This window comes from Pelophylax lessonae, assembly GCF_965119305.1.
Source record: "Pelophylax lessonae genome assembly, chromosome: 10".
Classification (NCBI taxonomy): Eukaryota; Metazoa; Chordata; class Amphibia; order Anura; family Ranidae; genus Pelophylax; species Pelophylax lessonae.
The window spans coordinates 49226860-49371038 of NC_138777.1; the positions used below are offsets into that span (position 1 = coordinate 49226860).

Here is a 144179-nt window from a genome sequence, read left to right on the forward strand (position 1 = left end):
GCACTGATATGCGGCAATAATGGGCACTGATAGGTGGGAAAGGCGGGAGATTGAGGGAGAGAAACGAGGGTTCAGGCGGCCGCATCCCTGAAGTCAGTGTTTATTAAAAGACTTTTAATAAAACATAAAAATGACTGGAACTCCGCTTTAATGATCCCAATGTTAAAGCCATCAGATATGGTCAACAGAACAGTTTATTTGGTACAGTTTATTTACCTGGGGTAGGTTACAGGTTTAGCACTGTTCTTCCAATGCCTTTTCCATCTCAGCAAAACATTACTTATCTCTCCTACTAGGTCTCCTAGGGTCTTTGGCGTACGCAGCCTATCGCATTAGGGTGTGCACCCCAGAGCACAAACACATGTGTGTGTATATCAGCAGAGCAATGGACGGTGTCACTAGAGCAGAGATTGGTGTCAGTAGGGTAGTGGAAGGTGTCAGTATTTTTTATTTTTATTATTTTTTTTACAATTTTATTTTTTATTATTTTTTACACTATTATTATTATTATTTTTATTTTTTTTATAATTTTTTAGGAGCCCCACTGGAGGGTCTAAACCAGGGATCCTCAAACTACGGCCCTCCAGCTGTTGTGGAACTACACATCCCATGAGGCATTGTAGAACTCTAACATTGACAGACATGACCAGGCATGATGGGAATTGTAGTTCTTGAACAACTGGAGGGCCATAGTTTGAAGACCCCTGGTCTAAACAGAGAGAAAGAGACTGAGAACAGAGCTTCCCCAATCCCTTTCTCTGCAGCCTCAACTGCACTGGAAAGTGAACGAATGGGAAGTGCTCTTTGCTGAGGGGTTTCCTGTTCATTCACAAGCTGAAGCATAGTAAACATATGCTTCATTTAAGGATGAACACAGAAGCAATCGGTACAGATCACTCACTGTGTTTATTCCTTCATCCATCCTGAAACATCCCCGCAGCAGCCAGTGGGAGAGGAGAGGAGGGAAGCTGGCAGCACTGCAGGGGAGAGACAGGGAATGCCAGGAAGCAGGGGGAATCAGCACCGCCCAGGCACACCCAGCACACCCTTTGCACACGCCTATGCCTAGGGTGGACATCAATGATTCCCAATGCAAAAGGAAAGTCATCAGATATGGTCAACTCTACCCCAGGATCTAATGACTTTCACGTTCACATCATTATTTTCATCCCTCAACCCAAAAGGTCTAGTAGGAGAGAGAAGTAATATTTTGGAACAGTGTTGGTTTGAACAAGCCAAACAGTATACAATACTTTCATATGGTAATTATTTGGGACTGCCCATAGCGGTGGGTGGTGTGGAATGTTGTGGCAGGCATAATGTTAATTCACAGGTAGATAACATTTGAACCAGTTTAGCATACTCTAAATAAGCAATCTAAGCTCAATCACATGCTAGTTTATTATTGATTTTCATATCAAATCAATTATCAAAATATTCAACAACATTTTAGCAAGGGTCCTTTTGCTTTTTAAGGGATCAGTAATCTTGTGTATTTAGCCTCTGGTATTCTGCAGAACTGGATCTCTTCATGTAGATATTTATTATTAATGAGATCACCGCTACAGTGGCCATTACTGATAGCGCAATCACCAGCGTGGTCCCATTTACCGCTGACATCTTCACCACACCTGCTGAAAGACAAAAAGTGAATTACAAATTATAGCGAGAAAGAAACATATTCATAAACATAAGTCATATTTAAAGCGGAGTTCCACCCAAAAGTGGAACTTCCGCTTTAAATAGTCCTAACCCCCTGACAAGCCACATTCGGCATGTCATTTTTTTTGGGGGGGAGCGGGTACCTAGTTTTGACAGGTACCCGCTTCCACTTCCGCTCGGAGCACCGCGGCGCCCTGAGCGGAAGTTCTCCTCTCTCCCTCCCTCCCTGCAATCTTCTGGGACATGTCAGAGGTCCCAGAAGATTGCCGGCCAATCACGACACATAGTGCAACTGGCGCATGCGCAGTTCGTACCCGGCTGTGAAGCCGCAAACTGTCACAGCCAGATGCCCACATCAGTGATGCTGGCGCCGCAGAGCAGAGAGGGAGAAGACGGCGCATCGCTGGGCCGTGGGACAGGTGAGTGTGCGGTTAGGCTGGAACTCCGCTTTAAGGCTCATATACACTATCAGAAAAACTGAATTTTTGTTCAAGGAACTTTTGCACGATTTTCTGATAGTGTGTACACAACTTTCTACAGCTGACTCCGACCTGAATGAAAATTTCCGAAGGGACAAGCTCCAAAATGTTTCTTGTACGGGAACAGAACAAGCGATTTTTGCTTAATGTGTACCATTTTTGTACGAGAAAAAACAGAAACAAAAGACTGTGCATGATCAGAAACAATAAAGAACAAAAAAAAAAGCCTCTGTTGTATGAGAATTTTCGTACGAATTTTCTTTCGTCACTTTTGATTGGCTGTAAAACAACAAGGAAAATCAAACGATCGTTTGCCGATTTTCTTATAGTGTTTACCCCACTTTAGTCATGAAATAAGTGAATTGCAGTTTTCCACATGGGACAGCTAAAGATCACCCTTCTTTGTAAAATGAACTCCGATTTTAAACCATAAAAAAAATACCAAATGTAAATGTAATAAACCATAGTGTATTGCATTTTGCACACTTCTCAAATGCCTTGATTATCAAACCGGTCATTGAAAGACCATCATTGCCCACTTGTTGGTTCTGGAGAGGTATTGTATTATATATCAATCACATGTGTGCTTTGAAATGTTCCAGTAAATTAGAACATGAGAACCTAAAGCTGATTGGGCCATGAATTGCAGCACTTTGTGCAGAATTTAACAGCAACTGTGTAAAGTGTTTGCATAGTGAAAAACATTTTTTATAGTGTTGGATTGAGTAGGAAAGGGTCAAAGGAGATCTATCATTATAATTTGTATTTTACAGTTCTGTCAGCTATGGGACTTTTCTAAGTACTGTCTAACCCTAGCTATGATGTATGACCTGCCCCGGCCAATCTGATAACAGCTATGAAGGAGACAGTTGACTCATACGAGTTACATCTTGCTCCTGCTATAAGCACTTTCCTGAGTTAAGCAACAGCAAGAGGAATGCAGAGGGAAGTGGGAAATGTCAGCTTCTGCACTGCTCTTGCTGTTGCTGGTCTCGGCAAATTGTTCAAAGCCAGAACACGCTGTAGCTATGAATTAGCCATCTCCTTCGTAGCTGATGACGGATCAGATGTGACAGGAGGGGAGGTTGGCAGGTCAGATCTAATAGTTAGGGTTAGAAAGCACTAAGAAACATGGGACAGAGTACTACATGCACAATATCCCAAAGGGCAGGGGTTCTCAACCCCTGGGTCGGGGACTGGTGCTGGTCCGTGCTTTACTTGCAGCTAGGCCATGAAGGCTGCACTGATCGAGGTGCAGCAGGTGAGCAGAGAGATGACATCTTCTCTCACTGCCCGCCCCAGATCACTGCTGTTCTGCCCTCTCACTCTAGGATAGGACGGAACACAGTAGCAACTGTGCATGTGCTGGCTTCCCCGCTCTGTTGGATGACGTAATGCTGGGGAGAGGCTGCGAGGCTGCAAGAAGAGGGTGTGAGTGAGTAAGACAAATTCTTCCACTACAGAAAAAAAACCCTTAAAAATTGGCCTTAAATTCGTATTTTTGGTTGCAGGCTACAGGGACATTCTACATCTGGTGGCAGGATAGTGGGAAGCTGCATCTGGTGATAGGCAACGGTTGGCAAGTGACACGCTGCAACTGGTGGCAAGCGACAATGGCAAGTGACAGGCTGCATCTGGTGGCAGGCGAAAGTGGCAAGTAACACGCTGCATCTGGTGGCATGTGACTTGTGGCAACTGACACACTGCATCTGCTGGCAGGCGACCGTGGCAAGTGGCAAGCTGAATCTGGTGGCAGGCAACAGTGGCAAGTGGCAAGCTGCATCTGGGGGCAGGCGACATGGCAAGTGACAAGCTGAATCTGGTGGCAGGTGACAGTGGCAAGTGACAAGCTGCATCTGGTGGCAGGCAATGTGGCGAGTGACATGCTGCGTCTGGTGACAGGTGGCAAGTGACACGCTGCATCTGGTGGCAGACGAAAGTGGCAAGTGAAAAGCTGAATCTGGTGGCAGGCGACAGTGGCAACTGACAAGCTACATTGGTGGAAGGCAACGGTGGCAAGTGAAAAGCTGCATCTGGTGACAGGTGACAGTGGCAAGAGACAAGCTGCTTCTTGTGGCAGGTGATGGTGGCAAGTGACAAGCTGCATCTGGTGGCAGGCAACGTGGTGAGTGACACGTGGCATCTGGTGGCAGGTGGCAAGTGACATGCTTCCCCCAGTTACAGTTGATGGTGGCAAGTGACACGCTGCATCTGGTGGCAGGCGACAGGTGGCAAGTGACACACTGTATCTTGTGGCAGGCGACAGTGGCAAGTGACATGCTGCATCTGGTGGCAAGTGACGGTGGCAAGTCGCAAGCTGCATCTGGTGGCAGGCAACAGTGGCAAGTGACAAGCTGCATCTGATGGCAGGCGACATTAGCAAGTGACACGCTGTATCTGGTGTCAGGTGACAGTAGCAAGTGACAAGCTGCATCTGGTGGCAGGCGATGGTAGCAAGTGACAAGCTGCATCTGGTGGAAGGTAACATTAGCAAGTGACACGCTGCATCTGGTGGCAAGCGACGGTAGCAAGTGAGAAGCTGCATCTGGTGGCAAGCGAGCAAGTGACAAGCTGCATCTGGTGGCAGGCAACAGTAGCAAGTGACAAGCTGCATCTGGTGGCAGATGAGGGTGGCAAGTGACAAGCTGCATCTGGTGGCAGGCAATGTGGCGAGTAACACGCTGCATCTGGTGACAGATGATGGTAGCAAGTAACACGCTGCATCTGGTGGCAGGCGACAGGTGGCAAGTGACATGCTGCATCTGGTGGCAGGTGGTGGTGGCAAGTGACATGCTGCATCTGGTGGCAGATGATAGTGGCGAGTCACATGCTGCATCTGGTGGCACGCGACAGTAGCAAGTGACAAGCTGAATCTGGTGGCAGGCGACAGTGGCAATTGACAAGCTGCATCTGTTGGCAGGTGACGATGGCAAGTGACAAGCTGCATCTGGCGGCAGGCAACGTGGCGAGTGACACACTGCATCTGGTGGCAGGTGAAACACTGCATCTGGTGACAGGCGACAATGGCAAGTGACACGCTGCATCTGGTTGCAGGAGACAGGTGGCAAGTGACACACTGCATCTGGTGGCAGACGACAGTGGCAGTGTTGTCACATGAAAATATACAATAAAATATTTATTTTCTTTATTTATCGCATAATTTTTTACACCTGCTTAAGACCCCGTTCAGACAGGGGCGGTGTGACTTGCTGGACTTCATATCATTGAAGTCAATGCAAGTCGCCTCCAGGTCGCCCCAAAGTAGTACAGGACCCTTTTTCTAAGTCGGAGCGACTTGTGTCGATCCTATTAGAACGGGTCCTGTACTATTCAATGGCGAGCGACCCACCGCGACTTGTCAGGCGACCAAGTCGCCTGACAAGTCGCGCTAGTGTGAATGGGGTCTAAGACTTTTGCATAGTACTGTATCTTAATACTTGAGCTTGTCCCCACCTTTGTTGGCAGAAGTCCCTCTTTTCATGCTCACAGGGCCCTGAGAGATAAAGTGCTGCTGAGACTCTGATACTAAAGATCTTCTGTCTCTGTGTTTGCTGGAGGCTTCCATTGATTTTCTGATACAGCCTTTGGTGCATCGTGTACTTGGAGCTCCCGTCTTACAGATGATAACTATGCAGCTTATGTAAACCTGGAAGATACACAGGACAGTATAAGTAACAGTAGCTGTAGATATAATTTAAGCTTTGTTCAGTCTTGCCAGTTTTGTCAGAATTAGGTGTGTAACATCAGCATATGCCCCCAGACAACAGCTGACCACACACTCCAATCTAATTGTTCCAAATCAGTATGAAATTTAAAGTGGTTGTAAACCTCAGACATGAAATATAAACAAAGCATATCCCTCTATAGTGTGTACTTGTCTCAATTAAGTGCACTGGGTGTCATTTCTGTCTGCTGCTTTGTTCCTCTGCTATTAGAATTAATCACTTCTGAAAAGTTTTCCTGACACCAAGAGAAAAAAGGTGACAGGAGGGGAGCTCCAGATGATTGACAGCCTCAGCTCTGTTCTTGTGTGCTGTGTCCCTTTCCTCCAATCAGCTTTCAGAGCTCTCCTCCCTGAGCTCTGCAGATTGTAACTTCAGATCTCCACCCCCTTTTTTCTCACAGCTCAGACAAACTGTATAAATTCTGGACTTTGAATGGCGGTAGAGAAGATAATATTGCAAATAAAAAGGTACAACTTATGTTGGAAGATATGATTCATCTCCATGTATCACCTGAGGCTAGTCACATCACTGATTATATATAAGGGTTTACAACCACTTTAACAACAGTCACCCAGTCTTAAGCTGACCATAGACTGTTCCATTTTTTTCATTCAGTCAGGGGGCTGAACGAAAAAAATTGTTCCAGTTCTCCCTTCCACACATTGGAGGTGGATGGGGGAATCCTCCCCTCTGCGCTATTGTTTTTCTGACAGCGAGGAGACTCCTTTATTGTCAGAATACACAGATCAACACGCAGCCATTGGTTGCAGCCACAGATTGAATGGCTTTTTTTTTTTTTTTAACAGAGGTCAATCAGTAGATCAACTTTCGTTCAACTGCAGTGGATACACATGGAACGAAATTTGACTAATTCCTGCTGAATCGGTCAAATTCCGATCCATGTATGGCCAGCTGTAGCAAAGCAGCAAGGAGAACCGGAGTAGATAAGTACGTAAGTATGACTGCCTATCTATGTACATAAGGATGTGTCATAATTGGAAACTATACATTGAGACAAGAATTTTGAAAAGATTAACAAAAACGAATAAGATTATTTACATCAGTCTGATTACTTTTAGGGCCTGTGTCACCAAGCTTAAGTTAGAACTCTAAATGGTCCCAGAAGCATCTGAAACTGTTTGCAAATATAGGCACACACAAAAGGTCATCAGACCAAAAGGTGAAAGGGTCTAAAGTAATTTTAATAAATTATACAGTAATTCCACCATAGAAAATCATCCAACATGTATCGGGGGCAACAAAACGTATCCTTCATCAGGACTACAAAACAGGCATAAAATGCAAAACCTATCTTGTGTCCATATGTTTTTTTCACCTTATAGTCTGGTGTCCTTTTTTGTGTGTTTATCTTTGGAGTCTTTCTCTTACACCCATTGAGGGTGGAGATTGGGGGGGGGGGGTATTTGTTTCGGTTGCTGCCTCACCAAGCTTTTTTGGATACCTACTACATTTGATCTTTTGAATTAACATAGGAATCCCAGTGCCTGTCAAACATTTCTTCCTGGCATCTCAAACTAAAATCATATTGACGCCATTGACACATGAGCTCCATGACAAAGATCCTTATATGTATGCCATTGCCAACAAAAACAGACAAATGTCTATGTTTTCCCTTTTTTCCATAATAAAAACTGTACTGCTATACTAAAATTCAGAATACAGCCATACATGTAAAAGAAGCCTGCCAAGGTGGCTCCAATCCTCAGAAATCTTCCTGTGATGTCCATATGAAAATCAACACTTCTGGGAGTGTCGATCTTCTGGGTCCCCTGTAACTCTCACCGGCTCCTCCGTCTTTACCTCTTATCACTGTTGTACTCTGTAATTGATGGAGGTTGGCAGGAGAAATTAGTAAGCGGTCTCGAAAGCAACACTCCCATAAGTATTGGTTTTCCTGCAGACTTCACATAAAGATTTCTCAGTATCGGAGCGCAGTTCAGTGGTGCAGGAAAGGTAAATATCTACAGAACTATTTTGCAAACTTTTACAGTTATCGCTACTTTTTAAACTTATGTGATATTTATATTGATATTTATGGGGTATGTGATAGGGTCACCTAAATTAAGTGTTTCGTAATCCTAATAAATCATGTACCACATTACAAGCTGATGTGACCCCATGAATCCTCCTAAGTGGGTCAGAAAATCTCTCAAAAGTGAGATAGCTGTCCCTGGAACTGTGTTCCCATTGGAGGATTTCCCCCCTATTCCTCTTCCATTGACAACTATACATTTTATATTTCCCATAACTTTACGCCCTGTTACCAGGAAGAGTAGGGAGGGCGAATCTTCCCCGAAAGAGATCCAAACTCTTCCCCACTCTGCCCAAAACCAAATATTGTGGATAAAGATACGGTATACTGCATTTTACAAAATGGCCCTTATATCATTAGATTATGGAAAGTGAAATGAAAGTACAATGCTCTAAATTGCCTAAATTGCCTAGGCATTGCCTACAATGTCTAAATTTTGATTCGTTGTCATGAACTATTGCACTTTGCACATAGTTGTTGCATTACTTTGTTAAATAAACCAACTTTTCTTCTTTTTTGATGACGAAAGATAAAATAATTATATCAATTTTATAGAATAATAATATAAATATAGTGTGTCTGTGTATGTATGTGTATGTATGTGTATGTATATATATATATATATATATATATATATATATACATACATATACATATAAAAGTATATATATGCGGACACATACATACACCTGCCGTTAAACCCACATGACCTTTAATGGCATTGCAGTCTTAGTCCGTATGGTTCATAACTGAGTTGGCCCAGCTTTTGCAGCTATAACAACTTCAACTCCTGTCGGAAGGCTGTCAACAAGGTTTAGGAGTGTGTCTATGGGAATGTTTGACCATTGTTCTTAAAGCGCAATTGTGAGATCAGGCACTTATGTTGGATGAGAAGGCCTGGCTCGCAGTTTCTGCTCTAATTCATCACAAACGTGTTCTGTCGGGTTGAGGTCAAGACTCTGTGCAAGCCAGTCATGTTCCTCCACCCCAAACTCGCTCATCCGTGTCTTTATGGACCTGGCTTTGTGCACTGGTCCAAATCACTTGGTGGAGAGGGGATTATGGTGTGGGGTCTTTTTCTAGGGGTTGGGCTTAGCCCCTTAGTTCCAGTGAAGGGAACACTTAAGGTATCAGCATACCAAGACATTTTGGACTATTTCATTCTCCCAACTTTGTGGGAACAGTTTGGGGATGGCCCCTTCCTGTTCCAACATGACTGGGCACCAGTGCCCAAAGCAAGGTCCATAAAGAAATTAATGAGCGAGTTTGGGGTGGAGGAACTTGACTCACCTCAACCGATCGAACACCTTAGGGATGAATTAGAGTGGAGACTGCAAGCCAGGGCTTCTTGTCCAAAATCAGTGCCTGGCCTCACAAATGCTCTTCTGGGAGAATGATCAAACATTCCCATAGACACACTCCTAAACCTTGTGTACAGCCTTGCCAGAGGAGTTGAAACTGTTATAGCTGCAAAGGGTGGACCCACTCCATATTGAACCCTACGGAGTAAGACTGGTATGCCATTAAAGTTCATGTACGTGTAAAGGTAGGCGTCCTAATAATTTTGGTAATATAGTGTATATACACTGTGTTCAGTATATGTATGTGTATTATGATACAGCATCATTTTACTTCAATTTTAGCGCTGCTTAGAATTGGGTATTTAACGGTCTTTAATGCTTACCTCTTGGTAATTTCCAATGAATGCAAAGGCCTCCATTGCAAACCTGTAATTTGTATTTGAGCTGGGATAAACCACCACTGTGTCATCCTTTATACACCTGTAACAGCATTAGAAATGGAAGTGAATTGTTGTTGTTGCTAATAATATAGATTAGATATCTACAGAGTTTGGTTTCTTATGTCATCCTTCTGTAAGGTTCTATGGCAATATGTTCATATGATCATTACCTGCATGCCTTCAAGCTAAAGAATGGGATTGTTGTGGCACCTCACTAATCACACGACAACACACGAGAACAATAAATCATTGCTGGTAGTTTGTAGCTGGCTTTTATAGAAAACACATTTTACAAAAGAGGGGTTTATTTTACATGGGGGTTTATTTTTAGGCTGCAGGTAGCAAAAACTAAGGCTGCATTCACACCAGAGCAGAGCAAATTTCAGGTGTTTTGTTATTTGAGTGTTTTTGCGCAATTTACGAAGTGTAGTACAAGCTTTTTTCAGCTTCAGGCATTTTTGTTTAGCCAATAGAAAGCTCTAAGGGGAAGAGAGGTGGCGGAGATTAGGGGTGGAGAGCTACTGTTTGAGTATAAAATGTTCGACAAAACGCTCGTAAAATACTCATGTTGCACATTTTCAGCGTTCCCTTTGAAGTCTATGGGGCTAAATCTGCCTCCAATGTGCCAAAAAGAAGCTCATGTACTTTTATGAGCATTTTTTGCGTTTTGCTTCAGGCGACAGAGCGTTTAGATGTGAACAAGGGCCAAATTGAAATGAATGAGGTTTGGCTTGTTGAGTGTTTTAGAGCTACAAGCTTCAAGCAGGAACTCACTCAGGTGTGAATGGGGCCTAATAGATTGCTGTTTGTCATTTAAAATGTTTTTCTCTTTTTTCTTAGGCACTACATTCTAAAAAGCATGTTTATACTGAGCTCAATAGCTAAAGTTAATAGCTAAGATTGCCAAAGTTAAAATGATTGTAAAGTCTCATTTAAAAAGAAAAAAAAAACAAAAAAAAAAAACAAACATGTTATACTTATCTCCCCTTTGCAGTTGGTTTTGCACAGAGCAGCCCAGATCTTCCTCTTCTCGGGTCCCTCTTCGGTGCTCCTAGCCCTTCCCTCCTGTCAAGTGCCCCAACAGCAAGCAGCTTGCTATTGGGGCACCCAAGCCAGGTCACAGCTCCCTGTGTCCATTCAGACACAGAGCTGCCTTGGGCCCCGCTCCCTCTCTCTCCTCATTGGCTAACTGACTTTGCCATCAAAATTTGTTGGGTCCCTGCTGAACCTAATTTTGATTCCTCTATGACCATTCCTGTTTGTAAGAAGTTGATCTAGTGGTCGACATCTCTTGAACAGGCTTTTTTTTAAATTTTTGTTCAATCATCCCTGCAGTCAATCGGCTTCAGCACCGATCAGTGTATTCTGACAGTGAAGAATGCAATACAACAGCGGGAGAATTCTTCCATTCTTCCATATACCATATCCACTTTATCTGGGAGCACCTGTGCGTGCTCGCTCATGAGCCGCCAAGTCTACGTCTATTGACACAGAACACCGGGCGACTTGGATCCACCCCCCACTCCCTCATCACAGCATTTGATTGATGGCAGAGGGAGCGCATGGCTGCTGCTATCAATCTGCCCAATGAGGAGGGAGACAGTGGCATGAGTCGCTGCTCTTGTGCACATCACTGTATTGGATGGGGCTCAGGTAAGTAAAAGGGGGGGGGGCTGATGGGCTCCTCCAGCACAGAAGGTTTTTTGCCTTAATGCATAAAGGTTAAAATCTTGAGGCTTTAGAAACACTTTAAAAACTTATTTCATTCATTTTTAATATTCAAAGCAAACTCATCCTCCATCCATGTCTCCATGGTTTATTTTGCTGAAATATCACATTGAAAAACAACCCCTAGCATTTGTGGCTATCTTGAGTAAGGGCAGATGATTAATGTAGCATTTACTTCCTGGAATCAATCTGTCCTTAGCTCAGGCATACAGACAGCAGCATGTGCTTAGCTAAGAAAACCCCTCCTCCCCTCCTGAGAACTCCTGGGGTGTATGACATAATTTACCTAGGCCAAAAATCAGGAAGTAACTGAAGAAATGTAAAAAAAAAAAGTTTGGACCAAGTAACTATGATATACTTTCCTATCTATTTAGCAATGCTAGTAGCAAAAAGATAGAAATACTCAATGTTGATTGAGAAAGTGAAGCTCCGCTTTAAAAAGCAGACTGCGACTACTTGCAATTCATGCGGTTGTGGGTGACTGTGGTACAGCCCCGTTTAGTTAAATGGGTTGCGTATGGCAGATGGTACTGTTCTCCAATGGGGAAAGGATAGTTTTGGCATCATTACAGCTGTGGAATATTTACCTTTGCAGCTTAATGGGGAGCGAGTGGGGGGCAATAAAAATGCAGCTCAACCTAAAGTGTAAACAAAGACAATAAAAACACATTCATGACAAAAGTAATAAAACATACCCGTTTTGAATGATGTCATAGAAGACAGGATCAGATGGATTGTCATGTGGCATGGCCTTACAGGACTCCACAAATAACTCGATATTGGGCACTGATGAAGAAACTTGAATTTCCATATACAGTAGTTCCTTTATTTCGACCTCCAGAGGAGACTGTGTGTTCACGTCCACAAACTGACTATCTGTGTAGAACTGGAACTTGTAGGTGAAATTACCAAAGCTGCCTTCAGTAAAGATGTAATCTGATTTATGGGCACGGAATGAAGATGATATTCTATTCTTTTTAGGGAAGGAGCAGTTAAAGGGGATAGTAATTCCATTTTGCCTTGTGATGAGGACAGATATGTCATTGGAAGTGACCAAGTTTTTGAATACGATATCGTCTTCTGTTTCCTGGAAAATATAAAGGTGAAATAGATCTTGCGGAGGGAATGTCACATACAGTATACTTATGGTGGTCACACATGCTTTAATCTCTTTATTCGATTGATGCACAATGTAATCAATATGATTGCTTTCCACAAACAGTGAAATAACCATAACTTTCCTTCCTATTGATTTAGACTCAGTTTCAATTGTATTTGATAAATCTGAGTCAATGGGCCAGTTGGAATATTTTCAATACTTTTGCATCAATCGGCAGCACTGAAACACATATGTTGACTTTGTAACTTACATAAGGATGACCTAACTTTTTAAGTCAGCTAATTTTTACTTAATTTTAGTCATTATCAGTGATTTTCTAGTGAAGAAAAATGAAGGCCACCAAACCTAGTGTGATTGAGCCATTATACGTTTTAGCCCTATTCATATGTTTAGCTGGATATATCTAGCTTAGGCAGGAGCTAGAGCACAATGAGATGGGTGGAAATGAAAGTTTGTAACACAACCTATAATTCAGTGCATATCCTTTGCCCTGGCTACGACAAATATGATTTTGTCCAGTATAGCTACCATTTTAAGGATGTTTGACCAAACAAAATTAATGCAAAGAGTAACTTTTTCTGGTGGCAATAAAAAGTTCTTTCATCTTTTGCACCTGCAAGAGCCAAGAACTAAAATGTTAAATTTGCCTTTAGCTCCAGGTGAACCCTAAAAAGTACTATCCTGTCCTATTAAACATGAAACCTAAGAAGTATTCATCTCCTACTAAACATGAAACCTAAGAAGTATTATTCTACTAAACATCAGACCTAAGAAGTACTGTTCTACTAAACATCAATCCTAAGAAGTACTGTCCTACTAAACATGAAACCTAAGAAGTACTGTCCTACTAAACATAAAACCTAAGAAGTACTGTCCTACTAAACATAAAACCTAAAAAGTACTGTCCTACTAAATATCAAACCTAAGAAGTACTGTCCTACTAAACATCAAACCTAAGACGTACTGTCCTACTAAACATAAAACCTAAGAAGTACTGTCCTACTAAATATCAAACCTAAGAAGTACTGTCCTACTAAACATAAAACCTAAGAAGTACTGTCCTACTAAACATAAAACCTATGAAGTACTGTCCTACTAAACATCAAACCTAAGAAGTAATGTCCTACTAAACATCAAACCTAAGAAGTAATGTCCTACTAAACATAAAACCTAAGAAGTAATGTCCTTCTAAACATCAAACCTAAGAAGTAATGTCCTACTAAACATAAAACCTAAGAAGTAATGTCCTACTAAACATCAAACCTAAGAAGTAATGTCCTACTAAACATAAAACCTAAGAAGTACTGTCCTACTAAACATCAAACCTAAGAAGTAATGTCCTACTAAACATCAAACCTAAGAAGTACTGTCCTACTAAACATAAAACCTAAGAAGTAATGTCCTACTAAACATAAAACCTAAGAAGTACTGTCCTACTAAACATAAAACCTAAGAAGTACTGTCCTACTAAACATCAAACCTAAGAAGTACTGTCCTACTAAACATCAAACCTAAGAAGTAATGTCCTACTAAACATCAAACCTAAGAAGTAATGTCCTACTAAACATCAAACCTAAGAAGTACTGTCCTACTAAACATAAAACCTAAGAAGTACTGTCCTACTAAACATCAAACCTAAGAAGTAATGTCCTACTAAACAGACAGCAATGCTTCTTTACATTACCTCAGTCACTGTCCCGCAGGAGTTGTACCCAACACTTGCTATGTAGTGGGTGCTGTTGGAGGTAACCAGACAATTAGGATCCTTCAGGTGGAACTCAACATCTTCTGACTTAGCAATGATTAAAGCCATGGTGTTGTCGTGGCATAGTAAGGTGGTGTCAACTGGTTGGGAAATGATAAAAGCTCATTAGGACAAATATTTTTACACCTTTGAAGGTGTTTTGAAAAATAAGAACCGGAATTGTGTGAAAAAGCTTTTTCTGAGTATTAATAGCTGTTGCAATAGCAGATTTCCCTTAACATATAATAGAGTTTGATTATTTGCTGTTCTTCAAAGAACCCTTTCAGCTTACAACCGAAATCTAGCAAAAGTGTCCCTTCAGATGAAGAGCCCTTATACTCACCTCTATAACGGTTTGACATATCTTGTTATACCTTCGAGTATAGAATGTTATAGCTCCAAAAACAGAGGTTAGTTTCTAGCAATAAATAATATGCTACCCTTTCTTTTAACACATCACCCTGACAAGTCTATACATTGTGCACCCCATGGATTCCTAATTCTCTGGACGTTTATTAGTCCATATGATAGCTTTGCCATCTTTTTTTGTTGATCATTTTCTGTGTTTTCATGTGTTTTTTTAGTGACCATCTCTTTTGTGGCTCTGAAGATATGAGTAATAAGTTTGAAAATATGTCCTTACAGTGTTGTTATAGGTTGCTGTAGTCATGTCACATGTGTTCTTCTGTTATAATAAATTCTATTGTAGGCTTTGGTCTGGTTTCCTGTGTAGTTTCCACATATCTGGTCACACTATCACTGCAGGACACCAGTAGGAGGTTTTCTAACAGTTCCTTTAAGACAGTTCTCCAAACTGCAGCCCTTTCCTTGCCTTTATTCAGCCCTTGGGGCATTATTAATCCCACTCATACCAAGTGAAGCTGCAGCATGATTCCTGCCATTGACACCAAAAAGGTTCGTAATTCCTCACACTGATGCCAACAATGGGTCACAATTCCTCCCACTAACACCAATGATGGGTCACTATTCCTCCCACTAACACCAATGATGGGTCACTATTCCTCCCACTAACACCAAAGATGGGACACTATTCCTCCCACTAAAACCAAATATGGGACACTATTCGGCTACTGAAATCAATGATGGGACACTATTCCTCCCATTGACACTAATGAGGGGGGACTATTCCTTCCACTAATACCAAGAAATACCAATGATGGGGCACTATTCCTTCCACCAATACCAACGACGGGGTACTATTCCTTCTACTAATACCAATGATAGGGTACTATTCTTCCTCCTACTGACATGGGCACTATTTTTTTAACTCTCACAACTGCCAAGCCTGAGGCTCTGTTTATTCCCTCTCACGCTGGGACATTAACTACTCCCCCTGGCCACAGTCTGCCCCCCTGGAGTCTAAAGGACAGTAAACCAGGCCCTGGATTTAGAAGATTAGAGACCCCTCTTCTAGGATAAACAGAATCTATGACAGGGGTATATGAAACCTGGTAAGCATGATGCACATGACAGGACCAAAAGTGGATGCTTTAGGTCAAATTCACCGAAAAAAAATAAAGCGTCATATCTAACAGAGTTCTCTATGAAATTATGATTGCTATAAAGCCCATCTTTTTGGGAAAGTAAAAATGCTTCCTTGCAGTGGGGCTACTCTTGAACTGCAAGGGTCAAATATTTATTTTACTTACCTGATCCTCTGCTCTCCTGACAACACACACTCTCTTCTACTCCCCTAGGTACTGACTATGGGCTCTACATTGGATCTGATGATGTCAGAGGACCTACAACTGCTGGAGAACAGGAGAGAAGAAGAAGGACTGGTCTTACAGACTGGAGGGAGCCTGTGGGAGTGGAGGAGCAGATAAGTAAACGTGCGTTTTGTACCCCCTAGACCCTAATGAGCATTTAACCTTTGCAGTGCAAGGGCAGCCCCACTGCAAGGGAGTATTTAATGGGGTTGTAAAGTCAGAAGGTTTTTTATCCTAATGCAGTCTATGCATTAAGATAAAAAAACCTTCTGTGTGCAGCAGCCCCCTCAGCCCCCCTTAATGCTTACCTGGGCCCTCTCTTGATCCAGCAATGTCCACGACTGTCTCAGCCATCTGGGACTGCCCTCCTCATTTCCTAAGACACAGCAGTGGCACCATTGGCTCCTGCTGCTGTCAAACAAAGTCAGTTAGCCAATGAGGAAAGAGAGAGGCGGGGAACAACTGCAGGGAGGAAGGGGCCAGGAGAGCCGAAGAGGGACCCGAGAAGAGGAGGCTTTGGGCTGCTCTATGCAAAACCAACTGCACAGAGCAGGTAAGTATAACATGTTTGTTATTTTTTTTATTGAAAAAAAAAAGATAATTTACAATCACTTTAACTTGTTTCTAACTACAATGGATTTTGATGTGCCTTTTTCCTCCAACAACCAATTAAGCCCTGATAAAGGTGTATGTGGGAGATTCCAAAGTGTGTTGGCTTTTATAAAAAAAAAGGAAAATAAATATTATTTTTTATGTATAAAAAGGAGGCATGAGTGGCACTGCCAAGTATTAGTGCCTACTTATGCTATTATATAGTGAATAAACAATAAAAAACTGAAAAATATGTAGACTTCCCCTTTAAATTAAGTGCTTGATAAAAGTGCGTGTTCCTGCGGGGAACTATATTGTTCCAATTTAGTTATGACATACTATCATAAATATAAAATCATACCAATATGTGAGTTACAATGGTACATCTTAAAATGCTATTGTGCCAGATAAATAAAATACGTGCAAAATAACAATTTACAAGTCCATAAATATGTTTAAAAGTGAAAACTCATAAGTCCATATGAACATGGGAGGTCACTCGTGCTCCCCCCTCCAGGTCCACACTCACCAGATGGCTGAGCCCCTACAGGGGCCAAAAGGCACCATGTATAGATATTCCAAGTCCCTTTAAGTGGCATCTGGTATCTTCTCCACCTCTTCACCCTGTATGGTCAATGGGGATGGATGGACAAAGGCAATCTCATAGTGTAAGTCAGTCAAACTATTTTTTTTTTTTATAAAAGCCAATAACTCACTCAGAGGTGGTGGAGGAGATACCAGATGCCACTTAAAGGGACTTGGAATATCTATACATGGTGTCTTTTGGCCCCTGTAGGGGCTCAGCCATCTGGTGAGTGCAGACCTGGAGGGGGGAGCATGAGTGACCCCACTTGTTCACCTGCTAGTTATACTTTGCACAAGTATTTAAACACAAAAATTGGGAGTTTAAATGGACTTATAAATTTTCACTTTTAAACATATTTATGGACTTGTAAATTGTTATTTTGCATGTATTTTATTTATCTGGCACAATAACACTTTAAGATTACCTCCTGCAAGAGATGTACCATTGTAATTAACATAATAATATGATTGCTATTTATGGTAGTATGTCATAACTAAGTTGGCACAATTTAGTTCCCCGCAGGAACACGCACTTTTATAAAGCACCTACTTTCTTTTTTCTGTTTATTCACTTTATAATAGCATAATCAAACACTAACGTTTGGCAGCATCACCCATACCTCCTTTTTATATTTACTTTTGCACATTCTACCTATGAGTGGGAGAACTCAGGTAAGGCAGCAGCCAGACCGCAGATGCATAGCGTGGAAATAATACTCCGGTTTAAATATTATTTTTTGACTTGCAATAAATGGTGTAGCAGTCCATTCTTTTCTTCTGTGAATGTGAGAGGCATTAGCATGTTAAAGATGATGCCTTGAAAAGGAGACTGCTACTGAAACATACTACAGTACTATGATTGAGACAACAAAAATCGCATCTCCTTCACAACCTATGATAAGCAGAAGACACTCTCAGAGATGAAAAAAAAAAACATTTTTTTGAATGTATTAAATATTATTCTATTAAAAATTTAGAACAAACATTATTAGCGCCTAGTAAGGCAGTGTAGTGGGTGTTATCTACAATGCATAGGTGACCCTAGCAATCCATCTAGTTTTACTTTTCTATGGGTGGATTAGTGAAAGATCTGCTTGTTTGATAGTTATGGGTACTGATTTGATTTAAAAAAAAAAGTGCCAGGCTTAATATACGTGATCAATGTGCAAAACTTTATAAATGTGCAAATAATGCAGAAAAAGTTCAATAATGTATCCACGTGAATAAAAAAGTGCCTGGCACTTTTTTTTTTAAATCAAATCAGTAGAGTAGAATATCAAATAAATAAACAGTGTCGCGCAAATAAATTTAATAATATAGAACTAGCAAAAATTATGTAAATATATAAATATACCATAAAATAAATCTAAATAAATATCAGATCAAAAACGCATAATGATGCTCAACATATAAAGTGCAAATGCAGTAATAGTGCAAACATTTAATATACGTGATCAATGTGCAAAACTTTATAAATGTGCAAATAATGCAGAAAAAGTTCAATAATGTATCCACGTGAATAAAAAAGTGCTGAAAAACTTATAGTTCAAAGCAGTGAATCAGCCAACTTATACTTTAAAGCCTGTGTATATATGGGATCCTAATGCTAAAGATTGTGAGGGGGGAGAAAATGGCGGCCAGGGGGGAGCAGAGCTGAGCAGCTGAGTGACACAATAGATCTACCTGAGCTGTCCTGGATGAGAGGAGCCATAAGGATCCGGATGGATGGGCATTAGGATCCCATATATTCACAGGCTTTAAAGTATATATCTTAAGGTGAGCACCCACTCACAAGGGGGTGCACGGTTGATGTTCACTGTGACACTCTAGTCACTCATCACTGGGAGCACTAGCTACCTTCAGTTGGCTGATTCACTGCTTTGAACTATACGTTTTTTAACACTTTTTTATTCACGTGGATACATTATTGAACTTTTTCTGCATTATTTGCACATTTGTCACATATATTAAATGTTTGCACTATTACTGCATTTGCACTTTATATGTTGAGCATCATTGTGCGTTTTTGATCTGATATTTATTTAGATTTATTTTATGGTATATTTATATATTTACATCATTTTTGCTAGTTCTATATTATTTAATTTATTTGCGCGACACTATTTATTTATTTATTTGATTTGTTTACACTAATATGAGAAGTGGAGTGTCTGCAGCATATCGTTCACACATCTAATATTTAGAGGTTGCTCGCAGGATTTTTTCTTTCATTTTAGTAAAGTAGAATATATGTTTTAGGAACTGAAATGGGCAAGTTTCAATTTTTTTTCCAAATATATATTAAAAAAATTGAATACCTAATTTAGGAGGAGATTCTTCCAGTAACATGATACACCGCATTTCTGACTGATACCTGTAAGGAAAAAAGACAGTAATGGTACATAAAGGTTGGTACTTTGCTAGCATTTCCCCCTGAGCCGAGAAACATTTAGGAGTTTACCTGCCAAAGAATTTGTATTTCTGCCCATCTGAATTTTACAACCCTCTGCCACCCAGCACAGTCCTGTCTATCAGGGAAGAACACCTGAGTTTTTTCTGCTTCACTTTAACCACCTCAGCTCCGGAAGGTTTTAATCCCTCATGGCCAGGTTATGTTTTGATATTTAGCACTGCGCTACTCCCCAAGTAGTTAATAACACTTTCAGGTCTTGTCCCTCCTCCAGACTGCGATTGGACAGCGAAAAGAGAAGCAGCAGACTGATGAGCTCATCTTTGTCCCTCTGCTCTCTTGCTTCTTGCACTGCAACGCAACTGATTGGTCCCTTGTGCTGATTCACCCTCCGCCACTCTGAGCTCTGCTGTTCACAGGCTGCAAGCTGTAGATATAATATCAAATTCAGGTACTACTGCTGCTTGAAAATTACAAAAATAAAAACACTTTTAAAGAGTATCTAAACCCCAAAATAAAATTGACTTTGTTGTAGTTTACCAATCCCTAAATGTGTGGCTGCATTAGTTTAATTTTTTCAGATTTTCTTTTTCTCTTTACATTCACCTGCTGATTCTGCCAGTAACACATGTAGCCAGGTGCTGTACTACAGCAATATAGAGAAGGAGACATTGGGGTTGCAAAAGCTGGCGCACCTGTGCATTATTTCCAATTAGCTTCTAACATCAGCTTATTCAGTTAGGATTTGACAAAAACTGGAAGCTGATTGGTCTCTATGCACAGCTGTACCAGTTTTTTCACTCTCCAGTTTTAGTAAATTAACCTCACTGCCTTTTTTCTTCTCTCCCTCTACTGTACTGAGATACTTATTTTTTGCTGAACCATTTTCTCCAGTCAAAAGGGTAAGAGCTAAGGCCAAGCATGCCCATTCCTGTCACCCAGAGCTTCCCATCACTGATCATCAGTGACATCCTGTGGATAGACAAAGGGGCCCCCCTTCTACAGCAGAAGGTTACTGCAGTATCCTGGGGACTTGTGAGAGGGCTATTTGCCTATTGTTGCCTGCTAGCAGGGACTAAGTAACTGAGAGCAGGACACCAAGTGTACCCAATCCATTCCACACCCATACTGCACTCTGTACTGCACTTATTCCAAATCTAGACTACACCTAAAGCAACTCTATACTGCATTATACCAAACATTTACTGCATCTGAACCACATCTACCCGAGACTATACCATACCTAATATGTACCTATACTGCATGCAGATAACTGGGACTGTTGTTAAGTGTACCGACATTCTTAAAGGGCCCCAACAATAGCTGGCAGAAGAACATCTTAAAGGACTGCCTCTCTCATAATAATTATTCTGCAAGCCCCATTTGTTCCCCTGCCCACCCTTGTCAGGGCTGGGCTCCTGCTATTTACTAGCAGCTCTTTCTTTCAGTGCAGAAGCTGCTCAGTTAATTACTAGCCACTCATTGTTTCCACGTTGACTCACCTGGTTATCCTGACCTGCCTCATTAGTCCAGCCTACAGCCAGCCCCATGTGGCTATTTAAACAGCTCTGCTCATCCCCTCTGTGCCCTCGCGTGGTCAAAATCTCTAGTGTGTCTCTGCTGTGAAGCTGTGTATGACTTGGCCTCACTGACTTCTCTTCTGATTTCTGCTCCTGATTTTTTACTTCTGACAACACTGACTTCTGGTTCCTGATTCCAGCTCATCTTATTACCCGCTCTGGCTTCTAAACCCTGGCTTCTGTTTTTCCACTATATTTCTGATCTGTGTTATTTTTGCTATTACATTAAAGGTGTGATTTTAACTGCATTTTTGGTCTCTGCCTGGTTTATGCTTCTTGACATTTCTGCTACCATCCTTCCTTTCTTTAGGACAGTGCATACCCAGTTAGTCTAGGAGTAGCATCATTGGCAGTATAGTTCCAGCACTCAGTAAATTAAAGTAGTTGTTAACCCACACTGCTAAGTTGCTATACTCCTCTGTTTTTCCTAATGCTAGGTGCTCCTGTCATTGTGTTTTATAAAAAAAATGCTGGCTATACCCCATTCCAGAGCACCAATCGGCCGTCATGTGACCCGCTGCCTCTCTCCTCTCTCTGCCTAACAGCTGCAGTGGGCGGGGCTGAGATTCTCCAGCTGACGTCAATCAGGAGGGGAGGAGGAGAGAGCCGGCCAATCACGTGATGGCCATGCGGCGCTCTGAAATCGGGTATAGCCAGCATCTTTTTATAAAACACAGTGACAAGCGCACCTAGCATTGGGAAAAAAAAAAGAGGATTATATAAGATATTAAAAGGTTTTTCAGCAGCAGCAGGGGAGGGGCGGGCACCTGACACAGGAGTGATAAGCAGGGAGGAGGACAGAGGGAGACACGTACACTGACCATGGTGTCAGGGGCTCAGCTGCCATGATACATCGTGGTCATTTTATAGGTGGGAGGGCAGAACCAGGCAGGATCAGCCAGGTATTTTAGGTGAAACAGGGGGCCAAATTACACAACACAAGAACTGTACTGTATAACATGCTTTAAAGGAACAGGATCTTTGTTTTTTGGGGGGTAACAAACGCTTTAAACTTTACTACTGCCTACTGCTGCACTTGAGATGGCCTTGTTACTGTTTATGAACAACAATTGGAAAATAATTGAACCTTCAAAGGTCAGGTGCATGTCCAGTTGGTGTGCTCTGTATGAAACAGAAAAATTCGGAACTTCCCCTGGGACGCCATGTCATACTAGTGCACGGTGGCTGCCTTCCATGTTCTTCCTTTGTGGTTTTGGACCAGATCCATCCCAGTCAATGTGGCAGAGACACCAACCAGGTCTTGCTACAGCGTGAACTCCGATGGATTTCAAATCTGGAGGCGACATCACCACCAAGTCTTAACCCTCCTCTTATGTTAGAATTCTGTTACTATCCATGATGTTTAGGGTCGGTTTTGACCCGTGTTTTAAATCAGCCATAAAATACCCTCTGAATAATTATTTATAATCAAATTTGTTTCTTACCTCTTGGTTACCTTGTTAGGCTTCTTTATCCTTCAAAAGATTGGTTTTAATATTTTTGGTGTGACCCCTTAGACCTTTCTTTTGATAGCATACCTCTCATTTTCAAATTTAAAAAATGGTAAAATAAAGTCAGCAACTCTGAAATGTATTAGTCCTATGTTTCTTCACTTTATTTAGAGAAGCAGACAAGCAGGAAAAGAGATAGGCCCCTCCCTAACTACAGCTCACAGGGTTGAGAGGTGATTGGCTGTCAGTGTTACTAAACAGAGAGAGTGTTTATGATTTCAGTTTTGGCACTTATTAGTGTCCTAAAATCCTATATTATAACTGGGTCAGAATTGACCCTAACACCATGAACGTCTTAATTTTCACCACAGTATTTTATAATTTAGTGAAAAGGATTATTTTTCTATTACATTGTTTAAATAGAGGTTCCTGACAAAGTAAAAAAATCTTGATGCAATAAACAAATTTATGTGATACTTAGACATTCAAAACCTGAAAACGGGTCGGTTCTGACCCTAACATAAGAGGAGGGTTAATGAGGCTTGTAATTTCAAACCCTTCCTCCAGGGTTTTTCGTCAGGAGCATTTGATAGGGACCTCTAAAATAAATAAAAACTATATGTATACGTACTTGTATACAAAAATCATATTTTTAACAACATGGTTCCATCATGCCTGTAGAATATAATCATTCTGCCCTTTGGACTCTTTTTATGCCAATATGCATTAATATGAATGAATTGTTCATAAATGACCTTCTTGTAATGTTTATGCATGTGTATGCTAAGTTGGTGCTATATAGTTCCACATTTAATGTATAATCTTTGTTTTTCTACAATTCAATAGGCAGAGTAATTCTTTCAAGCGGTTTATTACATATTTTGGGGGCATTGCAGAGGGATGATTTTTTCCTCTCTGGTCCTCTTCGTCCCCCCGGCACACAAAGACCGTCCGGGCCCTTTTGGCCCGGCACGGCCTCTGTATTGTGGTCCCAGCTCTGTCTTCCTTCCGGGATGACGGGTGACCTCGTCACTCCTGGCTTGCGTTCCATATAATCCGGAAGCAGGACGGGACTGCTCCTTGTGTGTCGGCGGCCCGCCTGTGCCTGACGTCACCGTGCATACACATGCGTGGTGACGCCAGACACCACCGGCCCCGGGATCATTGGGGGCCATCAGAACATCCCCCGGTGATTTGTTTTAACGAAACATCTCCCAATTACCTCAAAGGAGGAGGGCACGCATTACTCCACACCTGGAGCCTACCACCCTGAGAAATAATGAGGGCCAATGGAGGATCTGCAACCAGTGGCCACTTCCCTTCAAACAGGTAAGCTGATATATTAGAATTATAAATAGGCTGTGTTCTTTCTCTTTCCCTCTGGCTACCATTTGATCCCGAGGGATCAAGAGGATTACATGCTGTTGCTCATGGGTGATCCTTGTGGGACGTTATTGTTGTTCCTGGAGAGGCTTGACCCTCTGCGGATCCCTCCTTCTTTCCTGCTGCTGTGATACCATATGGTTTGCCTCCAGGATTGATTTTCCCCTTCCCTTCTTTGCATAATATCACATTATATACTGTATGGAATCGGAGGTCTTCTCTTGGACCTCTCACATATCACCACATATATACCACTACGATTCCTATACGGAGACACTGAAGATCTAAAGTGAGGATTTTTTTCTCCCCCTTCAAATAAATGCTGGAAGTGACGCTATTCCCACCGGGATTTATACAGACACACCCAGGGTAAGTCTGTATATGAACTTTATATATATATATAAAGTTATATTTCCTAAAATTGGACCACTATGAGACTTATCTTCGTACTTAATATTTGTATGTATGATTGATTTTTTATATTTACCATTTTCAATAGACAGACATCTCCTGTGTTATCTCCCCTGAAGAAGGAAATTCCCTTTCTGAAACATGTTGGGATTTTCGGGTTCCGAATCGCTATCCATTGGCTCTACTGTATGCCCACTAGCGGATTTGGTAACTGTGCTAGGGCACAGATAAACTGACCTTTGTTGTGTCCTATATATGTCTGTATTTTAATAGGCCTGGACCTGTATCCATTCCTTTTTACTGATTTTTTAATATGTATACAAGAGTGCTGACTGTAATTAAACCCCACTTTTCTGGGACCCATATCCTGTTTGCTACTTGTACAATTAGGGGGACAGCTTGACACTCTGATAAATCACCTCACACACAACAACCTCCCCTGTTCTTTTGTTAGTCCGTGGGCTGAGCAACATTCAAACACAACAGAAGTTTTGACCGCTGCAAGGTAAACCAGATTTCTACCACCAAAAGGCCAGTGCAGACTTATGATCATGCTTGTGCACATTGCACACGTGCTAATATTTATAAGCGAAAGACCAATGTCACTTCTGCATTACCAGTTCAGCACACGCAATACCAATTAGCACTTGGCGCCCAGTGGCCTATTTAAACTGCCCTATTACTGTGAGCAGTTGCTGAATGGTCTTCAGCTTGTTTTAGTGTTCCTGACACCTGATCTGTTGTTTCTGCTTACCCTTGTATGACCCGGCTTGCCTTTGGACTTTGCCTCAGCTCTGATTACCTACTATTCTGACCTTGGCTTGCTTACCGGATCTAATCTGCCTGCTGACCTTGTACCGCATTGCCCAGCTGTTAACGACCTTGGCCTTTTCTCTGGACTTGCTTGCCTGCTGATTTGGTACCTCTCTGCCCGGTTTCCGTTGACTGCTGCTCATCTCCCGGCTCTACTGCCGTCCACGCTCTAGTGCCAAGCTGCTTCTGCATCCAATTCCGAGGACTGCGACTACCAGCTTTACCCACCTACAGAGTGGACATCACCAGCTAGCTGCTACTGCGCTCGTGCCACTCCTTGCCTTTACACTCTCTCTTCCCACCTTCAGGAGTGTTAGGTGGGAGATGCAAGAGAGGCCTCCACAACATTGCAGTCTTCACCAGGTATGTGATAACCACACTCCGACATAGAAGGTAAACAATGGACTTTATTGAATAAAAATGTGTCCAAATATTGCAAACAATCATGGACAAGACAGACAACAGGAAGAAGCAGTTGATGCGTTTCACAAATTAGATTTGCTTACTCATAACTCAAATAAGTAAGCAAATCAAATTCGTGACACACGTCAACTTCTTTTCCTGTTGTCTGTCCTGTCCAGGATGTTTGCAATATTTGGATATATTTTTATTCAATAAAGTCCATTGTTTACCTTCTATGTCGGAGTGAGGTCGAAACTTCTCTTGTGCTATCAATGCAAAAGTTTTTTTTAAAACAATCGTTTTTAAAGGAGCAGTGATTTTAATGATGCTTAAAGTGAAACAATAAAAATGAAAAATTCCTTTAAATATCCTTCCTTTGCCTAGGGGGGCCCCTAATGTGCCTGTAAAGTGGCACATCTGTACAATGTATGGAGCCTGCTACAGCAATACTGACATTTCTAAAGGAAAAAATGTAATTTAAACTTGCTCACGGCTGAAGGAGTCTATACTGGGGGGAGAGGTTTCCATACTGAGGAGTCTGAACTGGGGGGGAGAGGTGTCTGTACAGAGGAGTCTGTACTGTGGGGGAGAGGTGTCCGTACCGAGGAGTCTGTACCGGGGGAGAGGTGCTAGTACTGAGGAGTCTGTACTGGGGGGAGAGGTGTATGTACTGAGGAGTCTGTACTGGGGGGAGAGGTGTCTGTACCGAAGAGTCTGTACTGGGTGGGAGAGATGTCTGTACCGAGGAGTCTGTACCGGGGGGGGGGGGGAGATGATGTCCATACTGAGAAGTCTGTACTGGGGGGAGAGGTGTCCGTACTGAGGAGTCTGTACTGGGGGGGGGAGAGCTGTCCATACTGAGGAGTCTGTACTGGGGGGGAGAGGTGCCCCTACTGAGGAGTCTGTACTGGGGGAGAGGTGTCTGTACTGAGGAGTCTGTTCTCGGGGGGAGAGGTGTCGATAATGAGGAGTCTGTACAGGGGGGAGAGGTGTCCATACTGAGGAGTCTGTACTGGGGGGGAGAGGTGTTCGTACTGAGGAGTCTGTACTGGGGGGAGAGGTGTCTGTACTGAGGAGTCTGTACTGGGGAGAAATATGTCAGTACTGAGGAGTCTGTACTGGGAGGAGAGGTGTCTGTATTGAGGAATCTGTACTGGGGGAGAGGTGTCCATACTAGGGAGTCTGTACTGGGGGGGGAGGTGTCCGTACTGAGGAGTCTGTACTGGGGGGGGGAGATGTGTCCATACTGAGGAGTCTGTACTGAGGGAGAGGTGTCCGTACAGAGGAGTCTGTACTTGGGGTAGAGCTGTCTGTACTGAGAAGACTGTACTAGGGGGGAGAGGTGTCCCTACTAAGGAGTCTGTATTGGGGGGAGAGGTGTCCGTACTGAGTAGTCTGTACTGGGGGAAGAGCTGTCCGTATTGAGGAGTCTGTACTGGGGGGAGAGTTGTCCCAACTGAGGAGTCTGTACTGGGGGGGGGGGGAGGTGTCCATACTGAGAAGTCTGTACTGGTGGTGGAGAAGTGTCCATGCTGAGAAGTCCGTACGGGGGGGGAGAGGTGTCCGTACTAAGGAGTCTGTACTGGGGGGAGAGGTGTCCGCACTGAGGCATCTGTACTGGGAGGGGGGGGGGAGAGGTGTCCATACTGAGGAGTCTGTACGGGGGCAGTGGTGTCTGTACTGAGGAGTCTGTACTGGGAGAGGGGGGGGAGACACGTCTGTACTGAGGAGTCTGTTCTGGGGTAGGGAGAGGTGTCCATACTGAGGAATCTGTACTGGGCAGAGAGGTGTCCCTACTGAGGAGTCTGTACTGAGGGGAGAGGTGTCCGTACTGAGGAGTCTGTACTGGGGGGGGGGTGGTGTCCATTATGCGGAGTCTGTACCGGGGGGGAGAGGTGTCTGCACTGAGGCGTCTTTACTGGGGGGGAGAGGTGTCCATACTGAAGAGTTTGTACCGGGGGAAGAGGTGTCCCTACTGAGGAGTCTTTACGGGGGGGGGGAGAGGTGTCCATACTGAGGAGTCTGTACTGGGGGCTGTCTATACTGTGGTGTCTGTTCTAAGGGGGAGGGGTGTCTGTACTGAGGGTAGGGTTGCCACCTTTTCAGCAAAACCTGAACACTTTATTGGCACACAACAACTTTTTTTGTAGTATGCAAAAATAAATTAAAAATACAGGTGGCAACCCTAGGTGTCTACATTACATCTGATCCTTCTTACATCTGGTGTCCCCATCAGAGTCCCTCCTTACAACAGAGCTCTTTTACATCAGGCGCCCCATCAGAGTCCCTCTTACATCAGGTGCCACATCAGAGTTCCTCCTTACACCAGGTGCCATATCAGAGTCCTCCCTTACATCAGATGCCCCATCAGAGTCCCCTCTTACATCAGATGCCCCATCAGAGTCCCCCCCTTACATCAGGTACCCCATCAGAGTTCCCCTTACATCAGATGCCCCCTTACAGCAGATGCCCCATCAGAGTCCCCCCTTACATGAGGTGCCCTATTAGATTCCCTCTTACATCAGGTGCCCCATCAGAGTCCCCCTTACATCAGGTGCTCCATCAGAGTCCCCCTTACATCAGGTGCCCCTTCAGCGTCCATCTTACATCAAGTGCTACATCAGAGTCCCCTGTTACATCAGGTACCCCCAGGTGATCCTCCACACATCAAAGTTGCCCCCCCCCTTCCCCCTGTACTCACAGATCAAAAACTGAAAACAACGCAGCTCCTCCTTCCTCTCTGCAGTCTTTATTCTCCTGCAAAATTCAAACTTGCCGAATCCTCCAACGACGTTATTTCAGGTGAGTGTACACCAGGAATAATTGGAGATTTCGACCGGCAGCCTATACACTCCAGTAGATGCTATAATTAGTGCAGATTGTTAGTCCACCCGCTAGTTGTCTCCTTCTTGGAGGCTTTTGGTTACTAGCGGGCAGACTAACAATCTGCACTTATTATAGCATCTACCAGAGTGTTTAGGCTGCCGGTGTTGTGTGAAAACAGTGGCCCAATTATTCCTGGTGTACACTCACCGGAAATAACATCGTTGGAGATCTCGGCAAGTTGGAGTTTTCGGCAGAACACTGACTCTCTATCGCCTCCTGCAGGATGGAGGGAGGAGAACACCCATTTCTCTCTCCAGCTATCTGAGGGAGCCACAGTCCAGTCTGAATAATGTGTCCGGTTTTTAGGCGGACTGAAAACCAGACACATGATTCAAAAACCAGACTGTCCAGGTGAATCCCAAACAGGTAAAAACCCTAACTGAGGGGTTTGTGCTATGTGATGTTGATCAGTACTAAGGGGTCTGTATAGGGATGGAAATTTGTTTGTACTGAGGGGTTTGTACTGGGTAGGCCTGTACTGGGGTGTCTGTACTGAGGGGTCTGTGCTGGGAAGGGAGGGACGTTTGTACTAAGGGGTCTGTACTAGGGGGGAGGGGTGTCTGTACTGAGGACTCTGTGCTGGGCGATCGCGGTCAGTACTAAGGTATCTGTGCTTTAAGCCCTTCCCACAGTGCAATTTGGTCACAAGCACAATTTGATGCAGCCACTTTATTGCTTTAATTATTTTTATTTTTTCGAAGGGGGGGGGTTAAAAATATTTGCCCCCAAGTGCCAGATCTACTAAGTGTGCCACTGCATAGGCCCTCAAATTAGCTTGCTACAAAGAGAAATTGAAACATTTTAAAATTAGACTTAGCTGGTCCATACAAACCCTTTGTGAGTTTCTGCCACAAAGCAAACAGGAATGGGTTCTCCTCTATCAGCTTCCACTGGTGTCCATTCCACAATCATACTCCATATATTAGACCGATATTTCGATGTAAGGGACTTGGTCATTCCAGGTGGTCCACTGATTTTGAAGTCTGTAATTCTGTAAAGCAGAAAAATATAATATATCACCATGCTCCACAGAAACAGAGGTATTCTGGAACATATTAATGTATTCCATAATTTGTTAATTTTATAAATGTTAATAATATACAGCATGGCTTTTTTTCATTGGGAAGGTAGGGGAACGCAGTTCTGACACCACCAGCACATAATGTATTTAATGGAAAGAGGTGCTGGGGTTTTCTGGAGGGTTTATTGATGCTGGCTGCTGGAGGATCTATTGTTGCTTGGGAGAAGCTATTGTTGAGGGAGGGGTCTATGTTGCTGGGGGGTCCTATGTTACTAGGGGGTCAATTGTTTCTGGGAGGGATCTTCTGTTGAGGGAGAGTCTATGCAGGCTGGCTGTTGGGAGATCTATTGTTGCTGGTGGGGGGTTAATTGTTCCTGGGGTAGAACAGTTGTTATTAGGGGGTATTTTGTTGCAGGGGGTGTATTGTTGTTGAGGGGTCTATTTTTTGTTGGAGGATCTATTGATTCTTGGGGGCAGCTATTGTTGAGGGAGGGGTCTATTGTTGCTGGGGAGCCTCATGTTGCTGGGAGGGATCTACTGCTGATGGAGGGGTCTATTGTTGCTGTCTGCTGGAGGGTCTATGAAGGCCGGCTATTGGGAGATCTATTGTTGCTGGTTGGGATCAATTGTTCCTGGGGTAGATCTGTTGTTGCTAGAGGGTATTTTTAGCAGGGAGTCTAATGTTGCTGGAGAGTCTATTGTTGCTGGAGGGATCTCTTGTTGCTTTTGTTGCTATTGTTGCTGGCTGCAGGGGATCTATTTTACTGCTTTTTATATGATCATGAACAAATTCCATACAAATTACATAGCACCACAAAATTATACTTGGTTGTGTTTTCTCTAAAAGGGGTGGTAATGGAAGGTGGGTAGGGGGTGGAACCAAGGGATGGTGCTCAAGGGTAGGTAGGAGGTGGAGACCAGGGGTGACTTGGATGGGGGGGGGAGTACCTGTACCTATTCTCTAAGAAAAAAAGCCCTGATATTGAAAGTATCTTAAAATATATCCAAGCAAATAAAGTAAAACAGGTTTATTAATATATTCTTTCCTTTTCTTTTGCTCTTTTGAGAGCTGACATCAAGAGCCCTGCTTCCATTTAAATGCTGATCTACTGGTAAATATGAAACAACAGAAGAAAACAAAGAAAATTTGTACTGTACATGATAAAAAAACAGCCCAAAAAAGTACCAACATCCCTGCTAGAACAATAAATACACCCAAGAAAACTTGTTTAACAAGTTAGGATTTTTAAATAATACACAAATAACATGAAAATAATCAAATAAAAAGTCAAAGGAATTTTATTGTACACAAATTACATATACAGTATCTCACAAAAGTGAGTACACCCCTCACATTTTTTAAAATATTTTATTATATCTTTTCATGTGACAACACTGAAGAAATAGACACCTTGACACCTTGCTACAATGTAAAGAAGTGAGTGTACAGCTTGTATAACAGTGTAAATTTGCTGTCCCCTCAAAATAACTCAACATGTCTAATCCGCTGGCAACAAAAGTGAGTACTCCCCTATGTGCAAATGTTCAAATTGGGCCCAAAGTGTCAATATTTCGTTTGGCCACCATTATTTTTCAGCTCTGCCTTAACCCTCTTGGGCATGGAGTTCACCAGACTGCCACTGGAGTCCTCTTTCACTCCTCCATGACGACATCAAGGAGCTGGTGGATGTTAGAGACCTTGCGCTCCTCCACCTTCCGTTTGAGGATGCCCCACAGTTGCTCGATAGGGTTTAGGTCTGGAGACATGCTTGGTCAGTCCATCACATTTACCCTCATCTTCTTTAGCAAGGCAGTGGTCGTCTTTGAGGTGTGTTTAGGGTCGTTATCATGTTGGAATACTGCCTTGTGGCCCAGTTTCCGAAGAGAGGGAATCATGCTCTCCTTCAGTATGTCACAGTACATGTTGGCATTTATGGTTCCCTCAATGAACTGTAGCTCCCTAGTGCTGGAAGCACTCATGCAGCACCAGACCATGACACTCACACCACCATACTTGACTGTAGGGGAGACACACTTGTCTTTGTACTCCTCACCTGGTTGCTGCCGCACACGCTTGACACCATCTGAAACAATTACGTTTATCTTGGTTTTATCAGACCACAGGACACGGTTCAAGTAATACATGTTCTTAGTTTGCTTGTCTTCAGCAAACTGTTTGCGGGCTTTCTTGTGCATCATCTTTAGAAGAGGCTTCCTTCTGGGACAAACGACCATGCAGACCAATTTGATGTAGTGTGCGATGTATGGTTTAAGCACTGACAGACTGACCCCCCCACCCCTTCAACCTCTGCAGTAATGCTGGCAGCACTCATACGTCTATTTCCCAAAGTCAACCTCTGGATATAATGCTAAGCACGTGCGCTCAATTTGTTTGGTTGACCATGACGAGGCTTGTTCTGAGTGGAACCTGTCCTGTTAAACTGCTGTATGGTCTTGGCCACCGTGCTGCAGCTCATTTTCAGGGTCTTGGCAATATTCTTATAGCCTAAGCCATCTTTATGTGGAGCAACAATTCTATTTTTTAGATCCTCTGAGAGTTCTTTGCCATGAGGTGCCATGTTGAACTTCCAGTGACCAGTTTGAGAGAGTGAGAGCGATAACACCAAATTTAAAGCACCTGCTCCCCATTCACACCTAAGACCTTGTAATACTAACGAGGCACATGACACAGGGGAGGGAAAATGGCTAATTGGGCCCTTATTTTGACATTTACACTTAGGGGTGTACTCACTTTTGTTGCCAGCAGTTTAGACATTAATGGCTGTGTGTTGAGTTATTTTGAGGGGACAGCAGATTTACATTGTTATACAAGCTGTACACTCACTACTTTACAATGTAGTAAAGTGTCATTTCTTCAGTGTTGTCACACGAAAAGATATAATATAAATATTTACAAAAATGTGAGGGGTGTACTCACTTTTATGAGATACTTTATATACTACATTATGGAATAAAAATTATATAAAAGCCTAAGCCCATTTCTTGGTTTATAGAACTCCCTCTATGAGAGAATTGACCAAATCACCACAATATTAGTAAAGAAGCGTCAAAATGACATGATGGGTAAGTCTCAGTTCTCTATGATTTTTGTTGAACTTTAATCAAACTTCTTCAGAAGTAGGAAGAAGGCAATTATTAAAAATGATTATATTACCACAGGATATGGTGTCAAATGGGCCCTGGAGTTTAGAGGGATGCAGCAATAGCCCCCTAAAGAAAAGTGGGAAATGTCATTGGGGGTGACGAGGAAGGCCTCTTGCAGACAAGGTGGATTTAGACAAGCAGATCCATCTGCTTAGCAGGTGTTCTGTCTGCTGATCCCTGCTGAGCAGGTGGAAGACAGGTCCGTGTTTGCTCCGCTATGCGGAGTGGACACGGACACAGCCCACATTTCTCTATTGGGCGGTCAGGTGGAAACAAACTGCCTCTCTGTTTCGATCCGACTGTCATCCATTCCGCTGGGAACAGATCCCCATCCGTCTGTTTTATCAGACAGGATCGGATGCTGGCATGTGTCAGCAGTCCGCTCCATAGAGAGCTATAGATGGTCTGATCAGGTCCGCCTGAAAAACTGACAGATGGACCTGATCAGTCTGTCATTGTGAAAGGGGCTGAACAGAAGGATGACTTCCTCCTCTGCACTACAGGAGCTGGAAGAAAGTTACAGTATTATATACCTCCACCCAACCCCACAGGTCGTTTGTTCAACTATTACTGCATTTTAAATGGGGAAGGGATTTGAAAAGGAGACCTGCTGCTTTAGGCTCGGTTTACACTACTGCAACTTGCAAGTCATGTGACTTCAAGTGCAACTTTGCATTGCGACATGATGCGACTTTCATGCAACTACTGTCACATAGATTAAGATGATCCTTGCGACTTTTGTGCTTTTAACATTGCAGTCTATGGCACTGAATGAAGTCGCACCAAACACACAGATAAGTAGCCACTGTAACTTGAGTCATATTGATTAGGACGGCACCCATTAAAATGAATATGTTTTGACTTGTCATGCGACTTGATGTGTTGCAAGATGTTTAATTGCATGACAAGTCGCAACAGTGTGAACCGGGACTTGAGTATACCTTAACCTATAACCTGAATGGATACTTGAGTATGTCAGTCTCATAGCATCCTCCTGTGCTGCCAAACCCAGAATGGAGGGGTAGCAGTAGCAATATCGCCTTGTATTGTAGAAAAAGGTGAGGTCACTGGCCTGACTATACAATATTTATAATAGCAGAGTGTACATCTGTTAGAGTCCTGATAGGTGTAACTTACTTGTCATATACTACATGAGCAGCCAGCTGAAGCTGAAATTTTTTTCCAACAACGATTTGAAATTTTGTTCCATGATTGGGAGTAGGATGGAGAAATCTTGGTCTGTAGTCACCAAATGCACAGGATGGAGCAGGATCAGTGACTGCGTAGATTTAAAAAAAAAAATACATTTTTATTAATTTTTAAGGACAGAGTTGTCAAGTTCATTCAAACAGGATTAAAATGTTTTAAAATTCCAGAGTCAAAATAAGAACAACAATGTGAATAAACCAATATATTAACATCATTAAATTAAGCATTTGCACAGATATAGAGATGAATAACTGAAATTTAAAGGGTAAATCCACTTTTGCTGGGGAAAAAAAAACAGCAAGTAAAAAAAATATTATATAAAATATAACATTTTGACATAAGTCATATTTTGGTTGAATGTTATCTAAAAACCTACCAATCTGCAGTGCTGTACTTTTCTGTAAAATGCAAAGCAATATAGCCACCTGGAGGAGTTCTGTACACAGGTGGTATACAGAATTCCCCCCTTAAATGTAATTTCCTGCTTGCGTAATTTGCTTACTTACTTTGCCAGAAGTCTGTACTAAGACACAATTTTGATTTTGGGCATCCCCTGAAACAAAAATTTCATTTTTGGTGAGATATTCCCGAAGGGAAATTGCATCTAGAGGAATGCATACCCTGCCACTTTCCTCATTGGAACCCTGCAAGTACAGCAGCAGCAAGAGGCAATTGGATATTCCCTGGATGAACTTTACCTATAAATGTTAGTATCCAGTTATATTATGTATATTTTGGAAAGAATCCAGGCCTTTTTTAAAACAATCTACTGAGCTACACAGAACCAGCTCTTGAAGGAGTCTATTCCACATTTTCCCAGCTCTTACGGTAAAGAAGCCTTTTCATATTTGGGAATTAAATGTCTTTTCCTCCAGACATAAAGAGTGCCCCCTTGTCTTCTGTGAAGTGAATAACTTTATACCAAGTTCACTATATGGACCACTAATGTATTTATACATGTTGATCATATCCCCCTTAATCTCCTCTTCTCAAGAGAGAATACATTCAGTTCCTTGAATCTTTCCTCATAGCTGAGCTCCTCCATGCCTATTCAGTTTGGTTGCCCTTCTCTGAACTTTCTCCAGTTCCCCAATATCCTTTTTAAGAACTGGGGCCCAAAACTGAACTGCATATTCCAGATGAGGCATTACTAATGATTTATACAGAGATTAAATTATACTGCATCTCTTTCTGCAATCCATACCTCTTTTAATGCAAGAAAGGATTTTGCTTGCTTTGGAAACCGCATTTTGGCAATGCATGCTCCTATTAGGCTATTGATCTACCAGAACACCCAGATCCTTCTCCACCATTGATTCACCATGGTATCTATGGTGTGTGCATATTTTTAACCCCAAGTGCATAACTTTACATTTATCAACTTTAAACCTCATTTGCTACATAGTTGCCCAATTAAACAGTGTTTTGAGGTTGGCTCTTAAGTCGGAGATATCCTGTAAGGACGTTTCAACCTCATTGCTTTGTGTTATCCACAAAGACTGAAATGGTACTGGTAATCCCAGACCCTATATAATTTATAAAGATATTAAAATGTAAGTTAAACTAACAGGTCTATAGTTACTTGACCTCTAGGCACCACATTGGCCTTAAGCCAATCCAGTGGTACTATTCCACTCTTTAAAGAGTCCATTACAATTAAAAACAATGGCTTTGAAATGACAGAGCTCAATTATTTTAGGATCCTTGTGTATATTTCATCTCGTCCTGGTGCTTTATTCACTTTTATTTGGTCTAAATATTTTAGGACCATATCAATTTTTAGCCATTGTGGATGATTTGGGGCTGTGTCAATACCATCCCAATTATGGACATGAGCTCCCCCATGCTTCTTTGTATACACAGAGCTGAAGAAGGTATTTAATACATTCGCCTTCTCTTTGTCCCCAGCCACCAACTCCAGATTATATTGTAAAGGGCCTACATGCTCAGACCTTACCCTTTTACTATTATTATATTTAAATAATTTATTTGGGTTTGTCTTACTCTCTTTTGTAATCTGTAGTTCGTTTTGAACTTTTGCGGCCTTGCTTTCCTATTTACATATTCTGTTATATTCCTTGTAACAATTAAACAATGATAGTGTTCCTTGATTTTTTTAAAGCTCTTTTACCTTTGGCCGTATGGGTTTTATTATTTAGCCTTTCAAACTTGTTGCCCATGGGAATATATTTTGCAGTTTGTTCACATACAGTTGTTTTGAAGAATGCCCATACCTGTTCTGTGTTCATCAACGCCAATACTCCCTCCCAGTCTAAGACTTGGAGAGCAGCCCTCATACCTGGAAAATTTGCTCTCCTAAAGTTGTGTTTTATCTTTCTAGTATGTGCTTGCTGTTTACAGCTAACAATAAATGAAATCATGGTATGGTCACTGCTACCAAGATGTTCTATTACATAACAATAGTCATAAGGTTAAAGATTACCAGGACCAGCAGAGCATAATTTCTAGTTGGGGCCTCTATGTACTGTACCATAACATTGTCTTGTAATAGGTTAATACTTTTAATGTTATGGATACACACCTTGGGGTACATCATTACAATAATCTGGGCTCACAATACAATGCTGCAGAGAATGGTGTTGAAGTCAACATTTAGGACCATTCTCTGGAGGAGAACAGGAAAGACCTCTGGATATCACCAGCCAAAAGGCTAGTGAAAAAATATTGTATATGAATGCTGGCAGGCATGGCCTAGAAATCTGAGGCCCACAGAGGGATTTTAAGTCTGGGGTCCCAACCTCATCAATCCATTAAATCTTTCAACACAACTACAGTCTTCATCCAACAACATTGCCTATATTTATTATCCCATGAAATAGCACCAAAAAATGAATTTGCTTTGTGTTTGTAACACAACCATAAAAATATAATCAGAGAAAGTATACATCTGGTTTCTATTTTTTTTTGTGCTTAGTGAACAAGACCCAATATATATATAGCGCTACCCCCTCAGGAGCCGCTGAAGTAAAACGGGTCCCTTGTTCCGCCTTTCAACCCCCAAGATCAAGCTCCACCCCTCTGGCACACCTGGTGATTTTCTGGGTGTATGTGCTTTTAAGAATACACTTAGACACAATGAAGAACCAGTTTAACCGTTTACTGGACAATTAAAGTGTAGCAGTTACAAATCAACACGGCAGGAATTAAAGATAAAGATAACCAAATGGAAATCCTGAGCCTTAAAACCCAAGAGTCAAAAACGAATTCAAGACTCAGGATTCCAGAATTTCTAGAAATAAACAAATGTAGATATATTAATAGTTTAAATGAGAAATAGTATATAAATTGCTACTTCAATAGAATACTTCTCCTTTAATAATGTGAGAGTGACAATGCTAGTACAACAAATATCTGAAAGTTATTAAAGGATAATGTATTTAGCTTAAACTAGCTCAGCTGCTCTATTACCACACACACACACACACACATATAAAATCCAAAATTTGAAACTGCGCTTGGAAAACATCATTAAAACCACAACTAATTGGTGATATAAGCAGAGACTCTGCTCTGCTGTGAGATAATTAACACAGAATACATTCAAATATGTAAGTGATAATAAAAATAATGTGATAATAATAATAATATTGTATGCGATGCATACTAGCACATTATGCCATTACCTTTCACATTATGCCATTAACTTTCAGGGAGAAGATTTTTTGTGGTTTATTACCACTTCAAGCTAAGACCAGTAGGCCTAGCATCGCATAGAAAGGGTCAACAACTTCCTCAGCAGGACTATAATGTAGCAGGCTAGCAGCATACATTTAAATAGGGATTAATAACCTTCAGGGCAGCATTCAAATGTAGTAGCACAGCTAAGGGTAAATCTCAGAATGTTCCCACTGGTACATAAATGTGCAGATAGCACACACATGAGGAGAGGGAACCTGTTCATTTGTAGGTCTCCTTCCTTTTTTTTCAGAGCCAATCTTTGTCATAAAATAGATAACACAAGAGCAAAAAAAAAACATCCTGCCCACTGTGCTTATATTCAAAATGGCTTTTGTAAGAGATCATCAACCTTACACCTATTTTACACTCTAATGTTGAGACTGAGGTGTGCATTGCAAGCATTATATAAGAGGAGGATAAAAAGAGATATTATGAAAGAGTTTATAAAAACAGAAGAAAAAAAACTGAACTCCAACTGTTCTAGCAGCCCTGAACTTGTTCCATGGTTGAAGTTCAGAGCTAGAACACAGCACACAGAGAGAGACACACCTGGTGGTTGATGGTGACCTGTCCTCCTGGAGTTAAGGTTAAGGTCCAGACTCCAGTACAGCACAGCAGCACTTCAGCGAAAATTGAGATGATCCTTCCACGTGGAACTGGCAAGCAGGCAGGCAGGCTCAGCTGATCTAACAGCACTCAGACTCAGGCTCAGGCAGCTCCTTCCCCAAGAGACAGCCAAAGGCAGTAAGTGGCAGCTCGAAGAGAGGAGGAGCCGATCATATTTGTCAGTGGGCGGGATAGGTGCTGCCCGCTCCCTCCCGCTCTGCTCTCAGTGCTGCTGTCCTCTTGGAAGCTTCTGTAACTGGCTGGACAAATCAAGACATGTCTCTGGAGTCTCAGTCTGGACTAGAGAGGAGGTGTGGAGGCGAAGCAGACAGACAGCACTGTCAGCCAGAGCCTCCCTCATCCCAAGCCAAGCCTACAGCCCAGGCGGCGCTCCAGGTGGTCAGGTGGAATAATAGCAGGCAGCAGCATTAAAATAACAACAGAGCCTAGTGCTGCGCAAAAAAAAAATATATATATATATTTTAACCACTTAAGCCCCGGAGGATTTTCCTGCTAAAAGACCAGGGGGTATTTTGCGATTCGGCACTGCGTGATTTTAACGGACAATTGCGCGGTCGTGCGACGCTGTACCTAAACGAATTTGACGTCCTTTTTTTCCCACAAACAGAGCTTTCTTTTGGTGGTATTTGATCACCTGTGCGATTTTTTGATCACGCGCTATAAACAAAAAAAGAGCGACAATTTTGCAAAAATAGCAATATTTTTCACATTTTTTTATATGAAATTCCCCCAAAAAAATGTAAAAATCAAAATTTTTTAAAATTTTTGGCCAATTTGTTTTATCCTACCTATGTTTGGTAAAAAAAATCGCAAAAAGCGTATTTTGATTGGTTTGCGCAAAAGTTATCGCGTTTACTAACAAAGGGAAAGATTTTTGTCATTTTTGTTGTTTTTTTTTTTAACGCGTAATGTCGGCGATCTGCGATTTTTTTTGCGGTACTGCGACATTGCGGCGGACAGATCGGACCCTTGACTTACATTTTTTACACTTTTGGGGTTACCAGTGACATTTCTACAGTAATCAGTGCTATACATATGCACTGTTACTGTAAAAATACACTGGCAGTGAAGGGGTTAACTTTATTTGGGAGGGAGGGGCTGTGTGTGTCCCTAGGGGCGTGGTTTCTACTGTGATTGGCTGTGGCTTGAGCTGTAAGGACACTGATCAACGGATCTACATACTAGATCCGAGTGATCAGTGTCTTTACAGCGAGGAGAATGACAGGCAGCTTGTTTACACAAGCTGCCTGACATTCTCCCTCTCCCCCGACGATCGCCGAGTGGCCGGCGGACATCGGGTCCGCTGGTCACACGCGCGGGGGGGTCCGTGACCGCGCGGGAGAGGGAGCGCGCCTCCGCGGGCGCGCGCTCGCTCCCCAGACCCTCCCAGGCTAGTGACGTTAATTAACGTCACTCTGCCTGGCAGGGGCTGACCGCCGCAGTAAATCTACTTGCGGCGGTCGGCAAGCGGTTAATGTATATTGTACACTTATATACGTCCCTGGATTTTGTTCCTGGTGCATGTTCCTGGCACACAGAGATGTGAACCTAGCCTAATGACCAACTTTTTGCTGTGTTTCTGTACCTAATATAAAAGAATTCTTGTATGTAGAAAAAACTAAATTGTACAGCAGATTAATGATATGTCTCTTGAAGCACCATGCCTATTTTAAATAAATGGTGTGCCTCTAAATAACATGTGTCAAACACAAGGCCTGCGGGCTGAATCTGGCCCTCCAGGCCTTGTCATGTGGCCTTCACACCTAGTTTTGCAGCTGGAAAGCAGAACTTCATTCCACCACCTCCAGCTCTCACCCTCCGCTCCTTCTCCCTTCAAGGTGAGTCAGAGCTGCCTACACAGGGAGGTACTAAAACCAGGCAAGGTAGAAGAGAGAGATGTGAGGAGGCTTCAGAGAGGCGGGTTGGGGTTGCACAATGTGCATACCACACCCCTAAACCCTTCACTCTGTACACAACACACCTCTGAACTCCGTACATATTGCACTCCTGACCCTGCACTTTGTACACAGGGCACTACTGAACCCTGTACTCTGTACATAGCATAATCCTGAGCTCTGCACTCTGTACATAATGCATTCCAGATCCCTGCACTCAGTATGTAGCATAATCCTGAGCTCTGCGTGCTGTACTTAGCATAATCCTGAGCTCTGCACTCTGTACATAATGTACTTCTGAACCATGCGCTCTGTACATAGCATAATCCTGAATCCTGCACTGTTTAGGTAGCGCAGAGTTTGGCACCCCTGCTCTAAATAAAGTACATTCTCTGTCTAAAATGGCTTATTCTGGAATGTTTTTTGACTTTTGAAACCATGCACAGAGGTGTGATGAAAAAAAGGAAAGTTGCAGTTTAGAAAATAGAAAAGTCTTTCCCTGGATCATATTGACTCCATTCATGGTTGCTTTAAATAATTCCTGGAAATTTCAGAGTATTCCACAACATACCTTTAGTTCCATATTAACAATTGTTTTTTAACTCACCTTCTATTATAAACTGCAGAGGGATTTTACTCAAGGGGTTTGTATAGTCTGGTGGATGTGAAGTCGGGTGGAGCTCTGATCCAGTAGTTTCATATGGGGAGGTCACAGCCTCAGTGGAAATTTGTTGAGTTGTTTCTGTGATGGCCCCCGTTGTATAAAAATGTGTAGTAGTGTCAACCGAAATGTCTGTAAGATGATCTGTAACTGTCTCTAGTGTAAAAAAATCTGAAGTCTCAAATTTAGGAACAGTTGTGGGTTCACTCGAAAGATTAATAGTTTCCTCTGTAGTAGCCTCCTTCGTAGTATAAGAATCATCTGTAGTTCCAGGAAGGGTCTCAGTAGCATCTTCTGTGGCCACTATAAACGTAGTTAACAGTTCAGAATCATCACTTACATCTGTGACACAGTCTGTGAATTCGATTGTTTCATAAGAATCTGTCCCTTGTACTTCAGTTGTATAATCCCAGTACCAATACTTTTCTGATTTGTTGGGTGCCTCTCGGGTCTTGCGACGGAAAGGACTGTTTTTGTAGACAACTGTCCAGTCATAATAGGTAAGGTGAATGTCTTTTTTAGGGAAATCTTCCACAACAATTTCCATGTCATAGTAGGTGTCAAGGTGTATCCCTGATTGAAAAGATATAATACAGCTGCTCTAGAAGTTAAAAAAAAAATATCATCAGTTGGTAATTATCACTTATTAACTCTTTTTTCTTCTAAATTTGTATTCATTATTTTATGTATGCATAAAAAATTCATTTGAAATTACATACTGTGTTTTTTTAGGTTAAGTTATCTGATTTTCTGAGAGGGTGATTTACCTGTATTTTATCTAATCATACTCAGTACTATTGTGTATTTATTTATATTATTATTATTATTATTTTTTTTTAACAATCAGAGTTGCTTTTTTAAATAAATACAAAAATAAAACATACAGTAGATACAATCAAACACATGCATTGCAAATGCACATGAAAAAGAAGAAAGACCAAAATAGATAGATATACATGACTAGCAATTTTATGGGGGAATAACCCGCTGTATCACAATCCCATTGTACCAACTGTAGAAATCATATTGTGCCAGGTAGCGGGCAGCAAGAAGGGGGAAGTGGGGGGGGGGGGCACGGGGTGGAGGGAATGGAGGGAGGGGAGAGGGAAATAGGCATCATTCAAGTTGGGGGGGGGGCGCAACATAACACAACAGCATAGATAGTACAAAGAAAAAAGGGATAATTAGAAGCTCCCCACTAAGGAGAGTTCCACGGCTGCCACACCTTTTCAAGCGTCCAAGGACAACTACGACTGATGTACGTTAGTTTATAAAGAGGCAACGCAGCGTTAATCATAGCCTCCCAGGATGACAGAGTAGGTGGAGCAAGGGAGGACAATTTGCAAATAATCACCTTATTAGCATAGAATAATGAATATGAGATCAATAATTTACTATGATGGGACCTCTGAGCATCATCAGGGATCCCAAGCAGAGCCAGTTCTGGAGACATAGGAATTGATAAGTCAAGCCTAAGGTTGACAAGCTCAAAGACAGTAGACCAAAAAGGCTTGTATCTTAGGGCACTCCCAAAACATGTAAAAATAGGTGCCCAACTAAGTCTGACAACGAGGACAATACATTTGTATTATTAAAAATATTTTTTTGCAATTTCCTTTTTGCCAGATGAATGTAAAATACTGTATAGGAATATTACCAACTTGCAGGCAACATTTGATGAGCTAAAAGGTGCTGACTGACTCCATGTATTTTACAGTGATGTACTACTATGCTGTGAACAATATAGATTTAATATTATTCTTTGTAAAAAAAGTTTAAAAAAACAAAACAAGTTTATAAACTTGTTAATGTTCAAAGACCAAAATAATATAACATTGATCAAAACCATTATGGTTTCCCTCAGGTGGACATACAGAATGCATAACAACTATTCTTTTGTATTGAGTAAAAACGTACCTGATCAAGAGGAAAGACATGGTTACATACTCCGCATTCTGCATATTTATGATATCCATATCGGCAGGTTACATGGTCTCCATCAGGGTCATGGGCCAATAACCTAATAGTGCTTTCACAGTTCCGTGGAATCCTTAAAAGGAAAGCAGGATAAACTGTGTTATTTTCAACATGGTTGGTAATAATCTTCTTCTGAGTGTAATCTGAACCCCGAGTGGAGGGAATAGACAAAAACTCTCTCTACACAATCTCATAAGGATACATACACAGCTATAGGCTGTCAATCACCTACTAGGTGCTAAAGAAGTGAACCATCTTCATGGATTGCCTGGTGTCCAGTAAAACTGTCAGAAGTGACTCATGCAGATAGAAGAGGAAGGAGAGAGCAGAGACAATCAACACTAAATCCTATGGATTGAGGTAAGTATATAGAGGGATATGCTTTGTTCCTAATTCCTTTTAGAGGTTTACAGCCACTTTAGAAAAACTAGTAGCCCTGTAGTAAGCATGTAAATAATAGATATAAATCTTTACAGCTGATGCATTGTGTTCTTTTATTATTCTTATGCATGTATAATAACATATTTGATATTTGCTGTACTTATACAATTGTATTCTGTTATGCTTATTATATGTGGCTGTCTGGTGATGTGATACAGATTTTGATCTAGTCCTTATGGGGGAGGCATTGTTGCCTATGGGACTGCACGGATATGTGGGGGCGCCCACAAACTGTGATGGTCACCCCAACAGATTGCAGGCTGTATGGGGAGGAGAGGGATTAGTTTGATCACTGAGAGCATTGTTTGTTTAGCCTAGGGTGGGTATATAGTGGGGAGATTCCAGCTACCTTCTCCTAGCCAGTGAGGCAGAGTGGAGGGGGGGCTGCCTCCCTGTTTGGTGGCCCCTTCAATAATGGTAGTCAGGTCTATCATGCCTGGCTTGGCATGCATGCATTAATGTATGTCCATGCTGATGAGTTAAAGAAGGCATGCCCTGCATGTTGTTGGTGCAGGTGAGGGGCAGGAATGATGCACCCCAGAACGTTTTGTTAGGTAGTTGTGGCTCACTTTGCTGATTATTTACATTATCTACAGTACAGGTTTATGATTCTGACATATACGTCTTATCGATTCTCTTTCTAGATAGGGGCCAAAGGTGTCAACTTTCTGGCCCTTTTCTACTCTGCCCTTTCCTACCCTGTGGGGGCTCTCTTTGTTTCCTTCCCTTCTCCCTGCATCACCTTTTCCTTAACGTGGGACAGAGTTTTTTTTTGTTCAATACATTTTTTTTGAGAGAAAATAAGTCGAACAACAAATAAACAATTACAGTCAAAGTCGCATAAGGTTAGACAAATTTGGTAAAAAACACAAATTGAAAAAAGAGGTGTGCATGGTAATATAGAATTGTAGCAACGTAGGCAAACACATGCAGTATAAGTAAACACAAGACAATCCGTCCTGTATAGCACAAGCTCTAAGACCAAATATGATCCTTCATATTAGCAGTCAACCAGAAAATTGAAAGAAAGGTGGAAGGGGGGGTAGAACAAGAGTGGAGGCTGAGGCGGGGGGGAGGGGGAATGACTCCCACTAGAGCACACAATATCAAAAGAAGACAGAGAATGTTACCATCAAGAAATTAAGGAGGAACGGCCAGACTTTTTCAAAACCTAGGTATCAGGGATTTGGCGGCATTGAAGAGGTGTGGAGTAATGGAGCGGCTGTAGGAGCCTGTTGGAGTGCCTGTGCGATGAAATAGCACTACCCATGGGTAATTAGCTATAGGAAAACCTTGGATAGATTCCGATATTGTCAAGACTTCGGACCAATAGGTTTTAATTAACGGGCAGGTCCACCATATGTGGGCATGAGAGGCCAGACCACCACAACCTCTCCAGCAGAGGGGAGGACAGTTTGGGAAAAACCTATGTAATTTGACAGGGGTGTGAAGCCATCTGGAAAGCAATTTGTAATTCATCTCAGAAATTTTGGAGGAAGTGGAGGAGGTATGGACCAGCTGTAGAATTGTAGAGAGTTGAGATTCCGTGAGACTAGAGTTTGGGTCTCTTTCCCAATGGCGGATGAAGGTCGGAGTTGTTTGGATATCCATGGAGAGGAGCGATTTGTAAAAAAGAGAAATTAGATGTTTGGGTGAGCAGTCAGGTTTCAAAATGCTCTCAATAGGAGTAAGAGAGGACAAAGTACATAGTGGATGTGGTAGAGATCGAATAGTTGAGTATATCGCCAATGATCTATGAATGTGGGCGGGCGGCCATTAATAAGGGTGGACAGTGGTAAAATGCCATTGGAGGAAATCAATTGATGTAGTATCGGAGAGGGGAAAGAGAGCCAATGTTGAAAGAAAGCATCCTGTTGCCCTGGTGGAAAGTGGGCATGACCTAGTAAAGGCATAAGAGGGGAGTTGCGAGTCCAACCGTATTTCTTGTGCAGATAGTCCCAAATATGCAAGGTGGATTTCGTCAGAGGGGAGGTGCTATTCAGAAGTGGACAGAAATTGGGTCGTAGGTGGCAAGATCCAGACCACACAATGTGTATTCCAGCTGTGTACAAAGTTTGTCAGAGAAATTACATTTCCAAGAAGCAACCCTCTCCAGTGCAACGGCCTGAAAATATTTTTTATAATCCGGGAGGGCGAGACCTCCCTCCCTTTTTAGCTCTGGTGAGGATCAACATAGCTATGCGGGGATGCTTGTGGGACCATACATACAGTGGGTACGGAAAGTATTCAGACCCCCTTAAATTTTTCACTCTTTGTTATATTGCAGCCATTTGCTAAAATCATTTAAGTTCATTCTTCTTCCTCATGAATGTACACATAGCACCCCATACTGACAGAAAAACACAGAATTGTTGACATTGTTGCAGATTTATTAAAAAAAGAAAAACTGAAATATCACATGGTCCTAAGTATTCAGACCCTTTGCCGTGACACTCATATATTTAACTCAGGTGCTTTCCATTTCTTCTGATCATCCTTGAGATGGTTCTACACCTTCATTTGAGTCCAGCTGTGTTTGATTATACTGATTGGACTTGATTAGGAAAGCCACACACCTGTCTATATAAGACCTTCTAGATCACAATGCATGTCAGAGCAAATGAGAATCATGAGGTCAAAGGAACTGCCTGAAGAGCTCAGAGACAGAATTGTGGCAAGGCACAGATCTGGCCAAGGTTACAAAAAGATTTCTGCTGCACTTAAGGTTCCTAAGAACACAGTGGCCTCCATAATCCTCAAATGGAAGATGTTTGGGACGACCAGAACCCTTCCTAGAGCTGGCCGTCCGGCCAAACTGAGCTATCGGGGGAGAAGAGCCTTGGTGAGAGAGGTAAAGAAGAACCCAAAGATCACTGTGGCTGAGCTCCAGAGATGCAGTCAGGAGATGGAAGAAAGTTGTAGAAAGTCAACCATCACTGCAGCCCTCCACCAGTTGGGGCTTTATGGCAGAGTGGCCCGACGGAAGCCTCTCCTCAGTGTAAGACACATGAAAGCCCGCATGGAGTTTGCTAAAAAACACCTGAAAGACTCCAAGATGGTGAGAATTAAGATTCTCTGGTCTGATGAGACCAAAATATAACTTTTTGGCCTTAATTCTAAGCGGTATGTGTGGAGAAAACCAGGCACTGCTCATCACCTGTCCAATACAGTCCTAACAGTGAAGCATGGTGGTGGCAGCATCATGCTGTGGGGGTGTTTTTCAGCTGCAGGGACAGGACGATTGGTTGCAGTCGAGGGAAAGATGAATGCGGCCAAGTACAGGGATATCCTGGACAAAAACCTTCTCCAGAGTGCTCTGGACCTCAGACTGGGCCGAAGGTTTACCTTCCAACAAGACAATGACCCTAAGCACACAGCTAAAATAACGAAGGAGTGGCTTCACAACAACTCCGTGACTGTTCTTGAATGGCCCAGCCAGAGCCCTGACTTAAACCCGATTGAGCATCTCTGGAGAGACCTAAAAATGGCTGTCCACCAACGTTTACCATCCAACCTGACAGAACTAGAGAGGATCCGCAAGGAGGAATGGCAGAGGATCCCCAAATCCAGGTGTGAAAGACTTGTTGCATCTTTCCCAAAAAGACTCCTGGCTGTATTAGATCAAAAGGGGGCTTCTACTAAATACTGAGCAAAGGGTCTGAATACTTAGGACCATGTGATATTTCAGTTTTTATTTTTTAATAAATCTGCAACAATGTCAACAATTCTGTGTTTTTCTGTCAGTATGGGGTGCTATGTGTACATTCATGAGGAAGAAGAATGAACTTAAATGATTTTAGCAAATGGCTGCAATATAACAAAGAGTGAAAAATTTAAGGGGGTCTGAATACTTTCCGTACCCACTGTATTTAAGAGTCAAGGAGTTGAGGATACTAATGAAACCCAGGGAGACATTGAATGGAAGCATTTGAAACATAAAGAGCACCCTGGGCAAAATGGACATTTTAACAACATTTATTCTACTGAGCCAGGACGTAGCCAAGTGTTTCCTATTAGTCAGGTTTTTGATGATGGAATTGAGCAAAGCGATATAGTTATATTGAAATAATTTAGAAGGATTTGCTGTCAGCTGAACACCCAGGTATTTCAGGGAATGTGGTTGCCATGAGAAGGGAAATAAAGGGCGTAGATTCCTGACCGTATTAAAGGGGACAGAGATATTAAGAATTTCAGATTTAGAATAGTTCATTTTGAAATTTTAAAGTGCGCCATATTTTTCGAAAGCGGACATCAGGTTGGGAAGGGTGATTAAGGGTTGTTGAACATAGAAAAGGATGTCATCTGCGTAAGCAGCATATTTGTGTTCAGAGTTTCCCAGGCGGACCCCGTGTATGTTTGGGTTGGAGTGAACTTGGGCTAGAAAGGGTTCCAAGGAGATAGCAAAAAGGAGTGGGGACAGAGGACATCCTTGTCTGGTTCCGTTATGTAAATGAAAGGGATCGCTCAGTGTACCATTAATGCGTAGTTGCGCAGTTGGAGTGTCATAGAGGGCAGTAATCATGCTCATCATCTTTGGTCCAACACCCAGATGGAAAAGGGTCGCCATCAGGAACTCCCAGTCCACTCTATCAAAAGCTTTTTCAGCATCTGTAGATAAGAGGAGAGTGGACTGGGAGGACCATCTGGCATGCGATATAAAAGAGATCGTGCGGCTTGTATTTTCTTTCGCTTCCCTGCCAGGAATGAGGCCTGTCTGGTCAGCAGATACCCACTGTGGGAGCAGAGGCATCAATCTAGTAGCCAGAGCCTTGGCGTATAGCTTTTCGTCTATATTTAACAAAGATAGAGGCCTGTAGCTACTGCAGAGGCTGGAGTCTTTACCCGGTTTGGGGAGGACCGGTGGGGCAGAGTTTTTAAGCATGCCATATGCATAATACATGTATTCATCTGTATTTAATTTATAATGGCACAAAAAAGTTTACTGTTGTATTTTCTATGGTTGAGTCTCTCCCACCATATAATCTTCATAGAAGTTGGCAATATTATATTAACATGTGGGATTTGGCATACAGGGGCAATGTGATACATATCTTGATGTATAATTGAAATATTATGTAACTGGCTGGTATTTTCTATCCATTTGATCTTAAACATTTTTGTATTAAACCTGTACTAGTATTGAGGTACCTGCACCCTAAACATCAAAGTATATTATCTTCTTTTCATTCTATTAAAAAAAATAGTAATGTTGTGTAGCACTGTTCCCATAGGGGTTGCTGTGTGTTGATTTCTTAGGCCTCCCTCTGATTACCTGCAGATGGTTCCAGGGGGGTCTTCACATATATCCCCCCCTTACTCCCGTTTGCTCTTTACTTAATAAACAGTCCAGGGTATTTGGTTTTGTATTTATTGTGGAACTTGGATGGGAGAAGGGAATAGTGGTATACGCCAACTGAACTATTCACAGTTGATAAGGAGAACTCTCACTTGGCCTTACTGGGTTATTTGTGGAAGCAGACACACTGCTTTAACCATACTGCCACATGTATGGAGGAAATATGTCTTCTTGCTCTCTTTATAGCAGCAGACTTGATGCAACTACTTTATCTTCAGGACACTCTCTAGCATCCCCTGGACTGACACCCGTCCACTGACTCTTCCACTGAAGGGATGGCCCTCACATGACAGGCCCCATGACACAGATCTGTACTCACTGTAGGCAGAATCAGATCCTTTCCAGTGTCTCTCTTCCAGTCAGCTCTGCGGGACATCTGGGTTTTAGCTCCTATCTGACATTCAGGCCCTCAGGTCGACTATCTGAGGCCGCATTGAAACTTCTACAGAGAAGGGGTAGCGGCCTCCTCCCTCCAGGACCCTGCTCTCTAGTCAAAGACCCTGAGCACATGTACCCTTGGAATTTATACAGTAGAGTCACCCAGTATGCACCAAGGCACTTTCCTCTGCAAATAACCAGGGCTGTAACAATGCCTGTGCCCTCACTTGTCAGGTTTCCTCCCATTGTCCAATATGCCTCCTTATTGGACCAGTGTGAAACATTCAGACAAGCTGAGCTGCACCTGAGCACCATGAGCATACCCTACCAATGGATTCTGCTCCCTGGTAGGCAGAGAACACTATACATTTACCTGACAATCTTCCTGGTAAAAAAGAATGGCCCAAAAACTATACTCTCCTCTAGCCCCTACCTAGGAGGGTGCTATATTTAGGACAAATTTTGACACAATATTGGCATATATAATCCACATCAAGATTTCTCGTAGCTTCTGTAACCATGGTACTATACCTTAAATTTGGAATGAAAGTAGTAACCGGAGAGTTGTTGGGTTTCTTAGTGTCAGATCTTGTTCCTAAATCCACTGCTGTTAAGACTGACCACTCTGCAGTCCACCGGCAACATTCAGTGCTCCTGTGTAGAGAGACAAAAAGTAGCTTTGGTGAATATAAAAAAATGTATATGATTATATACAGCTGTTTTAGTTCTTGGCACTAATAACTATATCACAGAGGTGCTTTAAATGTAATAATCGCTTAAGTGTAATTTCAGGCCATAACAATTTTTTCTTAAATCTGCTCCCACTCCTCTTCTAACTCCTTTTTTAACTACCCTAAAGAAGGAAGATGCCTGTACTTATCTATTCTCAGGGCACTTTACACCGATCACATGATCTCCCAGTGGCCATCTCCAAGGGAGAGGAGAGATCACTCACAACAGTTGAAATGCCTGGGTGGTGATGTTACACATAGCCTTACTATGGAGCATCTGTTGTTGGCTGCCTCTCCTCTCCCCTTAAGCCACTGCTAGCTCAGAGAAGTGCCCTGGGACAAGGTAAGTATATGCATCTTCCTTCTACAGCAGGAGTCCGCAGCCTACGGCCCGCAGGCCGCACCCGGCCCTCTGCTGCTAAATGAATTCATGTGCAACTGGCCCGCGGACATTTTAAAGTGGTTGTTAAGTGACTTTATGTTTACACAAACGTCTCTGTTTGCTAATGACAAATATCCCAGTGCCTGTGCTTTATTAAAAAAATGCTGTTATATACCTGATTTCCTAGTGCCGCTCGGCGCTCACGTGACTGGCTGGCTCAGGTGGGACAGGTGGGAATACACACTGTGGGCAGGGCCGTCTTTATTGCGGGGCAGCTGCCCTGGGCCCAGTCATTGTTCTGGGGCCCAAAGCAGCTGCCCCTTGAGCCCCCAAATTGTTTTCCCAGTGTAGCCGGGCAGCCAATCTCAGGGGCAGTCTGACTATTCGGATACTGCCTGAGGCCAGTAGGGGGCTCCAAGAAAGGCTCCTTGTTTCTTTATTGGGGGAGCTGGCCATCAGCACTGCAGTACTGTGTCTGTATCACCTCCCTCACCACCACTACTAACCCATCATATAATTTTCCATATAGACAAGGTGCTGTTGCATGTAAATCTGACTTCCTGATCAATTTAATTTTAGGTTTACTTTTCATGATATAAAATAATGGATGTGGGGGATGGGGGTGGGGCAGCATTTCATTCTTGGACCCAGGCAGCACAATGTCTTGAGCCAGCCCTGCTTGAGGCATACAGTGGCTAAAACTGATTGTCTTAGATCAATGGACTTATTTCCTCAGTGAGACATAGACAGTTATACCCAGGGGACTTCCCCGGTAAAAGTAGGCCTCCTTTGTTATACCAAAAGCCTTGCTATCCAAAAACAGGTTAGGGTTTGCCCTTAGATGGGCATCCTTTTTCACTTTCTCTAAATCTTGCTTTTCAAATACTTTAGTTATTTGCACTGAAGGCCATAGATTTATCTATATAAAATTGCTGTCATCAAATGTTCCTAAAGATGCCCACCCACAGAACTATGTTAAAGTAGGAATCTGCAGGGTTCAGCCCAGCATAATTAGCCAACTGAGTATCACTGATGTTCTCTACATTTACTATTAAACATTTATTTGTGAGCTTAAAAGTTTATACACATCACAAAGTAGATTTACTTTGTCTTTATGATCACCCATTAGACCAGTAGTTACTCACCCCTTGCCAGCGAAATTGAATTAACTATATAATAAATAAGATATTGTAATATCCCTTCTGCAATTCTGCATGATAAAATGGAAATATTTGAGTGGACGTACATAGATTTTGGAGAAGACATATTGTCCTTTATGATGTCTTTCGCTCATCAAGGGAGAGGATGGGGCTGTTGTTTGTCTTCTATGTATTCTTTGCTTTTCCACTTTCTTTTAGGACCAGTTCACACCACATGCAGTCCAGTGTACTTTTTTCTGCATCAAAAACCCCTGTATAGTAGGTTATATGGTTTCCAACGGCATAGTTTATACCGGTGCAGTTAGTTCCAGGACGTTCAAGTTCCAGGAAAAAAAAGTAGAACATGCTGCATTTTTCCTGTACTGGACTGTTACTGGAATGCATTCAAACGCTTAAAAAAATGAACCCGAACGCATAAAAAAAGCATCAATAATGCACTGGACCCCAGTATATTAAAAAAACACACGACAAAATAAGAAAAAAGCATCTGCAATGCAACCCGGAAATGCATACAAAATGCAACAAAAAACGCACTGGAACGCATCAAAAACACGTTAAAAACACACATGCAGAAATACGTCCAGAATGGATCTGCAGTGCGTTTATGTGGTGTAAATTGACACTTAATCTTTTCTATTCTTCTCTTTTTGAGAGAGCAACTTTCAGCTCCTGCGTCCCTACCCAATGTAGCAAAGTGATAGGTCTCCTGAGAGAAGCACAGGAATAAGAAACCTTCTCCCGGAGGGGGTTGGTTTGACTGGACCAGTTTACACTCTATTTTAAACCACTATAGACAAAAGTTATCTTGAAAGAGTCTGTGCCTAAACTAAGGTATACCTGGATGGAATAGCCTCCCCTGGCCTGGAATGATTTTCTATTTACCAGGAGGGTGTGTGGGCAATAGGAGACCAACAAGTCCTAATCTCTATAATTCTTTGTGTTCAGTATATTATTTTGTGTAGTTTGTAATATTCTTTTTGATAGTGTATGCGTTTCCATGCTGAACTTGCGCAATCTGAAACATCCGATTGTTACCCAGTCCCGTGTATTGTTCAACAGTATTCGTATTGGCTCTCTTGTTTTGTACCTTAACTTTGAAATTTAATAAAAACGTTGGAAGCGAATAAGATAATGTAATATCCCACCACATTGTCTTCAAAACAAAGTTTGTTAAAAATAGGAATAAAACTTAAGCCGCACAAATCTTACCTTAGTTGGAAAGGTTTGTCGATTGATACCCGTCTTTTCATATACCCTTCATGCAGGTACCAAATACTGGGTAAGGAGGGCCTGCTTTCCACAGGTCTTATGGTGTTCTGAGTCATACTACCGCAATTCCCAGAATAGCATAGCCAGTTAAATCTGAATGATGGGTCGATATAGGCTGATTTGTATTTCAGGTCAACCTAAAGGACAGCATAAAATAAATATTCAGCTTTACTCTGTTTACTCTTTTCTTTCTCCTGTCAGAGTGTTCCCTTGGAAAGTGTGAGGTCACCATCCTTTTAGGCTAGATTTCTAGGGAAAAATGAATACCCCCAAATTGCAGGAGAAAACACTCCAGTTCAGTGTAAGAGCATCATCCTAGAAGACTTTGGCTAGTTTCTAACTTGTCCAAGATCGTGTAGGAGGCATGACGTTCTTTTTGCCTAGGCAGCGCAAATGAAAAATGCTGAAGACGTCATGCCTAGTGACACAGAAGACAGGGGTAAGGTAGGTAATAATTGTATAAAACTTTATTATTTACTGATACCTTTGAAACAGTATGAACTAGTGATTTTTACAGGGAAAGGGAGCAGGACATTATAAGGGGACCTTGTACTATATAGAAGGAGCTGCTTCAAGCGCTGAGGGGGCTTTTATGTTGGACATACTTATTTTTCATTTTACTTAATGGCCCATTCACACTTGAGAGTTTTTCTGTTCATTTCTCTACGCCTAACTACACATGACCATGCAGAATCGTATTCTTTCTAATTGTCCCTGTTCACACGTCTATGCTCAGTCTCCCTACACTCTATTCCTAATGCTCATAAAAGTACAGGCTAAGGATGCTCTTGGAACCAAAAAGAACCACTTTGCAAACAAATGCGTTCACTTTAACCACTTTACCACTGCTCACTGAGCCTCTACTGCGGCAAAGTGGTTCGTTATCGTCTGGCGACGTAGACCTACGTCGCCCAGACACTCCCCTCCCGGAGGCTCGCTCCCGCTGTATTCAGTCACAGCAGGAGTTGGGCCAGGGGAGGAGCGGCGGTGATCACCGCCACTCTTCCCCGATCGTCGGGGAATCGAGTGTGGAGATCCGCCCGCTTGTGTAAACAAAGCAGGCGGATCTCCTAAGTGACAGGCAGGGTCAGATTGCAGAGTTCAGCATAGCTAAACCTGCGATCTGTCCCTGTGTCACTCAGTCACCTCCCCCCACACAAGTCAGTAAGCACCAGGCATACATTAACCCCTCCCTCTCCAATAAAATTAACCCCTTCCCTGCCAGTGTCATTTTTACAACAACAGTGCATATTTATAGCACTGATTACTGTAGTAATGTCACTGGTACCCCCAAAAGTGTCAAAAATGTCAGTCAAGGGTCCGATCTGTCCACTGCAATGTCGCAGTCCCGGAAAAAAAAAAAATCGCAGATCGCCGCCATTACTCGTTAAAAAAAAAAAACACCAAAAATGACAGAAATCTTTCCCTTAGTTAGTAAACACAATAACTTTTGCGCAAACCAATCAAAATATGCTTATTGTGATTTTTTTTTACCAAAAATATGTAGCACAAAACAAATTGGCCTAAAATTATAAAAAAAATTTGATTTTTACATTTTTTTGGGGGGAATTTCATATAAAAAAAAATGTGAAAATATTGTTATTTTTTCAAAATTGTCTCTTTTTTTTTTGTTTATAGCGCAAAAAGTAAAAATCGCACAGGTGATCAAATACCACCAAAAGAAAGCTCTGTTTGTGGGGAAAAAAGGACGTAAATTTAGTTTGGGTACGGCATTGCATGACCACGCAATTGTCAGTTAAATTCATACAGTGCCGAATCACAAAAAGTGGCCCAGACGTAAGACAGCAAAATCCTCCGGTGGTAAAGTGGTTAAAGCAGTCTTTCTTAACCTTTTAACATGAAGAAACTCTTAAATTAGCTTTCAGGACTTGAGGAACCCTTGCTAAAAGTTAAATTTACACCTCAAGGTATTTCACCATGAACAGTATGTTGAAGATATAACAATGAAATAAAAGAATAATAAATGTGTTATACTTTGTGTATTTGATACTAGAACTTCTCCGTACAACACAGTTATTTTCAGTAATCATATTCAAATTAAATTAATAATAATAATAATAATAATAATAATACCAGTGGTCAGAAAGTAAAGCTGTGAAAGTTGTAGCGTTCCCTTATATTAGTGGTCAGTGGATTATTGCCAATTTACAGTTTATTATTGGTCAGTGCAAAAGTGCCACCTACACTGGTAATAAGTGGAGAAGGGCCCATTAGATTGGCAGTCAGTAAGAGACAGATCTCCTTACAGTGATGTTGAAGAAGGGACCATTACATTGATGATCAGTGGAGATTGGCCCATTTGATTGATGCTCAGTGCTAGAAGAACCTATTTTCATTGGTGGTCAGTTTAAGAAGGACCCCATTACACTGGTGATGGGTGGGGAAGGACACACTATATTGGCAGTCAGTAAGAGAAGGACCTCCTAACATGGGTGTGGAGGAAGGGCCCCATTAGATTAATGGTCAGTAGAGAAGGGTCCATTAGATTGGTGGTCAGAGGGAGAAGGACCTATTTAGATTGGTGGTCAGTTTAAGAAGGGCCTCCTTAATTTGGTGTGGAAGATGAACCTCCTTACATTGGTGATCAGTTTAAGAAGGGCCCTTATTACACTGGTAATGATCGGAGAAGGGCCCATTAGATTGTCAGTCAGTAAGAGAAGGACTTCCTTAATTTGGTGTGTAAGATGGACCTCCTTATATTGGTTGTCAGTTTAAGAAGGTTGCATTCTTCACAGATAGCTAACAAAAACATTAGTGTCAATGGTCACTTACTGTATCTGAGAAGCAGAGATTGCTCATTTGTCAGGGAACCTCTGGCAACCTTTGAAAGAACCCTAGCATTTCATAGAACCCTGGTCATAAAAGGCTGCTTTAAACTATGCAGGATGAAGCAACAGCATTGCTTCAGTGTCCACCCTCGCTGCAGTAGCACCCAACTTTTCTTCCCTCCCTTAACACTCCATTTACCTGCCAGGAGCAAAGAAAATAGCTGATACTTGCCAGTATGAAGGTGACCAGCACCATGTGACAGCACTGGGCCAATCGATAATGCTGTCACATGGAAAGAGTGCATAGTCTTGTGACAGCTGCAACTCAAAGAAAGCATCAGGTGATCAAACGAAATGTAATATTGTACTGTTGGAGAAAGGAAACTCTATCTTGGACAGCAGTCACCATATTTTCTCTCTGGCGACAATTGAAAAATGTTTAATTTCCCATCACTTACTATCCTGGTAACAGTGGACAGTGGCAGAGACAGAGAAAGAAATATAAACCTACCAGAAGTTCATGCTCATCCACATTCCACCAAAACAAAAAAAAACATTTATTTGAATACATTTTATAATAGCTGAAAAACTATTTTATGTGAAGAAAAAAAAGGATTGCACAACTATGCAGTATTTAAAACTTTTTTTATAAAAATATGTTTTAGATTAAATAGAAAATATAGTTAAATTATTACATACATGTTAAGTGTCATGACACTTATGTATACTTGTAATTATATGCGTAGACATGGTAAACCACACATACTTATACATAAATAAAGTTGGGTGGGGGAAACCTGTTTAATGAAACTTGGCACAATCCCACTAATCAATTGAAGAGACACAAAGTGTATCCCAGGTCTCCCCACAAAGGGAAGGGAAAAGGGGAAAGAGGAGAGCACTGGGAAATTGGGATTTTAATGTGCCCACAAGTCAGTCACTATGTACCAGAATTAAAATCAATAAATTTTTTATCATGCAATACGAAGGTATTAAAAGATTACAAAAATACAGAAAAAATGAATATATAATGTTATTGTGTTGTACATATCATCTGTATTTGGAAGGATCACATAAAGTATGGAGTGACGCGTTTCGCACAAAGTGCGGGCTTCTTCAGGATCCAATTTTAAACAGTATAGACAATGTATCAATTCTCATAAGCAGAAACCCAAAAAAGAAAAAGCATGCATCATAAGATTTATTGTGTATATACATCCACAGGAATCTAAAGGATCTACTGATCCAAGGCAAGGCAATCACCCAGAAACGTCAGATTAAAAATAATGAATGAAATTGCCATCAGGGGGACCAACATCAAATCAATCCAGTGAAACAAGGAGGAAGGGGGGAAGAAAACGCCAGTAAAGTCAATCAGTCCTCCAACAGAAGGGAAAAAATGCCAAAAGGACAAGCCCACAATATCAATCCATATTAGTGAGAGTCGTTTATAGTTACTAGCATATATAAACCATCCCTTTCTCAAATCAGAAAGATGGCCCTAGGTCAGGCAGGTTTGCTGGACAATCAAGCAACCTAAACCCTATAGAGAATCTGTGGGGTATTGTCAAGAGGAAGATGAGAGACACCAGACCCAACAATGCAGAGGAGCTAAAGGCCACTATCAAAGCAACCTGGGCTTCCATAACACCTCAGCAGTGCCACAGGCTGATCGTCTCCATGCCATGCCGCATTGATGCAGTAATTCATGCAAAAGGAGCCCTGACCAATTATTGAGTGCATACTATACTGTACATGGACATACTTTCAATAAGCCAACATTTCAGTATTAAAATCCTTTTTTTTATTGGTCTTCTGTAATACAGTAAACCCCCCTCCATTGCGGGGGTTACGTTCCGGACCCAGCCGCGAAAAGTGAAAATCCGCGAAATAGAAAAACCCTATGAAAATGCATTGTAGGCATGTTTTTTTTACTGTCACTGTACGTGTAGAAGCATTTTAAGGTCTTTAAACACACTTTTAAAACAATAGAAACTCATTTAAACACATAAAAGATACTGAGAGACATAGCAAGAGCTATGGAAAACACAAAAAATATTTCATTTTTAATAATTTATATAGTAAAATAACATTACAAAAAAAAAACGCAATATACCGGGACCGCAAAAACTGAACCGCGATGGAGCGGGGGTTTACTGTATTCTAATTTTCTGGAGATACTGAATTTTGGGTTTCCACTAGCTGTAAGCTGTAAGCTGTAGCTGTAAGTTTCACTTTTTGAATTGTATAACTGAAATAAATAAACTTTTTGATGATATTCTAATTTTAAAAGATGCACCTGTATGTATGTATGTATGTATATATATATATATATATATATATATATATATATATATATATACTGTATGTATAATGGAAATACAATTTATATTGAAATATTTCTTTAGTATTCTTCCTATCTTTTTCTGGCAGCACATTTAAAGTCCATATTTTGGATAAAGTTTTGATTTGAAAATAGAAGAAACTAAAGCCAGTAGGAAAGTCAGCAATGGAATATGTCTCGGGACAACAGTTGATCTGATCCAAATTCTGACAGTTTTGCTTTTAGCAAATCATAATCTAAAATTTGAAAACATTATATATACATATATCAAAATCAGGAGCTCTTACCATCCATCCATTTGAATACTTTCCAAGTGCTTTAAATGACATAGTCCCACCGTACATGTGGGCCCCAAGTACAGCATTGATGACCGACACACAGAGAATCAACACTTCCCGTCCCCCCATCTCTGTTCATCTGAGTCTGATGATGGAGCGCCGACTTTATATGCAGTGTGTGTATATATATATATTACTGTATAACACATCATTGACAGATTAATGTTTTTAATCTGTGTGATGAGAAGGAAATTCCCACAAAAAAAGACATGATAATGTATCCATTATCTTGTTAATTATTGTATTTCAAATCAAAAGAGGAAGCCATTACAACTGCAATTCAGGACATGAGATAAACCATTTCATGTGATTTGCATGTAAATATATCAATAGGTCAGACACATAAAATGTACAGTACATATATACTGTATTTATATATATATATATATATATATAAAGAAAAAAAATTTTACATCGTTTTTTTTTTTAAATCAGTTGGGACACTATTCTAGCCAGCACACTGACACAAAATGTGACATGTTTAACCACTTGCCGACCGCCCCACGCAGATTTACTGACGTAGATCTACATGATTATGTGCACGCGGTTTTGGCGATGCGCGCGCCCCACCGGAGTCGAACCGCGAGAGGAGCGGGCTTGATCGCCGCTGGCCTCCTACGATCTTCTGCAAAACTGACAGGAGAGCCGTCTGACAGGAGAGCCGTCTTACATTGTTTAGATACCAGAGAGGCAGGGAAAGATCGTGTGATTCAGCAAAGCTGAATCACCGATCTCTCTCTGCCTCTGTTCAATCCACCCCCATCCCCCCACAAAGAAAAAGGGGGTTCCCCTGGTGGTGGGACTTTAGAGGCACTTCAAAAATTGGAAAAACATGAATATAATAACAATGGATCTTTATTGAATGAATATAAATATGACAATAATAAAATCAGCAAGCAGTACATAATGCATGTCACAAGGTGCAGAAGATGACCACAGAGGACAGCAGGTAAATACCCAACGCGTTTCGAAGTGTATAGTATAACTTCTTCTTCAGGGGTAACCTTGGGTGGTATTCTGTTAACAATTAAATACAATCATAGATAATGAATAATATATTAAATTGGAATTACAGTATAAATATATGTCCAAAATATAAATATAAGAGAACATAACTCATATATTATAGAAACGCTTACATCAACTGCTTTTGTGTGGGATTATCAAGTTTGCGAAGGTTAAAAACAACCAGGTTCTGGAAAGCCTGACTGGCAAAACATGACAAAGAGCAAAGGGATAGATGTTTGATGAAGATCCCAAAAATGGCTATTCAAGGTGTATGTATCCAGCATGAGCTGGTGGGGGCAGCTGGAGTCCACAAAGGCTAGAGACCCTGCTGAGCAAGAAAATCAAAAAAGTATAATCTAATCAGAAGATAAAAAGATATCTGAATAAAAAAAATAGATTATATATATATATATATATATATATATATATATATATAGATAGATAAAGATGCATGAGCGGGTATATAAACCAATTTTTTGCTTGTTTATTATGTATTCAGTCTGACCAGACTTCTGTGGTTGAGCATCCCACCCCCCACACACACCTGTACTCTATCAGAGTCCACCATCAAGTAGATACAGGAGGAGTCCTTTGTAGTACATTAGCACATCCATCCCAGCAAGGAGTGTTGTCTCCAAGGGTTGGAGAGGCTGGATTCACCCCTTTTCTATGGATAGTGTAGGACCCACTGATAATGGGGTACTTTGACGCAGTGGTGGGCTTGAGCACGATATGGCCATATGGTGGGACTAAACCCCCATTTTTATTTATGGATTGTCTCCATATTTAATAGTCATTTCTTTTGCATGGTTGCGCTATTCTTTTTTTAATGAATAATATATTAAATTGGAATTTCAGTATAAATATATGTCCAAAATATAAATATAAGAGAACATAACTCATATATTATAGAAACGCTTACATCAACTGCGTTTGTGTGGGATTATCAAGTTTGCGAAGGTTAAAAACAACCAGGTTCTGGAAAGCCTGACTGGCAAAACATGACAAAGAGCAAAGGGATAGATGTTTGATGAAGATCCCAAAAATGGCTATTCAAGGTGTATGTATCCAGCATGAGCTGGTGGGGGCAGCTGGAGTCCACAAAGGCTAGAGACCCTGCTGAGCAAGAAAATCAAAAAAGTATAATCTAATCAGAAGATAAAAAGATATCTGAATCAAAAAAATAGATAATATATATATATATATATATATATATATATATATATATATATATATATATATATATATATATATATATATATATATATATATAATAGATAAAGATGCATGAGCGGGTATATAAACCACATGTATCTATGCATCAAAATATGCATTTCAAATTACAGTATGAAGTATGAAGTAATATGAAGTCCTAGGTAAGAGGCTTACCTTTGTATACACAGACCGAACAAAGAATAACCAGGCTCCTGCCCTCTGGCCCAATTCGCCCCATAAACCTGGCACTATAATAAAAGTGCAACACTAGCCAGTGGGGACCCTTTTCATGCATGAGCCAGGAGGAGTCTTTTTTTTTTTTTCATGTGGGGAGCAGCTTTTTTTTTTTTTGCTTCCCCCCCTGCAAAGTGCCGCCCTAGGCCTGGGCCTTGTTGGCCTAGGCCAGGATACAGCAATGGCACAAATGTACTATTTTTTTTCTCTATTTGCTTTGACATACCCTTTAATAAATATATCCCTATAATGAATCTTAATTAAAAAAAAAACTCCTTGAGAAAACATTTATTTTAGGTGAACTAGAAGAGGCACCCTTTATTCTTATAGGCCTGGTGTGGCCCATACTGTATTATTATGTTGTTATGTTGAACAATTTCACCAAAGCTATGATTTTAATATACCCAAATGCATTTTCCTGAAATATCAGTGAAACAAAAACTCAGTTTTGTCCTGCCCTAGAAGAGCTGTGCTGGGCTCATTGTTTCCATCAAGTAAAGAAATGATGTCAAATTTTGGTTGTCCATTTTATAGTTTCTATGCACAGTCCAGTGTACATTTAATCATAACCAAGTCTGTTTATGAAAGTATTAACGTAAAAGAGAGGTAATCCATCTAAATTGATTGAAGCCTAATTAAATAATCTTATACTGTGTTTGCGCATAAACCAAAAGATAATATTTTGACTGACAAGACAAAGTAATGCCGCATGTGTTGAGCAGTCATAAAAGGAATATTCAGGGCGATTGCTGCAGTAAATCTCTCTCAAGGGACAAGTGCGGAAAAGTATTTTGTCTTAATTACGCTGATGTACACTGATCAGTATTGATTCCTTCGTATTCAAAGTGCTGGTCATCCATCATGTCTTAGGTAAGAACTTTTGTACACTGGGAAAGCACCTTAGAGCTTTGACATGATCAAGAGACATTTCCATCTTCATTAATCCTCAGTTTTCACTAAACACACTGAATCTTCCTTCTGTCTAACATATTTCTTGTTCCATAATCATAAGGCTGTGTCTTTATTCAATGTGTCCCAGGAGCCTCATGTTTTAAAGTAAAAAAAAGTGTTTGTGTTGTTTATAGCAACTACCTAGTTACATTTTAGCCATCAACTTTTAATGGTTAGTAGAATTAGGACACACGTTACAATGCGATGCTTCATCTAAAAACGTGAAAACCCCTAATTTTTTATATTTTTCTTATTCACAAAGCAATGACACTGTTCCCACCATGCTTTACAGAGCACATTGAACTATTAAACTAACTCACTACCAGTGACTTTTACTTTTTAAAGTGGAAGTCTGGGATAAACCTTTCTTTGTATACAAACGTTTTTATTAAAGGAAAATAGGTGGTACAAGAGATAAATACAGTAATACAAAATAGGAAAGGTATATCAAATTGTACATAGAAATATTTTAAAGACATATTTTTAATTGAACAAGAGTGAGAGGTGAAAACAGAAATAAGCAATCGATATTAGTTGTACATAAAGTGTATAATAAATAAAGTTTAATCAACTTAATCCAAGGGATAAAGAATAGCCTTCTTAAAGCGGTTGTATACTCAGAAAAAAAAAAAAAACCCTGCAGGACAAAGGCATAATGAGCTAGTATGCATGGCATACTAGCTCATTATAAAAATACTTACCTTAGAACGAAGCCCCGGCACGGTTGTCTGGACAACGCTCAGGGAGCTGACATGCTCCCTCTGCGTCTCTTTCTGGTTCAGTGGCTCTGGTGCTGTGAGTGGCCGGAGCCGCAATGACGGCACTCCCACGCATGCGAGCAGGAGTTTCACTTTCCGGCAAGATCCGGCAAGGAGCTCTGAAGGTTCGCCGGAGTCAGCGGCTGCATGCAGGTTGAATATTTCCTAAACCGTGCCGGTTTAGGAGATATTAATTGTACCTACAGGTAAGCCTTATTATAAGCTTACCTGTAGGTAAAAGTCATATAGCGGAGTATACTACTGCTTTAACCACTTTAAGACCGGAAGTATTTGCCCCCTTAATGACCAGGCCATATTTGCGATACGGCATTGCGTTACTTTAACGGACAATTGTGCGCTTGTGCGATGCTGTACCTAAATAAAATGAATGTCCTTTTTTTCCCACAAATAGAGCTTACTTTTGGTGGTATTTGATCACCTGTGCAATTTTTATTGTTTGCGCTATAAACAAAAAAAGAGCGACAATTTTGCAAAAAAAAAAAAATATTTTTCACATTCTGATATATAACATCCCCCCCAAAAAAAAAGTAAAAAAAAAAAGTAAAAATCTAAATGTTTTAACATTTTAGGCAAATTTGTTTTCTGCTACATATTTTTGGTAAAACAAAATCGCAATAAGTGTATTTTGACTGGTTTGTGCAAAAGTTATCACGTCTACTAACTACGGGAAAGATTTATGTAATTTTTATTGTTTTTTTTTTTACTAGTAATGGCGGCGATCTGCAATTTTTTTGTGGGACATTGCGGCGGACAGATCAGACCCCTAACTGACATTTTTGACACTTTTGGGGGTACCAGTGACATTACTACAGTAATTAGTGCTAAAAATTTGCACTGTTACTGTAATAATGACACTGGCAGGGAAGGAGTTAACCCTCTGGGTGATCCACTGGTTAAATGTGAGCCTAGGGGAGTGATTCTAACTGTGGGGGGGCGTGGGGCGTGGCTTATGAAATGAACATAGAGACATGTGATCCTATATAGAAGGATCACATGGGCTCTATGATCATTCCAGGGAGAAAAATGGTCAGCTGTGTTTATGAGTCCTTGTAGGATAATAAAGTGATAAGTGCAAAATAGTGCAATAACAGTCTCCGGTGGTGAAATACAAAGGTGAATCCACTCATGCTCCCCCCTCTCAGGTACGCACTCACCAGAGGATTAAACCCCTACAGGGGTCACAGACACCAACAGGTAACTAAAAAATGGTTTATCTCCTTCTCCACCTCAGTATGTCAGGTCCCTGGGGGCTCCCATCACAGGATATATGGATAAAAAGAGGCATCTCATAGTGTAACTCCCTATATTACAAATGTATTAAAGAAAGTAAATGCACTTACAATAAAGCAATAAAAGCCGTATGTGAAAAGCAGTCTGTCCGTATGCTGTATCCAGAATGCGATGGATTCCACGGACAGGAAACATGAGGCCGGAAGTGACGCAATGACGCTTTACGGGTTTTGTCAGAATGACATCATCAGGAGCTATTTTTGAACCCTCCTATCCTTTTCAGCCAAGGAAGCTGCCATCTTAGGCCAGCCATACCCGGTTTGAATTGTTATCAATCAACTTGGGTACAACCAGCCTGCCTGATTTTCTTGCAATTATTGCTAGTGGTTGCTATAGCCGCTCGCCATAATCACTGTTTTCTCTTCACGGGGATGGCTTTCCCTGGCCGGGAGCAGACAGTTGCTTGCCAGGAGTGATTGGCAGGAGGGATTTCCCTGTCAGAACTGTCTGTGTTGATGGGGGAATTGTGCAAATTTCTTTCCTGCAATCCATTGTGGTAGGAAAGAAATTTGCACCATGTATGGCCTGCCTTAGCCTTGGTTTGATCTGCAACTGCAGAGATGCTGCACATGTGACCTGTGACTCAGCTATTTGATGATTTGACAGTTTTGTTGAAACGTGACAGTTAGCGATTCCGGCACGCCAGGAATGTAACTTTTTTTATACCATTAAATTGATGAGTTTAGTTCCACTTAAAGAAATTGTTAAATATGTTCCCAAATACAATTTAGTCATTAAAGAGGAAGTAAACGCTTCCTTCCCCCACCCCCCTGCAAAGTAAATGCATAATGTGCTAGTATGCATCGCATACCTGCAAACAAATCCCGCGTTGTCCCTGCTGGCGGCTGCATCCATCTTCACCCGTCTTCCTTCCGGGTCTGGGAACTCCAGCTGTATTACTGGCCTGATGTCACTCCCACGCATGTGCATGGGAGCCCTTGGTCACGGCTTAGGGCTCTGAAGAAATGGCAGGGGTGGCCGTTTTTTCAGAGCGCATGCGCCGATGACATCATCGGCTGCATGCACTGTAAATATCTCCTAAACGGTGCAAGTTTAGGAGATATTTACAGTACCTATAGGTAAGCCTTATTAAAGGCTTACCTATAGGTAAAAGTTATAAAAGTGGGTTTACAACCACTTTAACCACTTGCCGTCTGCTCACGTTGAGCCTACTGCGGCAAAGTGGTTAGTTATCGTCTGGCGACGTAGACCTACGTCGCCAGACACTCCCCTTTCTCGGCGGCGTGCACGCGCCGCCGGAGGCTCGCTCCCGCTGTATTCAGTCACAGCGGGAGTCGGGCCAGGGGAGGAGCAGCGGTGATCGCCGCTGCTCTTCCCCGATCGTCGGGGAATCGAGTGTGGAGATCCGCCTGCTTGTGTAAACACAAGCGGGCGGATCTCCTAAGTGACAGGCAGGGTCAGATTGCAGGGTTCAGCATAGTTGAACCCTCGATCTGTCCTTGTGTCACACAGTCACCTTCCCCCACACACGTTAGTAAGCACCAGGCATACATTAACCCCTCCCTCTCCAATAAAATTAACCCCTTCCCTGCCAGTGTAATTTTTACAGTAACAGTGCATATTTATAGCACTGATTACTGCAGTAATGTCACTGGTACCCCAAAAAGTTTCAAAAATGTCAGTCAAGGGTCCGATCTGTCCGCCGCAATGTCGCAGTCTCGCAAAAAAAAATCGCAGATCGCCGCCATTACGCGTTAAAAAAAAAACACCAAAAATGACAGAAATCTTTCCCTTTGTTAGTAAACGCAATAACTTTTGCGCAAACCAATCAAAATACGCTTATTGTGATTTTTTTTTTTACCAAACATAGGTAGCATAAAACAAATTGGCCAAAAATTTTTAAAAAATTTGATTTTTACATTTTTTTGGGGGAATTTCATATAAAAAATGTTAAAAATATTGTTATTTTTTCAAAATAAACGCTATTTTTTTGTTTATAGCGCAAAAAGTAAAAATCGCACAGGTGACCAAATACCACCAAAAGAAAGCTTTGTTTGTGGGAAAAAAAGGACGTAAATTTCGTTTGGGTACGGCGTCGCATGACCGCGCAATTGTCAGTTAAAGTCGCACAGTGCCGAATCGCAAAAAGTGGCCCAGACGTAAGACAGCAAAATCCTCCGGTGGTAAAGTGGTTAAGCTTTCATACATGTATTCCTTTTGGATTCTGCACCTGTATTCAATGAAAACTATCAATTGAAAATCCAGTAACAATAGGTACCAATGGAATCTGATGTAAAATTATCAATAACGGTAAATTTAAAAGGTTTGTAGTGGTGAACTGAATCAAACAGCAAATCTTCATCAAACACAATAATTACAATAAATACATTATGAATGGCAACAAATAATTACCAACACACTGATTGCAATAAATAAATTGACCACTAGATGGCAACAAATGAATATTAACACACTGATTATTATAAATACAGTATATTCACCACTTGATGGCAACAAATGAATATTATATAAAGAGCTGGGCTACCATTCTTGCATCATTGAAGCTATACCAAGACAGATGGAGCTTACATCTCTGCATGTACACTGGCTGAGCAATACACAGTAACAGCACTCTGTGCAGCGCATTGCAGTGCCATGGCATCGCAGTAATATACTTTCCCTTCTGTGCACCACAACCTATATGCTATGTGTTTTTTTCAAATGCATGTCGGGTTTCCATCTTTTGCTGTGCATTGTCAATCCATTCTAAATTAAGAATTAGCACAACACAGGTTTACTCACAAAATACCACAAGTTAATGTGCACACGGTAATGCAATGCAAAGTATAAGTGTAAAGGGGCACTATGAATAATCATAGAAAAATAGCTAAAAAAAGAAGAGAACTATGTGTTAATAAGGGGAAAAATTGTTTGTAAAATAAAAATGCTTTTATGCTATACACACAGAGCCATGCTGCCAAACAGGCCAATTAAGGCAGCCTCCACTCCGTGCCATCTTAAGAGCATTAAAGGGCCCCGGGCAATGCACTGCACTGGGGCCCTGCCTACACAACCACCCCAAAAAAAAAAAAAAAAATGCAAATTATCGTTAAGGCGATATTTATTGGTACAGCAGTGCCAGGCTAATGACAGCTTCCAAGTCAAGTTCGGCGGCTGGGTCTGGTCAACACACACACACGGACGGGAGTCAGACTTGACTGTCCTGTTTGGAGGCGGACAGGCATTCCTGCAGTTGTGGGCTCCCCCTCCACGGCCCAAGTGGCCTGACAGGAGCGCAGGGCTGACAGGCACTTGCCACCTGCTAAGTTCAGCGGCGGGATGCACACGGGAATCGGGACTAATGCTTGGCTGGGGCTGGGTCGCTGGGCAGGGGGCCCCCCCCCCCCCCGGGCAACTGCCCAGCGTGTACATTCGGTAAGATGGCCCTGCCTCCACTAAGGCAAGAGTATCCAGACATTCCATTCTCAGTGCAATTTTTCAGTTGAGCCTGATAAAATCGCAGACTTGGCATTCCTGAGCTTCCTTGCCAACCTCTTGAGTGATGCAGAGCCTGTTAAAAGTGCAAGCTCTGTGTCATTATAAGATTTCTCTCATTCAACACTGTGGGCTGAATGAGAGAAATCTGTTGATTCTCTCATTTCCACAGCATAGATGGAGGTCTTTCCCCTGCTGGCTATTGTATTGTGATATCTGGCACCGACAGCTATCAGAATATCCAAATATTCAAACAATGGCTGCATCTGTTTGGATCCAGACGCTGTTCGTCTGACAATTTTCCACCTGGCTCCATCAATTTTCAGATCGAAGAATGTTGGGGGAGAGGGTGCTAATAGGACGACCTTTGGCTCAAATTTAGGGCTGGTTCAATAGCTACCTACCTAAACTACTACCTCCCTATCATCATTCTCATTGGAATTTGATGCTTTCGGAAGTGTCAGATGCCTGCATACCATGCACGTGTGTTAACGCACATTGAGAAGAAGTTTCAATTATAATCTTTTTGAATGGGCTGCCAAAACCCTGCAATGTATGAAAAACTGGACCTGTATTTTTTTGTAACGGAGTGCACATACATTATCACCTACTGTGTTTTTAAGTTATTTCCCTATTTCCTTTATTTCGGAGAGAAGTCCTCTAATTTCTTGTTGTTTGTACAAAGCAGAAAGTGAACCCCCCTTCCCATTTTTGTAGATACGTGGCTTATATTATTTTATGGTATCTTGTCTGTTAGCCCTGGCGAAGGGGCAGTTTTAAGCCCCTGAAACATGTTGGCTTATTCCACGTTCTGAACAAGTAAATTCTTTCTTGACTTATTCAAGTTTTGCGGTGCTCTCATCCCTTTATTATTCTACAGATCCCCTGCCCCCCCCCCCCCCCCCCCAAATAAGAAAATTGAGAAAATAACAGGAATTGTAGCCATTCCCAGATTCATTGAAAATTAAAATAAGTTTTGGTTTTAGATTTTAATTGTTTCCCAATGCCTCCCACAATCCAGGGCTGACAGCCTAATCCCTAGGTGTGAGTGCTGTCATGTGGGGGTAGGGGGAGTGTCCTTAGCCCTTTTGGATCTCATGTCATATATGGTGAGAATTTTTCTAGATATTTGGGGGTGCTCTAATGAGCAAAAGGGGTGAAAACTTTTGCATCATTGTGGTAAGTCTCCTAAATATTCTTCTGAATGAAGGCGGAGGGCTAAATTAAACCTGCATGGGCAAAGTAATAGGTCTTCTGAATGTCTGGTATGAATTCTTTTCTTACCTTCCATGCTGCTCTGTTCACCACTCAGAATCTCTTCTGCCCTGTAATCTCTGTGCAAGTTTTGACCCTGCAAGGGGTTTGAGCTTACACAGCTTTATTACACCAATTATACTATTTTGCTATACCTGTTTAATAAGTTCAAAAAGGTACCTGTTGATCTTGCCAAAAATGTTGTGAGCTAATAACTGCTTTTTAATCGTCATATTCCCTCTCCCCATAAAATTGTTGACCTTCTGTTCCCATTTCCCTTAATGGGGAATATCTATTGTACGTATCGACAAGTGGTCGATAGGAATAATAGAAATTAGAATTATATGATCCTTGGTGATCACCCTAACTTGTCGGAGATCTTTGTACTTCATTATAGCCTCTATTATAAGGATTAGAGACATTGCCATTATCTCTATATTGTCCTCTCCCTCCATCTCTATGAGAGATATAGCCTCTACCCCCCTGATTACCTTTTGTGGTTTGGACATAACTTGGATGGGAGAAGGGAGAAGTGGAATACTCCAACAACTGAACTAAGCACAATTAGGCAGGGACACTGAAAAATGCTACTTGGCATTTTTTTAGCGCTCCTCTGACGCTGATTAATGCTGACTGATCCTTGTTAACGCTGACTGATGCTGGTTAATGCTGACTGATGCTGGCCTCTGCAAAGCCAGATACTGGAACTTCACCTCTGACTGTAGGAAAAGTCCCTTAAAGCTCCCCCAGGCACTCCTTCCTGAGGTAGCTGACTTTAGGTTAAATTGTATTGCTGAACACTTCAGGGCCCTTCCTGGCGCCCCCTTTTACTCCCCAACTTCAGGGTTTAATTAGCATACCTCTTTCACTGTGCACTACTGGTTAGCTGGCTTCTGGATCCACTTTGACCCTTCAGGAGTGATCACCTCTCTTAGGCAGACCCCTGGGCAGTTCTTGAGTACTCATGATACTGTTTTTCCTGAGGAATTCTGATCCATTAACTCTGGATCCCTTCTGGCTCAGCTCAACCTCCGGTCCCTAGGCCGATTGCCTGGACCACCTTCACACTTTACAGAAGGGGAGACAGCCGTTACCTCCTCCTGGGACTGATGCTCCCGCCAAAAAAGACACTCTGTCACATGCTCGCTACAGATTTATTCCCAATCCCAGGGTGCATTGCGCCAAACCCCGCCCACTGGGACGGTCATAAACCCTGGTGTGCTATTGCCTAGGTTTCCTCCACTGCCTAACAAAATCCCTAATTGGGTACAGTGGGGAGACTCCCCAGACTCAACAGATCACACCTGGGGGCATGTGACAGATGCTAACAGATCAGGCCCTCCTGATGAGCAGACAGGGCCACAACTATACTTTTCCTAGCACCTATCTAGGAGGGTGCTACATAAAGAACACATTTTAGATAAAAAAGAGAAAGCACATTTAGTACCATTGGCACCCAGAATTCCCACTATATATTATCTACCTAAGGTACATAAGGATCCAATGCACCCTTCCGGGCACCCTATTATTAGTGGGATTGAATCCATAACTTCACGCTTAGAAAGAACCCTTCCTTTTTAAAGGACACTAAGGATACGATTAGATTACTGGAAGGTGTTAATGTTCAGAGGGACTACATACTGGCAAGGGCAGACATGGCCTCTTTATATACTTGCATACCTTACCATCTTGGCCTCAAAGCAGTTCAGTATTTTTTTATCTCAAGACGTTTCTATACCTTAGAAACAATGCAATTATATTATGGAACTGTTGGAGTTTTCCACCGGACATAATTATTTTTGTTTCAATAGCAAATTCTTCTTACAACAAAAAGGGGTGGCCATGGGAGGAAAATTTGCCCCTAGTTTGGCCAATTTATTTATGGTCAAGTGGGAGGAGGATGTTGTCTACTCTCAACAAAGACCCAATCTGGTCCTATAGGCCAGATATATAGATGACATCCTCCTCCTATGGGATGGTACCATTGAATCACTTGAAGAATTTTTCATTTTTCTCAATACGAATAACAGAGGCATTACACTGACATATGAATCCAGCTGGGAGAGAATTCATTTTCTTGACCTCGAAATTGAAATTTGTGATCAGCAATTTCAATTTATAACATATTTCAAACCCACCAAAAATCGTGACGGATTTATCCCCACTGATAGCTGCCATCATAAGGCTTGGGTACAGTCTGTCCCTCAGAACCAGTTTTTACATTTACGACACAATTGCACTAGTATACATGATTTTAAACAGCAGGCTTTAGTTCTTAAACGAGAACCTTGGAAGTTGAAAGGAGTTCCCTTTTAGAAGACAGGCTCCAACAAGGCAAGGATAATTTATCTAAATGGTCCTTTTTCATATTATATTCCGTCCAACATAGACAGATCAAACGGATTTTAAATAGACATTGGGATGTCCTTAAAAGCCACTGAATTCTAGGCCCTTTGTTACCTGAAAAAGCCAGAGTCATCTACAGGGGAGCTCCATCCCTACAAAATAAAATTGCCCCCAACGTTATAAATCCCCCAGTCAGACCTTCTTTTTTCATCAAATAATTGGTTATTATCCCTGTATAAAATGCAATACATGCCAACACAATGGTAAAGGTAGAGTGAAATCACAGCAATTTAAATCTATGGCCACCAACCGCACCTATTGTTTAAAACATTTCTTCATGTGTACCACTAAAAATGTGGTATATCTTTTGACATATCCTTGTGCTAAACAGTATGTAGGTATAACCATTTGTTCCTTTAACATTAGGATGAACGAACATTAGCGAACATCAAAAAGGTGTACTTAAACATTATCGTAAGTACCACAATCGTTACCCAAGAGTTACAGAATTTATTATTATTGATAAATATGTCCCTCCTTGGAGGGGTGGTGCTAACACTAGGGGGTTCACACATCTTGCGACCTTTTGGATATATGAATTACGCTTGTTTTTTTCCATTCAGTATGAACATTGAATGGGACATTAACGCTTTCATTAATTAGGCCTAGTAATAAAAAATATTTTTCTTATTTTATACTTTTTACAATTTTCTTTTTGAATCTATTTAGATTTATTCATTTTATTGAGATATTTTATTTGGTTTCATGTACAGATGATTATAATGTGACCAATGGTGACCCATTGCCTGTAACATTTCTTTATACATTTTGGCCCAATTGCCTGCAATTTTTTTATATTTTTTATATATTTTGGTCTATACACAATTCATTCACTTTTTTTTTGCTGTACTTGATTCATAATAAATGCCTGGAGACCAATTCTTGTGTCTGTGTCATAATAGCCCTTGGGGATCTACTACTGACACTTATTGTTTGTTTGGATTACTTTAACTTTTCCTTTTTTTCACCTATTACGTTCACAAACGGAAGGATGAAGCGATGTATACCTCTTTAAGAGGTCCGTTGATTAATTTTTATTTAATATTGTACTTTGCTCCGGTTTTTATTGATTTGAAACCGGACAGTCAGGTATACCTCACCTATTGCCAATTCGTATCGAGGCTTGGCTTCCGTTTGTCATGATGTGACTATAACTGTGAGCGAAGCTTGGGTCTTACTCTCTAATGTGCTCGTAACATCGCAAGATGTTCTCGGTTCTCACATTGAGGCCTGGAACGCACACGATGACGCCATCTTGCCAGTTCAACATAGCGGATATGCGGTTCCATGTATTACGGCCTCTTATTACAGGTGATTGGTTTACATTGGGGCTATTTTCTCTATAAATACTCAGTGACAGTAATGGCCAGATACCCAAGGTGATGTCTTATCAGACTAAATGTGTCGGGTCTATTGCCATTGATGTCACTGCGTTCTGTGTGATCTTCAGGATATCCCATGAAAAGCGCTTGGTATCTAAGTGTAAGTGTTCTTAATCTCAAATAAATGCAGTTTTTGTATGGTTTTACACTATGTAGAGTTCTCTTGTCTTTGGATTGAGCCTTTCTGGAGAAGACCTTATCCACATCTTACAGTGATTAGGTGGACCTCTTCTTTGAGCTATTCACATCAAGTGGAATATTTAGGCTTATTGTCAGCGGAGTGGAAAGTGGTGCAAAGAATCAAACTACCCCTTTGGGTATATACTGTATATACCGATGCCTTTACTGACCCATTAGGCGTATTCCAAACTGGGTCTATATCTTCTGGTAAACCCCCCCCTGTTGTCGGTGGTGGTTACTCTATGCACAGTGTTTTTGAATATTCATGTAGATTACACACAGAGGATTTACTTCTTCATATCACATTGGAATTTTTTTATTTATTTACATTTAATTAAACCTGTATTGATATTATTTCCAATCTATGTAAGTAATATATTATCACATATAATTGTACATGTTTAACACTGCACATTTTTGCTACTCATTTTACATGGATTGTCTTCTGTTGTGCTGGCTGCTTTTACAGCTGTTACACATTAGCGCGGTAATGTTTGAATTTCTATTTCTACATACCTAGCAGCCTACTCTGAACTAGAAGGGTGCTATATACTGACAGAATCATCGAGTGAAAAAAAAGCAAAACATCTTGAAAAAAGAAAACCGATTCAGCCACCACATCTAAAGACTAGTAAGCTGCATTATATTATATATATTTTTGGGGGTTTAGGATACACTCGAGGGCCCATTTACATTTATGCGGTACATTGTTGTGCATTATGTCAACATGTGTTGCATGAAGACCAACTATTGAAATCAAAGGGCTTCTGAATGCAATGCTTCTGCAACAAAAAGTCCCAATTAACTAAAAAAATTGTGCCACAACACACAATAGTATGTTGCCATGCATTGCTGTGGGCTGTGCTGCATGTATGTTGACAGGGCTGGCCCTACCATGGGTCCCACTGGGTCCATTGGACCCAGGCGGAACCTGGAGAGGGGAAGCAAATTGACTCCCAAGATTTTTTTTTCCAGCAGTTTTGTATGTAACCAGTTTGCGGTGTGTTACGGGCAGCATTTCCCCATCTCATACAGCCGTCCCGTAGTGCAAACTGATGACTATGAGGAGGCAGAGCGTCTCCACCTGGGAATGTCCCTTGCGTGATTGTAGTTTGTGCAATGACATCAGTGCACTCCATCTCACGCAGGGCAGGCTGGATCTTCTAGGGCATGGCAGACAGAGGAGTGACAGGAGGACTGAGGACAGACAGTGGGTGTTTGTTGGGCCGGTCCGGCTGGATCTTCTAGGGTGTGGCAGACAGAGTAGTGACAGGAGGACTGAGGACAGACAGTGGGCGTTTGTTGGGCCGGTCCGGTGGTGAGTTATGGAAGAAGATAACAGTATTTTTCTTTGGGGGGGGGGGGGGCAGCATTTCATTCTTAGACCCAGGCAGCACAATATCTTGTGCCAGCCCTGTATTTTGAGATGCTATTCCAAATGATTTTGGAATTCACTTCTATGTGTTATTGCGTGCTCTAGCATTTGCTTTGCAGCAACACTCTTAATGATTTTACTTTGGGGATCCATCACAAAAAGATATGGCCCTGCTGCTAACCTGTTACCTGAATAGGCAAATTATAGGTTAGCATTAAATGTAGGGGCTTGTTTCTATATTTTTAGTACACGGGGTATCAGTGTCGTCCTTAATCAACCCCAGCTCAGTACGCACCGAAGCAATTAGCAGGTTGGAGGTCTGTAATCTATCTGAAGCAATATTAGCAATATGAATTTAGAACAAACATCAAAACATAACAGAGGGCTTGAAAACTATCTCAGCATCTTTAACCTTTCATTCTTTGTTGGTGACACAATGCAGCCCTGGATTCACACTGGGACTTTCAGAAAGGAACGGATCTGATTGCAATGGGATTTATTCAGAGAGATCTCTCATGAGAGATATAATGGCGTAGATTAGCAGTTATACAGCACAAGCACACACTACTCACATTATTGATGGAGAGGCTTTCAAAACCCCAGGCTATTCAAATGCAATTACAGGAACTCGGCTTATCCAATGAGAAGGATTGCATTTTCCTTAATCATTTATTATTATTGAAGGCTTCCTCGCATCTTTATTTATGAGCCTGTACTTTGATTATTTCATAAGCTGATATTTAGCTAATGGACACTTTGCAAACCACTGTTCTATTCTATTGACAACTTAGAACTGAAATAATACATGAATAAACAGAAGGTGTATGTGTTTCTTTGTGCGGAATACACCTGAAAGAAAAATGCAAAGACTGGGAACAATTTGTATGACAAATTTCAACCAATCAGTCCTTTTATGACAGAAGGTTAAAAGTGTGCCATGGTGCTCCAGTGACTGGTGGTCATGGTGAAAGGGTGGGTGTTGTTCCAAAGAACTGCAATACAAGCTAATGGACAGTAATTTGTGTGGTGCATTGCATGAGCAGTTATTTACAATGGTACCCCAACGCACAACTACAGTAGGTCCCAATGTATGTGCACTGTGTTAAAAAAAAAATTAGGTCCAGTTTGTAGTACATTGTAGAGCATTGGCAGCCCTTTCAAAAAGATTATAGTATTTCTTCTTAATGCACATTAATGTGCCTGTGGGGCACCCAGGCATCTGACAAATTGTGTCAAATTATAATGAGAGTGACAGAGGGAGGGAGCAGGCAAGGACAGCAACAGTAGTCATTGTAATGCTTCTTCTCTTGCAGGGAACTGGCCTTTGCCTTGTTTAGTGACATGCCAGGGTCTCTTTAAAGCCCTATTGAACTTTCAGTTTATATCAGCTGAAAGTACAGTGCCATGAAAAAGTATACATCCACCTTGAAATTTTCAACATTTTGTCATTTTACAACCAAAAACATAAATGTATTTTATTGCGATTTTATATACTAGACCAACACAAAGTGGCACATAATTGTAAAGTGAAAGGAAAATTATAAATGGTTTTCAAAATTGTTTACAAATAAATATGTGAAAAGTGTGGTGGGCATTTGTATTCAGCCCCCCTGAGTCAATACTTTGTAGAACCACCTTTTGCTTGTAACGCTCCTGCGTTTTATGTATAATGTGGATTTACAGCTGCAGAAATATTCCACTTCAGTAGTCATGTAGAGAAACGCTGAGACACCAATCCCAACTCCCAAGACTCATCATGTGTGGATAGTCTCAATTCAGCAAGTAAATACACACACTCAATAAGATGTTCCTAGAGTGACTTATATGTATAGTAATATAGTGATGATAGGCTGAAGAGACAGGTTGGGTAGAGATGGTAGATGACAGACACTTGAAAGGAATGTTCTTGAAAGTAAGATAGTAGCAGATGGGATGCAGATAGGTTTAGCAATCATGTATGGTAGCAGATGATAGAGTAGCAGGTGAACATACAGGATAGACCAACCCAGTGCAAGAGCAGATGGTATTAGGCTCAAGAGCTAGCAATCTTAGTTAATGCAGATGTAGTAATAGTCCTTAGTATGCAGAGCTAGATAGTGTAAGCTTTAGTATGAAGGTTATAGAGGTTTCCCCTGTGGGGTACTTATCACTAGTAGCAATGTAGTAGAGGAGAGGTTCGGCAAGAGCGGATGATCCGGTAACGGGATACAGGGATCAGCAGCGTGGTTCCGATAGCGAGGTATGCTTGCAAGCATGAGAGCTTCAAGGCAGATTATGCGGCGTTGAACGAACATGTGAGTGAGACCGCCGGAGGTTGAAATAGCCGCTCCAGCGGCGCTCAGTGATGACAGCATCGGTCTTAAAGGTGTATGCGCACCTTACCAAAAGAGAATGGTGGGGCGCATACACTTAGGAAAAGTGGAATTAGGGTACCAAAGGTACCAGAACATTACATTGCTGCAATTACAGCTGCAAGTCTTTTTGGGTATGTCTCCACCAGCTTTGTACATCTAGAGTGAAATTTTTGCCCAATCTTCTGCAAAATAGCTCACGCTCTGCCAGATTGGATAGGGAAGTCTAGTTCAAGTCTTTCCAAAGATTCTCAATTGGATTTAGGTCTGGACTTTGACTGGGCCATTCTAACACATCAATATGCTTTGACTTAAACCAGTCCATTGTAGATCTGGCTGTATGTTTAGGGTTGTTGTCCTGCTGGAAGGTGAACCTTCGCCCCAGTCTCAAGCCTTTTGCAGACTCTAATAGGTTTTCTTCTAAGATTGCCCTGTATTTGGCTCCATCCATCTTCCCAGCAACTCTGACCAGCTTCCATGTCCCTGCTGAAGAAAAGCATCCAGACAACATGATGCTGCCACCACCATGTTTCACATTGGGGATGGTGTGTTCAGGGTGATGTGCAGTGTTAGTCTTCCGCCACACATAGCGTTTTTGCTTTTAGGCCAAAAAGTTCAATACTGGTCTCATCTGGCAAGCGCACCTTCTTCCACATGTTTGCTGTGTCCCCCACATGGCTTCTCGCAAACTGCAAACAGGACTTCGTATGGCTTTCTTTCAACAGCTCTAAGCAGCTTCAACATTAGAGTCGGTGCAGCTGCTATACCTGCCCCTTCCCTCTTCCTTCCCAATCACAGAAGCCTTTGAGTTATGTGAACTCATTCACAAATTACAAAGGCTTCTCTGAATGGGCAGCAGAGGGCAGGGGCGGGCATAGCTGCCCTGTGCTCCTCTCTCCCCTCTATCATAGCCCCCAGTGTTAGTGTATGCTCCAGCAAAGCCATAAACCTGTCAGATTTACTGTAAATAATAGAGATAAGTTCAGGTGATGTTATGCACCTTCTTGCACTTAACTCAAAGAGTGCTTGAGGTGTTTACAAAGCGGCTGAATTCCTGGAATTCCGTTTTAAAGCAAGAGTATGCCAAGTAGATACAATCTAATTATGTCTTAGGAGCAAATTGCAATAATTATTAAAATTTAGGTAATCACTAACAATCCAGGGCTCTAAACATGCAATATCCGCCAACAGTTTCTCCCCACTGTCCACACCGTGGGGCCCCACACCTTCATAACTAACAGAAATGTGTGTAATGCAGAGGGCATGCCAGAGCTCTGACTTTCCAAAATGAAAGTTAACATTTTCATTAAAAGTCCTTAAATTGTATCCCACGTATAGACTAATACATAAGATTTGGTCAAAGCAAAACAACTACAAAGAGGGTCAGGATTTACTAGTTACATCTGCATCTGGAATAACAATACTTACCCCGAACTGGCATATGTTAGCATGGTGGCTAACATATGGTGTTACTCACCTTCGTCACATTTTAAGCAATGGCAGGTTGCTCCCGTTTGCCCGGATGCAAGCCAGATATGGATTGTCAAACAAAATGTACTTCCCCTACCTTCAATTGCAGCACGGCATTAAAGCGCAAGCATCCTTAGAGCAGGCTGTGTTATCTCCCACTCCTCTTTTCAATATGATGCAGCAATCCACATCCACTAAAGGGTTCATCTCCAGGTGCTATGCGATGCTGCTGCCAGAGTACCTGGAGAATTTTCCCAACATGGCTATGGAAAAATGGGTGGAGGATGTGGGTGATATAGATGGGAATCAGTGGTCGGAGGCCCTGGAATCTGTCCACGCCTGTTCTTTAAATGTAACCCAAAAACTGTCACAACTATAAACATTATTGTGGATTCATCATACCCCACTTAAATTGTTTACTCTTGGACTCTGCCAAGACCCATTATGTACCAGATGCAAGGTAGCTAAGGGGGACCTGATGCATCCCCTTTGGCATTGTCCAAAGTTGCACCGCTTTTTGACTGGCATAGTAAACACTAATAACAATACTTTTCAAGTAACTGTCTCGCTTGACCCTAAATTTTGCTTATTGGGTATACTGGATGTGGTTAGTGTCCAGAGCACTGTTCCAAGCTCAAAAGCTGATTTTGCAACATTAAATCTCTCAAACCTCTCCAACTTTAGAGATGTGGTTAGCCAACATGGGATTAACTTTGAGATATGAGCGCTTGATCTATCAGCATAGAGGCAGCCCGACCCGGTTCAATAAGATCTGGAGATGCTAGCTAGCTACCCCTTGCTTGGCTCTATTGGACCTAATTCTTGATAGGCTATTAACTTAAAGTGATAACCGCTCAGTGTGTCCTCACCCTTGGAGTGAGTTTAATTTAAAGAACTGGGGAAGAGATATGATGAGAATGTCTTCCTAAACCATACCTAATGATGCATACACTGTGAGATATAATGACTAATGACATCTCAGGTTCAGATTGTTTTATAAACCTGCTTTGGCTATGTATAAAACCATATTATACTTTGTATTCTGCGAATGTATTGTAAAAGGTAATACTTCGGAATGTGCTTTGTTTATTGTACTGTTAAAAGTTGTTAGTAAACTTTATTCTGATTTTTTTTTCTTTTTAAAGTCCTAAATTGAGGGCTACCTACAGGCACAGGAAAAGCCACAATTATGTGCCTACTTTTACTGGGAACTTGTGGCTGATTCAAGTAACTGTCACAGACACTTCACTGCTGGGCACAGAGTATGGTTTTGTAGTAGGGGTGAGCGGCGCCTGATAGGGAACAGAGAGACCAGTTCCCCATCAGGTCTGCCTGGCTGTTGATGCAGCTGGTGGTGGGTCCATAGCCATTATTCAATCCAATTGCCAATTGTCATTTAAAGTAAAGTGGACCTGATAAGGAACCAGTCTATCAATTCTTCATCAGGCCTTGCCCACCCAGTGACACTCAGGGAAAGTAATTTTCAAAATATGTGCATTGCCTTATTTGGGTAACGATGTCACCACTTTCCCCCACACTTCTGTTTGCATTTAGCTTTCGTCCAGGGAATCTTCTGGTTGTCAGGGGAAAGGGGCCAGGAATACAATACTGCGGGGGAAGCTTTCACATTCATAACAGCTTCCAAGATTTGTACTAGGAGGGGGGATTTGGGAGGAGGATTTACACTAGGAGGGGGGATTTGGGAGGAGGATTTATAATAGGAGTGGAGATTTGGGGGAGGATTTTAGCTAGGAGCTGTTATTTGAGAGAGACGATTTTTGCTAGGAGTGGGGATTTGTGGAAGAGGATTTGTGCTAGGAGGGGGGATTTGGGGGGGGGGTTATGCTAGGAGGGGGGATTTTGAAGAAAAGAGGATGCATGCTAGGAGGGGTGATTTGAGAGGAATTGGGGGGATTTTAACTAGAAGGTGGGATTGGGGGGCAAAGATATGTGTCGGGAGGGGGATTTGGACTGTGGAGATGGGGAATTTTTGCATTTTTGTTTGGGTAGAATTTTAACTTGCAGAACAAGGGTGGATGTGTTGATTAGTGCTGTTTTTTTTCTTTCCGGGGGCGCTCTAGAATTCTTTGCCTATGAGCTTGTGAGATGTAAATCTGGCCCTGCATAGCAATACATTTCTAAAGGGGGTAGTTAGAAGAAACCTGAACTTGTTACGGCAATGCTACCAAAACTAGCGCACATTCTTGCTTGAATTAGGCACAGGTAGTTCTAAAGGAAACTACCGCCAGAAAAGCTTTTTTGGATTCCCCTGAATTTGCTCTTTCTGTGGCTTATACTGTAAACGTTTTAGTTTCATTAAAGATGTGAATGGTTTTGTCTAACATACAAATATGCTCTAGAGAGCCATGGTGCCCAACCTGCAGCCCAAGGGCTGCATGCGGCCCTTTGGTATATGATGTGCAGTCCTCAGCAGTCTGCAGTGGGAACATTGATTACGGTAGTAGCATTGATCTCTACTAGCCTCATGTAACATGTTCCCAGTCTTGTATTGTATTCTGCAGCAAATACTCAGCCCAAAATGTAGAATGTCCACACTCTTTGACTCTCCTTTCCTCTATTAGGTTTGCAGTTTCTGACCATCATCTCAAGCATTACATATACTGAACTTTATGTGCGGCCCTTTGGTGATGTAAGGGGTCGCATTTGGGACCTTCTTTAGCTTATAAGTTGACAACTGATGCTCTAGAGCAGCCATTCTTAACCAGGGTCCCTCCAAAAGTTCATAGGGGGTTCCTTGAGCTGTGGCTGATTGACCGGTCATGTAATGGCTCCTGTATAGTTCTGGGGCCAACGCCACTTGGCCAAGCCAGCCGCATGCAGCAATGATCATTTTAGCTATCTGAAAGTGTGATCTTCTGACCCCCACTGTGAGGGCTCGTTCACACTAGCGCTTGCCAGACGGGGGAGGAGGGCTTGTATCACCTCCTCATTGCCTGCTCTAACCCCTTTATCCTTGTACCAGTGCGCTGCAACCGTGTGCATTGCACACTGTTGCGGGCATGGCCGGCGCTACCACTAGGCAAACTATGCAGCCCCTTAGGGCACACTGCCACCTAGGGTGCAGCCATGGCCACCTGGCAGGGGTTATCTGGGTCAGCCGCCACAGACTTGCTTTAACAACTTGTCGACTGCCCGCCGCAGATACACTGGGCAGGCTGGCTCGGCTGCGTGAACTGCCGAACCTGTACGGCAGTTTGCGGTATCGCTCCTGGGGGCATGCTCGCACCCCCGTTAGGCAGCGATTGCTACCGGCCCCCGCGATCACTTCCCGTGGAGAGAGAACGACGGTCTGCTGTTGTAAACACAGCAGAACATTGTTCTCTCTGGAATGAACACAGAGCGCCTGTGATCCTCCTATTTAGGATCTGTGTTGATTCCACAATCCCATCCCCCTCGCAGTTAGAAAACACCCCCTAAGCATATACTTAACCCTTTGATCGCCCCTGAGTTTACCCCTTCCCTGCCAGTGTCATTATTACAGTAACAGTGTATATTTTTAGCACTGATTAGTGTAGTAATGTCACTGGTCCCCCCAGTGATCAAATATCACCAAAAGAAAGCTCTATTTGTGGGAAAAATAGGCATCAATTTTATTAGGGTACAGCGTCACATGATTGCACAATTGTTAGTTAAAGTAACGCAGTGCCGAATCGCAAAAAAATGGCTTGGTCATTAAGGGGGCAGAACCTTCCGGGGCTGAAGTGGTTAAAGCAGGGCCGATGCCAGCATACTAAGAGGTGCAAACAGAAGTCAGGAAAGATGGCTTCAGTGACACACAGGAAGCGCTGCCTACAGGAGGACACACACCTCCCGGGCCGGCAGCGGGAGACACAGCCGCACTGAAGGAACACGGAGGACTCTCTCCTTCACAACACTGGCCGGCGCACCATAACAGCTGCACTGGGGTAAAGAAGGCCATCTGTCACATACTGGGAGGAAGGTGAGCGCACTTAACCCCACAATGATCAAGTGTCACAGCCAAACAGTCCCGCTTCTGTAGGGGGGGTGCATGGCTGCTGAATTTTGCCATCTCTTTGCTGGATTTTGATGATTATTTGCTGGATTGGGCCATCTCTTTGCTGGAATGAGATGTCTATTTGCTGGAATGGGATGTAATATTTTCTATAATTTTTCTTTTTTTTGGGGGGGGGGGTGTGCAAGTAGCTGGTCTTGTCTAGGGTGAAAAATAGTCTAGCCACAGTCACACTTAAATAGGTTGTAATCAGAATGCATGGCATATGTATAATTCCTGCCATGGCCGCAGCATGATTACAGCCCAAGCTGCTACCTCTGCAGCTAAAGGGGTAGCAGGTGAAGGGAAGTAAAGGCGCAGCTCAACCACAGTGTCTTACTGCCCCCAACCTTACATGTGAATGAGCCCTTAGTTAATAGTAGGGAGGCATTTTGCCCACTGACCCCCAATGAATTGGTTTCCCCAAGACCTCTGGGGTAAATAGGTAGGAAAAGGCTTCACTAGAACATGCTCCATCCAATCTGTATGTGAAATATCACCTGCAAAGTAGAGCACAGCAAACAAATAATTGTGAACACCAGGGAAAAAAATATTAAAGGTAAAACAATTGCACAAATCCAATACTAACCCAGTGTACAGGGTGTAATTGCTGACGGTGCCTCGTTGGTTTATCTCCTTTTACAGATACATTGCAGTTTCTTTTTTTAAAAGTTCTAAATAAAAGTAAGTGTAAGCAAACAGCTAAATACACACTTGATATACAAGTGTGACCAGTCTTACCTGCCAAAAACTGTAATTCTATATACAGCTAGTTCTAATCCAGACACCCTGCCAAACACTACTCAAAATCCTAACCTTTCACTTCTCTCCATTGCAGTCAGAGCAATAAAACTCAGCCAAGCCTGTGATTGGATGTTAAGGGAGCAGCAGCTCTCTCCACCGATCAGCAAGCACCACTGGCTAGATTAACTACTTCTGGACTGGAAGGTTTTACCCCCTTAATGACCAGGCCCTATTTTGCGATACGACACTGCTAATTTTAACCACTTAAGCCCCGGAGGATTTGGCTGCTCAAAGACCAGAGCCTATTTTGCGATTCTGCACTGCGTGACTTTAACGGACAATTTGCGCGGTTGTGCGGTGCTGTACCCAAATGAAATTGACATCCTTTTTTCCCACAAACAGAGCTTTCTTTTGGTGCTTTGCTTTGAATATTACATTTAGAAATGTATTTGAATAATAAATTGATATACATAATAATGTAACAAATGTATATACATAATAACAATTTACTTACACAGCTCATTCAAGTAGTATATTCCCAAGGGTTTGGGATTTGTATATTTATGTATACATACAGTAAAGTGCAAAAGTTCTAGGCAGGTGTGAAGAAACGCTGTAAAGTAAGAATGCTTTCATATATATATATATATATATATATATATATATATATATATATATATATATATATATATATATATATATACATATATTTATTTATATATATATATATATATGAATTGTTTATTTTTTATCAATGTGCAAAATGCAAAGTGGGAAAACAGAAGAAACATCTAAATCAAATCAGCATTTGGTGTGACCACCCTTTGGCTTTAAAATAGCATCAATTCTTCTAGGCACGCCTGCACATAGTTTTTTAAGGAATCCCAAACATCTTGGAGAACTAACCACAGATCTTCTGTGGCTGTAGGCTGCCTCAAATCCTGCCATCTCTTCATGTAATCCCAGAGAGACTCCATGATGATGAGATCAGGGCTCTGTGGGGGCCAAACTATCACTTCCAGGACTTTTTGTTCTTCTTTACACTGAAGATACACTGTATGTATAGGGTCATTGTCCTGCTGCAGAAAAATTTTGGGGCCAATCACATGCCTCTCTTATGATATGACATGTAGCACTGCTCCCTAAGGAGCTGCTGAGAATTACACTTCTTCGGTTCCCCTGGGCTACCATTAGCAACTGACTGCAGACACATGGCATTAAAAGTTCTTGGCTCAGACAATAATCAGTCCAGGGGATTTGGTTTTTGTGTTTTATTTAGAACTGGGATGGGAGAAGTAATGAGTGGGATACTCCAACTCGTAACTATGCACAAATCTGAGGACAATTGACTGTAGAATGCGGCAAGGCCGCTGCTTCACCTTGCTACAGAAGTGAAGAAAAGATTACTGTTCCCGTATTGAATATTCTCTTCAGGGTTAACAACTTGGCACCCCCTTTACTCTCACTGCCTGTGTGCTGACACCCGTCCACTGACTCTAGCCACTGGAGTGGTCCCCTTCCTGGGCAGACCCGTTGGCAAGCCCACCTGTACTCTCGGACACTGTTTTTCCACAGTTGCTCTGCCTTCACCTCTACAATCAGCTTCACTGGACCTCTGGGTTCAGCCACACCACTGGTTCACTAGGCCGACTGCCTACGACCACCCTCACAGCTGCAGAAGAGGAGACAGCCGTCACCCTCCTTCTGGGACTTGGCTTCCCGCCCAAAGACCCCCTGCCTCATGTGCTCCCAGATTTTATACCCTATCCCATGATGCACCACACTCTGTGTGCCCAACCCATGGGACGGTATCTAAGCCTGTGTGTCATTGGCTGAGTTTCCTCCACTGTCCAATGTATCTCACCATTGGATGCAGTGGGGACACTCCCTCAGCCCAAATGAATCACACATGGAACACATGAGCAGGCCTAACTAATGATCAGGCTCCCCTGATAAGTAGATGGAGCTACTAGGCTTTACCTACCTAGCACCTCCCACCTAGGTATCTAGAATGGCACATAGTAGTGGCAATCAGTCTTATATCTGACAGTAATTGTTGAAAGGGGAGAAGGACCCAGCTATTAAATTGCAGGAAATGTTTCAGGTAGGAAGTGGGGTTTCAGTTGGAAAGTCTGCAGTTTAAGGTCTGGTCTGATATCATTGATTGTAAAAACACTGTGCTGTTGACTGTTGTGTATCAATAGGAATGTAAAGTTTGAATGTAAAAATATTCACAGACATCAAAAAATGAAGGACCTGGATTTTCTTTTGTAAAGAGGCATCCACCCATTCCATGCAAAAAACATAAGACAACTTATATAAAAGGGGGTGGGGGGATCATGATACACCTATTTATACAAAATGGCTTTCTTTGTCACAAGGGATGTAACGGTAAACAATTGTTTGCAGTCTTTGGTGATTCTAACTCCAAGAATGTCTATCAGCCCAAAAAGGGCCCATTCTGAGGTTAGAGGCAGATCATTTACTAGATGTATAGCAGTGTAATGTAAAACTGTGACAGAAAATAGTTTGATTTTGGAGCATATTCTGAAGGCACAAAACAGGTCAGTGTCTAGGTGTCCAAATTTAAGGCAAGGAAGAACTTAGGCCCATGAGGGATGATCCGTGTGGAGAAATCTAGGAGTGGTGCAAAATGTAGATGTATGCAACAATTCGTGGTACATTATGGTTTTGACTATTCCCCAGGATAGACGTAAAGATCTTTAAATGGTATCCACTTGAAGCTGAGGGAAAGTTTGGGTCCAGTTATTAAGTCTAGTCATCATAGAGATATACTGTAGCTTAGAGGTTGTAAAAAAAAAAAAAAAAAAATGTATGAATTTGAACCGGCTTTCTTGTTTGGATTGAGGTAGTTTAGGAGTGTGTCCAGTGAGTTTTCCCAGTTCGTTCAAAAAGGTTTTTTCGCAATAGAGGTAATATAGGATTTCACTTTTAAAAGGTAGAATGAATTATTGTATAAATACAAGAGTTTTCCATGGCCACCCTGGAGGGAAGCAGCTGTTTGGTGTTTACTAAGAATTTGCTATAAGGAAGACCCTTGTTGTACCATGCTTTGAAAGTGGTAAGTGCTGTGGACTCTCAGAGGTCTGGGATTTTCCACAAGTGGAAAAAAAAGGTATGCATGGCTATTTAGCATACAAGTGCTGAATACAATGTGGTATATGGGGAGGGAAGTGTGGAGAACACATAACAAATTAATGCAGAGTATCATATTCTGGTCAAGTTCAGTATCTGTGTAAACCGAGGTGCCATGAATCCAGTCCCTTGTGTATCTTGTTAATGATGCCAACTTAGTTACAGTATTTTAACATCGGGAAAATTTGGTTCCCCATTACTTGAAGGTGGCTTCAAAATGCATAGGTTTGTGCTCACTCTTCTACCGCCCCAAATGAACTAATGGAACATTCTGTAAAAACATTTTGGGTCAGAGTGTTTGACATTAACCGGGAGAACCTGTATGGTGTAAAATACTTTGTACTAAAGCATCCTGATGTTAATGACGAGGTATAGAAAGCCGCAAGACGTATGTGGATCTTGTCTTCTTCTCTCCCACCATGTGGCCTCAATCCTCTTGTCACTCAAGTTACTTTGCAGTTTCTTTCCCTACTTTCAGTGCACCCCTTTGTAATTTTCCTTTCACCTCAAACCCTTTTAGTAAACTGTACATATAGAATTTGAAAAGTCTAACAACAAATTGGTCCTTCCCAGCAGATGAAGAATATGGTGCTAGTTTTGTCCAGAACAGTCTTTCTCTACCTTTTACCAAAGAGGATCCCTTAAAATTGTTTCCAGGTCTCAGGGAACACCCACAAAAAAAAAATAAAAATAAATGGGTTGTCATTGGGAAAATACCCCTACATTGATGGTTAGTGAGAAGAATGCCCCTTACAGTGGTGGTCAGAATGCTACCCTTACAGACAGCTAAAAAGATCATTGGCGTCATGTTGCTGACTCTACCATGGGGTGTTGGCAGAGTCAGCAACAAGAATCCTCTGGAAGAAACCTAGAATGATTCAACAGAGAGAAATACTTACCTGAATCCATACTCTCACAGTCTTCCTCCCAGCAAGTTTTGGTTGTAAAGACCAGTCCCATGAAATCTCTGATGGCCCTTGCTGACCTTTTGTGATGACTGGCTTCCGTTGAACAGAGTACAGAAAGCGGTACACATTTACAGAAATTTGGCTAGTTCCTGCTGACCGAATTTCAGTATGTGTATACCCAGCTAAGCTAAATGTATTCACCAAAATGGCTGCTCCCATGTAAAATTATTGCAAAGATCATTAATTCACGTAAAGCTGTATTAAACCCCAAAACAATAAGATATTAAATTGTAGTTTACCAATCCTTCGATGTGGTGCCTGGATTTGTTTTCTTTTTTAGGCTCTCTTTTTATTTTCCTTTATTTCACTTGGTGATCCAGCCAGTAACACACTTCCTGTCTTAAGGCCATACACACGATCAGAAAATCGTACAAAAAATACCGCTTTTGAAATGAATGATAATCTGATCGTTAGTACACAGCTTTCAAGACCCAATCATGACAATTCATCCTATATAATCCGAAGGGACAAACATAAAAATTTTTTTCGTAGGATACCAGATTGTATGATTTTCATTTATTCAGTACAGTTGACATCACCTCCAAATTTTTATTTGGTATGGGTATGGGAATTTTCGTAACTTTAGTAACCTCTTTTATTATCGATATGAGATTAGCATGCAAAAAAAAAAAAAAAAAAAAGTGTGATCATTCCTCCGATAATCTCATATTGTGTACCAGGCATTAGGGTGTCTGCATTCTAAATGAAGTAGTAAAGCAGAAACCTTTAGACAGCAGCATTGTCAATCTTGGGAGGGGGTAATATTTGACTAGCAGTTTTCGATGGCCTTGACTAACAAATGAAAGCTGAACTGCTTACACATTATAAGCAGCTACAGTTTTTTTTTCTTTTGGGATAAAGGTTTTACATAAAGAAATGAAAACAGACCATTGTAAGCAAAGCTTTTTTTTAGTGGGAATGCAGTGGAACGTAGTTTTCGGCACCTTCAGCACTGAGCGTGTATAATGCCAAGGGGTGTTGGAGGGTCTATTGATGCTGGCTGTTGTGGGGGCCTATTGTGGTTTGGGTGATCATTTGTTGCTGGTGGGGGGGAGCTATTGTTGCTAGGGGGGGGTCAATTGTTGATGTGAAAGATCTACTGTTGAGGGAGGGATCTATTGTTGCTGGCTGCTGGGGATTGTATTAATGCTGGCAACTGGGTGTCACGATCAGGAGTCAGGCTTGAAGACCAGTAGCTATAGCAGAGGAAGCTCAAACAGGAACCCACAGGATAGGAACACAAGCAAGTCACCCTGGCGGATGACGCAGTTTCAACTGAGGTGTGGAATCCAAGTACTAACTGGTGTTCACCAGAGCTCCTGATGGTGGAGATGGATTTTGCTTCCAGATCACGGTCCTCAGAATCACCCCACCAGGAGGTGAGCAAGCCAGGGTCCAATAGCAGATATAGCAGGTAGGGATCAAGCAAAGTCGAGGAACAAGCCAATGTCGAAAACGAATGGAAGCGAAGATACGGACAGTAGCAGGAGAGACAAGTGAGATATTGGCTAGAGAAAGCACAATATTCTAGCAACTAGGAAGTGCAGAGACATGGCTTAAATCAAAAAGTTCATGGGAGGAGCAAAGGGTTCAAGGTTCAAGGCAATTAGGATTCATGGCAGGATCATTCAAGGATTTGTCCAGCAAACTGTCCAGCATTCCAGATGGCTCAGCAAGTCATTGCCAGACACAGCAGAGGTCCCAGGTTCAAGTCCAGTTCCTGACACTGGGAGATCTATTGTTGCTAGTGAAGGTAAATTGTTGTGCGGGGGTTTGTTGATAGGAAAGATCTACTGTTGAGGAAGGGGGTCTATTGTCTCTGGCTGCTGGAGAGTCATTTTTTAATGCTGGCTACTGGGAGATCGATTGTTGTTGGTGTGGATCTATTTTTGCTGGGGAGGTATTGTTGCTGCCTCCAGGGGACCTATTTTACTTTTATTAGCAAATTCCATACAAATTAATTAGCACCAAAAATGATACCGGGAGGTGGGTAGGAGGTGAACCAAGGGACAGTGCTCTGAGGTGGGTAGGGGGCTGAGACAAGGGGTGACTCAGAATGGGGGGAATACCTGCATCTATTATCTGAGAAAAAAAAAGCCCTGGTGTGTCCCATTCCTCTAACTGCTACTTTGTCCAGACATCTTGGTCTGTTAAAGTAAAATTTAAAATTAACAGACTTATTGACTGGATCAACCAGGTGAAAATAAAGAAAAAAGAAAACTAATGCAACCACATCCAAGAATTGGTCATTTTTGTTTCTGGGTTTACAGTGCTGCTTTTTTCTTTCAATTTTTAATTTAGTTTGCTTAATAAAGGTGAAACTCAGGGCTGCAAACCCACTACTACATTCTTTAGCTCCTAAGCTGCATGTTGTTTAGAAGACGAAACTAGTTTGCCACGTAATTACTTTAGGCACAAAAACATAATGCATTTAAAAGGCAATTTTACTGTTTTGACAAAACAAATGTAAGTGTTATTAATTAACTAATGCGCCCGGGGCGAAAACATGCTACACTGTTATGTGAAAGCTGTATACTGGGAGATGGCTGCATATTGCGGAGATGGCTGCATAATGCGGAGATGGCTGCATAATGCAGAGATGGCTGCATATTGGGAGATGGCTGCATATTGCAGAGATGGCTGCATATTGCAGAGATGGCTGCATATTGGGAGATGGCTGCATATTGCGGAGATGGCTGGATATTGCGGAGATGGATGCATATTGCGGAAATGGCTGCATATTGCGGAAATGGCTGCATATTGGGAGATGGCTGCATATTGCGGAGATGGTTGGATATTGCGGAGATGGTTGGATATTGCGGAGATGGCTGCATATTGCGGAGATGGCTGCAAAGTGCGGAGATGGCTGCAAAGTGCGGAGATGGCTGCATAGTGCGGAGATGGCTGCATGGCTGCATATTGCGGAGATGGCTGCATATTGCGGAGATGGCTGCATATTGGGAGATGGCTGCATATTGCGGAGATGGTTGGATATTGGGGAGATGGCTGCATATTGCGGAGATGGCTGCATAGTGCGGAGATGGCTGCATAGTGCGGAGATGGCTGCATATTGCGGAGATGGCTGCATATTGGGAGATGGCTGCATATTGCGGAGATGGCTGGATATTGGGAGATGGCTGCATATTGCGGAGATGGCTGCATATTGCGGAGATGGCTGCGTATTGGGAGATGGCTGCATATTGCGGAGATTGCTGCATATTGCGGAGATGGTTGGATATTGCGGAGATGGTTGGATATTGCGGAGATGGCTGCATATTGCGGAAATGGCTGCATATTGGGAGATGGTTGGATATTGCGGAGATGGTTGGATATTGCGGAGATGGTTGGATATTGCGGAGATGGTTGGATATTGCAGAGATGGCTGCATAGTGCGGAGATGGCTGCATATTGCAGAGATGGCTGCATATTGCGGAGATGGCTGCATATTGCGGAGATGGTTGGATATTGCGGAGATAGTTGGATATTGCGGAGATGGCTGCATATTGCGGAGATGGTTGGATATTGCGGAGATGGCTGCATATTGCGGAGATGGCTGCATATTGCGGAGATGGTTGGATATTGCGGAGATGGCTGCATTTTGGGAGATGGCTGCATATTGTGGAGATGGTTGGATATTGGGGAGATGGCTGCATAGTGCGGAGATGGCTGCATAGTGCGGAGATGGCTGCATAGTGCGGAGATGGCTGCATAGTGCGGAGATGGCTGCATATTGCGGAGATGGCTGCATATTGGGAGATGGCTGCATATTGCGGAGATTGCTGCATATTGCGGAGATTGCTGCATATTGCGGAGATGGTTGGATATTGCGGAGATGGTTGGATATTGCGGAGATGGCTGCATTTTGCGGAAATGGCTGCATATTGGGAGATGGTTGGATGTTGCGGAGATGGCTGCATATTGGGAAATGGCTGCATATTGCGAAATGGCTGCATATTGGGAGATGACTGGATATTGCGGAGATGGTTGCGTATTGTGGAGATGGCTGCGTATTTCGGGGATGGCTGCATAGTGCGGGGATGGCTGCATATTGTGAGATGGTTGGATGTTGCGGGGATGGCTGCATATGCTTTCCTGACAGCCTGGATGGAAATATGAAGCTGTGCTTATAAAGCTGTCTAACCCCGCATATCACTCTGGGGATTCCGCATCTCCTAGGTGGATCTCACACCTGAGCTTGTGTACAGCAAGAACAATGTACAACAAACTGAAAGCTGTCAAAGGGGAATTTCATCTTAGCTGACAACATGACAAAAGCTTGTCCATAGATAATGCTTTGTTTATACAACAGTCGAAGATTAACCCAGTGTGCCAGCTTTGATACAAAGCGCTTAGCAGCCATAAGAAACATAAAGGTGGCTTACAATATTTAAGGGAAAGTTATAGGTATTTTTTTTTACATAGTGTACACATATATCATATGTAAATGCGAGCAGCTTAGAGTGTTACTAAACCCACAACAGTAAAAGCAGTCTGTATATGCAGTAAAGCATGCTTGTTATACTCACTGTGGAACCTAAGGGGTTATCTTCTGCATTGTATATAAAGGCTTTTTGATCCTGTCTTCTCGTATCCTCCCTTCTTCCACAGTCCCCAATCCATTTCCTGATAGTACGGAGCCTTTGCAGTCACTCTGCACATGCTCAGTTTGGTATGTATTGCTAAAAAATTCTTTATTTTTCTTGGGAGGGTGCATGTGATCAGCACAGGGCCAATCAGCACTGTCCAGACAGAGAGTCAAGAAAAACAGATTCCCCACTAGTTGGGACTGTAGCAACCTACATGCAAAGTCCAAAGAGTAGATGTAGAAAAATAATAAAAAGGTGTACATTTTAATAGATAGGTAGTGGTAAAAACATAGATGATTCCAACAACAAATAGAATATGGTTGTTCAAATAGCAAGGACATAAACATGTCTAATGCATAGATGCACACATAGACTTTCCATAATGATTGGTGGCTCATATAAATGGAAGAAATGTGGTACAAGGCAAGCAAACCCAACGCGTTTCGGAATGATTAATTATTCCTTCTTCAGGGGTAACATGCGTCTTGTAATCACCTAGTTGCTTCTATAGAAAAATAAATGAATGTTGTTTTAGAGCAAGTAAAAACTTAATTGTATATAAGTTGCCATTCTAGTAGCAACCAACTTAGCATCTATTGGCTGCCATATATTCTTACATAATGGAAGTCATTAGAAACATATAGAACAGCCAAAACTTAAAACCAAAAGCGGGATGATTGGCAGCAGAAAGAGGAGAAGAGGAGATGGGAATGACCATCCCAAGATCCCTTACAAGCAACAATTTCTCCGACAAGACCAGGCGGGCTCAACGTAGGGTCAACACATGGGGATGAATGGAATTATGAAATAGGTCTGTTAAATAAATGAAGGCTGAAAAAAAGTACGGAAAATAAGTACAGAGATTAGACTGGGACAAGGTAGAGAGTAAGTATATGTGTATGTGAGGTTCTATATCCGCGAATCTGCATAAAAACAGAGAGTCAGGGGTCCTGCAGCCTCATAGGACAGTCAGAGGAGAATGAAAACTCCTCCTCCAAGCTTGAACCAGTGCTTGGCCAGACACTGATAGAAGTCACAAGACTTCTATATACTGCTGATGAGAAAAGATATTTAGCAGTTTATATTTACTAGAATAATTGCATTTCCATGTTCTGTGTACTGATGGAGACCAGATATAGTGAATGCAGGCTCCTGGGTTTAGTAACACTTTACATTTTTTATTTTGGGTTTAATACTGCTTTAATGTAGTGTAGCTTATCTGTCATTAGATGCAGACTTGTATAAAGTACTCGAAAGTTCTACTTGAGTAAAAGTACAAGTGCTCGATCAAAAAGTGACTTGAGTAGAAGTGGAAGTGCTCGATCAAAAAGTGACTTGAGTAGAAGTGGAAGTGCTCGCAGAAAAAGTTACTTAAGTAGAAGTACTAAAGTATTCAACATTTTTTTTACTTAAGTATTGCAAGTAGTTTTTTAAAAAAATTTGCTACTTAAGTACTAAAAGTAAAAAGTACCAGTAGTTTTGAAAAAAAAATTCTACTCAAGTACTGAAAGTAGAAGTACAAGTACTGTGTTATGTAGTTATTAAAGAAAGAAGTCAAACGTTTGAACATCATTTTGTTTTTTATTATTTCAAATGATTAACCTGTGTTTGTTAGTAGTTTCTTGATGCACTTTAAGCGCTGTAGCACCATTTATTTGTTTGTTTCATATTTTCTTTTTATTGGAAAGATTTGGTATAGCAGCTTTTATTATACACAGCCTTTATTTCCGTATGCGCTGATTTACAAATGACATTATACACATTTTTTTGAGCTTTATGCAACCTGCCATCTACTGTTCTGGCAGTGGTAATTTTTTTAAAAGTAACGAGTAACTATGCAGCACAAAAATAAAATACTTGAGTAGAAGTATCGAAATCATCGAAAAATGTAGTGAAGTAAAAGTAGAAGTAGGAGAAAAAAATTCTACTCTAGGAAAGTACAGATACCGCATTTCGGTACTTAAGTACAGTACTTAAGTAGTTCTACTTCGTTACTATACATCTCTGATTAGATGTGGTGGCTGCATTCGTTTACTTATTTAGGCTTTTTTGCCTCTGTTTTCCCCTGGTGATCTGGCCAATAACACACCTCCTGTATTACAATGGTTCCACTTTGGATGAAGGAACACAGGGGGCATCTTTGGACAACAGCATTGTCAGTTGGGGGGGTTGATGGAGTGTTAGATGCACTAGCAGACTTAAATTCACTAACAATCCTTTTTTTTTTAATTGGACCAAATTTTTCTGCATGTGATAATTAATGCAAATAAGTAACATGATACCCTTAACGCATGCTTAGTGAATTGACCCCATAGGCCAGTAACACACCTCCGGTATGAGAGTGCCCCCACTCTGGCCTATGTCTCTTCTGCAATAAAATAAATGCTCCTGCCCTTTTGCAACCTCTTGAGTGTACACGGAGTTGTGCATGCTTTGGGAAACTGTCATGGGTATAACCCTTACTAAAGTTGTAAAACGTCTGTTTAGTATTTTATAATATATATTAGCACTGGGACTAGGAGGACGATAAAAGGGTTTATGTTTCCCAGGATGTTTTTTTAAAGCGGAGTTCCACCCTGAAAAAAATGTTTTAGATAAAAAATACCCCTGGGACAGTCAGGGCTAATGCATTTAAGCATCGATAGCCTCTGAACTGTCCCGTTTCACTTACCTTTTAGAAGAAATACTTACCTTGAAAATGTGTTGTCCAGCGCTGCCATCTCAGGTGTGGGCAGCTGAAGCCGGAGCGTCCTCTTCGGTGTCGTCAAAGTCCCAGAATGCCCTGCACCGGCCCTGCTCGTCACTTCCGGTGCAGGCGCGTCATCCCTGCACAGCTTCTGGGCATGCCCAGAAGCTGTTCAGCAGGGAATCACGGAGGTGATGAGCAGGGCCGGTGCAGGCGCATTGACTCCTGGGATCGATGACGTTCATCTCCCAGGAGTCAATGCAAGGAGGAATTGACGGCGCGGGGCCGCAGCCGCAGAGGGAGGAAGAGGAAGGAAGGCAAGTATATTTTCTTTAAAAAACAAGGTAAGTGAATCAAAAAAAAAAATGTAACTATCCAATTGTTTTTCAGGTAAGTTAAAGCAAGCGGACAGTGAAAAGTTAATTTTGAAGGTGGAACTCCGCTTTAAGTCTGCTTCAAACTACCGGGAAAGCCAGTTGGATTGGAAAGGGTGCGGCAAGGTCCTAAGAAGCTGGTATAATCAAGGGCTATTAGGCCACTGTTACTATTGTTCCAAATTGAAGAGGAAGCTGCTTTCACAAAGCTCCTTCATAATTAAAAAAGAATCTGGAAGAAGCCAGAGCATGCTGTTCTCCCAAGAGACATTGGGGTTTATTTACTAAAGACAAATAGACTGTTCACTTTGCAAGGTAAGTTACACTTTGCATGGAAATGTTCCCTAGAGCTTCCTGAATGCGGCGAAGGTCTGCTGATTTCCATAATCTAATCGCGTTTAAGCAAAAAATGCTTTTTTTTTTTTTACTTTTCTTACATTTGAAATTTCACCACATCCACTAAATTCTGCTGACAATTCCCATGCAAAGTGCAATTTCCCTTGCAACCTGAACAACCTATTTGCCTATAGAAAATCAACCCCATTGTGTAGTGGCAGCTTTGATGAACTTTTGTTTTTAGTAGATCTCAGCATTAGGTCTGTTTTCTTGGTAGAAAGAGAATGTTAGTGCATGTTGTGGACAACCTGCTTATGTTGTACAGGACAGTGGAGTTGGTTGAAACAGAGACTACTATGGACTCTCCCTATGGGGTTTATTAACTATAGAAAAAGATTGTTTACTTTAGAAGGAAGTTTTCCCCAGAGCTTAATGAATGAGGTAAAACTCTGCTGACTTCCATCATCCAATCACGTGCAAGCAAAGGTTATGTTTTTTTTTTTTTTTTTTCTCCTTGCACGATTGGATTTTCTTTGCAAAATGAAATTTCACCTCATTCACTAAACTCTGGGGAAACTCCTCTTGCAAAGTGAACAGCCAATTTGCCTTTAGTAAATCCACCCACTGCTGTATTTAGGCCTAGGGCAGCACTTTGTAGGGGGGCGGCAAAAAAGCAGCCCCCCTGCATGAAAACCCCCCCAATCCGCTGCAAAAACCTGAAAGAAAAAAAAAAAAAAATCGGGACATACACATTTTTTTTTACCAAAAATATGTAGCAGAATACAAATTGGTCTAAATTGATGAAAAAATGTGGTTATTTACATTTTTTATTTGATATGTTTTATAACAAAGTAAAAACTATTGTTTTTTTTTTTTTAATTGTCTGTCTTTTTTGTTAATAGAGCAAAAAAATAAAAACTGCAGGGGTGATCAAATACCACTAAAAGAAAGCTCTATTTGTGGGGGGGGGGAAAAAAAGGCCAAAAATGTTATTTGGGTACAGTGTCACACAACTGCGCAGTTGTCAGTTAAGGTAACACAATGCTAAATGGCAAAAAATGGCCTGGTCATGAAGAGGGGTAAAACTTCCGGAGGGCAAGTGGTTAATTAAACAAGCTGAGGTTAGAAGCTGATTGGCTACCATGCTCAACTGCACCAGATTTTACGCTCTCCAGTTTTAGTAAATCAATCCCAATGTGTACATAACTTTATTTCAAGGCTATCTATCATCAAAGGCAAGGCTGCCACCATTACTATAATATATATATATATATATATATTCTTAATCTGTTTCAAAAATGTCCGCAAAGCACACTTGTACAGGTCACTATATGTTGTTAATTTGCTAAAACTGGAGGGTGCAAAATCTGGTGCAGCTCTGCATAGTAACCAATCAGCTTCCAGGTTTTTTGTCAAAGCTTAGTTGAACAATCTGAAGTTAGAAGCTGATTGGCTACCATGCACATCTGCACCAGATTTTGCACTCTCCAGTTTTAGTAAATAAATACCTATGTGATTTGCAGGTAAAAGATTACAACCAACGACAGGTAATAATTAGCAAATTCTCCTTTTATTTAGTCGGTTTACCAACTTACAGTCTTGTGCAAAATTATCAGTTTTCGGATGTTACAAATCAGTTTATCATCAAATGGTGGTTAACTGGCGTATGACTCTTTCATCACATGCAGAGATAATGTTTTCTGTGTTCTTTCTCTCCAATGTAAAACCTGCACTGATATCAGTGTTTATCTCACAGCCCAAAGCACAGTTTTTTTTTCTTTCCGTGGCTGTACTATCATTTCTGGCAGCAATCACATCTCGGAAAATATTTGCTGTATTAGGTGTACTCCCTGTTCCCAAGCTTTATATGCCAGTTTGTCTGGGTTCCTGGTTCTGAACAAAACAAGATCCCTCATCCAACCAAAGTTCTCTAAAGGCTGCCATAGACACCTCAAAATGTCAGGTTTACCAGCAGTGCTGCTGATAAGCTAGTACATCCGGCCAGTGGCGGCTGGTGAAGTTTTAAGATGGGGGGGCGCAAGACCCCGCCCTTCTATTTTGGCCCCTCCCATTTCTCAGAAGCCACACCCCTTATAGACCCCACCCATTTTGTCCCCTGTATTTTGCTTGCGTGAACCAATTCTCCCAATATATCACATATTAAGGGCTCCATCAGTACTAGTATATCCCATAATAGGGAGCAGGGGCCCTATTATGGGATACACTGACAGAGTGGCACAAACCCCACAGTACAGGCCCCTTGTACAAACCCCACAGTACAGACCCCCTAGCACAGACCACACAGTACATGCCCCCTTTCAATGTAGTGACCAGCGTACATGCCCCCTTTCAATGTAGTGACCAGCGTACATGCCCCCTTTCAATGTAGTGACCAGCATACAGGCCCCCTTTCAATGTAGTGACCAGTATACAGGCCCCCTTTCAATGTAGTGACCAGTATACAGGCCCCCTTTCAATGTAGTGACCAGCGTACATGCCCCCTTTCAATGTAGTGACCAGCGTACATGCCCCCTTTCAATGTAGTGACCAGCGTACATGCCCCCTTTCAATGTAGTGACCAGCATACATGCCCCCTTTCAATGTAGTGACCAGCGTACATGCCCCCTTTCAATGTAGTGACCAGCGTACATGCCCCCTTTCAATGTAGTGACCAGCGTACATGCCCCCTTTCAATGTAGTGACCAGCGTACATGCCCCCTTTCAATGTAGTGACCAGCGTACATGCCCCCTTTCAATGTAGTGACCAGCGTACATGCCCCCTTTCAATGTAGTGACCAGCATACATGCCCCCTTTCAATGTAGTGACCAGCGTACATGCCCCCTTTCAATGTAGTGACCAGCGTACATGCCCCCTTTCAATGTAGTGACCAGCGTACATGCCCCCTTTCAATGCAGTGACCAGCGTGCATGCCCCCTTTCAATGCAGTGACCAGCGTGCATGCCCCCTTTCAATGCAGTGACCAGCGTGCATGCCCCCTTTCAATACAGTGACCAGCGTACATGCCCCCTGCAGAGGTATGGCAGTGGGAGAGATGGGATCAGGCAGAGGGATGGTGGTGGGAGAGATGGGATCAGGCAGAGGGATGGTGGTGGGAGAGATGGGATCAGGCAAAGGGATGGCGGTGGGAGGGATGAGGGCATGAGGCAGAGAGGGATGGCAGTGGGAGGGATGGTCATGGGATGAGGCAGAGCAGAGGGGGATGGCAGTGGAAAGGCTGGATGGATGGATGGTCATGGGATGAGGCAGAGCAGAGGGGGATGGCGGTGGAAAGGCTGGATGGATGGATGGTCATGGGATGAGGCAGAACAGAGGGGGATGGCGGTGGAAAGGCTGGATGGATGGATGGTCATGGGATGAGGCAGAGCAGAGGGGGATGGCGGTGGAAAGGCTGGATGGTTGGATGATCATGGGATGAGGCAGAGCAGAGGGGGATGGCGGTGGGAAAGGCTGGATGGATGAATGGTCATGGGATGAGGCAGAGCAGAGGGGGATGGCGGTGGAAAGGCTGGATGGATGGATGGTCATGGGATGAGGCAGAGCAGAGGGGGACGGCGGTGGAAAGGCTGGATGGATGGATGGTCATGGGATGAGGCAGAGCAGAGGGGGATGGCGGTGGAAAGGCTGGATGGATGGATGGTCATGGGATGAGGCAGAGCAGAGGGGGACGGCGGTGGAAAGGCTGGATGGATGGATGGTCATGGGATGAGGCAGAGCAGAGGGGGATGGCGGTGGAAAGGCTGGATGGATGGATGGTCATGGGATGAGGCAGAGCAGAGGGGGACGGCGGTGGAAAGGCTGGATGGATGGATGGTCATGGGATGAGGCAGAGCAGAGGGGGATGGCGGTGGAAAGGCTGGATGGATGGATGGTCATGGGATGAGGCAGAGCAGAGGGGGACGGCGGTGGAAAGGCTGGATGGATGGATGGATGGTCATGGGATGAGGCAGAGCAGAGGGGGATGGCGGTGGAAAGGCTGGATGGATGGATGGATGGTCATGGGATGAGGCAGAGCAGAGGGGGACGGCGGTGGAAAGGCTGGATGGATGGATGGTCATGGGATGAGGCAGAGCAGAGGGGGATGGCGGTGGAAAGGCTGGATGGATGGATGGTCATGGGATGAGGCAGAGCAGAGGGGGACGGCGGTGGAAAGGCTGGATGGATGGATGGATGGTCATGGGATGAGGCAGAGCAGAGGGGGATGGCGGTGGAAAGGCTGGATGGATGGTCATGGGATGAGGCAGAGCAGAGGGGGACGGCGGTGGAAAGGCTGGATGGATGGATGGATGGATGGTCATGGGATGAGGCAGAGCAGAGGGGGATGGCGGTGGAAAGGCTGGATGGATGGATGGTCATGGGATGAGGCAGAGCAGAGGGGGATGGCGGTGGAAAGGCTGGATGGATGGATGGATGGTCATGGCCCATGATGACCATCCATCCAGCCTTTCCACCGCCATCCCCCTCTGCTCTGCCTCATCCCATGACTCATGGGATGAGGCAGAGCAGAGGGGGATGGCGGTGGAAAAGCTGGATGGGTGGTCATGGAGGACTGACAGGACAGGAGGACCACGAGGACTCACCGGTGGTGATGTCTTCTTCCAGCAGATGACCTCCGGTGGTCTGGTCTCCTCTCCGGTGCCGCCGTCACTCCCGTCCGGTGTCCACCCGACTCCATCGCCCGCGGTCCGGTCCACTGCTGCGAGTGACGTCAGCGGGGTCAGCGTTGGATGTCCTGGATGCTGTGATTGGTCCAGGCTGGAGGCTGGACCAATCACAGCCAGGAATCCACGAAGTGGGGGTTTCCAAGGAATCTGCCTTGCGCCCAGGTTACGCCCCCCACGCCCCCCAGAAGGCAGCCAATCGGCGCCTCTTCTGGGTGGTAACCCCACCCCCCCACCCCCTCCACATCGGCTGGCGGCGGCGGCGAACGCAATTTTTTTTTTTTTCAAACTTTATTGCTCGTTTTGCAATCTTTTTTTTTTTTTTTATCTTTTTTTTTTCTTCCTTTTTTCAGGGGGGGCGGCGCCCTGGCGCCCCCTATGCACCGGCCGCCACTGCATCCGGCCCTGTTGAACGGGGCCCAGCGTACTCAGCTTTGTGAAGGGGGGGGGGGGTGAGCCTGGGCAGATGGATGGTTAGAATCTTGCCCAGTTTAGCAGGGACTGGCTAAGATTTGAACCATATATAGACAGGCTGATTGTTCCCAAGTGATAGATTGAGTTGGGTGCAACCTGCCTGTCCCATTTTTACATGCGATTATTGTTTCAAGGTGGGGTCTGAGGTAGGGTTGAGGGTGGGGCTGAAGGGGGCCCCCCCATCAGGTAGGCTGTACAGGACCCCATGATTTCTATCAGCGGCCCCGATCACCAGGCTCAACTAAAGTACAGTGGAAAATTGTTGGCCCGAACAAGGACAGGGCCAATCAGACATGGCCAATCTTCAGATATTCCAATGCCCAGGGGCTAGAATGCAATAGTTGACAAAGGAGCTTCTTCCATCCATGCTGTGTGTTTAGGCCTGGTTCACACCTATGCAGGTTGCAGTTGATGCATATTCCAGGTGCATTTTGCACTTTTCAATACACGTTTTTGATCTATTGAAGTCTATGGAACCCAAAACACAATCTGCTGGCCCTACCTATAAAATGCACAGATGTAAAAGTGATCCATAGGAAACCATTTTTAATGGGCTGTAGGGTGTTTCTGCAAAACTGCAAATGCACAAAAAATGCATAGGTGTGAACCAGGCCTTAGCATGGATGGCGATGTCTATCAGGTTTTTCCTGTTCAGCTTGGGAGCTAAAGGGAAGAAATCTTTATGTATACTCCTAGCTTAGGAAAGGTCAGCAAAGCCTAAACTTTTTTGAAGACCTACTCTCGAAAGAGAGATACATTAAATGCAACCTGGAACATTGATGAGTAAATTAATGTGATTCCAGGTAAACAGGTAATTTTGGCTCAACAAGTCCCAGGGTCCAGATTTTATTGAGGAGCGAGTGTCCTTTTTTGCAGGTTTACCAGGTAAAGAAAGTAAAAAACAAACAATGAATGCAGATACCTCATCTAAAGACTAGTAAGATATAGCAATATATTACATTTTTGTTCTTTTTGGGTTTATTTACACTTCGTTTCTGTATACAGTTTTATTTTCTGTCAGCTATGGAAAACAGAAAATGTCCTCCCTCACCAGGGGTCCATAAAATAAAGACAAAGTTCTCCGTCTTTTGGTCAGCTTTTCCACCAGCTAAAGTCATTTTCACTTCCAGCTACAGTATCTCGAGTACACCCCTCACATTTTTGTAAATACTTTATTATAGCTTTTCATGTGATAACACTGTAGAAATTACACTTTGCTACAATGTAAAGTAGTGAGTGTACAGCTTGTATAACAGTGTAAATTTGCTGTCCCCTCAAAATAACTCAACACTCAGCCATTAATGTCTAAACCGCTGGCAACAAAAGTGAGTACACCCTAAGTGAAAATGTCCAAATTGGGCCCAAAGTGTCAATATTTTGTGTGGCGACCATTTTTTTTCCAGCACGGCCTTAACCCTCTTGGGCATGAAGTTCACGGAGCTTCACAGGTTGCCACTGGAGTTCTCTTCTACTCCTCCTTGAGGACATCACGGAGCTGGTGGGTGTTAGAGATCTTGCGCTCCTCCACCTTCCGTTTGAGGATGCCCCACAGATGCTCAATAGGGTTTAGGTCTGGAGACATGCTTGGCCATTCCAACACCTTTACCCTCAGCTTCTTTAGCAAGGCAGTGGTCATCTTGTAGGTGTGTTTGGGGTGGTTATCATGTTGGAATGCTGCCCATGCGGCCCAGTCTTCGAAGGGAGGGGATCATGCTCTGCTTTAGTATGTCACAATACACGTTGGTTCCCTCAATGAACTATAGCTCCCCATTGCCAGCAGTACTTATGCAGCCCCAGACAATTACACTCCCACCACCAGGTATATACTATCCCAGACTACACACTGGATCATCTGGAACTATATGTCTATATAAATATATAGGTGCATCTCATAAAAAAAAAAGTTAATTTATTACAGTAATTCAATTCAAAAAGTGAAACTCGTATATATTTTATAAAGATATATTACACACAGAGTAATATATTTCAAGCATTACTCTTATTTTTGATGATTATGGCTTACAGCTAGTGAATACCCAAAATTCAGTACCCTAGAAAATTAGATTACATAAGACCAATAAAAAAAAGGTTTTATGACAGCAATGTTGGCTTACTGAAAAGTATGTCCATGTACAGTGTAGTATGCACTCAATACTTGGTCGGGGCTCCTTTTGCATGAATTACTGCATCAATGTGGCGTGGCATGGAGGAGATCAGTCTGTGACACTGCTGAGGAGTTAGGAAGCCCAGGTTGCTTTGATAGCAGCTTTCAGCTCATTCACTGACTGTGCAAATTTCACACTGGACCTCATGCCTCAGACAAGAAGCAGTCCAGTATCATTGTTTTTTTAGGTTTTATTTGGAACTTGGATAGGAGAAGGGAATGAGTGGGATAATCCAACTTAAAGAACTATGCACAATAGGCTGGGACAACTTGAATAGCGCTGATTAACGCTGTATGACACTGAGCAATGCTAAATATATAGCTAGTCATGGCTAGGCCGCTGCTTCAGTCTTTCACAAGCTTTGACGCAGAACTGAATGAACTTTGAGGTAAACTGTAATTCTGAACAACTTCAGGGCCCTTCCTGGCACCCCCTTTGTCCCCAATCTTCAGGGTTAACTACTTGGCACCCCCTTTCCTGTAACAATCTGTGTGAGCTGGCTCCCTGATCCCCTGACTTCTCTGGAGTGGTCTACCCTCCTAGGCAGACCCTTGAGCAGATCCCCCAGCACTCATGATACTGTCTTTCCAGTGGTGGGATTCAGCCGGTTCGCACCGGTTCCATAGAACCGGTTGCTAACTTTCTGCAAGTTCGCAGAACCGGCTGAATCCCTCTGCGCGTCTGAGGAAGCGCAGGACAATTGAATGTCCCGCGCTCGGACAGACGTGGCGGCCGGGGGGCGGAGCAGTGCGCTCCTCCCCGCCCATTCTGTGACAATAGCGAATGAGAATTAGCTATTGTCACATGATCCTCCTCCTGGCCAATCAGGGAGCGGGTCCTCCCGCTTCCTGATTGGCCGAAAGGCAAACACCGTGCCATTGGACGAGGAGGAGGCGCCGCGGGAGGACTCGGAGACGCGGGGAGCCGACTGCGAGACCGTCCATGAGGTGTCCCCCGCATGGGTCTCGCGGGGGGGGATCGCTGGCACTCTGCAATTGGGGGGCAATGCTGTGGCTGGCACTCTGCAATTTGGGGCAATGCTGTGGCTGGCGCTCTGCAATTGGGGGCAATGTTGTGGCTGGCACTCTGCAATTGGGGGCAATGTTGTGGCTGGCACTCTGCAATTGGGGGCAATGTTGTGGCTGGCACTCTGCAATTGGGGGCAATGCTGTGGCTGGCGCTCTGCAATTGGGGGCAATGTTGTGGCTGGCACTCTGCAATTGGGGGCAATGCTGTGGCTGGCACTCTGCAATTGGGGGCAATGCTGTGGCTGGCGCTCTGCAATTGGGGGCAATGTTGTGGCTGGCGCTCTGCAATTGGGGGCAATGCTGTGGCTGGCACTCTGCAATTGGGGGCAATGCTGTGGCTGGCACTCTGCAATTGGGGGCAATGCTGTGGCTGGCACTCTGCAATTTGGGGCAATGCTGTGGCTGGCGCTCTGCAATTGGGGGCAATACTCTGGCTGGCGCTCTGCAATTTGGGGCAATGCTGTGGCTGGCACTCTGCAATTGGGGGCAATGTTGTGGCTGGCACTCTGCAATTGGGGGCAATACTCTGGCTGGCACTCTGCAATTGGGGGCAATACTCTGGCTGGCACTCTGCAATTGGGGGCAATGTTGTGGCTGGCGCTCTGCAATTGGGGGCAATGTTGTGGCTGGCACTCTGCAATTTGGGGCAATGCTGTGGCTGGCGCTCTGCAATTTGGGGCAATGCTGTGGCTGGCGCTCTGCAATTGGGGGCAATGCTGTGGCTGGCGCTCTGCAATTGGGGGCAATGCTCTGGCTGGCGCTCTGCAATTTGGGGCAATGCTGTGGCTGGCGCTCTGCAATTTGGGGCAATGCTGTGGCTGGCGCTCTGCAATTGGGGGCAATGTTGTGGCTGGCACTCTGCAATTTGGGGCAATGCTGTGGCTGGCGCTCTGCAATTTGGGGCAATGCTGTGGCTGGCGCTCTGCAATTGGGGGCAATGCTGTGGCTGGCGCTCTGCAATTGGGGGCAATGCTCTGGCTGGCGCTCTGCAATTTGGGGCAATGCTGGGGCTGGCACTCTGCAATTGGGGGCAATACTCTGGCTGGCACTCTGCAATCATTAGGGGCAATGCTGTGGCTGGCACTCTGCAATAATTAGGGGCAATGCTGTGGCTGGCACTCTGCAATCATTAGGGGCAATGCTGTGGCTGGCACTCTGCAATCATTAGGGGCAATGCTGTGGCTGGCACTCTGCAATCATTGGGGGCAATGCTGTGGCTGGCACTCTGCAATCATTGGGGGCAATGCTGTGGCTGGCACTCTGCAATCATTGGGGGCAATGCTGTGGCTGGCACTCTGCAATCATTGGGGGCAATGCTGTGGCTGGCACTCTGCAATCATTGGGGGCAATGCTGTGGCTGGCACTCTGCAATTTGGGAGCAATGCTGTGGCTGACACTCTGCAATCATTGGGGGCAATGCTGTGGCTGGCACTCTGCAATCATTGGGGACAATGCTATGGCTGGCACTCTGCAATCATTGGGGGCAATGCTGTGGTCACTGTGCATTGAAAGGGGGGCACGCTGGTCTCTCTGCATTGAAAGGGGGGCACGCTGGTCACTGTGCATTGAAAGGGGGGCACGCAGCGCTGGTCACTGTGCATTAAAAGGGGGCATGCTGGTCACTGGTCATTGAAAGGGGGCACGCTGGTCTCTCTGCATTGAAAGGGGGGCACGCTGGTCACTGTGCATTAAAGGGGGCATGTACACTGGTCACTGCATTGAAAGGGGGCACGCTGGTCTCTCTGCATTGAAAGGGGGCACTCTGGTCACTGTGCATTGAAGGGGGCATGTACACTGGTCACTGTGCATTGAAAGGGGGCATGTACACTGGTCACTGCATTGAAAGGGGGCACGCTGGTCTCTCTGCATTGAAAGGGGGCACTCTGGTCACTGTGCATTGAAGGGGGCATGTACACTGGTCACTGTGCATTGAAAGGGGGCACGCTGGTCTCTCTGCATTGAAAGGGGGGCACGCTGGTCTCTCTGCATTGAAAGGGGGAATGCTGGTCACTGTGCATTGAAAGGGGGCACGCTGGTCATTCTGCTGGGAAAGTCGGAACTGGTTACTAAAATTTTTGAATCCCACCACTGTGTCTTTCCCAAAGTACTCTGCCCAACAGCTCCACTGGTCAGCACACTGGATCCTCTGCAGCCCTGCTCCATACCTGGTTCTACTGCCTGAACCACCTTCCTCACATTAGCAGGAGGAGTGACAGCCGTCCACCTCTTCCTGGGACTTTGCTCCCACCAAAAGACACACTGTCACATGCTCCCTCCAGATTTATAGCCAATCCCAGGATGCATTGCAGCAATGCCCACCTACTGGGACAGCCATAAACCCTGGTGCACTATTGGTGAGGTCTCCACTGTCCAACAAGCTCCCTTATTGGATACAGTGGGGTGACTCTCTTAGACCCAATAAATCACACCTCGAAAAATATTGGGAGGTTGGAGTCGGGCCATGACATGTATCACCTAATTGCTAACTGTACAATGAACCAGCAGCGTGATGATACTGATTAATGGTCCAGTTAGCAAAGAGGTGACCCAGAAAGCTGTTACAAAATAAAAAAAAGAATTGCGATACAAGTCATATTGTAATTGAATGTGATTAAAAACTACCTTTCCTTTTCAATTTGCAGCTTCTGTAATTTTCTGAAAATGCAATGCAATATGGCTACCTGGAGGCATTCTATACACAGAAACATCATTTTTAGCTTGTGTGATTGGCTCACTGATTTTCCCAGAAGTCTGCCTAAGATACAAGTCAGATTTCAGGCATTCCCTGGAACAAAAGTGTAATTTTTAGTGAGATACTCCCAAAAGGAACACGTCCAAAGGGATGCAGACCTAGCAGCTTTCCTCATTAGTGCCCAGAAGCTGCACAGCTGATTGATAATTATTAAACCACTCCCATTAGACCCATTGAGCCCAGGGGCACAGAGGAACAAACAGTGATTTCTTCGGAACAACAAAAGGTAGGAATCTGCAACAAAGTTTGTTAAAATCCTTGCAATGTACAGAGATCACTCAGATGGAAGTGTTTTTTTCTCAACAAAAGTGGAGTTAACCTTTACCTAATGTTATCAATGTGTAATAGAAATGTTTAATGACAAAGGGATAGTGTCTCCTAATAGCCCCCCTCCAAATGCAGACAGTGTGAGTTCATGGATACGCACCCATATGGATGTCATATTGGGACACAGCAACTGGGTCCATGTTGCCACTTGTCACGGCATCCTAATTGACAGCAATTGGACTTCCTGCACGGGGGTGCACAAAACGCCTTTGCAACCCTCGTGTGAGTAAACATGGCCCTGCATGGTATAGTACACCCTGTGTGAATGAGGCCTTACACTGACAATATGAATCAGTTTACTGATTTGTAGAATAAAAGTTGAAAAAAAAATGTTTGCGTGAACTGTCTCTCTGGTTCTGAAGAAACAATTAACGCATGCTATAATTTCATAAACAGTTACAACCACATCATAAGGAATTACTATAAGAGTCTCTTCTACTGCGTTGGAGTTGAGAAACCTACACAGAAACACAAGTTCAGACTTTTGTTTGTGAATGGTACAGAGAGAGGTACCTTCAAACCATGGTTGACTTCTATAAAGGCAGCACAGCACAGATATGTCTTTGACTCCGCGAAACGGAGTAAATAGAGAAGATTATCAGTCTTCTCCTTAAAAATTTCACCCCGTCACAACCGCTCGGTTTTTCCTCCAGATGAAGCCATGTGTGATGGTGGCGTAACGCGTAGAGATGGAGCCTTGCAGTGAGATCATATTTATGGAACACGTGAGAGCTGTTGGAATTTTTATCTGTGTGTAATATTGCTTTAAATAGATGTGATTGTATTTTATGAAGCTGGGGGTGTTGTGGTTTATTGAGCCACTTAACTCAGGTAACTGCACTATTGGAAGCAATTCTTTCTTTCTATATGTTGCTTTGGAGCGGTCTGTGAACAGTATGGAGCCATTTTAGGAACCTGCACATCAGAGAGTATTCCTGAGTTATGCTGTGTTGACCCCTTGTGGGTCTAAAATGGAGGTGAGCATGCACTGCACCTGGTGATTGGAGCACATTTAAAGGAGTGGATTTACACCGAGTTTTAAATTGGGAAGCACATCATTGCAATAGAGACTTTGGATTTTTGCACAAATTAAAGAATCACTGCGGGGGTTTTTTTTTTTTTTTTTGCACTTTATTTCTATCAGCTAGAATCCTTGTATTGATTATTTGCATTAGCACTGATTTAAAGAGGAAGTAAACCATCCTCTACAACTTGTACCTATAGGTAAGCCTATATTAAGGCTTACCTATAGGTACTGTAAATATCTCCTAAACTTGCACCGTTTAGGAGATATTTACCTTACATGCAGCCAGTGACGTCACTGGCGCATGCGCTCTGAAGGAACGGCCGCTGGTGCGTGACCGTCGGTTCCCGCGCGCGTGCGTGGGAGTGACGTCACCGCGGCTCCGGCCAATCAGATGGCCAGATGCCGCGATCCCGGAAGACGGGCGACTGGAAATCGCCCATCATACAGGTAAGTGGGCAGCACGGCGGGGGCTCGTTCTTAGGTATTTCATAATGAGCTGGTATGCGATGCATACTAGCTCATTAAGTGTTTGTCTTTCAGGTTCCAAATAAAAAAGTTTCATGGGTTTACAACCTCTTTAATGTGTATAGAGTGTTAATGTTGGAATGCCCACTATTCCCTTCTCTCATCCAAGTTCCACAATAAATACTAAAAACCAACACCCCTGGACTGTTTATTGAGAAACAAGCCATTGGGAGTAAGGATGAATGTGTGAAGTGCACCCTAATTGACTGTTTGCCGTTAATCAGAGGAGGCCCAACAAGTCATCATACAGCAAGCTCTACGGGGACAGTGCTACACAGAAAAAGCTCCGGCAATGTGTTCTGCTAAAAGCAGTAGGACCACTTAACTCAACTGGAGGAGCCACTAAACTTCTTGAGAGTGTACCCAGCTTCTCAGAACACTCTTCCTGCAGTAGAAGTTCACCCCTTGTTCTCCTATCTAGGATCCAACTTAACTACACCACCCAAGATGTGCAATCTTCAGGCCCTGACTTGGGCCTACCTTTCTTTTGTAGAAATTTCTGGTTGAGACTCTAAATAAAAGTTAACTCTGCATATGCAGGAACAGATCCACAGGACGCAATCTCTGTGGGTGAAATATCCGTTCATGACAAAATATATTATTACATGTTATTTTATACATAAGGGGTGGTGTGAGATGTTATTAAAAACTAACAAATAGAAATATGTTATTAGCCACTTTAAAACCGGAAGATTTTCCTGCTTAATGACCAGACCCTATTTTGCGATTCGGCACTGCGTTACTTTAACGGACAATTTCGAGGTCGTGCGATGATGTACCCAAATAAAATTGACGTTATTTTTTCCCACAAATAGAGCTTTCATTTGGTGGTATTTGATCACCTGTGCAATTTTTATTTTTTGCTCTATAAACAAAAAAAGAGCAACAATTTTGAAAAAAAAACAATATTTTTCACATTCTGCTATATAACATTCCCAAAAAAAAAAAATTTAAAAATCTAAATTTTTTAACATTTTAGGCCAATTTGTTTTCTGCTAAATATTTTTGTTAAAAAAAAAAAAATCGGAATAAGCGTATTTTGATTGGTTTACGCAAAAGTTATTGCGTCTACTAACTTCGGGAAAGATGTATGTAATTTTTTTTGTTATTAGCAATGGCGGCGATCTGCGATTTTTTGCGGGACTGCGACATTGCGGTGGACAGATCGGACCCCTAATTTACATTTTTGACACTTTTGGGGGTACCAGTGACATTACTACAGTAATCAGTGCTAAAAATATGCACTGTTACTGTAATAATGCCATAATGCAGGGAAGGGGTTAATACTATTGGTGATCAAGGGGTTAAATGTAAGCCTAGGGGAGTGATTCTAACTGTGTGGGGGGGGGGGGTGGGCTTGTGAGATGATCACAGAGACATGCGATCCTATATAGCAGGATCACATGACCTCTGTGATCATTACAGGGAGAAGGACAGACGGCTGTGTTTACAACAGCTGTCCGTCCTTCTCTGACAGCGGGGAGAGATCGAGGGTTTCAGGCGGCAATCGGAGCCGCCTGACACACGCACTGGCTCCCCAGCTGACAAGCGGGGGTGGGAGCGCGCCGCCGCCGTGCGCTCGCCCCCTGAGAGCGAGCTACGTTGCTTTGCCCAGGAGCGGCTGCCTGCCGCAGTAAATCTGCGGCGGGCAGTCGTCAAGTGGTTAAAGACTAGCGAATAAAAACAATTGGAAAAGTTAAACCCTGAGAGAGTAAAGATAGGGAGAGCTTCTAGCAGAAGTTGTGTCTGTGTGATATGTGAAGGTTTCAGAACACATTTCAACATTGAGAACAAGATGGAGTCTCTTGCGCTTAAATGAACAATACAACGAAAGTCCATGTCACTTTCTCAATCACATGTGTCTTCCCCAGACAGCAAGCCTAGGGGGTCAGGGACAGCTATACCCATAGGCCCTATTTAGGCAAAGCGTGGGAGGCAAGAGAGCTTCCAGAGGGATACTGTAAATAATTATACTTTTCCCCAGCATTCACCACTGGAAATAAACCTCCTAGTGGTTGGCCAGGGAGATTTAAATATTCATAACTCAGGCTCCTGGATCTTCACACACTATTGCAAAAGACATTTTCCAGCAGCAGACAAAAGTAAACAATAACCAGGAAAACTGTAGAAAGCAGAACTATCAATTCAGGCTGACTCTGACTACAGCCTGTAGGGGGCAGGCGGGTGATGGACTTTTCATCCATTCTTCCCATTAACTTATTGGGTGACAAGTTATGGGTCACATGTGAGGACTACCCCCAGGGATGATATGATATGATATGATATGATATGATATGATAATGTTGTAGAAATTTCTGGTTGAGACTCTAAATAAAAGTTAACTCTGCATATGCAGGAACAGATTCACAGGACGCATATTCTGTGTTTAAAATGTCCGTTCACGACAAAATTTATTATTACAGGTTATTTATACATAGATAAGAAAGGAGTGGTGTGAGATGTTATTAAAAACTAACAAATAGAAATATGTTATTAAAAGACTAGCGAATAGAAACAATTGCAAAAGTAAAACCCTGAGAGGGGAGGGGGGAGAAAAAAAAAGATAGGGAGAGCTTCTAGCAGAAGTTGTGTCTGTGTGATATGTGAAGGTTACAGAACACATTTCAACACTGAGAACAAGATGAGTCTCTTGTGTTTAAAGTGGAGTTCTGGCCTCAAAATCGAAAAAATGTATTTTGGGCCATCCGCTTGCTGAGGGTCACCTGAAAAATAAATGGATGCTCCCGATTTTTTTTTTTTTTTGTTCACTTACCTTAATATTGAAGAAAATATACTCACCTTCCTTCCACTTCCTCCCTCTGTGGCCACGACCCGCGCCATCTCTTCCGGCTTGCGATGACTCCTGGGAGCTGAACGTCATCGCTCCCAGGAGTCAATGCGCCTGTACCGGCCCCGCTCGTCACTTCCGGTGCAGGCACGGCATTCCCTGCTAAACAGCTTCTGTAACCATTCTTCTGACACCATTCTTCTCCACGTTACATTCAGCTGATTGCTGGTAGCTCCTGCTACATTGGCGCAGAGAGACGGCGTCCTGTTCAGCTCTCTCCTAGCTTCCTCAATATAATAGGTTCATCAGGGCTGGTGGACCATCTGCCGGTTCAGTGGGTTGTCACACAGAGGCATAGCCTGATGAGGAAGTAAATAACAAGTATGAGAAACAGAAACATCACAATGTAAGCGCCTAATTTCTGTAACTTTGTTGCTATGCCATATAAAAAGTCATCAAAACCTCCTAATCCCTCTTAAAGGGGTTTCATCCATCTTTAGCAATATCTCTGGCCTTATTTTGTAATTCTCTTATTTTAGCAAGATGGCCTTTGATAATGTCCTCATTATCAGAAATGTATATACAGCAGTCTGTATGAATAACCTTACACATCACACCTTGAGCTGCAGTGAGATAATTTAATGTTAATTTATGCTCTAAAACTACTTTTTTTTTTTTTTCCATTTAATAAACCCATATCAGTGGTAGTAAGGTTAATCATCTCATCTACAATTGTAGTGTAATTATTTATTCTTTTCATTGCTTCAATTCCCCATCCTGTCCAGGAAGGGAACCATGACCATGGCATGTCACCTTCAGTGAACAGCTCTCTTTTAAACACTAAAGGGTATTCTGGACTTTGATCCAGCTGCTGTATCTTTGTGAACAGCCAAAGCAACTAATAACTTCCCAATATAACATGTACCTGTACCATTAGTAGGAAGCCAGGCATAGGCTTTATTTCCACATATAAAATATAACCCTCTACGTATGGATGGTATTCCTGCTCCTAAAAAACTAGATGCAAAAACTTGGAATCTCAGGTAAGCAATATTTCTACATATTGGGAACTGTGAGCAATTTGTACTATAAAGGGTTCTATTTAGTTCTGGATCTGGAATATAATAATACTGACCATAGTTTCCTCCATAAACTGTAATTTTTGTTCCAGTACAATATGAATTTCCCAACTGTGTACATTTAGAGCCGGTTCACACTGGGGCGACCTGTCAGGCGACCTGGTCGATTGTAGCATATGGACCAGACTTCTGAGGTTGAGCATCCCATCCCCCACATACACCTGTACTCTATTGGTGTCCACTATCAAATAGATATAGGAGGAGTCCCCTGTAGTGCATTAGCACATCTTTCCCAGCAAGGAGTGTTGTCTCCAAGGGTAAGAGAGGCTGGATTCATCCTTTTTTATGGATAGTGTAGGACCCACTGATAATGGGGTACTTTGACGCAGTGGTGGGCTTGAGCACGATATGGCCATATGGTGGGACTAAACCCCCATTTTTATTTATGGATTGTCTCCATATTTGATAGTCATTTCTTTTGCATGTGTGCGCTATTCTTTTTTAATATACATGTTGCTTGGTCCATAGCTGCACTGGCTTTAGATATACATGTTCAGGGTTTGCTCCCCCAATTTTTTACTTGTAGTCTGTGTTTGCTAAAATTTGGTTCAGAATGTTGGCTCCTAAAAGATTAGTAGGAACTGTGTCTGAAACTAACACTTTAGTGACAATTTCTGTTTGCTGTCCTAGCCTGAGTTTAAGTGGCTTGGACCAAATCAGTAGAGGTCCCGGTTAGGCCAACACCAGAGATAACATTTTCAAATAATAATCCTGGAGGTATGTCCTCTATTGAAAACAGTTTGGATTGCACCAGTATCAATTAAACAGGATAATTCTGTTTCTCCTCCAGGATAGGGGAGTTCTTTGGACCATTGTCTCCCCTATTTAACATGATTGACACTGGCATGCCATTTTCCTAGGCCTGATCCACTGCTTTTGGCAGAGAACTGGGATCAGCATGAGGTGCCTCTGAGCTCCTTTCCAGTCTACGGTCAGTAAGATGACAGATGGCTATGTGTCCTTTCCCATTACAATTGCAGCATATGACTGGTCCCCGATTGCCATGGTTTTTGAAATTGCCTCTGCCTCTTCCTCTTCCCCTATGCTTTCCCATGTACATAATTTTGGGTTTGCTCTCTTTCTGGTTAATCCTGTTTTCTATGGATAACAATATAGGCAGGAGGTCTTGAATAGACATATTGCCTGCCTCAGGCCTTGTTGTAAACAACTTTTCTTTCAACTGGGGTATTGAACCATCAAGAAACCTTTGTTTCACCAGCAATGTTTTTTTATGGCCTGGACCTGGTGATCTTGTCTGACCAATGACAAGCCGACCTGTACCTGTGTAATGTAAACACAGGCACAAGAAAAGGTCCTCTCTTCCCTCCTAGAGTCCTTTTGGATTCCAGCATGAGAGAAGAGAGGATCAAATGTGAGTACACCCAACAGCACACATAGATACACCTAGCTAGGCACATTTAATCCCCTGATCAACCCCCAGTTAACCCCTACACCCCCTGTCACATTGCACACGATATACAGTATATGGCGATTTTGCTTATTTCTGTAATAGTGTGCCTTGTGACTTCATTTAGCATTAGTGACAGTTAGTTTCTGTCCCAAATAGGTTTAGGGTATCCGCCATCCACCCAATAAAGATTTAACCCCCTGATCATCCCCCAGTTGACCCCTTTATTGCCCTGTCACAGTGTCAATTTTATAGTGTACAGATCCTTTTTCTGATCACTATATTAGTGTCACAGGTGACATTAGTTAGCATTAATGCTAGTTAGCGTCAGTCAAGGACAGCGCAGATCCCCACCGCATAGTTATAAATATAATTTAACCCCCTGATCACCCCCCGCAGTTAATCCCTACACCCCCTGTCACAGTGCACACTATATACAGTATATAGTGGTTTTGCTGATTTCTGTAAAAGTCTGCCTTGTGACTGCATTTAGCGTTAGCAACAGTTAGTTTCTGTCCAAAATAAGTTGAGGGTACCCGCCATCCCCCTCAATAAAGATTTAACCCCCTGATCACCCCCAGTTAACCCCTTCATTGCCCTGTCACCGGGTCACTTTTATAGTGTACAATTTTTTTTCTGATCACTATTTAGTGTCACAGGTGACATTAGTTAGCGTTAACACTAGTTACCGTCAGTATAGGACAGCTCAGATCCCTGCTGCATATTTAGAAATATAATTTAACTCTTTATATACCAGTAACACACACATACACACACTAAACACCTCCATTACTAGTATAGTATCTGAATGGATCAATATCTTTAATCTGATCAGAACTATACTAGTGCCCCCAATAGTTTAGGGTTCCCAAAACGCAGAGTCAGCAGGATCGGTCACGACACCTGCCAGCACCTGCGTTTAGCCCCTCCGCCCAATAGGCAAGTGCAGTAATCAATAGATTACTGTCACTTCCAAAAACACATCACACAAAACTGCAGCGTTAGAGTCAGGCCTGATCTCTGCTAGCACTAGCAGTTTATTTTTGTAGCATTTCAAATAGTCCTCGACAACCAGGTTCTTTTTTACTTGTGAGTTACACTAGGTACCTATAAATTTGGTGGCTAAAATGTCCAAACGGAGGTACACTAGTGATGAGGCCTACAGGATACTGTCCATGTCAGATGCGGTGCAGAGATTGCAGGGTGCTCGTATGCATCAGAGTGTTGGTACTAGTGCCGCTCAAACTTCTGGTGAACTGGCAAGCACCTAGGACATCCTGGTCATTGACAAACCAGCACTGCAGTAACAATTGGTGACGTGGCGAATCCCATAAGTGCAGTTCAAGCTGGTGCAGTGGCTAGCACAAGTAGTGGCCCGCAGCCACCGAGAATTCGAACACAGGCCCGTAGAGCCCATAGTGTCCTCCCTGATGCGCTGGCATATCCTAATTGGCAGCCCACAGATTCTACAGCGCTCCTGTACTTCCCCCATTCACTGCCCAACCCGGAACTCAGGTGGAAACAGCCAATTGACCTTTACAAGCTGTTTTTCACGGAAGATCTTTACAGATCTATTGTGGACCAAAGCAATTTATATGCTGGTAAATTCATCGACACACATCCAAATTCGTCCCTTGCCAGAGAATTCAGCTGGAAACCTATAACGGTTTCCGAGTTTAAAACTTTTCTGGGCCTTTCCCTCAACATGGGCATAACTAAAAGGAGTGAATTGCGGTCATATTGGTCCACTAACCCAATCCTCCATATGCGCGTGTTCTCTGCATGCATGACCAGGGGGAGATACGAGCAAATTCTGCGGTTCATGCACTTCAGTGACAATGAACTTTGTCATCCTCGGGGAGACCCTGGATATGACCGGCTCCACAAAATTCGGCCCCTCATAAACCACTTCAATCAGCGGTTTGCAGCCTTGTTTACCCCCCAACAAGTTGTCTGCATTGATGAGTCCCTGATTAAGTTTTCTGGCCACCTTGCTTTGAAGCAGTTTCTCCCCAACAAGCGTGCCAGATACGGGGTCAAGCTATATAAGCTCTGTGACAGGGCCAAAGGCTATACAGTTAGTTTTTGTGTTTATGAGGGTAAAAGATAGCACTGTGAAGCCCCCCGACTGCCCAGACTACATAGGGAGCAGCGGCAAGATTGTGTGGGACTTGGTGTCACCCTTATTCGGAAAGGGGTACCATTTGTACGTGGACAATTTTTATTCAAGCGTGCGACTTTTTAGTCACCTTCTTCAATTTCAAATTGGCGCATGTGGCACCGTGTGACCTAATCCCTGGGGCTTCCCCCAACGGCTTGTAGATTTCCGTCTTAGTCGGGGGAGCCTGCTTGAAAACTGACAATGTAGTGAAGTGGAGGGATGCACTGAATGTTTTCGTTCTGTCCTCCCTTCATGCAGACACGACGGTCCAAATTTCTACGGCAGCTGGTGTCCACGACTACAACCTTAATATGGGAGGGGTGGACCTCAACGACCAGCTTTTGTCGCCATACTTAGTTGCCCGTAAAGCCAGACGCTGGTACAAAAAAGTGTCTGTTTATTAATTCCAATTAGCTTTGCTGATCGCTTTTGTGCTATACAAAGCGTCAGGACGAAGTGGATCCTTCCAACAATTCCAATTGAGATCATCAGTGCCTACCTGTATCCAGGAGGTGCTCCTGCCCAACTTCCCCTACCAGATGCAGTGAGCCAGCTGCATGAGAGGCATTTTTCTTATGCCATCCCGAGTACCCCTACCCAAACATACCCCCAAAGAAGATGTCGTGTCTGTAGGAAGCGCGGATTTAGGCATGACACCCGCACTTATTGTCTCACCTGTCCTGGCCAACCTGGTCTCTGCATTGGGGAATGTTTCGAACGCTACCACACACTAGTGGAGTATTAGCATAGGGTACAGCACGGCACAGTCTAGGGCACACTTACACAGGGTCTCGGAAGATGTTCGATGGCTATCATCATTTTGAGAGATCCTAAGCTGGAACACAGTTAACTCTTACAGTTGAAGAAAAAAAGTGTAAAAAAAAAGTGCAAAAAATAGTTGTCGTTTGAGTTATTTTTCTGTTCTTACTCTGCTCTTCTACTTCTACTGTTTCTACTTTTACTGTTTTTCATTGGTAACCATTTTTTACTTTTCAGGTACCAATGTAATGTTTTATTTTTACTGTTCTATCTATCCAGTTTGCCTTGCAAGTACACCCATCAGCTGCCACTGATTTATATATATTCTGACACAAACAGCGTTTGCGCTCAGCATATATGGAAATCTATGATGGCAGCGCTGTAGGAGGTGATTTCGCCACCGCAGGCAGTTAAAAAAAAAAAAAATAGGCATACATCGCTTTCATCATGTATGCCCATCATAAGAGAAGTGGGTGGATGTTTTGGGTGGTCTAATGAGGAGTATACTACACATTTTCTGGCGGAGATTTCTTCATCCACAGCGATCGACGTGGATGAAGGAATCTGTTCAGCCCACAGCCTGCATGGAAAAAAAAAACCTGCAATATATGCCAAACAAGGACCAGCAATGTACTGATACGTTGCTGGACTCTGAGTGGTTATACCAGGACGATGCCTGCAGATTTAGGCATCATCTTGTTATCGTTTTTTTACAGTCAGCAGTCAGGTTACATGTAAAAGTGATCCTAGTGGATAATTAGCTGCTAGACTGCTTTTACAAGCAGTGGGAGGGGACTCCCCCCCAACTCTTTCAGCGGTTTTTCTCGGGCTCTCCTGTCCCACCGGGTAACCAGAGAGTGCAGCTGGTGGTTCAATTATCTAACCATAAAGCTGATTGGAGACAAGAATGGCTCCAATCATCTCTATGGCCTAAGATACCGGAAGCTACGAGCATTTCATGACTTTGGTTTCGCCAGAAATAAAGAGCACCATTAGGAAATTACGAAAGCATCTTATCGCACCAATCTTGGTGTAGTCAGATGCCTTAAGGTCAGAGGAGAGATCTAGAGTCTAAAAGACCCCATTTTAAAAAAATAAAATAGAGTACCTGTCACTACACATTGCTATCATAGGGGATATTTAAATTCACTGTGATAACAATAAAAATGATTAAAAAAAAAATTAAAGGGAAGGTGTCAAAATAACATAAAAAAGCAAAATTAATAATAAAAAAAAAGCAAAATAAATAATAAAAAAAATGGAAGCACCCCTGTCCCCCCGTGCTTGCGCACAAAGGCTCACGCAGGCATTGGTCTAGTGTCATATATAAAAAGCAATTGCAGCATGCATGTGAGCAATGTTTCCTTTAAGCTGCACGCATGCGCGGACGCGCAGTCTAATTGACGATCCCGCGCAGCACATATTCAGACCGCGCAGCCGCAGACGACGGTGGCCGGGGAGCAGAGCACTGCGCCCCCGAGCCCGCCCATTGTGTGACAAAAATTCGCTATTGTCACACGGACCCTTCTCCTGGCCAATCAGGGAGTGGGTCCTCCCGCTTCCTGATTGGCCGAAAGGCAAACCCCATGCCAATCCGAGGAGGAGGCGGGAGGACTGAGGAGACACGGGGACGTGGGACTGAAGAGAAGCTGCCGTGACCGTGGGGTAAGTGCATGGGTCTCGCTGGGGGGGGGGGGGTCCCGCGGGGGGACCGCTGGCATCTGTGCATTTTTTGGGGGCAATGCTGTGGGCACTCTGCATTGATTGGGGGCAATGCTGTGGGCACTCTGCATTGATTGGGGGCAATGCTGTGGGTCTAAAAGTCTGCGAGTTGATTGGGGACAATGCTGTGGGTCTAAAAGTCTGCGAGTTGATTGGGGGCAATGCTGTGGGTCTAAAGGTTTGCGCTCAGAAATGTTTTTATTTGCTCAGCACAGTAAAAAATTAGAGGGAACATTGCATATGAGGTATCGCCGCGAACGCCAGGTCGAGGGCAGTAATTCTTGCAGTAGACCTCCTCTGTAAGTCCAAAGTGGTAACCCGTAAAGACTTTTAAAGGCTTTTAAAAATGTATGTAGTTTGTTGCCACTGCACGGGCATGTGCAATTTTACTTTCAATAGTTTTTATTGATTTTTACAAATACAAGAAATGAAGACAAATATAACATACACAGTGTTCCAAGTATTAAATACAGCAGTAACAGGTTTAAAGGCATCAAACTAAACAAACGGTATTGCCATATAGAAACATGGGATCATCATACAAACAATAGGACTTGTTAAGTTTCACCATATAGGACCTCGTAGAGTTCACGGAAGAGCAGGCTTAGTAAGTGAGCGGGACCAACCTAGCCATGGTTGCCACACTGAGAGGGTCTTTAGGTAATTCCCTCTGCTGGAGGCAAACATCAGCTCATAGGTACAATGGGTGTGGACCAGGTCTAAGACAGTTTGAACAGAAGGGGGATGTAAACCTTTCCAGTTCCTGGTGATAGTCAATCTGGCCGCCAGAAGCACATGGGTTATGATATGTCTAGAATCAGGAGGGTTGTTCTCTATTGTAAAATTTAGCAGGGCAAGGGCTGGGGAGGGTGCCATAGTAGTGTGTGTGTGATTTCCTCTAATTTGTTGAAAATGTCTAGCCAGTACCGGCGCAGGAGTGGGCAGTCCCAAAGGATATGGAATATATCACCTGTGTGGCCGCAGTGTCTCCAGCAGAGTGGGGATGTTGATTTGTAAAACGTAGCCAATTTGTAGGGTGTCAAGTGCCAATGAAGGGTAATCTTGACTGTTTCTTCCCAAAGCGCTGAACACTTTGTGTGTTTATATGCATGACGGAGTGCCGTTTTCCATTGGCATGGTGTGTAAGATTGCTGCAGGTCCGCCTCCCATTGTAGGAGAGGACGAGATTTGGAAAATGTGGACCTGTCGTGTAGGGTCGAGTAAATCAGTGAGATGCCCTTCAACGAGGTGGTAGGGGTGTTCAGGAAGTTCCATATGCAGGTCGGAAGGCCATACCCCGGGGAGGGATAAGTAGAAAGAAGATGTTTAATCCTGAGATAAGTAAAGAGCGTTGAGGGGGGGAGATTGTATTCTTGTTGCAGGGATGGAAAGGATTTCAAGACATTGTCGTGAAAAAGAGCTTGTAACGTTATGATGCCATGAGTCTGCCATGCGATGACAGAAATATCAGGGATTAACAGGGTAACGATTTCCAATGGTGTCGGCAGTGGGGTTTTGTTGGGGAAGGTGTCAGTCAATGGTAGGAGTTTACGCCATGCAGATAGCGAAGCTACCATAGTGGGAGAGAAGGTCGTCGGGATTTTGGGGCCAAAGGGGGCGCTTAATAACCAAGTTCGTAAGGACAATTTGGGTATTCGAGTAGATTCGATCTGACCCCAGCTAGTAGCGGGTGAGGAGCGGAACCAGTCCTTCAGTTGGGTTGTCAATGTAGCAAGATAATAATCTTGGAAATCAACATAGCCCGTCCCCCCTACTAGATGGTGTTTGGTCAGAAGTGAGTGTGCACAACGCGGTTTCTTATGTTGCCACATATATGCTCTCAAAATGGATTGTAGAGATGTGAAATACGAGGTGGGTATGGGAATAGGCAACGTACGGAATAAATACAACAGCTGGGGGAGAATCATCATTTTAAAGCCTACCTGACCAAGAGAATTCGTGATGTTGGAGCGATTGGAGTTCAGATTGCATTTTGGCAAGGAAAGGGGCATAGTTAGATTTGAAAAGGGATTTTACAGATTTGGTCAAGTGGGTACCAAGGTATGGAATGGAATGGTCTGCCCATGAGAACGGGAAGCTTTGTTGGAGGATGGATTTAGTCGTTAGGTCAAGATGTAGATCAAGTATGGTAGATTTTGTCACGTTGACTTTATAATAAGATACCTCGCTGAACCATTGAAGGATCCGATACGTTTCAGGTAGGGACGTCGTAGGATTCGTAAGCATTACTATCACGTCGTCCGCAAATAAGCTAACTTTGTGGGTAACCGTGTCAAACTGGAACCCCGATATAAGGGGATTAGAGCGTATATGGGCCGCCAATGGTTCCATGAGTAGGTTAAAGATCAGGGGGGATAGTGGGCATCCCTGGCGAGTGCCATTCGTGATATCAAAGGGCCGGGACAGCATGTTGGAGGTGTAAACTCTCGCTGATAGGGTGGAATATAACGCAAGAACCGCTGATAGAATAGTGCCTTGGAATCCGAATTTGGTCAGAACAGCTCTGAGATAGTCCCAGTGGACCCTGTCGAACGCCTTCTCTGCATCCAAAGATAGAAGCAGAGAAGGCGTTCGAGAGGTCTCAGCCTGAGAAATGATGTTAATGAGTCGCCTGGTAGCATCTGATGCCTGGCGGAAGGGTGTAAATCCCGTTTGATCCAGGTGGACAATGGAGGGGAGGACTGTTTTGATCCTGTTAGCGAGCAATTTAGCCTAAATTTTGGCATCTATGTTTAGTAGGGATATTGGCCTAAAGTTTTGAGGGGAAGTAGGGGCTTTCCCCGGTTTCGGAAGGGTGATGACCAAGGCTTGAAGCATTTCAGGGGGAAATTTAGAGGAGGTGGCAGCTTGGGTAAAGACAGGTAACATATGGGGTGAGAGGACGGAACAGAAGCGTTTAAAGTATTCGCCCGACAAACCATCAGGGCCAGGGGATTTGTTGGCTGGCAGGGCCGATATGACGTCTGCTATTTCTTGTGTCGTGAACGGGGCATTAAGGAGTGCCAATTGTTCTGTAGAGAGGGCAGGGAGTGAGACTGCAGTCAGAAACTTATCAATCTCTTCCTGAGAGGGCTGGTGAGTGTTCGGGTCTCGTTTAATGTTATAGAGGGCCTCGTAGTATACACTGAACGCGTCTGCTATAGCTTGTGGGTTGTATTCTTTTTTGGAGGACGTGGGGTTGTGTAAGTATTCTATCCATGTTTTGACTCTTTGCCCCCTAATTTTTTGTGCCATGCTCTTCCCAGCTTTATTGGAGGTGGAATAAGAGGCTGCCTTACACCCGCGGTGGAAGCGTTCGAAGTCCACCAGCAATAAAGTCCTCAATTCTTGTCTCATAGTAGCGAGCTGTAATTTGTGCTTATGATCAGGGTGCCGCTTATTTAATTCGTCCAGGTCCGCTATAGAAGAAAGAAGAGAGTCCACACGGGGCGGTTCTCTTTTTCTTTTCCCTAGAGCCCACCTGAATAAGGAGCCCTCTGACAAACGCTTTGTGGGCGTTCCACACCATAGCCGGGTCGGATACAGAATGCTGGTTGTGTACAAAAAATTGGTCAAGTTGGTCAGAAAGGTAGGAGACCACATGTGGTTGTTGGAGTAAAAAGTTGTTGGTTCGCCAAATGAAATGGGATGATTGGGACGATTTGTCTGACAGGGTGAGTGTCAGTGGAGCATGGTCCGACCAGGCTATCGTGTGGATCTCCGAAGACAGAACATTTTGCAGTAACCACTTATCTAGCAGAAATAGATCAATCCTGGAATAGGTATTGTGGCTCGGGGAAAAGTACGTGTAGTCACGCTCTTCAGCGTGCTGGCACCGCCACGCATCGTGTAGGTCGCGGGAATGAAGTAGCTTTTTCAGCTGGGAATTGTGGCGTTTGGAGGGGGCAGTAGAGTCTAAATAAAATGGAAGGTGATGGCGCTGCTTATTTAATAAAGTGCAAATAAATATAAGATGCTAAAGTATAAATATGATTGAGGAATAAGTTAATAGATAAAAGATGCGGAGGTGAAAAACCAAGTAAAAAGATCAAACGTATAGTGTTATAAGGGATATAAATTATTCTAAAAATAAATTTAAATATATAAAAATATTCCAAAGGTATATGAGAGAAACAACCACCAGAGGGCGTAATAAGTGGCAAAGTGTGACAATAAATATGCTTGTGTATATGCCAAAATAAAATAAACAATGTGAATATATGACAATGCTAAATAAATAAATAAAATTTATACAAGGTGTATATTCCACAAGTGATAATATAAATAATAGTGAATAGATAAGTAAATAAATAGGTGATAAATGTGCGGGAAACTATTATGCACGGGATGGGTGTGCAAAACAACAGTTGGTATACAGTGCAACAAAAAGTGATAACAATAAATATATCAAGGTGAGTCAAAGATAAATGTGCCAAAAATAATTTTTTATATAAATATGCAGGTGAATATAAAGGTGCGGGAAGTCTATTTGTGCAACGTGCAAAAAAATCCAAAAAATTAGTCCATAAAATAATGGTGATAGCAAAAAATATATAGGTGTACAGGATATCTTACGGTGACCCCCAAGGTGGGTGACTGGTGAGTGGCAAAGTGGCCCCTGGTAAAAAGACCTACTCACCAGATGTACCCACCCAACACAGGGGTATAGAGCGGGTACTGAAGAGGTATCTTTTAAGCCTGGATCTGTGTAGTAGTTCCCTTCCTAGGGTAGATGTGTTATGGAGTCCGGAGTGTCCTGAGTGGGGTCCGGTAGTGAATTGTGGTATCCAAAATCTCGTGGGTAAATCAAGTGTGGCCACTCAAGGGTATATGGATGGAGGAAAAAAAGGAGCTCGATAGTGTATTATCGTTAAGCTAGAAAGTTTATTGTAAATTACAGCAGCAAAATGGGTACTCACATATACAATGTGGGAAAACAGCGAGGTATCAGCGTCCCGGAACGCAATGCGTTCCAACCAGAGACCGGAACCGGAAGTGACGTGACGGCGCTGTACGCGTTTCGTCATGTGACGTCTTCTGCAGCGTCCTATCACTTCCAGCGTAGGCCCTTTTGTACATGGTGGTTGCTAGGCAACAAAGTAGGCGGAAATCAACAAAGGAAGAATGATGCCGTGGGTCGTAGTATAGGGAACAGGGCGTAAGATAATCTTAGCCAAATAGAAATCAGATGGTAAGTATAAATAACAAAAACCCAGGCTAACCATTGTTGAATACTAATTAAATGAATATAAAATATAACAATATAAGAAATGTAATGTTCCGTGCCTAATAATTGAACCACCGTGTATACATACAGGGAAGGATATCTCGTACATGTTATTAAAATATATACAACAATACTTTATTAACAAATAAGATTAAGAATATGTTAAAATAAAAAAGTATTAAATTAAAATATATTACGCCATCTGGTGGATAGAATAAATAAATGAAGTGCATTTGATTTAAGAACGTAGACATTGCGCCATCTAGTGGATAAATTGTTAATTGTATAAACTATTCATTTGATATAAAAAGTATATATACGATGTAAAGGTTATTAATGTTGTTACCATGAGTTTGTTAGTATGTGATTACTATCAATATGTACCAATTTATGGAAAACATGATAGATAAAATATATAATTAAGGAGGACATCTGATTTGATATATGCTATATTGTAAAAAACATTATGGATAAAATTAGCATCAATATAAATTATTGTGTAGAAACCTTATTGGATAAGATTTTATGAATAAAAAATATTATGAATAAAAAATATATAATAATATTTTATAGGAGGATAGTACATCTAATGTGTGGAAAAATATATGTCTATTGATTATTGGAAGGATGTATCAAAATATATAGAAAGATGTATATAAAAATAAAAAATATATATATATATAAAAATTAGGAAATGGAAGGTGAGATGACAATAGTGTGTATCGAACATTAGAATCCAGTATAATATATTAAGTTTAATACATATGAATATGAATACATAGAGTGTAAGAATGTAATAAATGTGAATATAAAAATTAATAAATGGGAAGTGATATAGTAAAAAATAGTAAACAATAAAAATATGTGATTATAAAATATATTGTGATGATAGGATGGATACTATATTCATATATAAAAATTGATAGGAAAAGGATTAAAAATTAGAAATAAAACAGTTGAGGTCTATATCTAGGTTTAATCCCCTAGGCTGGAGTGTATTAAGCCGATATATCCAGCTGGTTTCATTTTTGGAAATTTTAATTCTTTTATTTTCACCTCTCCAGTGTCCTGTAATAGAGTCAATTCCAACAAATGTAAGTCCCCTGGGATCCTTGTTGTGTGCCTCTGCAAAGTGCCTAGAGAGGCTATGTTTCGGGAATCCATTTCTTATGTTCTTGATGTGTTCTCTAATACGCACGAAAAGAGGTCTGGTGGTCCTACCGACATACTGAAGTCGGCATGGACACTCTACCAGGTAGGTCACATGGGTGGTCTGACATGTAATTAGTTTGTTAATCTTGAATTCCTCTCCACTCCATCTGGATTTAAAATATAACGTCTTTCTGGGTTGTTTGTTCGTTGATTTGCAAGGTAAACATCTATTGCATCGAATAAACCCTTTTAAATCAGGAAACAGTTTCACTGGTTTGGGGGGATCAATAGCATTATGTACCAATTGATTGCGTAGATTAGGGGCTCTCCTATAGATAAACCTCGGTTGTCTAGGGAGTAATTTGGACAAGGTCTTGTCGGATTTTAGGATAGGCCAATATTTTTTCATAATCTTCTCTGTTTGTCTGAAATTTTGATGGAATCCCGTAATAAAAGCTAGCTCATTGGATTTTTTGTTGGGGACATTTTTCTTTTGTAGGAGTTCTTCCCTATTGATATTTAATGTTTTATCTCTTGTCATAATTAACTTTTGTCTGTCGTAACCCTTTTCCTCAAATCTTGTTATTAGAACATCCGTTTGTGATATATAATCTTCCACATTGTCACAATTTCTCCTGATCCTGACAAATTGGCTCTTTGGGATTCCTTCTTTCCATACAGGATGGTGACAGCTGTTAGTAGGTATGTATCCATTCCTATCTGTAGGTTTAAAATAGGTCCTACTTTTCAGTATATTATTGTCTTTAAAAATATTAAGATCCAAATAATTTATTTGATTAAAACTCCAGTCTCCTGTGAACTTAATGCCATATGGATTCTCATTCATTTTTAAAAAGAAATTATTCAAAGATTCTTCAGTCCCTTCCCATAAAATGATAATATCGTCTATATATCTTCGGTAGAATGTTAATTCTGGTATATCCTGAGTGTAAATCATCTTTTCCTCTAACATGTCCATAAATAGGTTCGCTACGCTAGGTGCGTAGCGGGCTCCCATTGCAACTCCCTTTGTTTGTAGGAAATATTCTTTTTTATGCCAAAAGAAGTTGCTACTCATGGTGAGTTTTAAACCATCCAGGATATATTTTATTTGTGTTTGTTTTAACTTGCTACGTTCGTGTAAGGCAATATCTACCGCTTTTAATCCATCACTTTGTTTGATGCTGGTATAAAGGGAATTAGCATCTATTGTAGCCAAGATACATCCTTCTGGTAATTGTACTTCTTTGAGTGCTTTAATCAACTCTGAACTATCTTTAAGGTAAGATTTCCCCATCTTTACAGCTGGTTGTAGGTATCCATCCAGATATTCGCCCAATCTAGAAAACAAGGAGTCCACCCCACTCACAATGGGTCTCCCCGGGGGTTTGACAGGGTCCTTATGTATTTTAGGCAAATAGTACAATACTGGGATCTTACTTGAATCAGGTATCAGGTATTGTGCTTCCTTTTTATCCAATATTCCTATTTCTTTGCCTTTGTTAATGAATTCTTTAAGTTTCTTCCTATATATCTTGGTTGGATTCCTTTTCAGTTTTTCATAGGTGCCTTCCACTCTTAATAGATTGTTCATTTCTTCTTCGTAGTCATTTTTGTTCAGAATTACTAATCCCCCTCCTTTATCTGCGGGTCGAATAATAATTCCTTTTCTGTCTTCTAGTTGTTTGATTGCAGATTTAACCTGATTGTACTTTTTATGTGGTTTTTTAATCTTCCTCAGGTCCTCCTCCACCATTTTCTTGAATGCGCTAATACATTCTCCTCCAGGTACTTTTGGATTAAAAATTGAGTTATTTCTGAGACCTGAGTGTACAAAATTGGGGTCAGGAATAGTGGGTGTGTGTCCTTTTAGTTTAAAAAATTTCTTAATATTCAGTTTTCTTAAAAATTTGTGAAGATCAATAAAAATTTCAAAGGGGTCCGCATCTTTGGTGGGGGCGAATTTAAGGCCAAGATCTAAAAGCTGAAGTTCGTCATCATTAAAAACTATATCCGTGAGGTTAAAAATACCTTGCCCTAAAATTCTCGCCTTCGTTTTCTTCCTCCCACCTCTCTTACCCCTCTTACGTCTTCTTCTTCCCAATAATGGTTTTGTTGATTGGGTCTCATGTATCCTCCTGGGGGTAGTGGTCCCCTCCATTGATTCTGGTAGTCTCCTCCTCTGTATGTATTGGGTCTTCTGTCTTCGTGATAATTGTGGTTCCATCTCGTCTGTTGGTCTTGTGGTCCTCTCCATCTCGTTCCTCCTTGTGGCCTGTACCACCCTTGTTGTCTGTAAGAGGGTGGTGGTCTTCTTTGGTGGCCTCCACGGAAAAAATCCCTTTGCATATTGTAGTTCGGTCTATCCCTATAATCTCTGCCTGGAGTATATGTATCCATCCTGGCTAACGGAGAAAATCTGTTATGCATAGGTAAATTAAAATTTCTGTGATTGGGTGTATCATTTCTATTAAAATCTCTGGGTGGTGTACGTGGTCTTTCTAGTACTCTGGGTTGATTCCTGGGTGGTATGAGTCTATTTTCTTGGGTAGTAGGTATGGTGTCTTCTATGTCTCTATTGGGTCTAAAGGTGAAAACTTGTGGGGTCCTAGGAGCTGGAGTAGCTATAGATTCTTCGTATTCATCTTCATCTACTGATGTATCTCTGGACTCAAAAGCATTAGGAGTGGTAGGAATTTCCATTTCTTCTTCCGCTACTTGCCATTTGTACACTTTGGAACTTTTATAGTCAGTGACATCTCTGCTATACTTTTTTTGCTTTTTCTGTTGTATAGCCGAGTCATATTTTGCAATATATGTTTGGAGTTCTTTTTCTTTGTCTTTATATTCCTTATGCAGTGAAAATGGAATGAGTGCCGTTTTCAGGTCTGTTATCTGTGTTTCAATATTCCTTAGTTTGGTCTGTCTCCTTTTGATAATGAGTGTAAGGAGATCTGTTTCGCACCGATTGAAGAATATATACCATTCTTCTGTTAAGGTAATATCATTAAGACCATCATTGGGGTTGACATCCCACCTTAGTCGTCTGGGGGTAATTTTATCTCTAATGTACATTTCTAAAGTGGAAATGTCCCACCAGACCCTAAGTTGTTTTTCAAGGGCATGTTTAAGTTGTTTGAAAAGCCCGTCCATGTCTTGTCTATTGGTTACTCTTTCCTGATTGAAAATATCCTCAATATTGATTTTCCGATTATTTATATATCCAAAGATATCCTATGCATAACAGATTTTCTCCGTTAGCCAGGATGGATACATATACTCCAGGCAGAGATTATAGGGATAGACCGAACTACAATATGCAAAGGGATTTTTTCCGTGGAGGCCACCAAAGAAGACCACCACCCTCTTACAGACAACAAGGGTGGTACAGGCCACAAGGAGGAACGAGATGGAGAGGACCACAAGACCAACAGACGAGATGGAACCACAATTATCACGAAGACAGAAGACCCAATACATACAGAGGAGGAGACTACCAGAATCAATGGAGGGGACCACTACCCCCAGGAGGATACATGAGACCCAATCAACAAAACCATTATTGGGAAGAAGAAGACGTAAGAGGGGTAAGAGAGGTGGGAGGAAGAAAACGAAGGCGAGAATTTTAGGGCAAGGTATTTTTAACCTCACGGATATAGTTTTTAATGATGACGAACTTCAGCTTTTAGATCTTGGCCTTAAATTCGCCCCCACCAAAGATGCGGACCCCTTTGAAATTTTTATTGATCTTCACAAATTTTTAAGAAAACTGAATATTAAGAAATTTTTTAAACTAAAAGGACACACACCCACTATTCCTGACCCCAATTTTGTACACTCAGGTCTCAGAAATAACTCAATTTTTAATCCAAAAGTACCTGGAGGAGAATGTATTAGCGCATTCAAGAAAATGGTGGAGGAGGACCTGAGGAAGATTAAAAAACCACATAAAAAGTACAATCAGGTTAAATCTGCAATCAAACAACTAGAAGACAGAAAAGGAATTATTATTCGACCCGCAGATAAAGGAGGGGGATTAGTAATTCTGAACAAAAATGACTACGAAGAAGAAATGAACAATCTATTAAGAGTGGAAGGCACCTATGAAAAACTGAAAAGGAATCCAACCAAGATATATAGGAAGAAACTTAAAGAATTCATTAACAAAGGCAAAGAAATAGGAATATTGGATAAAAAGGAAGCACAATACCTGATACCTGATTCAAGTAAGATCCCAGTATTGTACTATTTGCCTAAAATACATAAGGACCCTGTCAAACCCCCGGGGAGACCCATTGTGAGTGGGGTGGACTCCTTGTTTTCTAGATTGGGCGAATATCTGGATGGATACCTACAACCAGCTGTAAAGATGGGGAAATCTTACCTTAAAGATAGTTCAGAGTTGATTAAAGCACTCAAAGAAGTACAATTACCAGAAGGATGTATCTTGGCTACAATAGATGCTAATTCCCTTTATACCAGCATCAAACAAAGTGATGGATTAAAAGCGGTAGATATTGCCTTACACGAACGTAGCAAGTTAAAACAAACACAAATAAAATATATCCTGGATGGTTTAAAACTCACCATGAGTAGCAACTTCTTTTGGCATAAAAAAGAATATTTCCTACAAACAAAGGGAGTTGCAATGGGAGCCCGCTACGCACCTAGCGTAGCGAACCTATTTATGGACATGTTAGAGGAAAAGATGATTTACACTCAGGATATACCAGAATTAACATTCTACCGAAGATATATAGACGATATTATCATTTTATGGGAAGGGACTGAAGAATCTTTGAATAATTTCTTTTTAAAAATGAATGAGAATCCATATGGCATTAAGTTCACAGGAGACTGGAGTTTTAATCAAATAAATTATTTGGATCTTAATATTTTTAAAGACAATAATATACTGAAAAGTAGGACCTATTTTAAACCTACAGATAGGAATGGATACATACCTACTAACAGCTGTCACCATCCTGTATGGAAAGAAGGAATCCCAAAGAGCCAATTTGTCAGGATCAGGAGAAATTGTGACAATGTGGAAGATTATATATCACAAACGGATGTTCTAATAACAAGATTTGAGGAAAAGGGTTACGACAGACAAAAGTTAATTATGACAAGAGATAAAACATTAAATATCAATAGGGAAGAACTCCTACAAAAGAAAAATGTCCCCAACAAAAAATCCAATGAGCTAGCTTTTATTACGGGATTCCATCAAAATTTCAGACAAACAGAGAAGATTATGAAAAAATATTGGCCTATCCTAAAATCCGACAAGACCTTGTCCAAATTACTCCCTAGACAACCGAGGTTTATCTATAGGAGAGCCCCTAATCTACGCAATCAATTGGTACATAATGCTATTGATCCCCCCAAACCAGTGAAACTGTTTCCTGATTTAAAAGGGTTTATTCGATGCAATAGATGTTTACCTTGCAAATCAACGAACAAACAACCCAGAAAGACGTTATATTTTAAATCCAGATGGAGTGGAGAGGAATTCAAGATTAACAAACTAATTACATGTCAGACCACCCATGTGACCTACCTGGTAGAGTGTCCATGCCGACTTCAGTATGTCGGTAGGACCACCAGACCTCTTTTCGTGCGTATTAGAGAACACATCAAGAACATAAGAAATGGATTCCCGAAACATAGCCTCTCTAGGCACTTTGCAGAGGCACACAACAAGGATCCCAGGGGACTTACATTTGTTGGAATTGACTCTATTACAGGACACTGGAGAGGTGAAAATAAAAGAATTAAAATTTCCAAAAATGAAACCAGCTGGATATATCGGCTTAATACACTCCAGCCTAGGGGATTAAACCTAGATATAGACCTCAACTGTTTTATTTCTAATTTTTAATCCTTTTCCTATCAATTTTTATATATGAATATAGTATCCATCCTATCATCACAATATATTTTATAATCACATATTTTTATTGTTTACTATTTTTTACTATATCACTTCCCATTTATTAATTTTTATATTCACATTTATTACATTCTTACACTCTATGTATTCATATTCATATGTATTAAACTTAATATATTATACTGGATTCTAATGTTCGATACACACTATTGTCATCTCACCTTCCATTTCCTAATTTTTATATATATATATATTTTTTATTTTTATATACATCTTTCTATATATTTTGATACATCCTTCCAATAATCAATAGACATATATTTTTCCACACATTAGATGTACTATCCTCCTATAAAATATTATTATATATTTTTTATTCATAATATTTTTTATTCATAAAATCTTATCCAATAAGGTTTCTACACAATAATTTATATTGATGCTAATTTTATCCATAATGTTTTTTACAATATAGCATATATCAAATCAGATGTCCTCCTTAATTATATATTTTATCTATCATGTTTTCCATAAATTGGTACATATTGATAGTAATCACATACTAACAAACTCATGGTAACAACATTAATAACCTTTACATCGTATATATACTTTTTATATCAAATGAATAGTTTATACAATTAACAATTTATCCACTAGATGGCGCAATGTCTACGTTCTTAAATCAAATGCACTTCATTTATTTATTCTATCCACCAGATGGCGTAATATATTTTAATTTAATACTTTTTTATTTTAACATATTCTTAATCTTATTTGTTAATAAAGTATTGTTGTATATATTTTAATAACATGTACGAGATATCCTTCCCTGTATGTATACACGGTGGTTCAATTATTAGGCACGGAACATTACATTTCTTATATTGTTATATTTTATATTCATTTAATTAGTATTCAACAATGGTTAGCCTGGGTTTTTGTTATTTATACTTACCATCTGATTTCTATTTGGCTAAGATTATCTTACGCCCTGTTCCCTATACTACGACCCACGGCATCATTCTTCCTTTGTTGATTTCCGCCTACTTTGTTGCCTAGCAACCACCATGTACAAAAGGGCCTACGCTGGAAGTGATAGGACGCTGCAGAAGACGTCACATGACGAAACGCGTACAGCGCCGTCACGTCACTTCCGGTTCCGGTCTCTGGTTGGAACGCATTGCGTTCCGGGACGCTGATACCTCGCTGTTTTCCCACATTGTATATGTGAGTACCCATTTTGCTGCTGTAATTTACAATAAACTTTCTAGCTTAACGATAATACACTATCGAGCTCCTTTTTTTCCTCCATCCATATACCCTTGAGTGGCCACACTTGATTTACCCACGAGATTTTGGATACCACAATTCACTACCGGACCCCACTCAGGACACTCCGGACTCCATAACACATCTACCCTAGGAAGGGAACTACTACACAGATCCAGGCTTAAAAGATACCTCTTCAGTACCCGCTCTATACCCCTGTGTTGGGTGGGTACATCTGGTGAGTAGGTCTTTTTACCAGGGGCCACTTTGCCACTCACCAGTCACCCACCTTGGGGGTCACCGTAAGATATCCTGTACACCTATATATTTTTTGCTATCACCATTATTTTATGGACTAATTTTTTGGATTTTTTTGCACGTTGCACAAATAGACTTCCCGCACCTTTATATTCACCTGCATATTTATATAAAAAATTATTTTTGGCACATTTATCTTTGACTCACCTTGATATATTTATTGTTATCACTTTTTGTTGCACTGTATACCAACTGTTGTTTTGCACACCCATCCCGTGCATAATAGTTTCCCGCACATTTATCACCTATTTATTTACTTATCTATTCACTATTATTTATATTATCACTTGTGGAATATACACCTTGTATAAATTTTATTTATTTATTTAGCATTGTCATATATTCACATTGTTTATTTTATTTTGGCATATACACAAGCATATTTATTGTCACACTTTGCCACTTATTACGCCCTCTGGTGGTTGTTTCTCTCATATACCTTTGGAATATTTTTATATATTTAAATTTATTTTTAGAATAATTTATATCCCTTATAACACTATACGTTTGATCTTTTTACTTGGTTTTTCACCTCCGCATCTTTTATCTATTAACTTATTCCTCAATCATATTTATACTTTAGCATCTTATATTTATTTGCACTTTATTAAATAAGCAGCGCCATCACCTTCCATTTTATTTATCTCTTTATAGCCTTTGGCTATAGTTTAAGGGAGGCTGCAGCTTATTTGTGCATATATTGTTACAATCCCTTGATATCCTTAGCGCGGATTTATTTATCCGCAGTAGAGTCTAAAGTCACATCTGGAACTATGTTGAAATCACCGCAGACAATTAAATGTCCCTTGTGAACCTTGGCAGCGGCTTTGAGAGCCTTGGATAGAAAGGTTATCTGTTGTTGATTGGGTGCATATACGTTGAGGATTGTGTATTGCACGTTGTTAATAGAACATACAAGAATAAGGAAGCGGCCATTGACATCCGCTGTAAGGTGGTGTTGCTGGAATAAAACAGAGTCCCTGACAGCAATCATCACCCTCTGCTTCTTGGCAATGAAGCATGAATGAAAGACGTGTGGAAAGTTCTTATGGTGGCAGTATGGTAGTGGTGATTGCGAGAAATGAGTCTCCTGGACACAGAGAACGTCACTATGGTGAGCGATGGCAGTTGACCATAGCGATTTGCGCTTGGCTGGGTGGTTTAATCCCCGTGCGTTGAGAGATAAAATCGTGATAGGCATGTTGCGGAGGTGGCTAGGTGGATGGTGTAGTAGAAGTACTCAGAGTTGGATGAGTGGACTCCGAAGAGAGACGTGGGTGATCAAGTCCAGTGGATCACGTAGAGCCTGGTTGGTGAGAGATCGTCGCTGTCCAAGGCACTGGAACAAAGCGTGCGTGGACCAGTAGCTGTAAAAACAACACAACAAAAAAAGAAAAGAACAAGCAAAAATAAAAGAACAGTAACTCAGAAGAATGAAACTACGCTGCAGAAGACGCCCCTGTGGCAGCGCCTGTAAGGCTGGGGAATAAGTATGAGCAGGTAGTGTAGCTTCGTGGTGAGTGACACGGAACCGGTGCTTGTATAACTGCACTTAGTATGTAGGTAGATGGCAAAGCTCCGTGAAGTGAGAAAGTTTAACCAAGAGCGGAGAAGCACCAGTAGGAGACACTGCCTTAGTGTACTACCAGTGGATCGGGGGGAAGAGTTTTTCAAAGAATCCCTGAGAGCGGGGTAGAGGAGAGCGCTGGAGCTTCATGGGCCCGCTACACATGATGGTCATGGGCGCTGGCGGGAGTCCCCAGTGGGGTGGTTCCTGGGCTGGCGGGTTCCGGAGGACATGGTTTGCATAGGTTCTTCTCTTGGAGGGGTGGGTATGATACCCCAAGAGTTGAGCAGTTGCATACCATTATGTAGGGAGGAGATGGTATGGGGGATCCCATTTTTGGTAACTAGGATAGTCGCCGGGTGTCTCCATTTATAGGGGATATTGTGGTTCATCAATGCTTTAGTGATGGAACTAAGTTGCCTCCGCATTTGGAGTGTGAATTTGGACAGATCTGCAAATATTTGTATCCCCTCATAAGGGGCTGGGAGCGTGCGTTGGAGACGGGATGCAGCCAGGAGATGATCTTTAGTTTGATAAAAGTGCACTCTCATAAGGGTGTCCCGTGGTACCGAGTCGGCAAGATGGGACGCTTTGGGCAGCCTGTGAATGCGATCGATAGTAAGGTCCATAGCTGAACAGTCAGGGAGCATGGCCGCCATAAGGGAGCTGGCATAGTTGTGGAGCTCGCTCTGAGGGACAGACTCAGGGATACCACGCAGTTTCACATTATTACGTCTAGAGCGGTCCTCTAAGTCTGCCAATTTAGCCTTAATCCAGTGCTGTTCATCTCTAGTCTTATCACAGGTGTCAATGATGTCGTTTATGGTGTCAGTGCAGTCAGCCATCTGTGCCTCCACAGAGCTCAGCCTGTGATCCATCCCCTGCACATCAGAGGCAATTTTGCCAAATAAGGAGGACAGATTCTGAAACAGGGAGGATTAAAAACGAGAGCAACATGTCCTTTAAAGTAGTGTCCAGAACAGGCTGGCCCGTGGTGGGGAAGTCAGCAAATGAGGCCTGCATTGTGGGGATGGAGAGGAGGCTAGTGTCCAGGCCGCTGTGTGAGGGGCCCGGGGGCTGCATCTCCAGTCTCATGCGGGCTTTTGCAGGGCTAGAGGAGGCTGGGGAGTAGTCTCCTGGTCTGGTGGGAGATGATGGGGAAGTCTGGGGCGGCAGTACCTCAGAAGGGATCCCGATGTCCTCCGGTGGCTGTGTGGAGAAGAAGGTTGCAGGAGCGCCGGCGCCGGGAAGGGACCCGCGGCGGAGGACGAGAGAAGAAGGCCGTGAGCTTTTTCGGCCTATGATCGCCCTTTCTTTTGCGGGACATTCTGGACAGGCTGTCAGCGGGTGTCTTCTGAGCCGGTTTGTGTGGCGCTGCGGGTGTCGGCGGGCGGTCGTCGCTGGAAGCACTCCTCTATCCCCTCAGAGCACAGACTCAAGCGGCCATCTCTGGTGCCGGCAAGCCACGCCCCCGCATGTGCAATTTTAAAGCATGTCATGTTTGGTATCAATGTACTCGGCATAAGATCATCTTTTAAATTTTACCAAACAATTAGAAATGATATAGTGCATTTGTGCATTCAATTTGAAAAAAAAGTGTTTTTTTTTTTTTTCGCCAAAATTGTGTTTGGAAAATCTGTGCGCAAATACTGTGTGAGGACAAAAAATTGCAACATCCCCCATTTTGTTCTGTAGGGTCTCTGCTTTAAAAAATATATAATGTTTGGGGGTAGAGATGGCCTTGCGGTTTGCGGCGAATTTTGCTTGTTCGCTACCTGCCAATTTTGCGAACACATGGCGTTATTCGCGGCGGCCATATTAGTTTACATTGGGGAGAACTTTGACCCATGACACAGCCGTCAGGTGGAACGGGACAGCCAATTGAAACATTTCAGCACATGGACATGCCCCCTACCCTATAAATAGACCTGAGCTGTTGGCCATTTCACATTCTGCTTTTTGTCAGCGTAGGGAAAGGTCTGCTGTGTTAATGAGGGAGAGATTGCCAGACACACACACAAATAGCTCTGTTAAGATCCACAAAAGTCCTTTTCAGGGCTGGTATTTCGGTATAGGTCTACTACAGTCTCATTTGAGATTAGGGACAGGTATCCAGTCTGTGCTTTAGGGGCAGTTAGAGATCGGCAGCAGTGACACAAATTGCTCTGTTAATGTCCACAAAAGTCCTTTTCAGGGCTGGTATTTCGATATGGGTCTACTACAGTCTCTTTTGAGTTTAGGGATAGGTATCTAGTCTGTGCTTTAGGGGCAGTTAGAGATCGGCAGCAGTGACACAAATTGCTCTGTTAATGTCCACCAAAGTAATTTAAAGGGCTTCAATTTTTTTGGCATTGGTGTGCAGTGCACTATATAGGGGGGGGGGGGAGGGGGTAATCCATGGTATAATATACTTGGTAGAAAGCATATTATAGTAGATTAGTATTGTGCACTGTGCAGCATTGTGACATGTGTGGTGACTGAGCGTTGCTGCAGCAATACTACAAACAGTGACAAAAGCACTTTTAATGTATTATAACTGGTGTGATAGACCAGTGGCCCTCAATTCCACATATTGCAGTGGGGTGTTATCCGAGTATACTTTTACAAATGTATTTGTGTCCTGCAACAATATTGCCTCTTTTTCTGTGTTAACTCTGATACACACAGTGTCAAACTCACTGGCCAATTTTTGGAACAACTGGTGTGATAGACCAGTGGCCCCCCAATACCACATATTGAAGTGGGGTGTTATTTACCAGTATACTTTTCTAAGATTGTATTTTAGTCCTGCAAAAATTTGGCCTCTTTTGATGTGTTAACTGTGCTACACACACAGTGACAACAGTTACTGGCCAATTATTTGTAGAACTGGTGTGATAAACCTGTGCCCCCCCCCCCCCCCAATACCACAGATTGAAGCGCGGAGTTATATACCTTTTTCCAGATATACTGCGATTCTCTAGAGACTTTTGTCACAGGATAATTTAAAAACATGACAGGCAGAGGAAGAGGCAGACACTTACGCAGGGGTGGTAGGGGTAGGGCAGGAGCAGTAGGCCGGAGCCAAAGTGTGAAGTTTCAAAAGCTGTGTGCAATTACGTCAAAGGACACACCAGACTTGGTTGAGTGGCTCACTCAGCCTTCCTCTTCTGCACCTGTGAAGGTTACTCTAGCTATCAAGAAATTGGAAGATCTGTCATTTGAGTTGAAGAAGAACTCAGGTATTATAGACCCTTGGGATCAATATTTTAGCTGGATGAGTGGGTGGCAGAAGGTGCTCGCCCAGATAGGAGTAACAATACTGATAATCCTAGTTCTTTTAACCCTGATTGTATGCTGTATTCTACCATTTGTAAAGAAGCTAATGAGTAAAGCTGTAGACAATAGCACACCTACATTTCTCCACCAAGAAGAAGAAGACCGCCTTATGATGGAAGAGGACAAACCCTTCACCCCTCTACAGTCACTCCCTGTTCATAATTTCACAGTTCTATAGGGATGTAGGGATAGATAGCACCTGACTGCCCTCTCCAGGCTGTATCGAGGGGGGTAGTGAACTAGTTACTGCTCTTCTCTATGTACAGCCCTAAAAAAAGTTCCGGAGGAGTTTGGGCCAGGTGAGTAGACAGTTTAGTATGAGGGACAGAAGAAAAATAGCCATTTTAGGGGGGCTTGTGAAGGAATGTGATGAACACTTGTGAATTAAGCAAAATGTCTATTTTTCTATGTGTATTTTTCTCTACATGTACATATATATTTTTCCTCTGTCGTCCTTACTCAAAATAGCCGTTACTAGATACCTACTCGCCCCCACCCACCGAGATGGAACGTGAAAAGAAAGATGGAGCCTTGGCACAGTGCCTTCAAAAGAAGATAACATTCATGAACTCGAAAGGGACCACCTTATAACGGACCTGACTAATCAGAAAGCTGCAAATAATCAGTATTATGCTAATATTATGCTTATGATGTACTAACATATGACACCGCCTACTAACTATATAATATACTGTCCATTAGAAATCAAAGTATTATCATTTACCTGAACAATGTGTCAGTCTATGATATCCACGTGCATGCACTCTAATTACCTATTTAATCAGATCCAGCAGCAAGAAATCTATTTTGAACCTGATTGAGGTTCCTTAACCTTTACACACCCTCCTCATCCTCTCTATCTGCACCCTCTTCCCTCTCTGCTGTGTGCACCCCCAAAGACACCACCACAAACAACACCACCACATACCCTCCGCTTCAGTCACTGGAATTTTTTTCTGATCCATCACAAGACATTTGCGATGCGCAGCCATTGTTGGCATCGGATCAGGAAGAGTAGGTAGCAACAGCCGCCACTCAGCAGTCTGACGACAGTACCCAGATCAGTCCAAGGAGGTTGGTCCCCGCTGTTGCTGCCTACTTCGAGATCTCGATTGTTAGTGGTGAGGAAGGTGACGTGGATGATGACATGTCTATGGACGTCACGTGGGTGCCCACAAGAGAGGAAGAGGAGGGAAGTTCAGAGGGAGAGACAGACTAGATAGTGAGGAGAGGCAGGCAGAACTTGCATTGCACAAGAGGTACAAAGCAGACTGCAAATGTATCAGGAGCGAGCCATCAACCATGTACGGTCACATCTGGCGCTCCCAGGACGCCGACATGGCTCAGCAGTGTGGGCTTTTTTAATGTGTCCGTTGCTGACAACAGTGTTGCCATCTGCAGCCTTTGCAGTCAACGCATAAGTCGCGGTAAGCCCAACACTCACCTAGGGACAACGGCCTGAACTCCCATCACCGAGCCCAGTGGGAGCAACACCGTCAGAACCCACAAAGTCACACTCCTGGCTCTCACCGTCCAGCCTCTTCTCCTTCTCACTCCTCACATTTGTCCTCCACTCCACCTTCCACGATGCCGTCGTCACATTGTTCTGGAAAAAGGCAGGCTTCTGTGGCCCAAATGATGGAGCGTAAAAAAATGATGACGCCGGATAACCCTCTTGCCCAATGTTTGACTGCTGGCTTGTCGGAAATGATAGCCCGCCAACTACTGCCATATCAACTGGTGGACTCGGACCAGAGCTGTATGGCCATGTTCAGCGGCAGGTGAATATATCTCTGGCACACACTGTTGGTGCCAAGATACATCTGACCACAGACACATGGTCTAGCAAACACGGGCAGGGAATCGCTTTTACTGACCACTGGGTGAACCTTCTGATGGCCGTCGTGGCACCCGTGTAGATTTGGTTGTCCCGCCACGGATTGCATGCAGGCCTGCCTCTTCTTCTTCTCCTCCTCCTCCTCCTCCTCCATCCTCCCTCTCCTCCTCCTCCATCCTCCTCGGCTGACTCCTCCTTTTCCGCTGCTACCGTCTCTTACGCTGCGCCGCCCAAGAACCCAGAACCTATTCCACATGCCAGGTGATACGTTGCCATGCTGTGCTGCGTCTGTTGTGCCTGGAAGCCAAGAGCCACACTGGTCCTGTGCTCCTTTCAGCTTTGCGTTCACAGGCAGATCAGTGGCTGACACCGCTGAATTTGACAGTTGGTAAAGTGGTGTGCGACAACGGTGCCAATCTGCTGAGCGCGCTGAAACATGGCAAAATAACACGTGCCATGCATGGCACACATCCTGAACTTGGTGGTGCAGCGATTCGTTGCCAAATACCCTGGGGTCCAGGATGTCTTGCGGCAGGCCAGGAAAATCTCGGGCCATTTCAGAAGATCTTACACAGCCATGGCTCGCCTTGCTGACATTCAGCGGTGACACAACCTGCCCGTCAGGCGTCTTATTTGTGACTGCCTGACGCGATAGAACTCAACGTTGCATATGCTTGATAGGCTGCTCCAGCAGAAACGTGCAGTTAACGACTACCTGTACGAACTCTGCGGCAGGATAGGTTCTGGGGAGCTTGGGTTTTTTTCACCTCACCAGTGGCTGTTCATGTGGGACGCATGCAGACTTCTGCGGCCATTCAATGAGATCAAACTGGTCAGTCACGGCCAGGGCGCCATAAGTGACATCGTACTTACGCCTTCTTTCTGGAGCGTGCATTGCTTCGTGTCATTGATCAAGCTGTTGAGGAGCCAGGAGCAGGAAATTGTCGCAATGTTGGATGAATTCCCAGTGGGTGCTACTCCATCTGAGACAAGTCAACAGCAGGAGTCTAAAGAGGAATCAGAGGAGGATGGTGCTGGGGGGATGAGGAGGAGCAAGAAGAGCATGCTTTAAACCTTTCTGGGTTCCCTGGTGTAATCTGTGGATAGGGGGAGGAGAACGAGGACAACATTATTTTGGATGATGAGCTGGAAGCAGGCCACTACACTGCTTCCAGTTTAGTGCGAATGGGGGCCTTCATGCTCCAGTGTTTTGAGGGGGACCATAAAGCATGAAGGCCAAGGACCAGTATTGGGTGGCAACGTACTTAGACCCCCGGTACAAATGAAAAATGGCCGAAATGTTACCACAATCACAGAGGGCGGTAAGAATTCAGCACTTCCAAGCCTTGCTGCGCGAAATGCTGCATTCTGATTTTGCGTGCGCTGGCAGAGAAATCTCCAGTCACAGAGAGACAGTTGCGGGTAGCAATCCAACAGCGCCTGCAAGAAGAGGGCGGTTTGAAAATGTCTTAGTCACTTCAGATATGAGACCCTTCTTTCAGCCGAACCATTGACAGCTGTACTCCGGATCCAGCATCAGGGAATGCCTAGACCGACACATGTCCGACTACATCGGGTTAACAGCCGATGTGGACGCTCTGAGGAGTGATGAACCCCTGGACTACTGGGTGGGCAGGCTTGACCTCTGGCCAGAGCTTGCACAATTTGCAATGGAAATGTTGGCTTGCCCCCGTCCAGTGTCCTGTCTGAAAGGACGTTCAGCGCAGCAGGGGGGGATCGTGACCGATAAGCGCACTCGCCTAGCTCATGACAGTGTAGACTACCTCACATTTATAAAAATGAATGAGGCATGGATCTCTGAGGAATTCAACACATGTGACCAGTAGACCAGGTTTCATCTAAATTCCTCATGCCAGGCCACAAATATCCGCCAGACCGCCATCCACCCACAACAATTCCTGGTCCTTGAATGGCAAAATTTTGGGGCCTCTCAGGGCCGACAATTATTTTTTCTGTGAATGCCTAATGTACCTTCAGCCACCAAATACTACGTTCTTAGTGGTCAGGTAAACCCATGTGGGCTCATTTTTGGGGCCTATACAGGCCGACACTTACTTCTGTATCCTGTGAATGCCTAATGAACCTTAAGCCACAGAATACTACGTTTTTAGCTATCAGTTAAACCAATGTGGGCTAATTTTTGGGGCCTATACTGGCCGACACTTACTTATTTATTCTGGAGGCCATGAAATGCCAAGATAGCACAAACCCCCCCTCAAAAGACCACTTTCCGAAATATAGACACCCCAGGGTATTTGCTAAGATGCATTGTGAGTATTTTGCAGCTCTCATTTATTGTGGAAAATGAATAAAATAGAGGAAAATGCATTTATTTTTCTAATTTTTCTAATTTCAAAACTTTGTGACAAAAAATGAGATCTGCAAAACACTCAACATGCCTCTCTGCAAATAGCTTAGGGTGTCTACTTTCTAAAAAGGGGTCATTTTGGGGGGGTTTGTGCTTTCTTGGCATTTCATGGCCTCTAAAACTGTGATAGGTAGTGAGGAGTGAAATCAACAATTTACGCGATTGGAAAGCCTGAAGGCGGTGATTGGCTTTCAGTGTCCTGTACACGGCCAGATTGACAAAAAGTCTCAGACATGGGGTATCCCCATACTCAGGAGACGCAGCAGAATGTATTTTGAGGTGGAATTTCACATATACCCATGGCATGTGTGAGAAAAATATCATTTAGTGACACCTTTGTGTAAAAAAATATAATTTTTGTAAGAACTTACTGTAAAATTATTTTCTCTGAGTCCTCTGACAGTCGCAGCCCTTCCATATGTTCTAGACTATTGGATAATGGTGCCGTCTGCAGGAGCAGGCTAGGTAGTGAAAAAACTTGACAAAAAAGGGTTAAACAAAGACACACCTTTAGGGGCTGTCCCTCTCGACATTACCCTCAGCCACACAGTGCAGCTATTCAGTTTCGTAGCAAGCAGTACAGGAAGACAACCAACCCCAAAATAGAGGGGCGGGGGCTGCGACTGTTAGAGGACACAGAGAAAAGACTTTTACGGTAAGTTCTTACAAAAATTCTATTTTCTCTTACGTCCTCTGACAGTCGTAGCCCTTCCATATGTTCTTCACTATTGGGATGTCCCAAAGCAGTGCAGGTGTGAGGGGTGGGAAAAGACGCAACCAAATAATGGCAATGTGTTAAAAAGGCCAGAGAAAACTGAGCCAACAGGAGCTAACCCCAGAACAAAATTCACCCCACGAAGAGAAAAAAAAAAAAAGAAAGCAAATTCCTTGGGATGCTTGGGCTTCGCACAAAGTGAAGGCAACACAATATCCTCATTGAGGTGGAAATCTGACACCACTTCAGGGAGAAAAGACTGATTAGTTTGCAGGACCACTTTAGCCCTATGGACAACCAGATAAGGCGAATGGCAAGACAGAGCCGCCATTTCAGACACTCTGCGAGCAGAGGTGATAGCCACCAGAAATGCCACTTTCTGGGACAATACCGGCATAGCTATTTCTCTGATGTTCTCAAAGGAATGCTGTTGCAAAACGGACAAGACCAAATTCAGGTCCCACGGAGGCAACGGAGCCCTCTGTAGGGGAGCCAGATGATGCACCTCTTGAATAAAGGTGCGAATCAAGTAATTAGTCACCAAGGGATGCTGGAAGAAAATGGCTAAGGCCAACAAATGACCCTTGATCGTGCCCAGTGCCAGACGCTGTTCCACAACTTCCTGCAGGAAGGCCAAAACCCTCGCCACTGAAAGGGAATGAGGATGAAACCCTTGCAACTCACACCAGGCAACGTACGCCTTCCTGGTAAGATGGTAAATCTTCCAGAAGGTAGCCTTCTGATCCCTCAGCAAGGCAGGAATGACAGCATCAGAGAGGCCCCTGTCTCTCAACACCTGGCTTTCAACAGCCACGCCGTTAAAGCCAGAGACTGGAAAGCAGGACAGAAGGTCGGCCCTCCAGACAGCAGATCTTCTCTTAGAGGCAGTCACCAGGGAGGCTCAAACACCATCTTTACGAGTTCCGCGTACCAAGATCGATGAGGCCAATCTGGAGCTACCTACCAGAATTACCTGCACCGGTTCCAACGCCAACCTGCAGAGGAACCTGGACAACAGTTGAATTGTGGGGAAGGCAGAAAACAGCCGATACTGGTGCCAGGGCACCAACGCGTCCGTGGCGTCTGCCAGAGGATCTTGGGCCTTGGCCACGAACCTTCCCACCTTTGTGTTGAGATGGGACGCGAACAGATCCACGTCTGGAGTCCCCACCAGGCACACAGGAGGTGAAACACCTCAGGATACAGGGACCATACCCCTGTTCCAAGGACTCAGATAGATCGCCTGCCAGTTCTCCACTCCAGGAATGTGAACAGCAGAGCTAACTGGAATGTGCGCCTCGGCCCAAGACAGGATCTTGGCCACTTCCGTGGTCATGCGGGCACTCTTGGTGCACCCTTGGTGATTGATGTAAGCCACAGCTGTGGCATCGTCCATTTGAACACGAACTGGGCGACCTTGTAACCGAGTCGTCCGATGGAGCAGGCAGAGTTTGATCGCCCCGAGCACCAGGACATTTATCGGTAAGGAGGATTCTCCACCGACCACGTGCCCTGGGCACACAGAGTGTCCAGCAGTCCTTTCCGTCAGGCTGGCATCTGTGGTGATCACTGACCATAACAGAGGCAGAAAGGACTTCCCTGGTCTAGAGTTGGTGACAGGAGCTTATTTTGTGCTGGGTATTTTCGGAGGGTCTCTCACCCTTCATTCCCTTACTTATTTATTTAATGTAATGCCCATAATGACTAGCCAGTCTTTTTTTTTCTCTACTTGTGCCTATACCCTCTTGCCTCTAAAACAAATAGTACAGCAAATCTTCAGATTTACAAGAGTAAGTAGTCTCCACTAATCTACGTGGATAGAAAGGGTTTATGACAATAGACAAAACACTGACTATGAAACCTTCCTTGTCTGTTCTCTGTGGGTTTTATCTGACCCTACCATGTGCCTCTGACCCAGGTTGCCCACAAGGAGTGAATGCAGGGAAATGCAGAAGTTTCTCCCTATCCACACACAGTCCAACCCGTGGAAGGGGAAGGGGGACACAAACACATTCATACACACACATTACCCAACCAGAAAGGTCTTAGACTGGGTCTGGTTTCCTTGAGAGCTGACAGATAGGACACATAGGAAAGGCAGAAAATATAAGCTAGCTTAAGGACAGCTTACCTAGCTGGCATTTAGAGGTCTGCGTTCCTGATGATGCCAATTAATGTGCTGATCCTTCTGGAGACTGTCCGCTCCTTATATCTGACTTGCCATGATTGTTGTAGAAATTTCTGTTTGAAGATGTAAATAAAAGTTAACTCTGCATATGCAGGAACAGATTCACAAGACGCAATCTCTGTGTGTGAAATGTCAGTTCATGACCAAATGTATTATTACATGTTATTTTATACATAGATAAGAAAGGGGTGGTGTGAGATGTTATTAAAAACTAACAAAAAAAATATGTTATTAAAGACTAGTGAATAGAAATAATAGGAAAAGTATAATCCTAAGAGGGGAGGGGGAGTAAAGATAGGGAGAGCTTCTAGCAGAAGTTGTTGTATTGGTGTCGAGCGTTAGGACACCATTTTGTCTATGGCGTCCATTTTATCTAGTGACACAGGCGACTAGTTCATTAAAGTCTGTCCTTTCCTTCCCCCCTCCTTGGAGCGAAAGTAGCCCCCAACCTTTGCAGATTCAAGCAGGAATGGTGTCTCCAAAAACACAGCATAAGGTCAGGTTGTAAAATCTTATCAGCACAGATGTTCACTAAGGCTGCCTGACCAGGCTGTGTGGGATTTCCCCCCCCCCCCAAAGCCAGTTGCTAATTAAAAGTTAACCCTTAAATCTCACAAATCCATTTACAAGTCCTAGCTTTTTACCCAAACCTGACACATTGTCAAAAAGTAAATATTTGGATGCCAGATAAAATACTGATCGAATTAAGATCAAACTTGATCACTATCTTTGCTAGGGGAGACAAGCTAGTGATCAGATGCCTCACAGGTCAGAGGTTATTCCGAGATAATCCATGTTTAGTGAATAGTACATTCACGGGCGGAAAATAAAATATCATTTTCAAGCATGTAACCCTTACATTTGTCAAGATATTAAGAGTGGTATGACTCTGTCCCCAAAAGTACATTTGAAATAGTCGTAAACCACTGGACAGCCCTTTTGCCATTTTGATTGCAATTGGTCAGGGGTGTCCGTCACCACCCCTTTTGAAAAAGACAGGAACTGATAGAGCAGTCAGTCTTTATTCTACCATCCAAGCAATAACATCGCTTAAGAGAAGGGCCGATCGCATGTTCAGTTTTTGGAACTCTGATAATACCAGGACTTTTTTAAATGCAAGTATATTCACTCTTTATCTTCATAAATTGCTGTATTGTGTCTCTATTTCTTTGTAA

At 42.7% G+C, this 144179-nt stretch overlaps 1 protein-coding gene across 1 annotated transcript; it reads right to left on the reverse strand.

Moving 5' to 3' along the window:
* Positions 1 to 1479: 1479 nt before the first annotated feature.
* Positions 1480 to 86347, reverse strand: LOC309565933 (uncharacterized protein; the record flags this gene model as incomplete). The annotated part of the gene is made up of 14 exons (XM_082270963.1): positions 1480 to 1631; positions 5595 to 5787; positions 9604 to 9700; positions 12084 to 12475; positions 14193 to 14353; positions 19477 to 19532; positions 29327 to 29485; positions 33818 to 33959; positions 36189 to 36296; positions 40718 to 41372; positions 42689 to 42821; positions 49455 to 49577; positions 52406 to 52602; positions 86120 to 86347. The coding sequence occupies 14 exons, from the start codon at positions 86345 to 86347 to the stop codon at positions 1480 to 1482; spliced, it is 2796 nt and encodes a 931-aa protein (XP_082127089.1).
* Between the last annotated feature and the right edge of the window lie 57832 nt (positions 86348 to 144179).